We start from the raw sequence: 129,223 nt of genomic DNA on the forward strand, positions 1-129,223 counted from the left end.
GTGGCCTGTCCAGCCCCATCCCAATCCCACATACTGGCCACGGGGGATGCCCTGAGTGCCTGGAAGGGCAGCGGCAAATGTGGAGAAAACCCAGCTCTGCAACGGGCTGGGCCCAGGCTGTCTGAGATTCAGTCCTGTGCTGGCTGCTGAGCGACACTTTTCATGCTTTACTGGCCAGCAAGTCTGATCCTTACTGCTTACAGAACTGTTCACTCCAATTTTCAATGAATAGCTGTAGTGTTGGCACTGAGGAGTTATTTCGTTGTACTGTGGCTCCTGGCGATGTCCTCAAAGGCTTAAATAGATGTTCACACGAAATCCAAGCATCAGTTCAAGTGACTTTCCTGGGAAAATACAAGGCAAAGAGAGGAGTTTTGATTTAGGTTCTGCTCGATCCTCCTGCTCTTACTCCTATCATTTTTACCCTCTCAAACTGTACAAGGGTCTACAAGAGAACATTTGTTTTCCAAGAGAGGTTCAGTTGCATTTCATCTCTCCATCTAAAATCACATCTTATCTCGCTACTTCTTTTAAGACAAAAATAGCAAAACGCGAGATGTACAGAGCTAGCAGCATCCACCAATACCATCACCAGCCAACCACACTGGGTTTCATTTCAGAAGTCACTGCAACATGGCAGGTGCAAAAGCTTGGCTTGGGTGATTCTGGACTTGAGTTATACTTCAAAGAGACAAGGTAAGAGAAAACAGAGGGGAGATTATAGACCAGCCGTGGAATATTTCTGAAGTTTGAATGACAGAAAAAAAAAACACGTTTTGCCATAGTAATTTCCAAGGATTTCCAAACTGGAATAAGAAGCTCCCCAAATCTGCCAATCCGTCTATGTAGCAGTTCTTGCTGAGTGGAAAAGACTGAGTTAAATGCTAGGAAGTGGAAACTGTGCTATAATATCTTGGCTAAAGCAGAAGAGACGCTCGCTCTGCTAGACTTGTGGTGCTAATAAGACACATGTCCATGGGACTCCATGCTGTTCAGAAGCCAGCTGTAGCCATAGTACCCACACGGTGCTGCCATATGGGGTGGCCCCAGTTGAGGGTCTGGCAGCAGTTGTGGACACCGCAGCTCCGAGGGCTGGCTGGGGCGGGCAGGGCTCCACCAGCCTGCTCCCTTTGCACACCCGCTGCCCAGACTTGGCACGTTTCTCTGGCCTGAACCAGAGCACTCATCTCTGACACCAGAAGGATCAGCAGCACCGGGAAAAACCCCCACCCTGAGGCACACAGGAGAGCCCGGCGCCCATGGCTTGTACCAGGGCTCACAGGATGCAGCTCAAGTGGAAGCCCCATGCAAAAAGGCTTCAGCCTCCAAATTTCTGTATTACCAGTGTGAAATGGAGGCAGCCCAGCCTGGCTCAGCTCCCCCACCCCTCTCCTCCACGCTAGCGTTGGCAGAGGAGCCTAGGCAGAGGGAAGCACGCACCCCTCACCCACCACATCCCATACCTGCAGGTATTTCCCAGCCCATGTGTTTTTCTGGTGTGCACATACACATTTACACACGCACACTGCCCTACTTTAAACCCATGTCTGTGCCTATACACACAACTTGTACAGTGCTCTTGCTCCTTTAGGAAGTGCGTCAGTCTCATTTCTGCCATGCTCGTGAATTTCCATCAAGGAACGCGTAGCTCCCATGCAACAAGTGGTGGAACCGGGATTGGCTTCGACCATTGCACAACACAGCTGTGAAACTCAGCACAGCTCAGCTGCTCACTGCAGCCTCCATCCAGGAAGGACCCCACACTCCTACACAGCTTTTGCAACAGCAAACCTTCAGGCCAGGCTCTTGGCTCAGCTTTGTGCACCAGAGACCTGTGTGCCCTGAAGTCGCTTTCCTCCCTGCCTTCCTGGGCAAACCCTGGCACCAGCCCAGCTCCGGAGCTGCTGCACTCAGTGCCGGTCCCCGTGCTCCCCGCCCGGCTGCTGCCCTTCCCAGCTCCCCTGGCTGCAGCTTCCTGGGATGCTGAGCTTGGCTTTTCTTCCCTTTCCTGTTCCTGGGACAGGCCAGGCCATCTGGCTTTCATTAGTTTTCAGTGTCCTACTCTATGGAGCAAATTCAAGCTCTAGAAAGGCTTTTTTTTTTTCCTTCCCCCTCCCCCCCCCCCCCCCATCATGCTTTGAAGAAACTACCATGTAAAAAAAAAAAAGTCTTCTCATCCAATACCATCACTGGTAGCCCTGAAAGGCTGGGCTGTGCTTTCATCGTGCTGTAAACCGGCCTCGTGGAGCCCTGAACAGCTGCTGAAGGCCTGCCCTAAGCCAGGGCCTCACCAAAATCCTCCACCACGGCCCCATCCCTCCGTCACAGCACATCCCCTCTGAGCAGGGCAGCAGCCTGACCTGACAGCTGTGCGTTTTCGCAGCGCTGGGCTCCGCACTTACTGCTTTCACTCAGATCCGCAGCGCAGAAGAGCTCTGCGGACCCTGAGGAGCCCTTTGGGAAAGCTGCAAGAGGCACAGAGGGGGAGCGCTTCCATTTCTCGCACAGCAGCGCAAACACGGCGCGAAGCTTCTCCGGAGAGCCCGGCTGTGCATGTAGCTGCTGGAGAGAAACAGAGAAAACACTGCAGATAAAAACCGCAGGCACAACACGATGCGTGCTTCGGAGCGAAGCAGAGCGCTTGGAACAGCCTCCTCCTGGGGATGAAGCTTTCAGCAGCTTGGGATCAAAGGGAGCGCGGAGCGGTGGGATCACTGCCATGCTCTCACGCAGCGACCGCGCGGACACCGGCCCTGAGCCGTGCTGCTCACAGTGACAAACTGCGCCCATTCGATGCAGCCGGAGCGAAGGCGGTGCCCACTCATGGCCAAGAGAAAGGGAAATTAAAAAAAAAAAAAAAGAAAGGAAAAATGAAAATATCTTTCGTTGGGTGGTTGCCCACGTCATACTCCAGGAAACACTCATCTTCCTAACGCAGGCGAAATGAGGAAACTCCTTATCGACGGCGCTCAGACCTCATCATTTTTCAGGAGTTGGACTCATTCTGACGGCTCCGGTTCTTACAGGAGTGCATTGTCAGGCACAGGAGAGGCAGTCTGACCACCGAGGAAACCTCAGCAGTGAGAAGTGAGGAGCCTTCCCCTCCTGTATCGGCCCTCCAGCCCGGGCACAGAGCCAGAGGCTCAACAGCTGAAGGGAAGCGAGCTTCATCATTGTGTCACCTGCAGCCCCAAACATCAACGTCATCTGGAATTATTCCGGTTTTCCTCATTTCCCAACGTTTTGCTTGCAAAAATATCCATTTTGGAGGAGGGATTCAGGATTTGTGCTTACAAACACAATAGAATATGACTTGCATAGTGGGAGCAGCCCAGCATTGCATGGCTGTCTCCTGACATGTTTACACAGCTGGCCAGATATGGTGAAAACATATTTTCTCAGGAGGCGGTGCGGTCTCGTGGAACGAGCGTGGCCGAGGAGTCAGGAACTCCCACGTCGTAATTTTGGGTCACCAGCAATTTGCTTTGGTGCACAGAGCCATTTAACCCCTGTGCGTGCCAGCGTCGCTAACGAGCAGCGCTAACAGCCACCTCCTCGCAGCAGCGTGATGTTTTGGAACAGGTTGCCCAAGAAGGTTGTGGATGCCCCGTCCCTGGAGGTGTTCAAGGCCAGGCTGGACGTGGCTCTGGGCAGCCTGGTCTAGTGGTTGGCGACCCTGCACTCAGAAGGGAGGTTGAGACTCGATGATTTTTGAGGTCCTTTTCAATCCAGGCCATTTTATGTTGGGGATTGATGCGTTAATCCTGGGCGGGAGAGGACTAGGATCCTGATGGAAGTCCAGCCTTCTTGGTAAAGCCGCACCAGCTTTCTGCATCCTTAGTGAAGCGAAAAAGCAAACAAAGAACTTGTAGCCTGTGAACATGAACGACAAAAACCCATACATTTCCAAAAAGCTGAAGAACGGTATCAGACACTGCCTCTGCACAGAAGATAGCGTGGCGGTAGGATTATAAATCCCATGAAATGATTGGCTCTAGCTCCACCAGTTACAAATCTAATGAAACCTACATTTATACTGAACTAGGGCCCACGCTCTGACACCACTGGAAATCGCAGCCTCCTCTTAGCAGGGCAGCCCCTGCTGTGGCAATCAGACTCAGGCACTCAGTTCGGGACACTTTTCCATTGTGATTACCAAATAGACTTCCCATCTGACCTAGAAACCGCATGCAAACCAATCCATATAGCTTCTGGGTGACGAGGATGGAAATAATCCGACAGGGAGATATCGCAGCGGATAGCAAACCGTGACCTTACCCATCAAATATCCTTGTTTAATTCTCACAGTATTGTTACCTCTGGTCACTGTATCTATATATAGGTTTTATTGATGGAAAACCAGAGATCATCCAGCAAAAAAAAAAATGTCCCCAGCCAGGCAACAGCTATTTTGTTTCTTCACTCTGGTGCCTTTTCTCCCGATCTCAGTTTCTCAGGGCTTGTAATAAAAAGGAAAAGTTGCTTGCAAAGCTAAGGGCACTGCCTTGCTGATAGGCTGCATCGCTGGGGTTTTGTCAGCAGCTCGAGGAGGTTTTTGTCAACAGCTTGAGTCGTAGCAGAGAACTGGTCTGCTCTTTGGAAGAAAAATTTCTGCAGAAGATGGATGTGGGAACGGCAGGACAGCGTACAACCTGACTAGGCAGTGCGTGAGCAAGCAATGCCGGGGAGAATTCAGGACATGGGAGAATGTGGCGCAGGGAGGTGGCTGCAGACCAAGTCCCATGGCCATGTTCATTCCACTTGCTGGGGGGGGCCTCTCACTGACTCGGAGTGGTGACCACATCAGGGTTCGGTGCCTTCTCTGGCTCCGTGCTTAGGGCTGGAGCTGACCTTAAAGAATCCCAAATCCAAACACAGGCATTGGGACCACGGAGGCTGCGTCTTCCTCCTCCCAGGAAAGCAGAGGCCAGCTCCAGACCCTGTCCACCACCGAGGCGCTGAGCAGCTGAGGACAGGGACAGCCGGAGCCCTTCGCAGCCCCCCAGTGCTGCACAAGCTCCCCAAGCAAAGAGATTGTTCCAAATATTTTCCATAGGGAACCTCCCATGCCGCCGCCTGCAGCTGTGCCATTCAGGAGTCACAGCCTCCCCGCCACTACCACCACCAAGTGCAGTGCTTTCCTCATTCTGCAGGTGATGGGAAAGGTTCTAAAAAGTCCAACAGACAGCACTGTTAGTGCCAGGGAAGAAACCGAAACCTTTCTTTTACTTTTTGAGAGAGAGAGAGAGATTGCTCTCTTCTGGATAGCGGACCTTAACAGCAAAGAAATTGGAGCCTTCAGGGTATCTTTAACCCAATTTTAGATCCTCCTGGAAATAGGAGTTACTAATGGACTTGTTGCTGGGAGCTCAGCTCCAGAGTTTGAAACGGCTGTGAAACATACTGATGGCAAAGAGCACACAAACGAGAGAAAAACGGGGACCCGCTGGCTGATACTCCCATCCTTCTAATGAAGTTCTTCCTCAGTACTGAAGTCTCGGTTGATTTTAGAAGAGTAAATTCCTTTTGACGCCTTATTAACATTGGTGCAAAGGGGGGGTTACAAATCTGTCAAAGGAAATCTGTTGCCGGAGCAGAGTGGGCGTACAGTCTGTGCTGAGGTGCCATGCGTGTCTGCAGTGATCTGTATCACCGGTTACCAAATGAGGGCTTTCATCTTTCAGTGCCCCTGTTTGGATAATCAACACTTGCTTCCGCGGGTTTGCTACGGCATTTCATTACCAGGCGATATATCCAGGTCAGCCCTGGCAGCTTAGCGCAGAACCCCACTCCCTCAGCAGGATCTGGAAATTTAGGTCAATTCGCATCAACTTTGATGAATCTTTAGAATTAAAATGATTAAAGTGACAACTTGCATTGACTCCCCGCTGGGGTCTCTGACCTTAAATCACGGGGGTCACTAAAAATATGTTAAGAATCTAAATAACCCCCAGCTCCGACCCCCTTTAGATTAAGCATCTCTGTGCAGTGGGCACCAGTAGGTGTGAAAGGGACTGCACTGTTTTAAACACTTTATAGGTTCTCAATAATTAAACGTTTCATAGGAATTTAATTAATTTCAATGAATATCTATTTTCTTTCCAACAACAGCAAACACATTTTTTAAAAAGACAGCGGAACACCTCAGCATTTAAAGTTCACCAACTATCACTTCTTCCAATTCTTCACAAAGCTGTACCCTTCTGCTTTCAGGGCTGCATAGCAGAAATCAGACACTTTTCAGTTAAAGGGTTTGCTGTTTTTCCACGCTGCACCAGAATAGATGCAAACGCTCAGTGCCTGAGCTTCGTGGGCAAAATGACAAAGACCCCTTCCGCCATCATCAAACCAGAGCTCTTCCTGACTACACAAGACAACCACAATGACACATGTTCTTTGTATTAAAGGATGCGACTGTGTGATAAGTTGATGCTGTACAACACCACTGCCCAAACCCACCTGCGGGCCAGGAGTTGTTTTTTCTGGCTACTTTCATGAAGAAGGGATGCTCCATGAGCACTGCTGCTCCCCCCCACTGACCATGCAGCCTGCTTCCATCCTTCCGTCTTTCCTCGTGCCCACAGCCCAGCGCAGGGTACCGCAGGCAGCTCTCCATGTTACCACAGAATCATTAAAGGTGCAAAAGATCACTAAGATCATTTAGCCCAACCTCAACCCACCCCCCCACACCATGCCCACTGTGTCCCTCAGTGCCACATCCCCATGGTTCTTGAGCATCCCCAGGGACGGTGACTCCACCACCTCCCTGGGCAGCCTGTGCCGGTGCATCACCACTTTCTGAGAAGAAATTCTTCCTAATATCCAACCTCTGGGGCCCTCTTCTGTCCCTCGGAGCTGTGCCCGCATGGCTGTAATGGCAGTAATGTGTGCACAGCTGTTAAATTTTGTCTGCAAGTGGTAATTGCACTTAAGCACTGCTGCATGCGCACCTTCCATGTGTGACCCTGCAGATGACATTATTTTCAGCTGGGTCCCAAATGACACATTTTGTACATTAGTATTTAGTGCCAGTCTATAATTAGAAGATAATTTTTTTTTTTCCAGAGCTAATGAAAAGATGCTCTAGCAACCTTTGGACCTGATCCCAAATCCATTAATACAGTTCAAATTATTTCATTTTATGTGGGGCAGAACAAGAAATTTGAAGAAAGATGCTGCCAAAGATTGCCAACCAGAAATCTGCTGAAACTTGGAGAAAAAGGTTGGAGGAACTCCTCTGTATCTGCCCCTGTTATATCCAACTTGGATAGAAACTTGGAAAATTAAATGAGTAATACATCCTGAACTATGATGATATATTGATGGAAATGTGGCTAAGAATTAGCTCCCATGGAAAAATTAAGAAAAATATATTTCTATCATCATAATGAAGACTTAAGCCGTTATTATGAGTCATTAGTGCCAGACTATAGAGCCAAATATGGCAAATGCAAGGATACATCAACTGTATTTCTTTCCTCCATGCCAGCCTTTATGCGTGGATGGTGTCCCACCATGCTGAGCTGTAGCAATTATCACTGCACATCTGGCTCCCTCCTGGTGTTCCTCCACCGCCCCTGTTCTGAGTGCTCCTTTCTAGATCACTAATGTCCTTCCAAAAGCAACCAAAAGCCCATCAAAATTCAACAAAAAGCACCAAACAACTGCCACAATAAACCCTCAGCATTTTTCTCATCGCCACGGACCAACATGGCTCCTAGGGATGAGCCCTTACCCGGTGGAGCCCTGCAGAGCAGGTGGGGCTGGCCCCTGCAGCTGATGAAGGACAACCCAACACTCTGCTTTGATTGTGGGTTTCCCACGGGGTCCTCAACAAGGGCCTGTGCGTGTTCTCCACAGGCAGAGCCCTAAAAATGGCACGTGGGCTGTGAAAACACCACCTACCGTGCATCAGGAATGCATGCCCTGGAGCACAGCATCTTCAGCTCCCTGCGGTGGTCCAGTCATCAGCTTTTTGGATTTATTAGCTAGGTAAATCCTGCTCAGAATGTATCAAGCAGACAAAGAAATACAGTATAAATACAATGAAGAACCGCTGTGAAAGGCAAATGCACTTTACATAAGAAAGTCTGGAAAGGTCACCAGGATGTTTGTGGGAAGGGTGCAAGCATTTTTCAACTTTGAATAAGGAGACCAAAAGGTGGACAAAGAAAGCACTGTGCTGTCACCCTACAGAGTGAATTAAAATTGCCACAGACTATGAATCAATTCTAAACCAATTGTGCTCTAATGAAGCAGTCTACAATACAGATCCCAAATCACACACCTCAACGTGATCAGCAGAGCAGGGCTGTTAATTAATGCTTTTCTGGAACTTCTTTCAGAAGTTGATGTCTCAAACTAACATTCCTCTCCCTCTGGACAGCCTCTGTACAAATGAAGAAGATAAAAAGGGACCTTCCCATCCAAAGCATGCAGCATAGAAACAGGGTTCAAAGAAAAGACCAGTGCCCGACCGTCTGATTGTCGGCGTAATTCAGGGTTACGTCCCACTTCGTGATTCCCAGCAGCACATCGTACTCATTTACGGAAAGACAGGAGTTAACAACAGCTCATGACATTTTTATTTTAATGAAATTTAAAAAGGCAGTTATTAGTTATACGTACACACAACTGATTCTGTACTTGTTAGTCATAAATATAGAACATTCAGAAGTACAAAATACACTTTATCCACAGCACAATTTCACATCAATATGAAGAGTTTAAACAGATAAGTAACCAAGTGCCTAACAATGACAGAAGTCCGTTTTTGGAGGGTTGTTTTTTTTTTTTTTTTTTTTTTTTTTTTTAAAGACCATTAATCTACACAAAGAAATCAGTGCCCACAGTCATCAGTTCCATGAAATGCACGCTGGCTTAGAACAGGAAGAGACTGACCTTCTACAGACAATTAGATGCCATCACCTTTCATTTGCTCCATCGATAGAAAGAACACAAAGCTCACATTCTCCTCTTCTCACAGTTCACAACTGCAAAAAAATGGGACTGGCAAAAATCACCTGAATCCCAACTTGAGCACTGCCCAGGAAAAGTGAAAATATCTCAACTAGAAATTAGCCCACCCGATACCTTGCAAACAAAGAGCAACAGCAGTATGACACTGATAAGGCATTGATGAGGAAATGGCTGTATTATTCTCGAAAAAAGAGTACACCTATGTATAAAAATATATGTCATAGCAATTGGGTAAATCCAACACTATTTAACACTGTGCCAAAAGTAAGTAAGAGTTAAAAAGGCAGTACTGCAAGAAGTATTTACACTTTCATACTGTACTTAAACAACACAAAAAAAAGGCAACAAAGCTACACATGGAACTGCCTGGTTAAAGCATAACCGTGGGTACTGCCAGTAGCGCTGTAACAAGGACTGGGATGGATCCCTCTCGTTACACAGGGCAGCTTGTTCAAATAAAGGAATGTACATATTTTAGTATCTAAAATCTCGGTCTACACGCCCGCTCGTGGAAATAGCTCACCCAGACCATTACTATTTGCAGTTTAAAAATCAACAGATTCGGTTTCGAGAAACACTGTGTTTGCAACACAGTTTGAACAGAAATCACAGCTTTGTTTGCAGCTTAGAAATGAACACACGAAAGAAACAAGTAATCCACCACCTGTGAAATCCTAGAAACTGGCAGCCAAAGCACCAGCAAAGTTACACCAACGGCACACAGTACAGACGTCAGCATTCCAAATGCACTTCACAAGGCCAGCTATGCTATAAAGGCAGTTGCTTTAGCAGCCAAACACGTGACAAAAAGATGCGGCACAGCTCGGCCTGCGCAGCGCGTTCTGCCACAAGAGCTGGGATGGGGTTTGCAGAGCAGCTACCACTGATACTGCAGATGCTGAACCTGCCTGGTCACTCGGCTAGAAGCACAGAGCTGCTGAACCTGAAGCTCGCTAAGCTCCCTCCTCCCTGGGAAGGGCTGCCCACACCTCCCCACGTGTGCGTGGCAAGGAGCTATGGGAATGCGGTGGTAAGGAAGGGCAGAAAAGAGAAGAAAGCACAGGAACGGATGACCATGGCTCGCAGGGAAAACCCCAACCTGGTGCCATCCGCACTGCCCCTTCATGGAGCGGCCATCCTCTTTCCCAAACAGAAGGGTGGGGGGCTACCAGATGAGAAGCAGCTGCCCGTGCCCTGACGCCTCAGGCATGCTGGCATGTCACTGTATGGAAAAAAAAAACAACAGAGCAAATAAAAGAAGGGAAGGCATGCTTGAAATCCTGCTAGCAGTGCACTTGTAACTGCACAGTCAAACTCTGTGAGATAGGACAAGGGGGAACGGCTTTAAACCAAAAGAGGGGAAATTTAGATTAGATGTGAGGAATAAATTCTTTACATCTTAGGGCGGTGAGGCCCTGGCACAGGCTGCCCAGAGCTGTGGGTGCCCAAGGGCAGGTTGCATGGGGCCCTGGGCAGCCTGGTCTGCTGGGGGCACCCAGCCCATGGCAGGGGGTTGGGACCGGGTGATATTTGAGGTCTCTTCCAACCTAAGCCACTCTGTGATTCTAGGATGGCGTCATCACTGCTGATATTAGGATAAACACAACTGCATACATCTTATTTTTAGATTGAATTCAGGAACAAGAACAAATTATAAATATTCTTAGAACCGTCCGTCGGGTAAAATAAAACAGAGCAATAGCATTTTTTGATTCATTTTTCACTTTGCAGGCTAATGCTTTTTAAAAATTCTAGAAGAACCAAAATGTATCATCTCCAGCATCTTCTGCACAGAGATAGAAACTGCTCATCTGCTGCTCTCTCCCTCGTGATCTGATTCTATAGACTGCTGCTCCCTACCGAAGTGCGCAAATGCTGACCCTGCCTCCCCCCAGCCCACACTGCACCAGGTTATCTTTATCAGAAACAGTGAGCTTCTCTCTGAGGACAGCAGAGCTTCGTTTATGTAATTCTGCAAACAGCCATTCTCTCAAGCAGCATGGGTGGAAAGGGAGAAGGCTCCAAGAGAAATAACATTCATGTATTCAAATGAATTGTGCGTAAGTGCATGGCTTGCTCACCTAAGAAGGTACTTTCCCTATCTCTGGGTGAGAAGAGATAGGATTTTTTTGTTTGTTTTCAGTGTGATTTTGGTGAGGCAAGTACAGACCAGGAGACCTGAGGCCTCTGCAATACTGCATCTACATATATTAAAAAATTTCCTAAAAAAGAGTGTCTCTTGCCCCATTTGCACGTAGGGTAAGAGATTGGTCCCAGACTTGACAAGAGAGAAAGTACAAAAGGCTCCTCCTGCATACTGAAAACTACATGCTGTTCTGCCTGAGGGCTGGGGAAGCAAAGTCAGGTGGAAAAACACCCCATGGTCCCTGTGTCCCTGCTGGCCCAGCAGCCTCCACTGCCTTTCAGCACTGATGCCAGGGCAAGCTGCAGGACAGGGGCCTGCCCGCCTTTCCAAGATGTTATCCTGGCAAAATGGACTACAGTAATGTACACAGTCCTTCCCATTGGAACACAACCCATGATTCAAGAGGAGCTAGGAGAAGCTGGACCGTAGTGCTGTGAAGTCTATGAATTGCTGTGGACGTCAGGATCTAGATGGGGGGCTGTGGACACTGGGATCTTAGAAGGGAGTTCGTATTTCAAGGTCCATGATAGCTCGTGAATATAGCAAAGGCTCTGGGAAGCTCACCCTACTCCTTCCCAAAGGCTCGCTTCCACCTTTCAACCTCAAAGGTTGCATAAAACCTGCATGCAGGAACTCCAGGCTCCTTGTCCTTTTTGGGCAATTCCTTCTCCCACCCCAAAAGAAATGGATGAAAAGGTTGAGCTTACGAACCCAGTCTCTTGTAACTCATCATATGTATGAGATGACAAATAAAAAACATTCTAGCACATTTGTGATGAATGGATATGGCAGATGACTAGCTCTAGAGGAAGGATGATGAACTTACGTCTGGGGAAAAGCACACAGCATTCAGAATAGCCAGTCCTCAAAACACTTTGTAAGGTGAAAACTCAGTATTTAACAGAAAAGGGTTAACAGGGTTTAATTGAAGTGACTGCTTGGGAATCCAAGCAAAAATTCAAGTTATCACTGTGTACGCAGTGGACAAGAGTCCAACTGATATCCATTACCAACTCTAAAAAAGTATACACTACAAAACCATCTCACTGCTTGCAGCAGATGAGCTTGAATGATTTCACTGTAATAGGCCACCACCTTGCACTGCTAAAATATGTGAGGTTTCACAGTATAAAAAGTACTTCACAGAAAGGAAATACAGCTAATATAGAAACTGCAATCTTGATGTGTTTACAGTCATTTTTATGAGGCAGTATTTTTGGGAAAGCAAGAACAATCGAAATTAAAGCAGCCAGTGAGAAATACGTAGAGTTATATAGGCCTCAATTCAGTGCAAAAACAGACTAATAGCTTCTGTAAGTAAATGGCTGTTCTGAATAGAGAACCACCTGAATTAAAAGTAAGAACACTACGTGAAGTGATGGAGACTCCTGCAATATCTAAAGCCTCCACATATTGTCAGCCTTCTCAGTACACTCCAGAATAGACCATATTAAAAGGCAAAAGAAACCAGTACAGGAAATCACTTCATACAGCACAAGATATACATAAAGTACCAAAATGTACACACATTCAAGTTTAAGTTAGAAAAGGTAGAGCTGAATCTTCTGGTGAGAGAGGCCTACATTATGTCGCTTAATCTCACATTTAAAGTGACCTAAAATCTACAAGAATTAAAGAAAACAGAATATTCTGCTTCCAGAAACTTAAGCTTAAAGCAAGGCATCGAAATTGAGTGGTAGGCACTGCAACAATACATTACCTTACCTTTTCTCTGTTATCTTTGTTACTGCGTTATCTATTTAAAAATTACCATTCAAAGGAAATATTAGGTATCATTCACATTCAAATATTTAAGACTCAGAGATTTACTTTTTTTTAAAATCAAACGAAGTTTTTCATCTCTGAGGTAGATGATGATAAAATAAAAAAACTAATGGAGCTGTCAATGAACACTAACAAGGGCCGGAGCTCCTCTGTCAGCACTAACGCACCCCATGGAGGAGAGAACAAGCCCTGCACCACTATCTGAAATATGAGAAATGCATCTTCTGGTTTAGTAGCTTCTACAGAAATGCAACACAGAAAAAGCAGAGCCAAAAATATACTGAGATGGCCTTGAAGAAGAGCTTCCATTTCTGCTTCACGAGCTATTCAGAAAACGGTGGAAACATGCCCAGATCAGCAAAATCTTCTATGTTGTAGTTGCCAGTACCCTGTGTTGGATCCCCCGGCATTGGCAGCATGTCCTGCATGAAAAGGAAAAATCAAAGTGATGTGTCACTTTCTAACACGTTATCCAGACACAAACTGTTTCCTGTTCATTCTTTCAGCGTAAAACCAGAAAAGGCAGAAGGTTAGGTAAATAAGGGGAGAACGGACCTGTGCGGGGTACTGGGCTAAGGTTTACGTGCTGCTTGTTTTGCCAGAGCTTTCTGAACAGGATGTGGGACGTCAGCTTTAGACTGCTCCTCTGAGTAAACCACAGCTGAGCTGTCCCATAATACTCCTCACAGGCTGAAACAATTCCCATTGTAATGGGCAGTTACACGTGGAGAGAAGGAAACTCTCCAGCTTCACTGAGGGCAGCACTATATGGGAAGCATTCAACATCTCTCACACTCCTGCACCCTACCGACAAGAATTCCTGCTATGTCAGCATGGTGGTGGGAACACATACTCCGTAAGTGAACACACTGCTGCTCTGAGGGACACTTGAAGCCTGGACACCCACCCTGTCTGACAAGCTGCCCAAGCTGCCTTCGTGCGCTTTCAAGCGGCAGAGGAAATGGCGGAAACTTCTCAGAAGAAGTGGGATTTCACGGTAATTGCTCCCACGTGTCTTGAGCCAAGTGAGCTCCCTGCAGGAGGCTTCAAAAATACGAAACCTTTCCTCTCAGCTGGAGACTGAAGCCACAGGGAAAAGACATCTCTTGCTGAGAAAACTAAGCGTTTACACTTGCTTTTCCTGTCAGCCCTAACAATAATAAGCTCTTTCTGTAAAGCCAAGTTTCGCCATAGACGGATCATTATCCTTACAATAAAACAAAATCCAAAGAGTGAACAGAGAAAGCTCACAGGATCTGCTCTGTGAAGGAATAACTGCTGAGAGTAGCTGTGTACTGAGCAGTCACCCCAAAAACAGGGAAGATTAAAATCCATCCACGCTCTCTGTGGCATTGTTGGCAGCGGTGGAGAACAAGGCAGTGGGCAGAACTGGCAGTTTTTAAGCTGCCGGGGTCAGCTTTCATCTTTCCCCACATTCCTCCCCAGCCAAAGGGAAGCTTTATCTTTCCCCACCAGTTTAAATTCCCTTTCAAGGCATTTCTGCTGCTGGGGCCTCTGAGGCAATGTCTCCTCAGTTGAAGACTAGTGGGATAGCTCCTCTTCTGAGTTTGCCTCTCTCCTCACGTCCACGTAACCTAGGGCTGGCTTCAGGCACAAACAGCCCAAGCAACTTCTTGGAGCCTTTCAACTGAGCTCATCCAACTTCCTCATCACATCCAGTTATTACCTTAAACCCCTCCAAATGCAAATTTGTCTGCAAGTATTCTGCAGGCGAGTCCAATTCTTCCTCTCTCCCATTTAATCCTTGGCGTTCCTTTCCCATAATTTCATAAACTATTTGCTGGGACATGGCATTTGTCTTAGACACAAGCAAGACAGTGCCTGGAGGGAGAGCCCTGTGTCTCTGCAGGCCATTGAATTCTGCTGCTATCAGCTCCACTGGAATTACCCTGAAGATGCTTTTAGGTTAAAGTACATGCAAAGTGATTAAACTTTGCTTAGGGAGAGATACAACAGATTCATCTTGCCTGGGCCATATGGCATGCAGACAGGCATTCTAGGTGTAGTGATGTTATTTGTTTGTGAGAATGAACCGTTGCTTTCACACAGGAACATTTTCAGGCTAATGCCTCTTCTGCAGTGCTCCTGAGAGCAACTGAGCACGAGCCCAGTCTTGCAGGGAAATTCACTGTTTAAATAACCAGGGGCCCCACATCAAAACCGTACTTGAGGCTTGAGCTGTCTGTTCTGCATTTGCCTCCATTGTTTTGTTGCAAACTGTCTTCATCTAAATTAAAAACAAGTTATACAAGGACAAGAACTTATTAGCTAACTTATAAAGACTCACTCCACCTGTAGTGATGGCCCAAAATTGTACTTGATGTAACAAAATTAGGTAGGTGAAGAGGATTATTTGCCAGCTATCTGATATCTAACTGGATTTAGCTTCAAAAACTTATTGGACACTATCTATGCAATATCAGACTCCCTTCCTGCTTGAACTGTCAGGGAGAATTAAAATTAAGTCTAATTGAACTTGACTGGGATTTTAAAGGTCAGCACCAAGGTAAGAAAGACACGAGAGCTATTTCATGGCTTTTCTGCAAAATACACATGCCTCAAGTACAGGGAAACCAGCGTTTTAACACCAAAAAAACCAACAGACAGTTTTAGCTGTTAGTCAGCAGTCTGTTCTAGCTAACAGCAGGCATGAGCAATGCAAACCCACAGCAGCACACAGTAACAGGTAACTGCTCTAAGCCCTGCTAGCACCCCAGCTCATCAACAGCCACCGTTATGTGAAGCAGCAGTGACACAGGGACTTAGGGCTCGCTGGGCTCTGCTCACCTGGAACACCTCGGTCTGGCTGGGCTGCGGGTGCGAGTGCTGGTCTCCGCTCTGCTGGTTGTGATGCTGGCTCTGCCACTGGGACCAGACTTCGGATGGCCTCCCCTGGAACTGGCTGCTGCTCTGACCGCCTTCAGCTGGAAGAAGAGAGGAAAGGCAGAAGTCAGAGAGCAGCTCCTTGAAAAGCTGCTTTGGAGACTTCATCCACCAATGCCCATGTTTGCAAATGACCCTCCAAAAAAGACCTTGAGTGCCATTCATTTCCCACTTCACTTACAAAATAAAAAATACTGCAGTATCCAAATATCTCTTTAAAAGTCTAATCCTTGCTACAGCAGTGGGTGTATGGCTCTCATCAGAGAAGCACACTAACAGATTTTATATGTGGATGTAAGAATAGTAAGATCAACACGCAACAACTCTGCTGTGTTAAATGTAGACATTGCTGTATTAAATGCAGAGTGCTGTTTGCTAGACTGTCTAGTCTGCCAATATTACAGCTGCAAAATGATTTATTTAACATGCAGCTTATAGCAAATTATTATCATGTTACTACGCTGATAATTTCTTTTAAAGACTAAGGCCGTGTAAATTTCACAGCAAGTAATGAGAACAGCAAGGTTTTATGGCAAACACATTTCAAATGATGACTTCAGGAGATGGATTTCTCCCAAATAACCTGCCAGAAAAAAATACGATGCCACACACGTTAATTCAGTCATCTATAACACACACTCTGCATGAGCAGTCACAGCTCACACTTAAGCCGAATTCATTTCACCCTGTACTTCTACAAACTGGCCCCAAATTCATACATTTTTGGATAGTTTTAATTACTTTCAATATCTCTTTCTAAGATTCAGCAATTTAAAAAGCTTCCTGAGAGGCTTACACTTTTCCTGTAAATATTTTCTCTCTTTTTTTTTTTTTTTAATAGTTATTCCTACTATTTTTGCCTGTCTTCCCCACACTGCAGACAGCCAAGCTTGGCAGATCTGGTTGTCCCAGATTATCAGCACCCTCCGCCAAGGATACCAAACCTCCATGCACCATGTTATGTCAGGTCTCCGATAATCAGACTCAATGGTGTCAAATCAATTACTGCTCCATAGTCAGAGCTTCAATCCTTTTGACTACCAGCTAAACCAAGCAAAACAGGTAAGATGAACATTTTACAGGAGAGTAAACAGGCTGCAGTGACGTATTTCTATCACATCCGAAGTAGACAATTACAGCTCTTCCTTACTGACAGCACTACACAGTAATTCAGCTGACTCAGAAATCCTACATTCATTTTATTGGCTGAAATAAAATTCATCTAAGCTACCCTTTAAAGGAAAACTGCAATATTTGTTTTCTCAGAAGAATATGCTGAAATTAAGTCAGTGAGGCAAATGATGCTTCTTTTCAGCAAAACAGTGACTGCAAGCCAGAGGTTGAAGACATTCATCTTTGTGAAGGCTATGTTATTAATAGCATCCAAACTGATGTAGGTCAGGAAATGTTTCTCATTAGGTGAAAGGGCTCTTGCCAAGTAGCTTAGGCCTGAAATGCAAGGCTGTCTCATAAACAAATGTACAAAGCCTAATGGAAATGAAAATGGAGTCATGAATAAGCTCTGCGGGAAAAGCTCCGTTTCACTGTACTGACTCCAAGCAATGCAGCGCAGGTCTGAACTCAGTGAGGCTGATCTGCAACGGAGCTGCTCCCATCATAGCCTCCAAGACAGAACTGAAAAACTGCACACATTAGCATGATGCTACCTAAATTTTCTGGAATTGGAGACCACTACCAGCCAGCAACATCTTTCATGGATTCCATGTGTGTTTATCACTGATGAATCTTTAATTTTTTTTTTACTCTTGAATCTTATTGTGCTGCTGGAGTCCAGAAATCTTCACAAAGGGGTCACAGTCTGAGAGCCACTAAGTGAGCATATAATAGGAAAATCATTTCCCAAGATGGCACTTTCTCTGATCAGGCTGGTAGCAGTGTGGGTACAGAAAATCCCGCATCCAGTCAAATGCCATCCCCAGACAAGGGGTTAACACGAAGCAGTCAGTGAAGTTGAAGTTGAAAGAAGGTAAATTTGACCATGCCATTTAAGTGTTCTCATTAGAAGCAAACAGAGACTGAACCTTCTGGCTACAGTTCGGGAAGACGTGTTAGTGATGCAAGCAACTTATGAATCTTTCATGACATAATTTACAGGGGAAAAAAAAAATGTAGCTTCGTATTACGAAATGTCACAGCATTCTGAAGCCTCCTGGATGTAGAGGATGCATCATGGAGGGAACAGGTTATCGTAGTCTGCTGTGCACAAAATGGGTGAGCAGAACCTTTTCAGACCTCAGGCTTCCCAACTGATGCACCAAAAGAAAAAGCCGGAGGATTTTCAATTAAATTAATGCTGCAATGTTTCATTTTTATGTGCATTTCTGCGCTACCTCGTTCCAAACTTACCGAACCCTGCACTTCGGTTTGCTAAGCTGGAGTAGGCATTCCCGCTCGGAGAAGAGGTGGCTGGGCTGGACAGAGGGCTGTACGACGATGGATCCGCCGGGTAGGTGTGACTTGTTCCAATGCCAAAGGGAGATGACTGAGCCTTGCCAGACTGAGATGGAATTTGCTGAGGAGCAGGGGATGAAAGAAAAGAATAATTTTTATTGCTGAGGAGCACCTCAACAGACGCACGTTTTTAACAATACACAGCAAAGACTAAATAAATCCTGCAGATATGAACGTGCACATTGTCCCCATCTCAGCCGTTTCATTTCTGTCAAAGCCAACATATTGCTGCATAAGGAACACAAGAAGCTATTGACCAACATTTTCAGCTCTTCTGCTTATTAATTTACATGTAGTCAATAAGAAAGCTACTGGTAAAAACAAGATTTCCTTCACCTCTATTACAAGGATTAATCTCAAGCTGAAGAGCTATGAAGAATTAGTTGCCACGTGTTTTGATTTTGCAGTGCCACAGAGAAATCACAGTTATCTGTCTGTCTTGTAGAATATTATAGAGTTTTCAGATTATTAAAGTCACCAGTGCTTGGGGAAAATTGGCCAAAGAAGATCATGATCTGCTTTCTCTCCCTTCCAAAGGAGTACAGGGAACAAAGTTATTTTGCCTTGTAAAAAAATGGGGAGGTGGTGTGAATCACTAGCCCTGGGAAAAGGGAATAAACAGTCCAACTTAGATTTAATTGGGCAGCCAAATTAACTCAAGAGTATTAAAAAGCAACTTGCTGTCATTTTCACCTACATAATGGCTTCATCGTAGATCTCCAAGAATGTTATACAAATGATTAAACACTGCAAGGCTGCTTTGAGATGTACGCTGAGACTAAGGGAGGTGAAGCATGTCATCCAAACCATGAGCTACGGCAACATGTAACACTACAGATAAAATCTGCTAATAAACTATTTCCCATCTCCTGCATTATGAACAAATGAAGCAGTTCCAAGAAAAACACACTGCCTAGTCAGTTCCACAAATAGAAATTAAAGGTGATTACATCTCTAGATGCTTTTAATGATGTGAGCTGTTATTGGCAATCAATGCGCTCAAGTGAAGCTACTCTCAGACAAACACAAGGAACCTGGGGGAGGAAGAGAGATCTCAACAGGCATATAACATGATGGAGATGCTATTAATTCTTCAGCTCAGTTCCAACCTAAGACATCGTCCATTTCTAAAGGTTTTTACAATGACAATGAAAGCATGTGTTACTTCTGCAAGGCTTAACTATTTACTTACTATGAATGAATTCCAATTCCCTCATTTCTCACATTTAAACTCTGTTGACTTGGACAGAAAGAGGGATGAGTCATTTTTTAACGTCATTTGTTGAATAATATGGAGGATTCTAAGAAGAGCCAGCTTTACAAATGTATTTGATTGAACAGGTGTGACAGAATAACCATGGCACACTGAGGGCTGGGCAGCATCACTGTATTTAATGTGGAAGTAACTCAGTTACTCAAGAGGTATTTAGCACCCAGCCTAAGATGCCATTCTAGCCTGCCAAGCAGTGGAAAGTCAGTGATTAAGAACAGCACTAATGATAGATAGAATACGATTATTTCATTCTTTGTTCTGAAACACTTTCTCCTTGTTAACAAGAACAAGGGGTGATTTCTGGGCTAATGCAACCCTGATGCTGCTAGGGGGCATCTCAGGGAAAGATGTGCTGTCTCCTCCAGGATGCATCGCAGAGTGAGTAGCACTGGGCAGCGATAATGGAAGGACAATGGATTCAGTACCCTCTGCTCTGAACTCATGCCTGCATTTGTATGTACCACTTGCTGACTGTGCTGCTAACTGTGGGTGATATTGCTGGATGCAAGAAAGAATTAATGTGTGAGCCTAATAGTAAATCGGTGCGCACACACAAAAATAAGTGCTAGACTGAGATCTTCTATTGGAATTTATGTCAGCATAGCGACTGTCACTGTTTTGAACACTATTACAAACTAAATGCAGCTACACATAGGGCTGCTGTCTCAAATTACTATAACCTGTCAAGGAACAGAAGTGAAGGAACAGATTTATCTCTGGGGACAAATGATAGAAGTAAAGTACAATTAATCAAATTATAAATGAGGTTTAGCAATTCTTGTGTCAAATGAAGAGAGGCTGCAAATCTCTAATGACTATGAAAACAGAGCAGCTTTGATTGATACCTGTCCTGGAAATGGTGGACGATTTCCTGTCCAGGCAACCTGACTCTGATTTAGCTGGCGAGATATCTGTGTCAGATTCTGGCCTGTTGATGAAGAAGACTGGATGTCGTTCACACCAGGCACATGCACCACAGAAGAACTAAAGAAACAGAAACAGTTCCCAGCTTGTAGGATATACTCTCAACGTACAAACAGTATTACAGATACTGAAATTCTCAGAATCAAAATCACATTCGAACTGTTCATTTTGTATGAATGAAAAATGACTTAAAAACATTACAGAACTATCAAGCATACTGGCATTCTAAAATATAAGTTCTGTTCCCTTTAATAGCGGTGTCCACTAGACTGGGTCAGTGACAAATGAAGCTCTTAGAGCAGCCTGCACAAGTACTGGCAGCTCTGGGTAAATCTGTTCACCTTTCTAGGTTGGGTGAATATTCATCACACAAACATGTGAACCGGCCCCAGCACCTCTCAGATTTGTTTGCCAAACCTTAAGATTTGTCACTGCTTCTTAGCTTTTTCCAATGACACCATCACAGCGACAACTACCTACTTACCAGTAGGTATTACTATTTTTATCAGGGAGAACTGAATCTGCTCAGCCTGTAAGCCCCGCACAGATGCAGAGACATCACGTAGGAGAAAAAGGATACAAGAAGAAAAGTTCATACGTGCAAAGAAAGCCCTTTTGCTACAGGTTGGTGTGGTTTCCACGAAATTGAAGGAAACAGCTCCCACTCAGCTGTAAGTTGACGTGCTCAGGATCTGGACTACAGTACCTGAAACTCTTTCCTGAATGTCCTGGCTGAAATGGGCTTCCCTGTGAGTACAGCTGCTGATTTCCTGCTGTGGATGCTGAGGCCATCATTTTTTTATCTGCTACAAAAGAAAAGCAAATCAAAGAAAAAGCAATGTTTAGGGGACGAGAAAAATTATTTCAAGAAAACACCAACCTATATACACAGCAGGGATTGCTCTTCCCTTCTTAAACTTTTATGAAAAAGCCCCGTGGAACGCATTATGACACAAAAGAGCCATATGACAATTCAATATGAAATTAGAGGCACAGCTGGTTTGTGTGTACTTCACAGCCCTTCCCCGGGATGTACCTCATTAATGCTATTGTTTGCATGGAACATGACACTGCTACGTGCTCTGTAGCCACACAGTCCAGACCTTTGTGGTGCCCACTGGAAGCTGCTCCAGATCTTGTAGCTTGTTTGTATGGAGGTAGTAGCAGGGTTAAATGCACCAAGGAATTGTGTCAGAGAGCCCCTGCCCCATCCAGCCAAGGATTCTATGTGTGGCTTGGGGGAGCCACAAGGTGCAGGAATCGTAGTGGTGTGGGAAGACAGAGTAGCGTAGTGAGTAATATGCACATGGAGATGCTATTAACTGTTATTGTCTGCTCTTAATGTGGCATCTGGAGATCAATCTCCAGTTGAATTAGACAGGAAACAATGCCATTCAGTCCCTTAATTTAATCTTCTTGCACTGCATTATGCTAAAGCCCAGGGAAACCTCACTAGTATTTACTTCTCTTAAAAGAATTGAAAGATATGCTCCACCACCCTTTATTCACTTTCCCCATTTTCCTTTACTATCTTCAAGTGTAAAACATCCCACACCTCACAGACGGCTTTGCAGTCACCTGTTGCTACGCACCCCTAACAGGCCCACAAATCAAGTCTGCCTCCTCAGATTCCCCTTTGCTCTTTTCAGATTCCCACTCACGATGCCCTCCTGGACACAAGGCCCACACAGCTCACAGGCAGTACAAGTATTTTTTAGTTTTCTTTAGCTTTAAGAAATCTTGTGAGCTCGGCTCACCAAAGGTCTCCAATACACACCACCTCTTCACTGTTATCTAAGCTTTTATTACGTTAGTTTCCTAACAAGTATCTAAGATCTCCTTCCCAAATGAAGAAGTCACCTCAAATTACCTCACAAGAACCTCAGAGAAGGAGTATGTATGCTACTGATGCAAGCTGGCATTGCTTTTCCTCTTCAGTGTAGAAATTTGTAGAAACCCCTCACTGGCTACATCCTGCTCAGCACAGACAGCAAGTCTGGGCTGCAAACCTACACTCCGATATAAAAACAGCAGGGAGAAATGGGGACAAGGGCTAGAGAAAGTTGTGCATACAGTAGGAGAAGCTAATTAAGAATGGGATGGGGTAAGGACATCTCCAAGAAGAAGGGCAGATGATTTTGCCTTTATTTATTTTTTATTTATTTATTTATTTATTTTTATTTATTTTTTTCCCCTTTTACAGTAGTGTAATTCTTGCTTGACATCTCTCATTTTCTAAGGCCGCTCTCTACTGGGATACCAAGCTCTCAGGGCTGGAACAGACTGGGCCAAAATCCCGCAGCTATTTCAGCCATTTGAAAATGTCTCAACAGCAATATTGAGAATGCCCTAAATGAACTCGAATTCCTCAAGTGGACAGAAGTTACCATGGCAGCTAGCGGGTCCATGCTGCAGGATGAAGCCAAGACAAAGGGAACAGCAAAACTAATTGCAAGCAGCTAAATCAGCTTTAAGAAGTCATATTCCCATTCATGATTTGACACACTACTTCACTGCCCTTACCCTACAGCACTGTATATCGATTTTGCTTAGACGCTTTACCTGCATCCTTTTTATGATTTCTAACTCCCTTCCCTGCACTGAGGTCCCTTTACTGGTCAGCCATTACTTTTCTGGCAGCAGGACCAGTGTTTCTGCCTGCAGAATGAACACCTCTGTAAGAACTGCACCACAAGGCACCTGTATGAATGGGTGAAGCCAGCTCTCCTCCCTCAACCTCATTTTTTAATTATGTGTGGCCGCTGCAGGTGATTATCCAACAATGCCTGTATGTCAAACCTGTATTTTTACAGAACATAGCAGAGCACGAGATCTGGTATCAACATAATGAAAATGTCTTGCAAGCAGCACGCAGGTTTGTCAATATTGGTTTTGGATAGCCTATCTCATCTCCGACTGAGAACCATTTCTTTTTATCGTTCAGAGAAGACCTTGATCACAGCTCCCACGAGAAATTCAGACAGGGTGAATGGACCAAAAAAAGCATACCCTGTAAATTGATGAGAATAAAAAGAGAAATGGCATTTCCAAGAACATAACCTCCCGGCTACCTCACAGCTTGCTGCACCCTTAACCCTAACCCCTCCCCACAAACAGCTGAGAGCTGCCTGAGAAAGAGCCAATGAGGCATTCAAAAAGCAGAATGTTCTTCCTTGGGAAAACATATTCTAGTGTTTAAGGTTAGAGTCTTGCTACCTTCTAATGGACCCCCTTTATGGCCTCAGCTGTAGACTGTTAGAGCAGGCAGAAAAGGATGAACAGGAATAACAGAGAAGTTCCAGCAAGAGGAGGACAGAGTACCAGGGCTATCCTGCAGTTGCACTGTCTTCTCCATTAGAAAAGGCCATGACAGACACAAGGAACCAATGCAGTGAGGTCATCTCCCAACACCCCTGGAGCCAAACCCCGTGGGTTGTTTCCTTCATGTGCTGCGTGACACTTGCACATTGATTTATTTAAAACAAATGTAAAAACTTCTATTTTTCAGTGGGGACAGTTAAGAACAATAAACAATTAACAAGTTCCTCCATGAGCGGTGGAAATGATGAGCCTCATTTCCTACAGATAGATTTCAGATGACCCCTTCAGCTGTCAGTCTTCTCAATGACTTCTGTCTGTCAGGGCTGAGGTGAGCTTGAGGCTATGTCTGCCCAACTGACAAGTTGGCTGCTACCTCCCGGAACAGGGTTGGGAAATCCTTCACTGAGGGCACTCGGTGAGCACTCAGTCCTCACAGTAATTTTTATGAAATATAGAAGAATGTAACTATTTCTGAGATGTCTATCAGTGCAAAACATCAATGTAAAAGCTTCTGATATGATGAAAAATTGCAGGCTTATCTTAAGACTGCTTGGTAACCTCCCTGATCAATGCCCATTTAGACATTCTCCCAAGGCTGTGCTCCACATCACGTAACCAAACTTGAAACAGGATGAAAAATTAAACACCACTTACAAGCAGTTATTCCAGCAAACATCTCAGCAAATCTAGGATCTCGCTCCTGGGAGAAGATAGCATCCGGCTTTTCCACAGACTTTCCACCCTCATGAACGTTGGCTGGTATACTTGGAACAGGCACCTGTTGAGATGTACAGAGGAAGGTAATTCCCTCCATCACATTTCACAAAAAAGAGTTCAGGGACGGCCACAGTGCATCTTTAATTTTGCTGAAATCTGACAATGCTTTACATTTTAAAAGATTAGAGGTACAAATATAACAACAACTGAGAAACTTCACCTGAGATAAATCATAGGATGACAGCCCATCTCTTTGATGTACTTCAAGTTCTGCTTGCTGCTGCTGAAGCTGCCTGCAAAGGAGACAAAATGATATTGTTACAAAAAACAGTCAAGATACAAAAAAAAGGTACAGCCACAGTCTTCGATTTTATACTGAGAAAAATGTCTCTCTGTTATTTATTAAGTCCTTTCCTGTGAGATTCATCTGTTTTTAAAGCTTTCACACTGAGAACCCTTGCACCACAGGAATGTAATAGGGCACATGAAGAGTTTTTCTGTAATAGCACAGAAATATGGGTAGGTAAGTAATGGAGGATGGAAAGCAACCTCCTTATACAGGACTTAAGGATGCACTTTTAATGCACCACGAACATCTTCCCCACGTTAAGGATGAATATGACAAACCTCTTCCCTGATCCTGCTGAAGTAAAGAGGAAAACTCCACCAACACCAACGCAGAACTATATCAGTTAGTAAGAAAAAAGTGATCCAAACTCTGTCTGAATAGCACACGGAACAGTCTGTTGAGCTAGAACTGAATGTAAATCCTTCTTTGTAATAAAACCTATTTCATATTCTTCGGTTCTACTCTCCTAAGGATCCAAGTCCACATCCTATCTCATTTCTGAAAGCTTTTAAGGAAGTGAGCATCAAGAAATACATTAGTTGTACTACTATGTAAATCAAGCCATTACCTAAAATAAATCTGTGTTGACAAACGCTATAGAAAACACAAGTCTCCTGCTAACACTAATCAGAACAGAAAAAATGTCAGTTGTTTAAATGAGATAAGAATCACTGGAAGTAATAGCCTTAATCCAATTATAGGAACTTAGGAAAAATTAAGTGTGCAGCAGTAACAGAAAAATACTTCAGAAGAAACTGCCAGAGCCAATAAATTTTAGGGGCTGTATGGCAGAACAAAGAACTCTAGCATCTGCAGATGCTTGAAATGCACTTGATTCGCGTTTAGCATCAGGCACTGTTCCTTAACTACAACAATTAGCCAATACCAACAGACAAAACCATTGGAAGTCACAAGAAACAACCAGCAGGTGACATTTCCTACAGATGAAGACTTGTAGGGACAACAAGCAGGTGGTGATCAGTCAGCCATATTCACATTCTACATGCACAAATACTACTTATAAAAATACACATATCTTTTATACAGCTGTCCTGCACTTAGCACAGCAATATTCTGAACCCTTTTCTTCACTCTCTTTGTAAGTTTGGAAAAGACAAATTCAGACATCAAACCCAGGTCTGTCCCAAGGCCCAGCTGGGACAGCAGTGTGAGAGCCACCTGCCCAGGCAGCGCTGAGACCCCATTCGCAGCAGCTCATCCAAACACACTCCATAATTGTTAGATAATACAGGACACAACACTTGACATTTGGCACGCTGCTGACTTTGAAAATGGTGGAACAGTCCCTCAAGAAATGCTATTGGGTTTTACTGAGGAAGAATATCTGAACCCCTGCAGAGCACTCTGGTTAAAGGTTTTAGTGGCACAGAAGTGGAACAGGAATATTTTGTGATCAAATGTTTTGTCTTTTGTGGATTACACCCTCCCCTGCTTAATTTTCTTTCCACAGAGAAATTACCTGAATGTTTTGCACATTCCATTAACAGCTGCTTTCTGTCATTTGGTCACAATCAGCAAGATTACTTCTAGCTTAGGGATGCACACTGTATCAATGATGCTCTTTGCCGAGTTACCAAAGGAAATATAAACCCTTCAAAATGAGGCTAAAGCTCAGAGATGAGGACGAGACTGGAGCTGGATTAGCGAGCTTGATACTTGCAAATGATACTTGGCAGTGGTTGCAGTTATGTATGCTTCCGAGCTCTTTCTGAAGGAAAAAGTCACCTAACAGACGAGAAGTTCCAAAACAGCAAGGTTGTGGATTTCAAAGCTCTGGATAACTAGGATATAATTTTGGTCACAGGCTTGAATCTTAGATTTTTATCGGAATCTCTACAATTTTGAACTAGGTAGATTCAAACGTCAAATGACTGAAACAAATGCAGAGACCAAGTCAAACAATAAACTAGGAGCAACATGATAGGGATGGAGGCACCACTCCAACAAGCTACTGACATGAATGATTCTTCCATGCCTGATGCCTTTCAGTCTTGACTTGTTGTTTTTCCATGCAATACTTCACACAGGCACTAGTTTCTATTAGGCTCAGTGGCAAATCAGACAAAAATCTGTGACCTGCAACACACAAGATCAGAGCAGATGGCCAAACACATTCTGCTAGTGTTACTGTGTAGAACACATAGTACACAGAATCAGCTTTGTACCATGAGTAACAAGCAAAAATGTCACTCCTTCAGGTCATCAAAGAAGCATGGATTTTCCACATTGTTTTAGCCAACAGAGAATTCCTAAAAAATTACCTCTGGAACGCAAAGAAATTCTCTGTTCTGCAAGCATAAAATGCATACTCTTCGAGCAGAACTATGGGAGGTAATTTAATCATGGCAAATCTATGGGGAAGTTTTTCTAAATACCGCCCTGTGGACAATAAACACCCATTAAATCCTGTTGTTAACGTGAAAGCTAATTACACTGTTTCATTTGTTTTTACTACCAATGCCTTGGTGCGTGTGTCAATAAACAGTACATTAGGCCTCTTCTGTTCCGTAGAAAGCATGTTTTCTTGATTCAGCTATATACATACAAATGAGCCAAACCAAACAGCGTGCTTACCAGTTATTTGTTTTGTAGGCAGTCCTCTAACTCAGTGCTCCCTCGCCCCTCTCTATCATCTCTGATATTCATTAAATATTCACACCATACCCATGCAACGCATTACAGATATCACATTGCGCTAACAGCAGTGAACTAAATCCACTTCTTATAAAAACCAAATACTTTATAGTGTTTCTCCCTGAGCTCTGTGCAAGCTACGCCACATCTAATTCAGACTGGAATGCAAAGCCAGGTTAGCATCTTTGCTGCTACTGTGTGAACAGTCCAAATGATGTCTGAAGCCTGAAAGGAGCCACGCAGCAGCTCCTGGAGCATCTGAACAGGGAGAGCTGGAGACTGCTGTTGTGGGCATGCCAGGTGCTGCCACTCAGCCAGCCCTGCTGACTGAATGGCAGCACACACACATCACATCCCTTCAGCCACTGGGTGCTAGCTTGTTTCTGTAAGGTGCTATCCAACAGCAGCTTGCTATCAGTTTTGGCAAAACTGAAACTGCTATCTGACAATTCTATGATTCATTCAAGGTCATTCCATAACCTTTGGGTTTTGAAACCAAAACCCAAACAACCCTTGGTTTCGATTTCGGTTTCACACCTTGAAGGAGTAAGTGGTAGAAAAAGTTCTGGGCTCTACATGATACCCAACACAGCAAGTGAGGTATTGCTCAGGTCAACAATTGCAGCCCATACTGCAGAACTCCAGGCTCACCCATCGGTCCAGTAAACCAGGACAGCGTGTGGCTTGAGTAAGAAAGTTCTCTGTGAAGCGGAAGCTTTTAACAGTTAATTCAAATTTACTTCCATTTGAAAGAAAATACTCTAGAAAAGTTCCTTCTGACATTAGAGAGGATTTTAGCTGAATTCATCTCTCTATATAAACATGGAACTTACCTGTTCCTTTTTCAGGCATCAAAGCAATAAAAAGATTTGGACTTTAAATTTAATAGTACCTATATGGACACAGCACTGTATCCTTACCATGCTATTTTTACATAATACAGGCACACACATTTCCCGGACCTGCTCTGGACAAAAAGGCAGTAACAGAAGTCTTGTGACTGCCCTCATGTAGTCTTCCATCACAAACTCTTGAAACTCCTCTCTCACTCTCTAGTTTCAAAGACATCGCTGTGAAAGGGCCCATCTTACACATGTCATGACGGATCCGATAGCCCACAGATGGCACACGGATCAGGGAAAGCCTTTAACACCCCTACCAAAGACAGGAATTTTATCAAAATTGATCTCATCAGCATTTTGGCCCAAGAGAATCAGAAGCGGGGAGCAGCTCTCCCCTAGGCACGGCTGATTCATCGGCAGGCTGTCTCCTGCGGTGACCCGAGCCAGCTGGCTCCAGGATGAAAACCTGGAGACTCAGGGCAACCGGAGGATTCATAAACGCATGCAAAGGAACACAAGACTTCAGGGCTGACAAAAATCCAAACAGCAGTATTTCCGTAAAGGTCAGAAAAATATCTGATTCCTATGTTTGGGAAGACTTTTTAAAAATCTTTTGTCACCACGATAGATTATTTCATTTGAACGCTGCTCTATGTACTTTATGTTAGATAAACATTAATCCCAATTATTATTTCTTTCTGGAAATCAAACAGTCCCAAATACACAGGAAGATGTGGCTGAATGGGTGACTCTTCTTTTCAGCCGAACACAGCACAAATGCTAAACATTAAATGCTTCATTTCTCCAGGAAGTTTCTCTTGGATGACTGTACCCAAGTGAAACTGAGAGAAGTTTTCTTTTCTTTTTTCTGCAAGGAACTAAGTGAACATTTGAACCCAATCTCTCAATAATCTCGGCACCAAAAGCAGATTTGGAAAGCTGACTGTTTGAAGCTCGAAAGGAAAATCCTCAGAGCAGAAAAAGGGAAAAAATAGAAAAGCAAAACCAAACCAAACAAACGATAATCAATGAATCCCTCCACAACTGGAACCACCACTGCCCTCTACAGTCTTGTGAGAAAACAGTCTTTGCTGACCAACAGAAAATGAGAGCTACGCCATGCACGGACAGAGAGAGAAAGACATTGTGGCTTTAAATTATTTTGAGTTAGAAAAGGATTTAAGCCTAGATTTGTGGTGTACATTGCCTTTTTAAAATTGCTTGTTGAATTTTTTACTCGCTGAAACTTGTATTTCCTGGAGCTGGCTACATCACAGCGAGAGATGAAGGGTCTCTGCGTGCAGCTGCCTACAGCTGTGCAGTGGAAGGCAGCGGTGCCTGGTCTCCAGGTGAAGCACTTTGCTGGGCCCGGAGCGCTGGCTGCAGCCACCGACACGTCGGGATGGCTACACACAACCGAACACCAGGCCGAGCAGGAGCTGAACGAGGAGGCAGAAATCAGCAGTTACCATGCCAAATAATACTTCAAGGCATCTAGGAAATCAGAATTCAAAACGTGATCCCAAATGTGCAAAAGCATAGATAAATCCCCACACGGGCAGGAACAGCACTACAATACAGTGAGTTCTCTTTGGACATCTGTCTGAGCAGCGTGAGAGCATAGGGAGAAAAACAGAGAACAGTTTGAATAATGCATTCTTTTTACCATTCAAAAGCAGACATATAATGGGCTGTATCTTGCCATAGGTCCAGAACATTTTCAACATGACATGAAAGAAGGAACATCCACTGTCAAAGCAGCAGCAGGCAACTTCCATATTAGGGCAGCATTGCTGGGTTGTTATTCAGACCCAGCAAAAGAAATAAAACTAGAGCCAGAAGCTGGCACAATTCTATTCATCTCAGTGAGTGCTGCAATGCCAAGCTGAACAGTATAGAGGAGTCTCGGAAAAAAGCATTCCCAGAGTAAACACAATGCAGTCTGCAGCTCCACGTTATGAGCCGTGGACTCCTGGGAACAAAGTACAATTAAGCCATCCTAGGACAGACTGCAGCAGTTACCTTCAACTTTGCTGGCCTGTTTTTTTTGCAAATAGAAATCATTTTGAAAAGAAATATGGGGCAACACACATGTGGAAATACCAGTGCAGACAGGGAGATGATTAACTCTGATTTCAGGACTCTCGTTTTCAGTGAACTGTTTGGTTGTTTAAATCTAGCTTCCAGAGCACAAAAGATGTAAGCAAATTGATTCTAATGATGGGTTTCAAGATGCTGAAAGGACAGCTCTTCTAGCCCAGGTATGCGTCATGTCCAAATACCTTTCTTAAGGAGCAAGTCAGGGAGCACGCAGAGACACTTACGAGATTTCTAAGATCAAATGCCAATGCCCCGGGGCTTTGGTTTTCCAAGCAGAGCTCTCAGCATGCATCTCCACTAGTAGACTGCTCATTCAGCATTTCCATTATACAGTCTAACAGGTTGAGATTTTAAATCTACTAATTTCCTCTAAGTTAAACACTTGGCAAAAAACAAGCCACCAAAAAACTCTGGTCAGACCAGAAGTAGATTTTGTTTTAGAAATAGATTGAGTTTACATTGGAAAGAGGAAATATTTATAAAAAGAAATTAAAAAAAACAACAACTACAAAAGCAACAGCTTTATCAAGATCAGATTAGCTTCTGCAGTTGCTGGCTCAGAACTCAGGAGGCTTCAAAATCTTCTCTGCCCAGTTAAACAGTGACAAACCCCCACTATACTACTAGCAAGACTTTTTCTTAGAAGCAGTTCTATCAGCTATGGAACATGATACCCACTAATTCAACCTCCTTCCAAAGACAGATTTTTAGAAGTACTTATTCAAAAACATGATTTCATTCCCCTTTTCATACAAGGGGCTGGACCTATCCCCATACTTGGGGATATTCCACCAGATGTTACCAGCAGAGTAGGAGCCCTTCCCAATCCAGCCAGCTAGGAAATCATGTTGCCAGCTTCTACAGGCTGTAAGAGGAAGCAGAGCTCAAGGAGAAGACACCCGGAATGATGTAACAGTATGATCACAATGAACAAGAAGCAGGTGTCTTGTTTTCTTGTGTGATATTAATGCACACATGTAATTTTCTCTTTGGCTTAGGAATCTGGCTAGCCTTTCTCCAGTATGACAGCTGGTGGAAGCTCCGTGCTAGTTTAAAGCAGCTTGGACTGAAATCAAGGGGCCTGTCTAATGACATCACAGATAGTGAGGTTTCTCCTGGTGCAGCCAGGCCCTGGAAGCATTGCAGGATAACGAGAGAAGCAGCTATGCTGCATGATCTTACAATGCAGAAAAGCTCTACTACAGACTGCTACAGAGAAGCAAAATGCGGCTAGTAACATAAAAATCCGAACGCGCGTTTACAGTGCTAACAGCAAAAAGTTCACCAAAAACTTCAGTTCTTTCCAAAGCATATACATGAGCACCTGGAAAGGCACATACTTTACGTTAGTGTTGGTGCAGATGATGTATTCAATCTCGTCGGAGTAAGGATTCTGAAAAGTGAAGCTGCTGGTTCTGATCAGCATCCATTCCCGGTTTTTGGTACGAAAACGGTACATCACAGACAGGACTTGACCTTTCAGTTTCACAACCTGAAAAACCATTTGGAAAGGTTAATAAAAGGAGATTGCTATCTGCTGTGCAGATGAATAGTAAGCAGCAGAAACCGGAGTGTTCTGAACTTCAATTACAGAAAGCTATGGACACAGCAGGAATATTCCTCATTCAAAGAGACAGTAACCAAAATTTGAAAGACGTTTGCAGCTATTTCCCTCAGAATTAAACCCCCCATGCTTTGTTATATAAGACACTCATTCAGCCGGCTTATAAGGAGCATACAGATTCAGGAACCAACAGGTTGTGTTGTTATCCCAAGAGGGAAGCTTTAAGAAAGTTTTAATATGGAGTATTTATCATGAGAGATTCACAGAAACCAAACTGAGGCATCTTTTAAACATGTATACGTATACCATAAACTAAACATTGCACCTAGAACAGAAGTCCACAAGAAAATACATTTCATGAGCTTGCCTGTCTGCTTTTCCTCTTGAGCATCTAGCTATACAATTCATATGTGTGACATACTAAATCACACTACATTTAGGACAATACTTAAGAAATGTTTTCTTTTTTCTTTTTTTTTTTAATAGACACTGTGACTATTTTTGTTTTTTTTCTTCCCCGAACACATTACAAGTCCAAATCTGTCTTCAGATGACTAATATCTGATCCTGAAACACTCTGAACGTTACATAGTGAGCGCCTCTACCTATCAAAGTCTGTCCACAGGGATTCTGATTTATATTTCCCTGCAGGATTTAATTCTACTATTTCTCCTCCCCACGGAGTGCAAAGCCAACACAGGCGCTCACTCACTACGATTTTTGTACCCACTTATTAACATGAGTGGAAACTGATGGTGGGTTCTGGGTGTTAACTCAGTGGCAGCTGAGAAGCAAACATTTCTGTTCATTCAGCCTTCTTGGTCTCAGGGCATTAACCTCTGACAGAGGGATGCACAAGAGCGTGGGGGGCTTCAACTACCCCAGCACGACTTGAAGTCATCTTTCCTAAATGCTGCTTAAAGACAGAACTACTCCAGAACAAAAGACCTCAAAGCGTTGCTTAGGCAGTCAAGCTTTTCTGTTGCCAAGAGAGCCACCAAGTGTCTGTCAGCCCATCTTCCAGATTGCAAGGCTCTTCTGTTTTCATAATAAGTGAGAGCAGTGGGACATTGGTTACCTGATGCCACATTCTGACACGCTTCCTCTTCTCAAACACTGCTGCACTAAGTCACAGGATTACTCAAGAAATGTACTCTCTATCACAGTGACTGCTCAACTCCACGGTGGAGGAAGTTTAAACATATGCCCTGCCCTTGAAGCTTAAGAACAGCTGCATCATGCAGACTTCAAGACACAAAGCTAGCAGGAGCCATAAGCTATTTTTAAGAAAGACTATCCAAAAAAAGCCTATCAAGTTCCTTTTCAGAAATCTCTGTTCAGTGACTTGGCCTGGCACCCACCTAGCTAGAGCTCTGCTGAGCATCTGCTCCCTTATCTCTTCTGTTCACTGCCTCTTCCTAATGATAGCAAATGCCTTAAAAAAATCATCCTTATCTTGTACACTTGTTTCCTTATAATAAGCTTTCCTGTCGAAATGCTGACAAGTTCCCTTTACACCTTATTTTTCCCAACAAATGAACTGGTAGCAGTATTTAAAAACAGTATTTAAATTGCCTAAGATAAAGCAAACAAGGATAGGAGAAAGGATGAAGAACTTGACTACATTTTGTCAAGAAGCGATAAACCAGAATGAAGAAAAATAGTTAGAGATGGGTAATTATTCCTAATTAGAGGGACGGAAGAAAAAGAATAGAGAAATAATTGAATGGAGAAAGATAACTAATTAGAGAAAAATTGATGGGAAAGAAAAGAAAAAAATAAGAAGTGGAGATACTCATCACCTCTTTGACGTGTAGGTGAATTTTTCAGTGTAGAACAGACCCAGCAAGATCATGCAGCGATGGTGAAGATCAGGGAACAAGAACTTGCAAAGGATGCACAGAAGCCAGCAATTATGTTGGATGGAAACAGATACATAAAGATATAACCACAGATGTGAAAACACAAAAGCGGTTTGTCCCTAATTCCGCAAAATGCTTAGCAGTGTGCTAAGCTTAAAATATAGTGGGAATTAAGCATGTGCTAAATTAAACTGCTCTTAAGGGCATAATTGAATATAAATGAATTAACCACACACTTATGGTTAAGTACACGTTGCAGTGCTTTGCTGAAATGAGCCTTGAAGATTACTTCTGTGATACCTAAAGTTAAAACAGACCATTCCAAAAGAAGTAATTTAAAGCTGATAAATAAACAAGAATATCCACTGGAAATAATTTCAATGATTATACAAAGCTGGTCGGATCTCACACATCACAAGCAAAGACAGTTCTTGAGGAAATCCAAAATCCGAATGTGAAAACAAACAGGCCACATAATAAATCAAGAGAAAAGCATCCATGAGTATACACCAAAAAATACCAGGATGGCAAACTGCTAAAAAGAAACAATTGCTTCTTGTTTTCACAAGAAGAAATGATGAGCCAGCATTTGAATGGAGAGAGCAATAAGAGAGCATTGCCCACTTTAATAGCATTAATGAAAATGGAGAGTTAATTCCTTGTTCGGACAGCACACTTGCTTATAAGAAGTCAGGGATCTGGCAATGATCATTTCCAACACTGCCTTTGCTAGCTGAAGGTTCACTGAAGTCAAAAGCTGGGTATCAGGTGTGAAATTTTACCATCAGTCTCTCAGTGTGATGGATAAAATCAAAGACATTGATGGCAGTGAAGATGATGTAACATCGGCTTGTCTCAAAATGAGCAATGAGGTCCTGGGCCCCAGCAACCCTGGAAACAAACGTGCCAGCTCCAGACTTTGAGGCCTGGATTGCTCCTTCTCTGTGACGAGCATCCAGCTGAAGAAGAGTGCTTGAAACAAAGCCTGCACGCTGGCACTATGACTGCATTGTATGAGTTATCTAATAATCCCGGCTTTAAGTCAGAAGAAAGCTTATATGGTTTAAAATAATTCAGCTGGCACTGATTATTTTTTATTACTCTTCCACCAAGCTACCTGTTGGGTCTCAGGGAAGGAAAAGGGAGGCCTAATGAAAATAAATGCCGCATCTTGCTGTGGATTCTCTCTCCTTATCCACTGTATTTCCTACAAGTAGTTATTTCAGAAGAAACCCAGTATTTACCCTGTGTCTCCATCAACAAGCAATTAGGTTAGGAAATATGCTCCAATTCTGTTTTTGGCATTTCAAGTTGATCAACTGCTACAGGACTAAATAGAAAGAATACAGAAAAAAAAAAAAGGTGCAAAAAAAGTATTAGTATTGCCCAGAAAAATTGAGAATAATGACTCATAAGGCATTAAAAAAAAAGTTTTTCTCAGTGTGCGACATTCTTTAATCAACAATTTTCTACTACCACGCCCAGGGTAAAAAAAAAAACAACAGAATTTGTGTAAAAGTTCCAATCTGAACAGAATCCTACTGGATATCAAATAGCTGCATTCTGGATCCTTTGATACCAAACTCTATTTGTTGATCTTGGCCTGGAGAATATCTCATTCTGGCCTGATTTTCCCACCCTGATGAATGAACTTATCTTCCCAAGGAAGTAAAACCTTTGAGATGGATGCTGGCAATGGACCAAAACCTGCATACCATCCCTCCCCCTCCTCCCGTGCTCTGTTAGGCACCAACCTGGCTCTGGCACTGCCAGCAAATTAAAAATATCAGGTTTTAGAGGGTTTGGAGGAGGAAAAAACAAAAAACAGTTTATTGGAAATCAGTTACCTTTTGAATAAAAAGACTTCTAAGGCCTAAGTAACAATAATAAAATAAACCTCAATGATCTATTGTCCTGAAGTATGAATAAAGCAAACATTAATTCTGTAATAATATATAAAGCATTGAGATCACTGGTGGGAAAATCATGAACTGTCTTCCAGCAGTGCACACAAACAAAATAGCACAGAAAAGATCCCAAGCTAATGTTTAACCTTTACTTTTTTACATTCTTTAGAAATAAAAACCACCTGGTGCATAGCTGAACTGTTTACATCAGCCTTTTATTCCATGATTGAAATAACAGCCCCAATCACATTGCTACCGTACCGAACAAAAATATACAGAAAGAGGAATCGCCTGCTAAAGAAACAGCACAGTATTTTCATAGATTGGACACAGGTTGAGAGAACAGGAACTTTCACTTCTAATTTGTGTTTTTTTCCTGCTGCCTTTCTGCATGACCTTGAAAATCACACAAACCCCTGATCCAGCAAGTCACTTACGCACATGCCTAACGCTGAGCAGCGACAGCAAAGCCCTCAGGAACTGACTTCAGGATACAGCAGCAGCCCCCGTGGCCTCGTGTACTCCCAGCAAGCACAGTGAGGACTGAGCCTTTAACCAGAACATTATTCAGCCTTCCTGAGCCCCAGGCTGCACTCAGACAATCACAGACGGATGTTTGACATGTTATTATCTGGCAGCATTCAGTCACTGTCTCTTGGATGAATTAGTGGAATCAATCATCTGGGCTTTACTGAACCGCAGCCTATGTGTTTTCGCTGCTTTTCTTGCACCACTGGTGCCATGAGGCACAAGCTCAGGGAGCTGAGCCATCCGAAAGCTCGCCCTATGCAAAATCAAGCAGTCCTTTCGCTAACTCACCAGGCAAGTCCATCTGTGATGGCATCAGGACAGTAGGAAGGGTGGGGAGGTCAGGGATGGCAGAAACGAGGAGTGGGACCTGACTCCTGGTGGCAGCAAGCCGTCATGTAGGTTTAGCTGCACCATCACACCCGCAGGAAGGTAGGGCGGGTGATCTATTTCTGAAAACAGAGCCAACAGATGCTGCAGCTTAAACTACTGTTTATGCGGCTTAACTGTTTATTTACAGATCAACAGATTGTTTTATATTTTGCTGCTCCTTCTCCTAGATAACGGAAAAAAATACCTTGGAATGTAAAATAAAAGCTATTTCTCTGAATAACGCAGTAATAAGTAAGTAAATAAAAGGCAGAATAAAATGAACAGGATGCAGTACCTGCTGGAAACTCTCTCTCAAATGGCTTTGATCTTCAGGATGGCAGAATTCTAAAATGTCTTTCCCAAGAAGATCCTAGAATAAGACAAAATCTGTGTAAAAAAAACCCAAAAAACTGTGTATAAAGCCCAGACTGCAACACAACTCCATGCACAGATCCACAAGTAACCCCTGCAGATATTGGATCCATCATCCTCAATGGGACTACTCAGTTAACCAGAGATGAACATACAAGCGAGGTGTGTAGGCATCACTGTAGGCATCATGTCTCACATTGTATTTGTACAGTTCCACAGACATATGAACTCACAAACAAGTTAATTCTAATACCCATGAAATGGTGTCTTGAAGAGACTGACACTCTACTAAAACTCATTTTTGGCACTATTTTTTTGTAAAAAAAACAGTCGTCGTAAAACTACCTAAAATCAAAATAAATGGAGAAAACAAACGAGTAAGATATGATTTTTGCCTGTAAAATTCAACTGTTGAGAGTTATCTGAGAGATGGTCACAGTAGTCAGAAGTTCATTTGTTATTCTGCTCAGTTCTACGAGCAGACTCCTACTGAGAGGAGCAGATGTCAGTCTAAAGGAAAATAATGCCATAAATGATCTCTCCTTACAATTCAAGAGACTGCCAGAAGTTAAGAATTACAGGACTAAAACTCTCTCCAAGCACTGTTAACTTTCTGTCACAGAATGTATTAACTGTGCAAGATTTAAAGCATCTTGCTGTTAGGATTTTAATTGGATCTGAAAGGAATAAAAAGACAACCCTCCTAACAAAGGGGAAAACTGGATTTTATAGAACCATGGTCAGCAAAGAAAAATGAACAGCATTTAGTTCACGGCACATGGATTGTTAGCTACAAAAGTTGCATGTTTTGCTGCTTTCAATTTTAATGTGCAAACAGAATTCTCCTCATTAGCTCTACTTCATCTCGGCAGTGACAGGGCTCACTGACCTGGGGCTGGTAGCCAATGACGCTGATGCACCTGGGGTCAACAAAGGTGATGACTCCATCAGAGTTGTGCCTCGACAAGAACTCAGTTGGGACTGACATGCCATTCATGTCCATGCACACCGGAGAGCTGGTTACCTAGGATCAATCAAGTCCACAGCATTTAGTACACAGAACAACCACCTCACATTCGCGCAGCTGAATACTAACTACTGAGGAAAGTCATAAATAAATTGACAGCATGAATACTTGACACAGACCTGCTGTTAATGCTAGTATGCAGTGCAATTATCTCATGCCATGGCGCTTTCCTAGGCTTAACAGCACAGCAGGAAAACAAGTACATCCAAAGTTCCCAATAAGACTGGGTTCATCTCGCTTTGTGGGACCACACTGAAGTCAGGCTTCTTGGTCCCTGCCCTTGTGAACCAAGAATGAGAGCCTCCCAGAGGACAATTAGAGCCTGCTGTTTTAGGACAGGAAGGTCACTCTACAGAAGAGGCCAACTCACTACCTGTAAACACATCCAACAGGACCAGCTCAGACCGAACACTCAGCTTCCAGATAACCGCAGTCAGGTGAGACAAACCTCACCTGAAACCCCCAGACAACGGGAGCAAAGTTTTCCAGAGGCTGGTGTAGGTTATGCTGTTATGTGGCTGCTCATCATGAAGACAGCTCTCCGCGCAGAACGAAGCACTTCCAGCCCTCTGCCTGAAACCTGTGCAACCAGGCCTATCCATACCCTATCTTTCCTGCTGGGACTACAAATGAGACCATTGTTTTTCTTAGAACTTTCAGAGCCAGTAGGACTAACAAGGCCCCAAACCAAAAGGAAAAAAAAACTTTTTTCTTTTGCCGTCTCAAAGCAAATTTGCCAGTGGACTGTATGCAAGATTTCAATTTACTGTTACAGAGCACAGTTTTTAATTTCTGCACCTTGACTTCTTTGTGATTAAAGCCATCCCCAAAGCCTCTTCCTCCCCTCCCTCACATATTCCCACTGGCTTCTCTAATGTAACAGATGTTTTGACACTCCACATGTTACTAATGCAATTTTCTCGGAAATAGCCTTCTTTGGCAGCTCTAACATACGAATCCCCATAACTTACTCCTCTCCATTAGTGGAATATATTACCCTGATTATAAAAGTACGATTAACTTAGTAAACATCATGCGATATTTTCGTAGGTCTGCCATCACAATGGAGATACACTGCAGAAGTGCTAACACTTTCAGCAATGTGCAGGCTGCTCACCCCAAATAAGACAGGTTTGGCACCCGTGCTGTAAGGAAGGGTCATTCTACCTTCTAAAAAGGAGTGATGCCATCACAGCAGATGGCAATGAGTGCAGGCCAACAAGAGATCACGTAAGAGGCTCGAACACATACACTCATGGCAGAATCCCCACACTGCTAAGACAAAAGCTTGCTTTCCTGCTGTGGTGAAGGAGATTGACTTTAACTGCTCTAGCTCCAGCACAGAACTCTTATAGCAACAGACAAAAGAAGAAAATATAATACATCAATTGCAACAGTCTGGATAAAAAGAAGTAAAATTTTATTCTCACTGTTCTCTTGGCTGACATCATGAATGCGTATGAATACATAAAATGACACAAGCTGAGAAAAAAAGTTATTATCTGTGAAGTGCCTCTTGACTGCTTTATCACTTTCAAACCAACTCCTGCAATCATCTCTCTTCAAGTAATTGATTAGCCAGAGACAGAGAGAGAACGGATCAAAGAACAGCAGGGAGCACATCACTGTCTTTGGGAGCCACTTTAGCCATTGCAGCACCTGCGCTCCCATGTTCTTTATCATCTAGAATATCCCATCCCCATGTCCTCTACAGAACATCAGGTTGGGATACACGCGCATTCCGGGAGCATCTTTGTTGCAGTTGTTAGATGAGACACACATATATAGCAAAATCAAATTTTCATTTTCTTCTGTCAGTGTGTTCTAAGAAAGCCACTGATTGCACACACAGACATCAAGGCACATTATGTTTTGGAGGTACCAAACCACAATACTGATTATGTTTTCTGAAGTAGTTCATGGAAGGAAAGACTGGCATTACCTGAAGCCTTCCTATTGCCACGAGGCAGTATTTACTACCTTGTCCCACATCAGCATCTTCTTCTGGTATAGTCATTCCTAAAGCAAACAACAACAAATATTGTTATGATTAGGAAACGGGGATAAGCAGTGAAGCTGCAGGCCTGGTTTCATACTATTCTAGATGCTCTACGTCATACAAAACAACGTGATCGTCTTGTCCAAGATCCAGGCATTATCAGTTGGTTCAGATCAGAAGTTCCCTCAAAGCTGTGCTTAATCCTACACACTTCAAAAGCATACACAGCAAGTACTGAACAATTTTGGCTGCTGAAGACAAAGGAGATACAAAAACTCCATGACACACTGAGATAGGCAACAACATTTCCATAAGTACTGCTCTGCAGCACGTTACTGGAATCACATTGTCACTTCAATATGTTCAGTCACTGCACACTATGCTCAATTTTCTTTGTGAATAATATATTATCATCAGCTTTCAAAACAAGGCACATGAGCTTCATGCTAATGTTTAACAGACGGTTTTACTTTTTTCTATAATAGACTAAATCTGGGTCATTACGTTGAAAGACTGAAAAAATGCGGATGCATAGCTAACAGTACATGTTTCAGTTGTGTAACAGGAGTAACTACTATAAACAGAGGAAAAATTTCAGAACATACATGTGTACTGTTTTCCATCTCAGTGTTTCACAAATGGGAAAGCTGAGATTAGCTCTGTTTACTCACATGCTGGCTAAGCCTTAGTAAGGCTATTTCCCAACTCAAGTTTTGAGATACCAGTTTCCTATGGAGGATTTGCAAAACATCTTCCAATAGTGACACTACTGACTTATTTTGAGTTATTTGTGAGCTCTTTCACAATGCTTTTCAAGGAATTCAGTCACAATAGGCAGTGAATCATTTAAGATGCATTTTAGGGACCAATGGAATTAATTGCAAAGCAGTTACCAATTACGAAACAACCACCACTTTATTCTCAAGATGTATACTTCCCACCATAGGTTAATCTCTTGTCCATAAAAAGGATGGAGCATACAACTTTTTTAAATGATGCCTCTGAAAAGTGTCTGTAAGTGCAGGTAAATGAACTGAAGTAGTCTCTGAATTACGTGTTTTGTACTGAAAGAATTCTATCTTATCTGACAATCAGTTTCTACAGGTATTTCTCAGTTCCCATTGTGCTATATGATATTGGTCCCTCTATGGAACCGCAGCTTCCACTTGAGGCCCTTCACCTGATTTGGATGTAGAACACCCTTGGAATTAGGACAATCTGCAGTTTCAAGCCCTTCAATCAGTTAAATCACAAAGCAATGTTTCAACATTTCACACATCACTATTCTTTCTCTTTTCTCTACACTTCAAGCAAACTACAGAAAAGACTCCAAACAGCTAAGTCCCGTGCTCTGAGACAGTCGTTTATCTATCTGAGAGCATAAACCACTGACGTAAACCTGCAGTTCAGAGACATATTACAGAACTATTTTCTTTTTCTTCCTTGCTGTGTTTACAGAGTTATTTCTTCAACAAAAGGCCCAGTAATTAGCCAGAGACAGCTCAACTCTGCAAAGGAATTAAACTTGGCAGCATCTTAAGAAAAAAGAGAAGATTACCCTGAAAAAGCAGCACGGAACATCAACTAAAAACTGTGTCTACTTCAGACAAAATTTTGGCAGACATGTGGCTATCTGCTCACACACATGTGGTGGGCAGGGAAGGCTGAGCTACTGAAACTAAAATCAGACTCCTCCACATGACCAATTTTCATTTTAAATAGGTATAAAATGGACAACTGAGAATGCAGCAGCGTTTCGTCTTAAAAAGCTGTGAACAAAGGGGTGAACCAAGAGCAGGGTAAATGAAATGATACGGCAGTTGAGGCAGGAGTGTGAGGACACTGACTTTGATGTGAAAGGACTGCAGCAGAGTACAAAAACAATCGCACAAAGAAAGCAAACTGGAGAAGAGAAGGCGGCCGTGACATCGGCTGGAGGCTTGCAGCAAGGACTGCATCCCTCTGGGAGTTGCCTTGGGCCCGAACCCTGCACTGGGGCAAACCTGCAGGCCCAACTGCCAGCCTCAAAAACTAACATAAAAGCCAACACCTGAAGCAAGCACTGACTCATGCCCTGATTTCACAGACAGCACAGATAAACTCCAGGTCCTTCCCCTTCGGAAGCTTTTCTTGGTGGCTGCTTTCTGCTTCTGAGAAGCGGGCCTCTTCAACTAGGGGCCTACACTTCAAGCGGGCCTACGTGTGTTTTTAAGGAAACAATTTTAGGCATTCTGGCTGGATAATCTTAACCCAAAGATCTTCTCTTAAATGGAGTTTTCCATTTGGAGAGGACAATTTTGAAGTATTTTCCTGCGTTGGTTTTTTCAATCATTTCCTTAGCTGCACAGTGTGTTTTTTGCAAAAGACAGCAAAGATACTCAGCTGGATGGCTTCCACTTTGCATAATCATTTTTCTGCAGCTTTCAACAACGCTTTCCTTTTTAGGAACTCTGTACAGGCTCACTACTGCCCAAATAAACTGAGAGCAAAAATAAACAATCTCCAAAATTAAACCTAGCTAAGCAACACCATTTCTGATGGAACTCAAGTGTTGGCACAGGAAGCTGTTGATCTAAATTTCACTTTTTTTTTTTTTTTTTTTGCAAGATGGATTACATTTGGTCCATATAACACATTGGAAAATTTATTTGGTTTATGCCACAAGACAGACTATGAATGAAAAAAACAATCTGCCTGGAATTTATTGATACATGACCTAGTGAACTACTACCCCTGCCCTAAAAATGCCTATGGCAAAGATATGCCAAAATGACTGTTCACTTGTTTGTAGTGTAGGTGCTATTACTGATAGCACTCCATAGATGGAAATCACTTTCTTTACTTTGTCACTGATGATTATGAATCTTCATAAGAGGAAAAGAAGATTCAACTATGTGTACGCTTCTGTACAAAGACGCTTTCTAGAAGAGATTTACTTTTGCTTTAGTATACTTCTTACTGAGCATACTCCAATGAGGACAGTTAAATACATGTGCTTTGCACTTAATACTGGTTTGTCTAGCTCTCAAACACAACATAATATTGCTCCTTAGGTTCACCAAGCACCATCAGAACCTCCAAATAGTTTCAAAAGCATTCAGGAGAGCAACAGCAACACTGACCTCTTCGAGGCATCAACAAAATAAACACAGATCAGTTATTCACATTCCTTATGTGTAACTCTGACAGAGGCTTTATTTCTCAACACCAAATAAATGCTTCTCTTGAATAATAAATATAGTGTTATGCTTGTTCAAGTTAATATCAACATTTTGCAAAGCTAAGCCTGCAACTGAGCAGCACAAATAGAACGCTGTGCCGTTATAGGTTATATTTAATTTCCAAGTGTCCTGTATGCCAGCAAACAGTTTCCCACAGGGTAACGGCATTTGTTTGTGTGGACATAAGGAACTTTTTAGTTTTCCCATTGAGCTTCCAATTGGCTCTAATGACAGAACGACTTCATTTTCTGCCTTCTTTCTCCAGCCTTCTGCCCCACACTTTCTCTGAGACACAGAACTGTGTCAGTGGATTTGTGGTTTCACTTTACTACAGTCAAAAATAAATTAATTGTGAGTATTTAGAAGGACGCAATTAAGTGCTCCATTATCACTACCCATTCCCTGTAAGTGCCTCTCTCCATCATTACAGCTGCAGTTATACTCTGGGCACGAAACTACACTGCACAAGATTATTTCCTATACACAACAGTGGAAACTGTGGATAATTACCATATATCAAAGAAAATTCTAGTGAAAAATCCCAACAAAAGCTGAGGTTCTTTCTTTCTTTAAACAGAACTTTAAACGTGACAGCAGTGCAAAGAATATTCAAGCAAGTATTTTGTTTTGTATTGGAAGAGGGAATACTTCTGCACAAATGTCCAGATTCTGCCAAAACTTTAGAATAACCTAACAGCTTTGGCATGCTGTGGTTAAGACGTTACCGTAAGTCTGACTTGGAAGACCCAAATGTTTCTTTTTTAAGATAAAAAATGAGGATAAAAAAGAAAAAGATTTCAACATTATTTGAATTCAACGTTATTCTGGGACTCTTTATTTGAAGTTTTTGAAACAAGGATCCATCTAAGCCTTTTCTTCGCAATGTTTTCTTCCTGCAGGTCCTGTTTTTGATTTACAGAAAAGTAGCAACAACTCAACGGACTGTATCTTCTCTCTCCACCAAATATTTTCCATCAATTGTTATGACATGAAAATAAACTATTAGGAAAATATCATATGGACCACATAGGATTCATTTCCTTTCAGGAGTATGATGCTCTGGAGGAAAAAATGAAGAAAAGTAAGTGCTTGCTTAAGTTTAAAACTGAATAATGAGGAAAAGGTCAGCATTTCTCAGCTTTATGACTCGTTAGGAGCTTGAAGCATTCCCCAGGCTAAGGATCACACAGCCTTCTAGCATGGGAAACAGAGGGACAAAGGCTGGAGTTGGGATGCAGCCAGTTTCAAACAAGAGGTCTTTTAACCTCCTTCAAAATAATCCAACACTGCACTATCATTACTTATTTAACACACACTACACATAAGAAATTAACAACATACCAGCTGGAATCTGAAATATTTGACTATTTTTTTTTTTTAATGTGACTTCCACACAAAGCTTACTTGATGCAGAGTCTATCTAAGGTCAAGATGTAATTTATGAGGAAATACATAATTTATGGTGGGTTTTGTACATGAACTTTGCTTTACCCTTCTGTCACAAGCACAATGAAGGACAATGATGAGACCATTAATGCACCCAGTCTGAACCAGACTCATGCTCCAAGCAGTCCTATCCTCTCTCTGTGGCTCACTCACCCAGAGGCAAGTCTCTCAGAACAGCCAAATAGCTCCTTTTCCAATTGAAGACAGAGAGACAGCACAGCCTGCAGCACTCCTTGGTCTGCTTGGCTAGGAAATGCCTGAAGGAGGTGCTGCCCATGGGTCCTGCATGCTCCCTGCTCTCTTCTGGGCAGAGGATGAGGCATGATGCTTCCTCTGTTTTTTCTCCCACCTCTCACACAGTGAAAGAGGCTAGAAGCAGCTTGCTAATAAGTGAGTGAGTCTTGCTGCTCCACAAAGGTGAGAAAAAAGGGAAAAATGCAGGGTAGGTAACACTAACATTGATCACAAAGCAGTTCTTGTCTTGGTGTTTCTACATCAGTATTCATCATGATACACAGAGTATGCAGCACACTGACAATGGACAATACAATACAGCACAGAAAGAGAAAATACCAGGTGTTAAATTAAGTGCAGATTAAGTGTATTTGCTAAATATTCGTTACTGTGTTCATGTGAAAGAATGTGATGTGTGTTGCATATCAATTCCATAACGCACGTGCCACACTGCATGCTCTGAAAGGACAAGATAAGGAGTTTAAACTGGAGTGTCTACTTGGCAATTGAAAAATAAATGAAAACGATCCTTTCCATGGCTGGTTTATAAACCAGCTGAGGCATGGCACAAACCCACTTATGCCCAAGAATGCCGAGATGATGCAAAGGCCAGGGCTTGCCACTTGCTACCTGGCTTGAACAAAAGTGATTTTATTACAAAGTAGGAAAAGCTTTAGCAAATTAAATTACTTGTACAGTTATTTCATTTGCTTTGCACATTATGGTTGAATTACCACTGGAAATGGGAACAAATGTAGTAATGTTGCCACTGATTTACCCAAACATACTGGGAGCCAATTTAGCCCTTGGGTATTCTCAGTCAGCTCCTACAGACAATGGTTATAAGAAAATAACCAACACAAACTGGGGAAGACTTGTGGAGGTATGAGGGCAAACACTCATGAAAGATGCCTCAATTCTGTAGTACATGCCCTGAAAAATATACAGGCATGACTGTGATGAGTAACAATTTGGATATTAACATAAAAGACCACTGAAATTCCACATAAGACTCTTAAAAGCTAAATCATCCCTTTGGATTGCGCTACAGTTTTTAGGCATTAACTTTGTGGAGGAGCACTGGGATATCATAGGGGGATCACCATGTGATTTTGAGGAGTGCAGTAATAGAAGCGGAATGAAATTCAACATTACAAAATGCATAAGCATGCACTTGGGGACTAATAACTGTCACAAACTACAGCAATAGAATTGGGATGAAACTTCACATTATGAATCAAAAGATTCAAAGCTATTTTTGTTATGAAGACCCTCAGCTGGCAAAAACTAAGGAAAAGGCAGTCTGATATAAATATATAATAAATGGTTTATGGTGCCAACAGGATGCATAATACAGAAGAGAAACAGATTATATCACAGTTTGCCTCTCAGGACAGGAAGTACCATTTTCATTATGTATCACTACAGTATCACTTGGAACAAGTGTCCACAGTTCTGATTACCTACATTTTGAAAAGAGAAGTTAAAACAGACGGATAAAGAAAAGAGAACACATAGTGAGAGCAGAGATTAGAAGAGGGCTGGTTTATCTGGGCAAAGACAAGGCTGACAGGAGATGACTTCTAAGTGTGTACCAGTTTGAAAGATGAAAAACACTGGTAACTGATTATATAATACAAAACCGCAATTCAGCAGGAAATAGACACAAGGTTTACACCCATATTTTGGTATCTGCACACCAGCGTACAGGCACAGTACAAACCACTTTTAGCATTCAAAATTCCTCAATAAATGCGATTTATGCTTGTGGTATACAACCGCAAAAGGGCAGGACGACTCAAGGTTCGATTCATGTCAGGTGCTGTTATGTTGAAACAGCCCTCTTCAACTACTGCAAATGCCAAGGTCAGCCAGCCCAGTTCATGATGATGTCTAGATGAACTCCATTGCTTCCCCTTGGAATTTTTCAAATGCAAATATTCCCATATGCAATATTGAGTAATAGAAGGTAAACTCCAGTTCAAAGAAAAATATCAAGACTTGCTTTCCAGAAAAACTGCCTCAAAACAGAATTTATCACAATGGCTGAACATTTTCCACTAAAACCGCTACTTTGAAGTAAAGATCTATGCCCCTAACTTGAAATTACACGTTTTCATACATGGGTTCTTGCAACTTGGTACTTAAATATAAGAGGTGTTTTCTTCTAGCTGTATCAGTGCTTTGGGTTTACATTCTAAAAACGAGGCCATTTTTATGCTGGCTATCAGACTGAAATCTTTTGGCTTCAGTTACTGCAATCCCACGTTACTGACAACTCTTCTACAGCTTTCTGTGGCAATGAAATTGAGAAGGGTTTCACGTAGAAAAACCCTGAGATTCTGAGTGTGTAACAACAGCTGATTTATTGATATCAAACGCTTCTCAGATCAGATAGAAGGGGTTACCCTTACAGAAATTCAGCCTGGTTCTGTACCAGCAAGGGGATCCTGATCCAGGTTCCCAAGTTCTTGAAGATAGTGTGTTACACTCTGCCCACAAGATACACACCTGCTGGTGGCCAAGCCTTGATGTAGCCAGTGCAATGGACAACAGCATACTGTGCTTCACCTTCTTTTACTGGGCCAAGGCCATTCCTAAATGAAAAGGAAACACAAATATACCGTGTTGATTGACATGCAGAATAGCTTTATGTTTTTATACTACTAGCAATTTACTGATATCTGTACGTTGTGTTAGAAACAGCCTACTGTGAGCCCTAAGTGCCGTACTACAACGCTATTCAATTCTCACCTGCTTTCCACCATACTTCTCTGAGAAATGTAATGAAGCTTATTTCAGAGACGGAGCAGGTTAAGAGAAATAGTTGACTGACTTGCCCATGATTTCAAAGACCTAGCGATTGCCACAGCTGAACTGAGTACCAAGTTCTCCTCCCTGTGACCCAGTGCTACTTTGCACTGTATGCTAATGCAGATGTTTGTCCAGGTTGCACTCTGATTGAGCACTACTCTAGTGGAAAAATGAGAGTTCTTATAGCAACTGACTGTTGCAGTAAATTAAGTACCTGTATCTTTTCCTCATGGTGGTTATTCTGTTCAGAGGTAAGTGATCCAGAGGAGCATTTCCACACCTAGAAGTAAAGAAGTATTTGAAAGAGCTCAAAACTGAATATAAATAGCTGAGATGAAAAAGCGTTTTAAGATCTTTATTAGTATATATAAGCAGACAATTATGGATATTTATTTCTGACACGAAGTCCTAGATGCATGTTTTCTCAGAACTTGCCGCTTTCACAGCCCAGGCTTTTTGGGTGCAGTACAAATATTTTCTTGATTTTATGAAGAACAACAGATAAAGATTCCCCCCCAACCCTCCGAATCTAAGGGCTATTTGAAACAGAAATTCCAAGAGTGGATAAAGAATAGATACACTTCTAGATACCACAAAGCATGGCGAAAACTAGACAAGTACATCAGGCCCCCACATACCCATACAAAATAATTTCAGTGTATCAGAGCTTCCCTGGACAGCATTACAACTGCTACACACCAGCTATAATTTTAGACATTACTCCAGTCTTTGCCAGAACAGACATCTGTTCTTGTGTATTTTGTGGTATTTCTAACTATGCCTAACAGCATAATTTTACAATCCATTTGAAGCTCAGTAAATAGTCTGAAAGATGAAAACAGTTCATTCTCGGTTGACACAAAGAACAATAGCAATAAAAGAAGCAATCACAAGGGAAGTTCACATTATTTGACAACCATTCTTCCAACAAATTTTGTTTCTTTTTTAAACTTTTATTTTTATGTTTACCGGTCACTGCCAATGAGAAAGAATGAATAATTAAAGTAAGATTCAGAATGTAAAAACAATGGGGATACTGGAATGTCTAGAATTACCCTCATGCACTGGACTTTCCAGAATCAGAGTGTTAAGAAATAACTGCAGTTTTAATTGTTGTTTAAAAAGCTGGGGAACAGTAGTAAACAGGACACTCGGCCCAACTTTCTTTGCTGTGTCCTTGTTAGAGAAGAAAAGATGCTTACTGAACAGCAAATATCAGACTAATGTCTCTAAAGAAATCTGTCTGAAGCCACTATATTTTGTTTCCTAACAAGCTATAATAGAAAAAAATAGCACTAACATTACATGACAGGATATGCACAGTATACTGGATTGAGAATTTCAAAGGTCATATGCAGTTGCTACTCCTGCAGACTATAACCTCAGGTACTGCAGAGCACTAAGAAAAGAAGCTGGTGTGAGAAAAGGTCTCTAGATCGTTGCCCTTTTCCCTTCATCTTGACATGTTCTCCTTGTCTGATGAACACTTCTGTTAAAACATATAGCTCTTGCTGCATCCTCCAACACTCAAGATTGGCTTAAATTATTGTCAATGGCCTGCATATATCACTATAATGACTAAAGCATAGGGATCCTTTGCATGGATCAAGGATAGCTAACGTAAGAGGAGCTACAGTTTTGAAATCTTATCCTGAAGGTATGAAGTATATAAACCCCTTTCAAAGGCCATATATTCAGCCTCCTTGCATGGTGCAAAGAGCATCCACCACAATTAAAAGAACCACACATCTGTTGTAATGTGTCAAATATTTCGGTTTGTGTGACTCATTCCAAAACAAATTTTGCATCATCTGTTCTCGGAGTATACATTGGATTTAGGCTGTGTATGCAGTTACGTATCCCCCCACACCACCACCACAGAGAGTTATCCTGTTTGCACAGAAAAAGTCAGAGCCATTGGGCAGGCAGACCTCTTAGGAAGCCCAGGCAACACAGGAGAAGGTGGAAAATTGCAAAATAAAAACCCTTCAACAATTACTCATGTATCTAGAATCAACCAGCTGACATCCAGTTAATTCATACCAGGCTTAGGTTCATTCCTCCGTAGCTGGCAAATTTGCAGCTGAATTCCTGTTTGTCTTCAAGATTCTTTTAATATTATCAGTTGGTTGGAAAAAAAAAAACAAAACCACACAGGGTTGGGCTTTCATTACCCTTGCAAAAGCTCTGTTCCCAAAGCACTGATTCAAATAATTAGTTCAGAGGAGACAACAGCTTATGCGCTGGGGGTGAAGTTGTTGTGAGGGTCTCTGGGGAAAGCATACAACATCCCACACTGAAAAAAAAACAACTGCAACACAAATGAGGTATTGCTTTGCCATTAATCATAAAGGAAAACAAGTTTCAGTTTTGCTATGTTACAAAAGTAAGCATTCTGGAAATGCTTAATGGCAGTATGTCACTACAGCTTCAGTCTTCAAACAAGGTCAAAAGTGAGTAACCAGATGTTTGACGTCTAAAACCTGAGAATATCACAACAGGAGTATCAAGTAAATACATACCTCATTCTGCAAATGAAAGAGCGTCTTGATCCCATGCACATTCTCATTGAGGACTGCTGACCCTCTTTCTTTACTGTTCCAGTCTTCAAGTCCAGGATTCGACCTAGAAAAGCCAAGAAAAGGAAGTGATGTTTAGTACATAAATTTAAACCCATTTACTATAAAAGAAGATGACAAAACACTCATAAACTTAATGCTATTAGCCTATTTAGGGAAAAAAAAAAAAAAAAGCCTACCAGAAAGCTTGATGCTTGCCTCACATCTGCTATGTGCTGGCTTAACCAATGGTCTCAGTGAAGCTGAGTCATAATTTTTTTTTTGTTTTTCCCCAACTAGCCTAAGACCAACTGTCAAGGCAGGGTCAAATGTCTGGAGACAGGGAAGATGACGACAGCAAGAAAAGTTTTTTGACTTGATATTCTTGCTCCAGTACTTCCCAGAACTGCAGATAAAGCAACGTGCAGCATTTCCCTGGCAGCTGCTTCTCCTTCCCTGTGCTCTCACGTCTATCCAGAACACCTATCATAACAACACCTCACAGATGCAGGGCTATAACGATGGTGAGGAATACATAAGATCAAGAGTTCCCCGTCAGGGATAGACACAGCAATGAGGACAGATGGGCGCAGAGCTGGGCTGATGCTCCTACAGTAACTCGGGGAGATCTTCAGAAAAATAAAAACAAAGGTAGCAGAGCAGTAGCATGGCTTAATCTTTGCACTCTCCTGTCAAAGCAAAAGGCAGGGGTTACTACAAAAAGCTTTAGATCAGCAGCAGGAGCGTCTGAGTATCACCCGGGTTCCTACTGCGTGTAGGAACTACTGCATGCAGTTCTGTCAAAGAGTTGATAGAACTGACTTCTGTGACTACAGCTCAATTATTAACAGATGAACATGTAATCTTACACGGTACTAACATGGACTAGAAATGGACCAGAAATGAATCACTGGCCCAGTTCCACAATGCTTCAGGGCTGGATAAGGCCACAAAAGTGACAGTGGGCAAGATAAATGCACGGAAACAGCTGCTAGACAACTAAATCATGGCCACCAGCTTTAAGCCTGTACTAAGATAGAACAGTAGCCAAATGTATAGCAAGATACCCCATTCTGTGCTTAACTGGAGAAATCATACAGAATACAGTCAAAGTCTTCCTTATCAGATTTACTTAAAAGTCTCTGTCCAAAAATTCAGTTCTGAAATAACTCTACTGCCAACTATACGCATTGCAGAATTATTTTCACTGAGAGTATTTACCTCCACCCAAGAACGGGAATGAAGTCATTACAAAGCAGCTTAAAGATTAGTATACGTGCTGTCCATATGGGCACACAAGCCAAGGCAAACCACTAAAAGTGTTTTTCTTGAACACATTAACTTTGTGATACACATAAATGAAAGAAGAGCTGTTTTCTGTGCACTTTATTTTTTCATCATTCTAAAACAAATTCTTAAACGTGATATTAATAATGGAAAAGCAGTAATGTAAATGTAACCCAAACAGCTAATGGGAAATTATCAGTTTTTGTCAAAAAGCATCTATAATTACATTTGAGAACTACGTGGCTGCTAAGCTTAAAACTGCTGGCATGCATGGCTTTGGCAAGCCTGCAGCCCCCAGCAAGAAAATCGTAATTTTTAAACTCAACTTTGTTTGGCAATGTCTTAGAAATATGTACCAGATAACAAACAGTGGTCTAAATTTTGCACTGGCTTACAAAATCACTGCAGGGGATGGTGGGGGGGAGGGTATGAGTCAGAGAAGTGTTTGGTACATAGGTATGACATAGCTATCTCAACAGCTTGTTTCAATAGCCTGCCATGTGTGCTGTAACAATACATAGCCAACTGTCATACTGATAAAGAATATACAATTTGTGACATATATCATTAGAAGTTAATGCTCAAATTCTCTTAAGAATGTGTAGTTGAATAGAACCGTAGTTGAATAGATGAAGAACAAAGCTCTTGGTTCAGCTCAAAGCAGCCAGCATCCCTGGGAGAAGAGGCACCTCCTAAGCGTGTTGAAGCTCTGCTGGAGCTTCAAGTTATCAATATCAAGGACATCAGGTGTGCAGAGTGTATCTGGGAGAGGAAACAGAGCAGCAACTTGCTATGAGATTGATATGAGTATGCAACCAGCATGGCTACGTACCACAGGTAAATGCTAGTTTGGGAAAAAGGAACTGCCTAACGCTCTCTCTGCCTGTCCACAGCATTGCATACACACCAACTACTGCTAAGAACCTTCCCTGTTCGCAGAGCTTGTGTGTTCAATGATGACAATTTTGACACAGCATTATCCTTTCTCAGTTTAACTTCACGCAAACTGCCCTAAAAGCCTATCTGCACTTCCAGACTGTGACTTACAGCACGTAGCTTTTACCAGACAATTCTGAAGAAGTGCAGACAGATGGATAATGGTGAAGTCAGGACAAGCTGGAGCTGTACCAAAATATCTGTGACAACTTCTTACTGCTGAGGAAGTCTGCAGCTGCAACAACACAGCGTGGCCTGGTCTCAAGACAAAAGGCACAGCCATGTCTTCTCTCAGGGCTCTGCCGTCACTCCGCACCTGACTCTGCAAAGAGGACTCCACTTCTGCCAGCAAGGATTTAGAAAATCAACTTCTACCTGCTTTAGTATCACCCAGCACTCATGGCAGCTGCTCCCACAATGGACCTCAGGGGTCCCACACTGATTGAAATCACAACTTCATTCCACATACGCAGCTTGGTCCAAGGAGATGGTATGCTGCAATGGTAGCTCTGTCACAGAGCCATAAAATATTCCTATCTGTGTGCTCCTGATCTTCTACACTACTGCTGCCTCCTTGGTGATAAACACTCGCTTAGGTTTCTCCACAGGACACCTGCACAAAGTACATCTGATATACAAGCTGGTAATTATAGTCTTATAAGAAACATTTCAGGATGCTCTGACAACTTCCTCTAACTGAACAATGCACATGTGCACTTTCTCCTCTTTCTTCTTCTAGTTTAAGTGGAGCAATTTTAAAAGGGAAATGCAATCCACTGCCACCCGCAGCTGAATCCCCAGTGAGCTCCACATAAATGGGTAATTGCATGTAGTTCTCTTACACATTAAACTTCTCCCCTCTCCAGCTTCAACGACAACACTCAGACACAGCAAGCACAGGATGAGTGTCTGACACTGCCATCTTATTACTATTTGCAGCAGCTGCACAATTTAGAGAAAACCAGAGTTTACTCTACTGCAAAAGTGAAAGCAAATAAACGACCACAAGCTTATAAAACCAACACACAAATCACTACAGTTAGTCTGGATATAATTGACAATTTATTGAAATTATCCATTAGTGCTCAGATGGCAGTACAGCTTAAACCTGTAATACTCCAGTTGTCTTCTGAGCAAGAATCCACCATGCAACCCAGGAAGCTGATGTCCTCCACCACAACAGGAAAGGGCTGTAAGAGTGGGCAACGCAGTTGAGGACGATGCGCAAGAGATTAATTACTGGAGTGAAATAGAAAAGTCAAGTAAAGCTCTTCCCACTGGAGAGAATAGCTAGCAACCAATTCAACCAGTGAGGACACATGCTAGGAACATTCCCATTGTGTTATGCTGCAGTGTGTTTTCAAAGATGCTCTAAAAACTATCAAGAGGAGAAATGTTCAAAGTGGTAGTAATAAATCCCTTGTATGTGCAAATAGTCAATAGATTATGCATGTATTTTCCTTCTTTTGGACCTCTAGTTGCTACTGGGAATGTTCAAATATCTTTTCTGTGCTTGCAATGGTTGAGATGAACCTAAGCCAAGGACTGGTCTGGGCCTACAGGAGTTCATGGGGTTTCAAATCTGGGAGTCTGGCTCCAGTCCATTTTTATACAATAGCACCAGCCTGCTAGAAAATTTGTTCCTCCATGTATAAGCACTGCATGCTAGGCTTTATAGCCTGATTATCAAACACAGTCTGTTCTTTATTAGTCTTTCAGTTCTTTTTTTGGTGGAATCAAAGCTCCACAGACATCTACACCTAATTCTATCACAAATGCTTGCCCTGCTGGATTTCTAGTTCCTAAGAATCCCACAGCCTGTAATTAGAAAGAAGGGCCTGTTATGTGAGGGCATTCTTCTGCAAATGAGTTTTGGGCAAGTAGCTTTGTAAATGTCTGTCTCAAAAGCAATCGTATGGTATCCAACTCTGGGACTGGAGTTTGCAGTTTGGAAATACCCCTCTTTTATAACAAGAAGCTACTAGCATTTACTTTTAAATATTCTGGCATCATGCATATAAAAAAAACCTATTGGTAAAGTTCACAATAAAATTTTCCATCTTCCTCTAACTCATGAGAGTAGATGGACTGCTGCCTTGCACAGAATATCAGAGTTAGTAAGGAAAAAAAATCTGAATTAATATAAGGAGTCTCACCTTGCCCTCAATACAATAACCTCCAGCAACCCAGCAAACTCATGCTCTAGAGGATAGTATCTAACTTGCTCTTTGCAGGACAAAGACATTTCATAATTATTCTCTGCCACTGGATTGTCTACATCTTTCCAGGCAAAATAAAATGAAGGATAAACTAAGTTTGGTTTGGACAAAATAACAAAACATACCTTTGTGCTCATCAGAAATACTCCACAGGCTACTCAGGGAAGACAAACAGAACACAGGAATACTGCACCAAAAAAATCCCAATGAAAACTAAAAACATCTTTATATTACTACGAAAACGGAAAAAGCAAGACGGGGACACAGGAAAGCAAGAGGAAAAAAATAAAAAGAAAAGAAAACTGATGGTCAAAGTACTGAGGCTTTTGAACACAGATCCAAATGTAAGCTGGAATATCAGAAAACAAAAGACTTATTCTTCGTTGATGCTATCTATCAGTACGTGAAGAATTCAGAAAGTAGCAGCAGAGATGTATTCTTGACTAAAGCTATCAGCTGCCATCACACAGAAGCCCAGCCTTGCAAACGAACACATACAAGATGCTGCCCACTGCTTTGGACAAGCAATCACGGTCCAGAAGACCAACTCCTTCTCCTCCCCAACAGCAGTTTGCACATATTCACCAACTACTGCTGAGCACTCGGCTTTACACCAAGTGAGGCTCCAGCTGGCAGAACTCTTCTTGAAAACAACAGATGCATTATGAATATATAAACAAAATCTTTTCAATAAGAAGCTGAGACAGCCTAAAATTGATCTATTAAATTACTCTTGGTAAGCTCATGACAGAGCAAACCAATTATTTTGCATTAATTCAACAATTAAAAGAAAAAGACTTTAAAAATTTATACCATTGTAATGGTAAGGGATACAACTGTATCTCATACTTCATGCATCTCAGCAAGTGTTTTAAGCTCTATTAAGTTTAATAAATAAGCTTCTACCCTGTGGGTTTCAACATAAAAAAAGAAATCACAGATTACCTAAGAATACGTTAAGAATCAAAACTGGTTCTCCCTCCAGGGAATCATGTTCATAAAAACCAGAGGTGGCTCACACTATACAAATAAAACAATATATGTTCAGATTGAGAGGAAATGCCACAGCTCAGGAATTCACTGCCGGTCACCCAAGTACCTTCCAAAAAGGGAGCATCCCCGCAGCAGCTCAACACAAAGATAGAACTACGCACAGTGAGCAGGGTTCACACTTAGAGCACTCCTCTCGCTCCCATCAGAGCCTGCAGTGCAGATCTCATAGGCAGTGCCTGCTAATCTGCTGCTTATTTTAACACTACTACTTCATATCCACTGAACAGTTAATCACCTTTTAAACCTGTGACAAAAACACTAGTTCTTGACAGCTTTTAAAATACACAGAGAAGCCACAAAGAATGCGCAGTTCTAGAATAAAGAGCTCGATGAGGTTGTTTTTACAAAACATTTGCTAACTCGTGATGCTTAACTCATTCACCACAACGCCCTGCCACAAACAACCCCGGCGTGCAGGCAGAGCCGTTCCCTAGCACACTCACTTTCTCCTGAATCAGATGCAGCACGGCCACATGGAACTGCTGCCAGGATTGTAATGACACAGAACAGATGGGTTCATAGCAGACTGGAGGCTCTTTTCTTTTTCATACTTCAGATTGATGTATTATATGTACTGCAGCTGCATTGTTCAAGTGTGCACACAGTTTAAATTCACACATGGAAAGTAGGTGAGGGTCTGGGTGGAGCCCTTGGATTCTGCCCAGAAGGTGTCTGGCAGTGCATCCCCATGCACACATTCCAGCCTTGCTTCCCAGCTGCTCTGACTGTGCAAGTGATGGGAACTGACCACAGGAGACTTCACCCTACCTGCACAGCTGTACACTACTACTGTTATCCCTCTCTCTTCTGCTGAACGGGACTTCCCGCCCTGGTGCAACCTCTCCTGGGATCTCCAGGCATCCAACAGGCTCAATGCAAAGCAGTTTTAATCCTCAGGCTTTACTGAAAAGGAGCATGACAGCAGCATGCAGAGGTGGATGGAGGAAATACGTGCTGGTTCCAGTGTCTCCACATCTCTCCAGAAGGACTGGGAGGGCTGGAGGTGGCACCTAGGTGGAGCGGGGCATGGAGAAGGCATAGTGCAGCCAGGAGTGTGGAACAACAGTGTACTGGGCACAACCACCACTACCATCACAGCAGTGTTTCCAGCACTTGGAAATTCTCAGATACGCAGAAAACGTGTGTGCAGAGTATCACAGTTGGGGACGTAGAGGAACAAGCTGCAGGTCTTTCCTGACATTGTCCCATCTAACATTTAACATGGAAAATAGGGAATATTTGGAGATCACGGGTAGGCATCCGGCTGAGATGTGGCTCAACAGAGCTGTGTGGGCAAGCCTGCAGAGTAACCATGCCATGCAAAATAACCACAGACATCTCGAAGAACAGAGCCACGGGGATGATGATATACCAACATCCCTTGAGAACACCATGCAAGTGATAAATCAGCCAGCCTTATGCAGCCTGGAGCAAAGTCAGGGACCACACAGGGCTTCCCAGCTGTCATTATCCTGCACTTGTATCAACCAAGCAGTGTGTGGGATAGCAAGGATAAAATGCAGTTGCACTTGCTCTGAAGATGACAGTGCCTTCCACACAGTTGTTAGGAGGCCACTTTAGCTGTCACAGGCATGGGGCTTCACTGCTCTCACAGGCACAGCAGGAAGCAGCTTCAGATCCCACTCTGCGGCCAACTATATTGTAAAGCATCACTAATATACCAAATAAATACATCAATATATGGAATGAATAACTGGCTGCGAGCATGTACTTCTTGTTTGCAGACATTAAAGTAACTTCCAAAGGAGATCCATGCATTTCCACTTGCCTGCAGTCAGCCAGCAGCGGGAAGTACAGGGCCCAAGCTCACATAAGCAATATGAGTTCTCAACACACTGTAGCTGCAGATAATAATTCTCAATAACATAATCTACAGTGATTCTCAGAAATTCCATAAAATCTCACAATGACTATGTGCTTACCGGGGCATAATCAGCTTAAACAAGAAATGTACACGATCACACTTCCAAGAGAAGACTACAGGCTGGGTGGCTGATTTATCTGGCTTTATGTCCAGTGATAACCTCTTGGTGTAAGCAGTGTAGAATTTGAAATGAATTGCCCAAATAAGGACAATAAATTTCACTTAAATCAATACTCCATGTTCATGACACTATTTAGAAGCAGGAAATGCTCTTCACTGCTCGTTTTTCCCTCTGCACTCATGAAAAAATTCCCCAACTACCTATCCCTTAATGATGGATAATGTTCCACTTATATTTATAAACCATCAAAGCTCATTTTTCTCACTGGCCTAGCTTCTCAGGAGGGCTATTTGAGCCTCTCTAGCAGTATTAAGGTTTACATCATCTAATTGCTAAAGGCGTTGTATAAGCATTAGAGTCAAGTTATGACACTCTTACAATAGAATGAAGAACAGATCCAATCAGCAGCAATCAAAGTTAAAGAAAAAAAAGTAGTAGTAGTAAGGCAATTGAAATGTAGCTATTTTTAAAAATCCATCTGTCTCCTGCTTACCAACTGGAGACAATGACCAGTCCAAGGGAAATTCAAAAGCCTTCTCCCTGCCCCCCTCCTTGTTTTTAAATAAGAAACCCCTCACATTACACAGCTGTTTGCCTAATACAACTTGTTCTTATAAAAGCTCACGAGGTCTCCGCTGCGCCTGCCTTCATGTTTGACTAACCAGTCTGCATCATGTAATTCTCCACAGTGTTGGGCAAATATGCATCCTTTTAATCAAATTAAAAAGGAAACTACGTGGGCTTTTGAGCCATGCTGTCGAATTAATTTTAAGGGACTATTTGAAGGGACAGTGTTAGAGATCACATGCAAGTTTCTCTGCTAAAGGACCTGGAAAAACTGGAGAAAAAAAAACCAAGCTAATAATTCAAAGCACATGTTAAAAGTTAAGTTATAACATAGAAAGTGCAAAAACATTTTAATGACTAAGTGTATCTGGAACTCTCACCAACAGTTATCTTATGTATGGGAAACATTCAGCGTGCTAAACAGAATGGCTTCTCCAAGGCCATACAGATGTGTGAGCTCTCCCTAGACATCTCTATTTCCAGTACCCTCCCTGTAAAGTGGGGTGGTGATTCTCTGATTTCCATCTTTCCGTTGTCTTTTTAAACTTGCTTAGCAGAATTGTTACAGGGTTGGGAAAGGTCTCACCCAGCTGTGCTCTGAACTTTGCAGGTACTTTTAAACAAAGAAGCATCACCACGTTCATGGCTCCAGGAGCTGGGCCGCTGCGGCAGCACTTCTTTGGCAACTATCAGATACATCTGAAGGAGCTGAAGAAAATCATCATGCTTAGGTCTGCCAATGACCCAAGATACAAAGCTCCTCAAAAGACAGAGCAGGCTTTCTACACCTAGAAAAAGAATCTACAACCCCAGAATCAGTTACTCCGAAGTACCATCAGCAGAGGCATCCAAATTAACTCTAAAAACATAATTTATTCTTTTACCATTCACAGCTGCACAATAAATAAATACATAAAGCTTGTAAGTAGCTTTTAAATTAAACAACTTGCTTCACTTGAATGCTCAGCAGAAAGCTCTACTGAAATACACTCTGCCAAAAAAGCTTCATCTTCTTGCATTCTGAATGACTTGTACTTCAATATCTAAGTTAAATAACTGGAATATATGCTGTATTAGTAAAAACTAGTAGCATCTAGTTCTAAAATTAGGCTATGGGTGGTTCCACAACTCAGTGGCATATGATGGAACAGTCCATTAGAGGAAATAAATGATGAAAGCTGGATGACTTTGTGAGATATCTGCTGTGTACAGAACTAAATTTAAACAAAGGAACGTGAGAGAGGAGGAGGAAAACAAAAAGCTAAGGGAAGCTGTGGGCTATTCCTTTAGTTCAATTAAAATAAGGTTTATGTGGCAAAACATTATTACAGGTCTTCTCTTTTTGAAAATTCAGGACACAAATTACATGAGCTTCTATGCTATGGAAACAGAATGAAGAATATGTTCGGTGACTTCAGTTCAGACCTAAGGCATTATGTTAAAACACACCACAGGACCCTGGAATCATAGAATCATTAAGGCTGGAAAAGACCACTAAGATCACCCAGTCCCACCACCAACCCATCCACACCACGCCCACTAAAACACATTCCCTCAGAGCCACATCTCCATGGTTCTTGAGTAATTCCAGGGACAGTGACTTCAGCGTCTCCCTGGGAATCAAACCACAGAAATCTGTCAGTGGGCTGCATCACTGTGCTGGCTGCGTGCCGATGTGCGGAAGAATTTCCCTCTCCGTGGCAGGACAATGAAGTGCAAGCAGTGCCATGGTACCAGCAAACTGGTGGGAAGGGAAAAGAATGTGGAAATCCGACCACTGCTGTCCCTTTGCTATGAAGTAGGAGAGCTGGAGCTAAGAGGGAAAGACAGCAGCGTAGATAAGGTGGTTATTCCCTGCTTAAAGTCTGGGGTGGAAGACTCCCTCCAAGGCATCACTCCTCTCCAGGCTGTTGCTAGGACTCTTCACACAACAATAAAATATTGTAGTGCATTGTATTAGCTTAATTGAGGCAGCACAGCGCACAGATTAGACTGAAGGAAAAGCTGGTTCTCCACAGGGCAGGTGTTGAGGCCAGGACTGTACCCTTGCTGCATGGGGGGAGTTTCCACTGCGGCATCCAAGATTTACAGTGGGCTGCAAGCAGGGCCAGGTCCAAAAGGCTGCAAGAGGAACACTCAGACTGCCTTAGTGGCAAAGTGCTAACCAAAGAAACTGAACACTTTGGCGAGGTATTTGTAAAACACTAGTCTTTTTTAAAGGGAGAAAAATCGCTAACTCCATAGATTTCATCATGTATGAACGCAGCATAACAAAACAGAGCAGGCTGAATAAATATTTGAACATTCAAAAAGCAACCAAAAGCCTTAAAATCCAGTAAATGAAAATGATCCAGTCAAACATCTGTGATAACAGACCTAAGTACATGGCAGTTTTCAAGTGAGAAACTCATGGTGAGGACTAAAGAGAAATAAAAACCACAAAACCCACTTGCACATGCATGCCCAAGCACCTGAAAATCCACCCCAAAAGCATTTCCTAATGCTATTCAGGTGTAATACGTTTGTCTCAGAGTACTAGTCCAAAGCTGCTTCCTTATTTTTATTGTAAAAACATATACTAACCACTTTAAACAACCATTAAAATTAGCAAAGTCATTTTTAAAATTCCATTTATTAGCACTAGTCTTCCTTCCAGCACTATCCACCCAATCTGAGTGCCTCAGCAGCAGGCAGACCACTGGGTCACTGTGTTTGTGTAGGAGTTGCTTTATGAACTGTTTCATGCATTGCTGGCTTCTCCCACCATTTGGGATTTTTTTTCCCTCAGAAACAGCCCCAGAGACCAAAGCAAAACAAAATTCTCTTGGAATAAGTTAGTGAGATTAAATGTACCATACATTTAAGATATGATCATATGAAAGTAACTATTTGTGAGAGCTGACTTGGTTCTTCTATTTTTGTGGTATTGTCTAGTGTGTCAAAGGGTAGGAATGGCCCTTGAAGTCCTCTTTTCCTCACATGACCAACACAAAAAAAACAAATTCCAGACTCAGCTTTACCACCGTAAGACCACGCGACCACAGTCACTGGTCACAGCCACAGATGAGTAAAGAATTCGTTCCATTTGCTTCAACTGAAAAACAGGCCAATCCACTGTAAAGAAAACTAATGTTATGCACAGAATGTTTAAGACTTTCCTTGTCTTCCTTCTGGATCCCAGCACGTTCACAGATTGAGACAAACCTCATTTACCCACTAAGCTGGCAAATTGCAGTAGATCAAATCAAACGTCAACAGAAGAGAAGCTGGAAATACAGAGAGAGGCACTGGGCATCACTTCTAAGCACGTTAGTGGGATATTCAAGATGCATGTGCCATACAGGCACAGCTTGCTTGCTTCCTGCTCCTAACCATCTACTGTACTAAGTGATTTGCCTGCTAACAGAATGGCAAGGGGGGAAGCAAACGCTCATTTCCTTCATCCCATATGTAAAAAGAACTAAAGACTAAAGCCCAAAGCCCACTAATTCCTGTGCAACACACCGCCCAAGTTCCAACACCGTCACTGGCTGGCACTTTGACCTTCTTGCTACCAGAACAAACAGTCCACAAAGTTGTGAGCAGATGTTTTCCTGTGGAAAAAAGGCACAGCAGTGGGCTGGCATGGATGGAAAGTCTTACATCTGAAACATCCTCTTCGTTCTCCACAATGCCGGTGGGACAACATAACTTCACTGAAAAACAGGTATCACATGGTGATTTGGTAGCTGTCTGCAACGAGCCCAGTTGTTTACAAGATTCAAGTATAAAAAGATTCCTGCCAGAATTATCCTTTTCTACAGTAAAATCAGACTGAAATGTGAAATATTCAGTTCACATGAACCAGTCTATATTCTTTACAAGACCGTGGTGGTATGTTCCAAGAACTCACACACTGAAAAAGCAGACAAACAATGTGAGAGCTTTTTTTCACAAATTTCTGTTCCCTTCCCCTACAGGTGCCATAATTCTGGCACAGCCCTCTCAGGCTTCCACCCTTCCATGAAATAAAGTGGGTGTGTGTGGGTAGGTGTGTGGAAAATCCCATAAAATATTAAGCATCAAGGTTCAAGCTGTCCCTCAGAGACAAACAACTTCAGGACATCTCATACCATGTACATGGAAACTTTCTCTCCTCCTCTTCCACCTATCTGCCGTGCTGTACATTATTTACTGGATGGCTGTTTCTCTTCACCCTACTGACTGTCAATTTCAACGATGTTAACTGAAAACATCTGATGACAGAACCACTGTTTTATCCCAGAATAAAATACACATGTAGTTATTAAATTCCCTCTACAAACAAAACAAAAAAAATAATACAACTCATTCCCTACCTGTCCAGAGGCTTGCGGTCTTACTAGGTCAGTCATGCTGTGCTAAGATGTTAAAATTTGAAGTACCGAGGTCTGGTTTTAATTCTCTGTACTCTGCCTTCCTAAGCTGCTGGGCACGTTTCAGAGGCAGATGGTTGTTTAGAGTTCATGCACTTAAGAGAATCCACAGAAGTAAAAATAAATAAGTAAATAAAATGCTGCCAGTTGAAACAGCCCTCTACATGCAGAGTGCCCCTCTGATGCAAAAACCTCTGATAAATGTACTCTTCAGAAGCAAAGCCCAAAGAATAAATTCCCAAACAAATTTTACTACCACTCTTCATTTTGTCAAGTGTCTCAATGAGGACACACTTATCTGAACAAAAGGGAATTTTTCTTTTTCAAGGAGTGTTAACAGCTCCGGTTAGAAAAACATCCCTTTTTGGCAACTATCTTAATTTCCACAAAGCCCAGAAAGATGACAGGGAAAATCTGTCAGAACACAGAGTATATTTTTTGGTATAAAATTTCGGGCACTGATACCTCTAACAGATTTTTTTTTTTTTTTTTTAAATAAACGGGTTGACCTAATTTTCAAAAATGGATTTGGAGAAGCTCTCTGGTTTGCTAACACATTGCAGAAGTCATTCCATTAATCAAATGTTTTGATAATGCATTGCTTTCTCATTAATCATGAGTTTTACTGTCACTGTTGATAACGACATTTAAGGCATAACGGCATTCTGTTTGCCAGAGCAGAGTTTCTGGGCATGCTTCAAGTGAGTTTTTGAATCCCTTGAAAGAATTTTGCACACGAAGCCAGCTCCTTCTTTCTATCATCTGGATTTTCTCCTCAAACATTAATTTGAGACAGAGTTCAAAATATTTACTATGAATCAAAGTCACGTTTGCATTCATAGGCTAGCAGCACGTGTGAAAAGACATCTTCTAAATGAAAGATCAAGTGGAAATCAGATTTGGAAAACTGACATGGAGGTACAAGACAACTCACAGCACAAAAAATCCTGCACTGAATTTCAGGAAATGCATCTGTAGTAATGAGAAGTTACTTCTAATCTTGTCTGCCATTTGGTAATTTACCGTTTGTTAAGCATTTCCCTTCCGTTCAGTGCTCTAGAAAGCTTTGCTTTGCTTCTCCACTGATCTCTGGCATTGCCCTCTTTTGAGTTTAACACTGTTTTTCTCTTTTTTACAGACAATTTGACTCTACCTACGCCATCAATGGTGGCTCCATGTATGAACTGGGCTTAGTAACAAGCTCTGCAGCTGGACAGAAAACTGCATTTGCAGAAACCACCACTAGGAGACGTTACTTGAAGGCTCTCGAGAGAGGTTCCTCCTTCCAATTCTCTAACTCACATTAGTTCAACTAATGTGGAATCATACTTCCATAGTACACATGAATCACTGCAAATTGTCACACAATGGTCTTTTCTTCGAAAATAATACCTATCAGCTCAACTTTTGCTGTGGTCAGTCACCATTTCCATCATAAAATTCTACTTTTTTGTACTTATAAAATATGGCAATAAAATACTGTGCCAAGACTATGCTTGGCATACAAGTATTATCCAGAAGTAACCTCAATCTTTTTCAGTTAGCAACTGAACTGACTTATTCATTTTTAAATCACTTGAAGATGAAAGTCGTGGATGTTCTGGTTTTCATCATTTTCTCACAGTCACAGGTACACAGTTTCAGCATCCCTCAGCTACTCAGCCAAAACAGTTTGCAAAGGCTGCCGAACATGAGGGTCCTGAGCAGGCTTTCTACAGTACTTCCTCAGTCAGTTCTGGGGAATAAATGTAATGGAAGTATTTCTCAGAAGTCATCTTTCTTTATACTTAACTCTAAGTTCTATGTTCAGTGCCATCAGAGATTCTTTTGCAGAGGTTTAGAGCCTCCTGCTTGCATTAGGAGTCCGCTATGCTGTGCATTACTCACTCAGTTCACAACCTCCAGCCCTGAACCTGCATCCGTACCCCAACAGTCATCAGTTTCGTCAGTGCATCCTAAGAAAAAAGATGTCTTTGTGAATGGATTCCACTGTTGGTTTTATTTTCTGTATATTTAAAGTCATCTGCTTTTCCCAGCTGCAGGTTTCCAGGAACAAAAAGGGAAAATACATTACTACTTGGAATATCTGCCCTATTCTGATTAATCATGTCCATGACACAAACTTCTTGGGAAGACCATTTGTTGCTATCAAGTCTCAGCTGCTGTCTTTTCTAGAGCATTTCAAACCATAAACACACATCACAGTTCAGCTTTCCTGTTGCTACAATGTGTTAGCAATTAATGTACAATGAACAAGCAGACAATTGTTCCATTTCCAGGGAATAAAATCTCCAAGGGAATAAAATGGAATAGAAATTATCCGTCCTTCCCCATATCCTGACAGTTAAAAATAGAGAAAGCAACTAACTCCACAAAGACATCACGGTTTTAAGTCCACAGTTAAACAGCCACTTCAGTTTGGCATATGCTTTTACTGCTCCTGAAGTCCTGTCCTCTCCTGATCCGTAACTATTCCCTGCTCCTTTGTGCTAGCACAGAGTTCAAGCAATCCCATGACAAGGCAAGCTAAGAGCTCTCTACTACAAACAAGGGGTTTTTCGCTTAGGTTAGCTTTCAGCTGGGTCAGCCCCCTTGCCATGACTCACTGTAGTACCAGATAAACGCCAAAATATTAGTGGGTGAAATGAGGTGAGCATTGCATAAGCTGGTACGACTGCCAAAGAGACGCTCATGCAACCACAGTCCCAGTCCTATTCCTGAGGGTAGAAATGTGAGAGGAAGACTGCTTTCTCCATCAACTTTTCTCTCTCTTCCCTCTGGCAATAGCAGCCTCACAAGTTCTCAGGGTCTGGAGCATCTTATGCATGACGTGACTGCTACGAGGCACTGGGAAAACCCCAGAAATGCACTGATAGTGATCAGCGCTGATAACAACTACAGTCAGAGGACACTGCTCTGATCTGGTGCAAGTGAAGGCTCTCCTCTGTCAAGATGTTGTCATTACTTCCTCAGTTTGAGGGCTCAAGGAGGTAAGCTACAGTGTTAGGCAATTAGACCCTGAGAAGGTGAGGAAGAGAGTAAAATTAAAAATCTTAGCACTTGATTACTCTTTCACCTGAAAATCCCTTCTTCTAAGTAGCCCCTGCGCTCAACTGCCAGAGGCCACTAAACAATGTGGTTTTTTCCTGCTGCCTGTGGTGAATTCCACTCTGGGAAGGAAAATAAATAAGTAAAGAAAGAAAGAAAGAAAACTTCTGGCTGGTTGCCTTGCAGTTTACAGCTCCTTCAAGTCTGCATTGGCCTTTGTTCTGCATGAAACATAACTTTCAAAAGCCTAGAGAGACTTCGGGCTGCCCAAGTGCTTTGGTAAACATTGACATAGAGGAAGCGCATCTGCCCACTTGACTTGCTTCTAAAAATCACTGAGGCACTTGCTATTCCTGCTCACTACAATTTATTTCTACCTGTTACTGTGCTGTTACTCTGAATACGGGTTGTGTCACAGGAAGGAAAGTGGAACTGGTTGAACAGACCTTTTTGAGAGGAAAGTCATTCCAGAGTATCTCAAGGAGTGAGTGATGCTCCCGACATCCTACTGCTTGCTATTTGAAAGAAAACGGATGCTCAGCTAACAGTCCTTAAAGAGAAGTGCTGCTCTTATTTAATGGTACTTCACAGGGTCAAGAAAATACTAGTTTAATGTAACAAATTGAGAAGGCTTTCTGTTGACACGTACATACAACCAGATGTCCATGACTGATTCAAAAGCAGAGTAATTACTGCATCTATAGCTTGAAATGTTCAGACGGCTAAAAAATTGGACTGCACGAGTAACCACAGTAACTTTGCACAGGAAAACTTGCACAATGTCTCCAGTATAGTCAGGATGAACTATGCACTGTTCCTACTTGCACTTGCTTTAAATGACTGTAGTTACACACACTCACCAGTCCCTGGGAAGGAACCAGGAAGCTAAACCCAGCTGGACTTCACAGCTTTAGGAGCACAGTTAAGCAGGCCACCCTGACTCTAAACTGGCTGTTTCTCTCACACCAGGAAAACTTTTGCTGCCCCTGTGCTGTTGATTTAAGAGATTTCTGTGGCAATCTGACAACTCCAAAAGACTCAGACAGGAAAAAACGGATTTAGCCCTACAAATACCATTATTTGAAGTTCTCATTCCACTGGCTAAAGATAAGATCAGTGTAAAAAAAAAAAAAAGAAAGAAAAAAAAAGAAAAGAAAGAAACACAGTTGGACTTTCAGAACTGCTCTACATTTGTCTAGTCCTACTCTAGATTCTGCAGGTTAAGCCTATTACCCAACAGAGCACTTTAGAGAAGTCTAAATGCGATTGTTCAACCAAGTTCTGGAGTGACTTCCTCTTAGAGGAAGATGGTATGTGCATTATAATGTGTTACATACTATACAGTAAAAACAGTGACTGTGTTTGACTGTGTTCTTTTGCAAATCTCACATACACATTTTAAAGTGGTACAGAATTCAGCTGTTTTGTTCTGTACTGGTTCCCCTAACCATACGTTTGGTTTTGATCCATCTGGACTTTCACCACAGAATTTTGCTTTGAGTTTTCAATATGAATAGAGGAAAGCTCTGCCAAAACCACATCATATTCAAACCACAGGAAACCATGAATTTGGCACTGTTTTGACATGGAAGCTGTAAACAGTGCGCAGGTTCACTCAAAACTGGTTCACTGTCCTTTGAGTTATGAAACATAACAAAACTTCCAGCAAGCCAGGTCAGAAGTCTGAACTACTAAAGCAAGGAGAAATTATGTGCCGTTAACACTGATCAGGATTTGGTTATATGTAATGTTCCCCTAGTTGTAGCTGTTCATGTTTTTTTGCTTTTAGCAATAAACACATTATGCGGAAGAATAAGAAGAGATGCTGGGCTTTCCCCTTCCCAATTCTGAGTTAAAAAAAGGATTTAGCTACTTCTCATAGCTCTGACATATGCATATTCTATTAAAGACAGAAGAGTTCCCTATTGGCAGCCTCGAAGATGAATAACTGTAAAAGCCAGAATTATACTACAAGTATGATTTAGTTTTCTGTGTTAAATAACACACTATCAACTTTAGCTAACTTACGCCACTGCTACAGGAGCAGAACTCTTGTTTAAAATCCACATCAGATTATCAGCTGCCAAACACTAAATTTTTTTTTCCAGGATTCCCGTTAGCAAACCACAAGGAGCTTTTATGAAAATGGAAAAGTCTGAACGAAGATTTTTGCCTTCAAAATAAACACTGTCATAAAGAAACGCATATTTGTAAAGAAGTCACAAGTTCATTGAGGATGAAGGGAAAACAATCTAGACTTCCAGACGATGTCTGAAAACAATTCAGTATCCAAACCTACCCAAGCCAGAAGTCTGAAGGTAGAACTATATGAAAGTGATTTGACTCAAGTCAAACAAAATGTAGTTATACCAAAGACGACTTATATTACTTCACTGCCTTCAAGAAAAAGGCATTCTAATCTCAGTGAACTCAATTTTTAAGAGATTTGTAAAACAGGCGTTTGAGTGCCAGAAAAGCTCTGCAGGGATCCGTAATACAATGAACCATACTTTGGACATGTCTGACCTGTCATAGAGTTTTCAGATGTACACAGCTGCTCCCGTAGCTTTTCCACATCGTCTGGGTGAACCTGTTCATACAACGTGCTGCCAAACCATTCGGACTGCGGCTGGTTGAGCACAGGAGTCACTGAGTCTGATACGTAGATGACTCTCCCGGTCTCAGCTGCAACCACAAACAGGAACCCATCTGCAGCCTCCAGGATAAGATGTTTCAGTTCCTTCCAAAGAAAGGATTTGATTAGAAGGACAGCATGAAAAGGGAATTAAATAACACACCTGCCAGTGACAAAGAATGTTATTTTTTAACGACTTTAGTAGGTGATCAAAACACTGAGAGAAGCTTTCTTTGTAGTATTGAAATAATGGCACATTCAAGTTTGCAGCAAGACATAAATTGCTGACTTCAGGAACAAACAAGATTTTGTTCTCCTTTATGGCCTTTCATCGGGTGATCTCAAGTCACTTTAGGAAAATTAACAAAGTAAAACTTGCTGTATGTCGCATGATTGGTACCTAACATTTAGAAAAAATTAAAAGTTATTTAAGAGTACTGAGGAAATGAAGGGCTATAACTCACATGGCAATTTCATCCTTTAATTACATGTCCTGGATAATTTAATTGGAAAGAAATGAACAAGCCCTTTTGTCTGTTTTTGTTTTTTCTTGCTTTCCTTTTCCAACTTGTCCTTCACTTTCAGACACCTACTTGGTCTAGACACCCAATAGCTTGAACTGCATACGCAAACAGCTGTTTGCAGGCATTACGTGGAAGTGCTACCTTTGGTGAACAGAGCTTGAAAACTTCTCACATGAAAAGATGACAACTATTACCCCAATTCATAGAAAACAAGCTTCACAGCTCTTGCTTGGTGGCTCCACTGGATGCAAGGGCTTGCTAACATAGAGCTATGAGTTTTTGAGTCTGGAACCTCAGACAGAGCTTTGGACAATCCAAACCCCATTTCGGGTACGACAGTGAGCAAGTGGCAGATACTACCTGGTAAGGTGAGGGTTATAGCCTAATGAATTCTGCTAAGGCTCCCAAAAAAATGAATAACACATCTTGAGAAATACTTAACAGACTGAAGACTACTGCTGGCTTCAACTTTTTCACCAGAGAGAAGCACAACAATTCTGCGCACCTTACTAAAAAAACTCACTGCTGCACTATGCAGAGGATAATGAGACCTGCTTTTAATATATTATCAGCAGAGATTAAAATAAATTCTGTCATTTTGCAAGGTTCAAAAACCAAGTTGCAATGTTAAGTAAGCACGGTGTACTACCAAAAAGCAGTCGAATGGCACAGCACCTCCAGAAGCACACTTCAGGAAAGCCAAAATAAGTAGAGATGTGAATACTGAGAAGTCAGCAGCAGCTGCAGTTTCTCTAACAGAAAAAAAGTATTGCCTTGAGCCATAACTTACATGTGTAAGTACTTAAATTGTTCAGACCACAAAAATGCGCATTACACCCATAGGACTTCACAAACAGTGAAGACGGTAGGAATTTCCAGTGTGCTCAGTCAAACACAGTTTTTCTTCAAGAACTGGGTGCACCTTCCCTCTTGCACTAAAAATGTAGCAGTAAAGCACCTCAGCTGTTACAGATGGGATTCATCACAGCCCAGTTCAGCTGCCTCAAACTTATTACTGAGCCTGAACAACTACAAATTAGAACAAACAGACATTTGCGAAAAGATCTACCTGTTCCGTAAGAAATGAAGGCTTGTAAGCTCCATCAGTAGATTTGTTCCCAGTGCCCCTCATTGATTTCATGTGTGAAACAGCCATGCGAAGAATTGTCAGCTTGTCAGGCTTACGAGCCAACGCGCTACAAGTGGGCACCATGTCGGACAGTTCCGTGATGTACTGCGTCATCTTATTTCTTCTGCGTCTCTCAATTTCACTATGATTCTCCCTGATCGTTTAGAGAAACACCAAACCAACAGAAAGGCAGACATGAGCAGTGGGAGATTTTCAAATGGAGGTAAGAGATTATAATACTTTGCACTTGTTTTGTAGCTATCGCGTCAGGAGAGTGAAGTGCTTTACAAAGCTGAGCACTGTTATCTCTCAGTTTATAGCCAGAAAATCCAGGCCGCAGAAGGACGATTTGCCTATAGCTGTGGAAAAAACTCAAATTCCTATCTTATTGGTTTCTGGCCTTAATCTCTTAACCTGTTTAGCCTTCTTTGATTTAAGGACAAATAATGGAAGTAGAAAGATATGAGGTACACCTGCCAACTCCTGCCAAAGTCCCAAATTTGCTGAAGGTGTGATGCACCACACACCTTCCAGTCCTTGCTCACGGTGTTATCTATGCTTATAGGAGACCTCCTTCAGAGGAAAGCTCTCACTAACAACTGGATCACGTCTCGCTACGAAGGGGAAAAAAACCCCGTGTTCCAGCTGAAAACACCCACTTAATGACATAGATCTCCAAGTCCTCTAACACTGCGTGCAAAGTCCAGCATCCCAGTACAAGGCCACGTGCTTGCAGGGAGATGCTGTAGGATCAGACTGCAGGACTGGGACCATACAGGGTGTAACACTACAATAATTAATTAAATAAATAAATATAAAATAAATACAAAAGACAGCGAGTAAACATCTGGCTGATCACACATAGGTCAGAATTGATGACAAGAACAAACTAACACAGCAGGGAAGTTAACAGTGACAGTACTTGATGCTGCCCCGCTACAGGCTGAGCTCCAATGTTCTCATCCTTCATAGAAAACATATGACTGAGTTGGTGAGCCAACTCTGAGAATTCTCAAAACTGACAGTCACCAAAGCCTGCCAGAAGTGAGGATCTGGGAGTTCAGTTTTCTCTTACTGTAAATCACCACTGTCTGATCACTATCAAGGAATTACACCAGTACATACAACTGAGAGAGATGGTCCAAAGAGACCCAGAGTGGTTCAGTGCCTAGAACTTATTTTTCACATACTGTACCTGTCAGATGGCAGCTAAATACAAGTACACAACAGGTACATGATGCTTCAGATGTCAAAGCAGCATCTTCCACTGATTTCAATGAGCTCTGCATGGCATTTTCTTGTGGGATCGCTGGCAGATCCAACAAGATGTGAAAGGTGATCACATGGAGAGTACACCAGCATTCATCAGTACGATAACACAATTTTAAAAGAAATTGCAGCATTCTTTGAAATTGAATGTTACGAAGAATGATCATGAAAGGCTTGGCACACTTTGCAGTAACTTTAATAGTAGAGTCTTTTCTTAAAATGAGAAGAAAAATCCAAGCTGTAGTATGCTGCTTCCTGAAATAAAGGAATGCACGGGCTTGCCCTGCTTTACAGCACACATCCTCTTTCCTGCACATATAGGTGTTACATGCATGAGGCACTCTCTCCAGAAATGCTATGTGTTAGGGCTACATGCAATTACTATTCCTACTGGTGTCTATGCTATTACACCAATACTCAAGCAATCCAGGCATGTATGCCTGCAGTGACTAGCCAATGTGTAAATGTGTAAATCAAGTGTAATCCTTTGTATAAGGTCAATATCGATTTAGCTATTTATCACAATTTAATAATTAAACTTTCCATTTCAAAGGGCTGATACGTAGCCTTTGTGTGGTCTGTACAGCTGCGGGAGAGAACAGAGCTTGTGGGAGTTGGACTGTATGCACATAAAAGCAGAACATTTTGTGTGACGGTGTGCACATACGTAAGAGTGTGTGTGTACAAGTCAGCATATATATACAGATGAACACGTACAAAAGGAAGAAAAATGCATTTGTACATGATGAAAGCTTGATCTAAGTTCAGCATTTTCACAGAAATGGTAACTGAGAGACAAGAGAGACAGAGAACACAAATATTCAACATATATTTTACATTTACAAATATATATCCCACTATCTGCCACTAAAGTATCTCGATACTCCTAATCATTATGAACAACCGTTGTAAAGAGTAAACGCACAGCAAAACTTCCTCAGAAGAATAAGAATATTCAACAGTCCATTTTATTTATGATCATAAAAAGTAATAGCATGTTAACCAATTGGCTATGAAAAGGATCAACCAAACAAAACTCTGACAGTTTCCTGAAACTAGCTCAAATTTAAAAACTCCTGGAAGATGGATTGTGCTCCTTTTCCAAAAGGGCCTGCCCATGAAACCCTGGCATTCATAAATATGTGTACAGTATGATGTCCCAATTCTGTAATTCCCAACTTTGTTTTTGCATGGAAGTTTCGAAGGCACATTACATTTTGAGAAACTGTGGGAGCTGATCCAAACCCACGTGGGTCCAGGGTTAGTGTTTCTGATTTCAAGCATTTTTAGATCAGCGAACCCTTCTGACTTTTGATCAGTCAGTGTCATGGTCAGAATCATAATGGCAGAATCATATAAAATAAAAAAGGGAGGAAATCACTTTTGATTTTCCTTCTTTGTACCTGGCCATCCTTTCTGTGTCAGCAGTACTTTGATCATCTTCCCACGTAGAAACAAAATAACCAACTCTCTAAGCTAAGGCACACATACTGAGATGTTTTGGATATGACCATTCCCTTCTTTTCTCTCAGCAGGAGACCTCTCAGAAACATGCCTACCTTGCAAACTTTTCCTTATCACCAGATATTTGATCACCATCATACCTAGAAACAAAAGAAAGTAAGTAAATTCACAAGGGTTATACATTTGTGAAAGTCAACACGCAGCAGAAAGCAAAGAGGTTCACAACTGCAAACTATTACAAAGAACAGCAAGAAAAATGAGGGCATGAAAATGATAGAGCAAAGAAAACATGGAGTTTAATGAAATTTCCAAGCCATGCTAATTCAAAAACTTCCTTTGTACATTTAAAAAAGTTGAAGACATATTTCACTGAATTTATGCAAACACTGACGTACACTCATTGCTTGGGAAACTTCACAGCCAGCACCATTACAGAAAACACCACTGAGCTTCTATCGACAGCAGCCCATGAAATATTCATTGCTGTGTTGGAAGTGAAAGAGGTTATCTTTTCCAGATTGCAACCACAACTCAGCAGAGGGCACTGATGGTCTACAGATAACACGGCAGGGCAGAGAGACACACACTTAAGTGCAATGCATTATACAGAGGTGCCTTTAGAAAAATGCTCTAGGAGGTATCTACACTGTACCACTTGTTGGAAAGACTGGCAAAAGTTAGGCAGGTGTGAAACTGCTGGGTAAATAGAAGTGAAATTCAAACTGGCTAATATCTCTAGCAGTAAACAGATATCTCATTCCTTTCTGAATTAACAGAAGTTTGATGCCCAAAGAGATACTTGCAGCATACCAATACCAATTTTATTGAGGAAATCCAGACCCATGAGACTTCAGCCCCATGTGATTAAAGTTTCACTGTTTCTGATGTGTTGTCCCAGAGACAGGCAGCAATGCAACATTTTATTAAGAAATAACACGCTCCTTGTTTCCTCTTCCTAAGAAAGGCACAATGCCGTTGAAATTAATTTTGCTAAAGTAGTCACAAAAGATGCATTTTTGTACCTTGAAAAAGACCTTTGGCAAAACCAAAACTCTTGTTCCAAAACAGAAAAATGTAGGTTATGTTATGGTGTTACAACACATCTTCAGCATACTTTTCTTTCAATCTGGCTAGGATGATCTTGTTAAAACCCTACAGTGACAGCTGTGCTTGAATATGTCTGCAGCTATATAGTTGCGATTACAATTTGAGAGATCAGTAGTTATCTTCAGGCCTCAAAGCACCTATTCCAAGAGTAGCCACTTGGTTTCGGATGAAAAAAATGCAGGTGGTGTGATCAGAACAAAAGGAAAAGTGAAAAATGGCAATGATGCTTTAATGCTTGTTTTTATTTCTAGCATAGAGTATTCCATGTTAACTATAACATTTATTTTGGCAATTTTTACCATCCAGTTGCACCTAGTGGTACATAATGAGCTTTAATCTCAAAAAAAAAACAATCCACACCTCTAAGACCTGTCGTACTGTCTTAACAAGTACTTAACATCTGAACTAAGTTCAAAATAAAATTCGTTTTCAGTGGCAGAAAGACAACTTCAGCAATGTCAAATAAGTTCATTTATAGCAGTTGAAATACTAAGCTATGTCAAACGAGGAAAAATCGCAATTTTTAGCTGCAGATGAAATTACGACACAAACGTACTGTCAGCTTCGTAAGCCAATAACTCCATTTTGCAGATTTCTGCTAGTATGCCTGATTTGCAGAGGAAGCGTATAAAAAACTAACTAGAATTTAGGACAAGTTGTGTGGTTGTGGGCTGAAGAAGTTGCCAACAGACTTAAAAACAGCAGTAGTTAGACAGCTGTCTTCCTCCACTGAAAGAGCCAGCAATTTGGCCAGCTCCGTATTAAGGCTCACCTTGAAAATTTGCTGGGTCCTTCCCCATCTTCATCATCGAAATCCATTCTGTAAAAGGAAGATTTCCAAATATGTAATCATAAAATTGGCAATGGTGATATGAACATTCAAGCCAGCAGTTGTCAGTCTTGTTTAGCTTGTATTCGAACTGGAGGTGTTAATGGCTGTACATTCCAGTCTTGTTCATAACCTCCAGATCCCCTAGAAGCGGCTCAGGATGGAGCCAGGAATACGAGGAACACAAGTTAACAAACAACCAACAACAAATAAGCCCTCACTCTGCTCTGCTTCACAAAAATCTGCACTGCCTAAATTAGCAAATAATAGGAAATACTAAACCAATGCAGCTCCTGTGAACCGGTCATAAGAACTTAGGCCTAATATAAGCCTACAGAAATCAGTACGGACTCTGTGAAAGAGAACTGAAATTCTGCCTAACGAATATGAAGTTCTACAGGTATACACTGTTTTTGCCTCATTCTGAAGATTACATTAGAGCTAGAGCAGAATAAACTCCCAATCTCTCTGCTGAGAAGATTATGTACTTTGCCTCTATTGATTTTAACTGCTGTTCATTGTTTGGCCCTATCCTATACTACCAATCATTTCACAAGAATTGCATACCAGCCCGCAGATGGCAATTACGTTGTGGTACTCCTCATCTAGGCCACACTGAAGTGACCTATGGGTCTACCTAACTTACCTGCTTCATGTGCAACACGTCCTTAAGTCAATAGAAGAGACAAGCTCTTCCTCAGGCCAAATCCCAGCCCTCCAGCTGGGCTGCTCTGGGGAGCCACAAAATGCAGGAACCTTTCTCTGCTTGCTACACAGTGAGACTGGGAAGATTAACCTCCTGAATTAGCCAACTAAATTACTCTCCTATGTCAGGCAGTATGATTATCTCCTTCCTGTTGATGTTAATTTGCTACAAATTCTGTAAAAGAAGTAATGTTTCCAAGCATTTTTTACCTCTACGAAGAGGTGGACAAATAGATATCCCATTAATAACAGAGGTGACTTTGGCATTATGTCAGACTAAGAACTGAGTCGATATAAAATTTTCAGACAGAATTATTGTCTTCACGTATTTATTTTAATCAGGAAGTACGTTAGTATGACGGAGACTTGAGCAGTCCCTTAAAAGTAATTCATGTAGATTGGAAATCATGGTTTTGTTTTACAAAAGGTTTTGTTGGGTTTCTTCACATTCTAAGTTTTCTAACATTTCAATGTAATAAATTGACATAATTACCAATTCAATGCGTCTACCACTTCACGCTAACAATAGGTATGTCATACTAAAGGCAAAACCGTGCAAAGTGATAATATTTATCTCAATATTAAAATACCTTTTGAATTAAAAATTGAGATTTGTACATTCAGAGTGGGGGAACAACAGTGTAAAAATTCTTCATAATTACATGAACATACAGTGGCATGTGCTCCAGCTAGACAGTACAGCCTTGCTTCCTTATTTTGATATCAAAGACAGACTGGTCTATAAAAGTTGCATCTGACTCACAGCAACCTACGTTCAATCAGGACACAAGCAGCAAATATGCAGAGGAATTGGAAACGGTATGAGAAAAGGCAGAGTAATATTTTCCAGATAGCAATAGTGGTTGTTCATTGCTAGAGGAAGCAGGGAGAAAACCATTTTCCCAAAGGAGACTTAAAAAGAGATACGTATTTAATTTGGTTAAGTTTGATGCAATCATCATTTTCACAAGAAACTACATTTTTGCTCACCCAATTATCACCAAATCCAGTCCGTAATTCACTTCCCTTGGCAGTGACCTCACAGCTGCGATGTGCAGAACAACACCGACCTCCAGCGGCCGGCCACATCTCCTGTGCTATGCCGGGACCCTTCCTCAGAGATACAACAGGTCGCTGCTTTACTTTGGGATGGATCCATTTTGTATTCCCTTTCTCTTCCACTCCAGTGCACGAGGATTCTATGCCTTGGTATTCTCTTGGCTTCCAGTGAAATACTCCAATTGAGTGATAAGCGATGAATTTCCACATCACCACACCTAATCAAATATCAGTTCTACCGCATTGAGTCTATTTTATTATTACTAAAATAGAATACAGAAAATGACAGAGAAACTGATCAGAGCCTAAGGCTCAGTCCTGCTGCCCATGCTGTATGCACAGCCCTACTCATCCATTTGGAAGTAACTCATCGCTTTATCCAAGCGGCTGGATATCCGTTTCTCTTATGAGATCCTGATGGTTCAGCTACCATAGGTCATTCCTACCATATTTACAGTAGGCTCACCACAGTCTGCTACCAAATCGTAGCAGTCTCAAATCTTTAAATAAGATCTTTGCTTTGTTAGACTACCAGAAAATCTCAACTTCTTCCCAAATGCAAAAAAAAAATTAACATGAAGTTCACAAAAACGTCAATGCTTGTAAAAATTGAAGTGCGTCTCTGTCCCATTTTTGTTAAACAAACAAGTTTCATAATTTTGGTGTGCAAAATGAAATAAATCTCAGGTTTATATCCAGCGATTTCAACTTCCTGACTGAATCACTGCATCTGCTTTACAGTAAGACAAAGTGAAAGATAGGGAATCAGCTGCAACCTTTAGCTGAACACAGCAAAACACACAAAAATAATATTCCAACAAACTCCTCTACCCTAGCAGATAAGATCTTCTGCTCAGATAGAATATACTGCACATTAGCAAAACAGTGGAAGCAGCCTCAAAGAAGACAAATGATACCATTTCAGAAGTTACTGAAAGAATATCTTATCTTCATTTAAAATTCCCATTAAAAAGAGACTTTAAAAAAGAGCTGCACTGCGCTTTTTTAAGAGTATAAATCTTGTTTTCCTTCTTCACACTGTTCACATCAATCTGTGAAAGGAATTGATGTATGAGGTACTTATTAAAATATATTTTCTTCAAAAAGACGTGTGAGTAACATAAGAAATGTAACAAAAAATATTTCGTTATTTAATTAGAAACATTTCCATACAAAAAATGAACAAAAAAAGCACAAGGAGGTTCTGCACAGGTTAAAAATGAGATGGGAGGGGATTTGAGCATTGAAGCAAAATGGTTATGTAAAATTCCCAAGCAATGTTGAGTATGTTCAGCATGGGAAAGGGCAGAGAGGAGAGCTGGGCGCAGTGCTGAGCTGTATATGGGGCCTGCACTGCAGCCCCTCGTGCAGCAGGAGGTGGGGGGGACAGATGGGGGAGAGGTCCAACCCACTCAGATCTCCCAGTTCTGTGTTACAGAAGAGACAAGAGTGTGTGATGGAATGGAACAGAACCAGTGCAACTGTAAAAAAACAAGAACTCAGCCCTCTTTCCCTGACTGCAGAATAAGCCCCTTATCCTCTAACACAGCAAAACCTGAAGAAAAACTACCTTATGTGAGGAAGTTATTGATCACAGCAGTGTATTAGCTTACACGCTACTCGGCTGCCACTTTTTTCTATGAAGCATTTGGTATAAGTTGTAGAAAGGAAAAATATTTTTCTGAGCTGTCAGTGAAGCTGAATGCCCGCACCGCAGAAACACCTCCTGGATAGCCAATGAGCTCAAACTGATCTACATTCAAGTCCACGCAGCAATTATTCTGCCAGCTTGCCTCAGCAATTATGAGAAAAGAAACAATTTTCAGAGATAACTGAAGCTAGAAAAGACAACTGCGTTCAGAGCTATATTCCTTTATGCCCGACACAAAGCACTCGTTTCTAAAATGCCCAAGGATTTAGGTGCACAAAGATGTACCACCAGGGCAGTAATGAAAAGACTAAGTGTTAGCTGCAACTTTGTTCAAAGAGACGCTACAAGGCATCAGACACAGCAGGCATTCTTTCCCTCCAGGCCTGAATACTGCACAGCAAAGGAAAAAAAATGCACTCCTGGCTCAGGCTTGAAGAAGGGCTGCTGGTTTAGAGCCATGGTGCACAGATGAAACACCACAGTCTGGATACAGCTGCAAATCTATACTATCTTATTTGCTGAATTTGCATGCTAAATACATTTCAAATAATTTGATTTTGCTCCTCCCATCCTCCCTCGCTCCCCTTCCTTGCAAAAAGATTGATGATATTTAAAATGCAATGTTTAAAGCACAGCCTTCAATTAATTATCAAATCAGTACTTAGTATAATCAGAAGATTTCACAGTCAGCAGCATCAACCCTTGGAAATCACAATTTGCAAACCAGCATGTCGTACTTGTCATGGTTTATGATCAAAAAAGAGACCAACTACCCTTTAACTCAAAAGCACAAGAGGCTATGCATGCTGCGTAGCAATGAAAAGTTGCTAATGCTCTATTTCTTCTTCTGAGGGCATGTTTGAACAGACTCTGTCACTAAAATGTTTCCCAATATAAACGTAATGTCTGTCAAAAACAGATTTCAGGTAATTTTTCCAAGCAATTTTATACAACTGGCTCAGCATCTGGAAGCACACACAAAGGAGAACAACCAGCCGCCCCGCCATCCTGCCAAAGGAACCCCCATCCCCACACAAACTCCACGAGCCCAGTTCTGCATCCGAGGTAAGGCCCACGTTCTCCCTCCTCAACTCACTCCAGGAGAGAGACTCCAGCACCACTCCTCAACCTGGCACCTGCAACTGGATGGCTCTCACAGGGAATTAGGCTTCTCAACCAGGTGCCTGTCAGTAAAGATTGTATTCACACTACCATTCATGCTGAGTCCTTCCACCGCAATATTCAGGGCTAGATATAAGACCAATCAATCTCTTTTGCAGGTGTAATTGTATCAGAGAGATCTCTGGGAAAGAATCGCCTATAGATCATTACTTGTGATAAAGCTTTTATCATTTTTTTTAAAGTATTTTTGATAATATTAGAGAGTGGCTTGTTCTTCTGCAGCTCTCGATACACCATTCTTCTAATACAAATTACTGTGAGCTGCCACAGAACAATCCGATGTGGAAAAGCTATGGCTACATCACATCAACTTTTACATTTGGATAAAAAGAGATTTTTTTTCTTTAGCAGGACACTTATCTAGGTAAGAAGCTAGACTTGATTTAGGTCCCCTCTCCCCAAACCAGAGAGACTGCTGCAGTTCCAGTGAGGCTAAGAATGTCATAGACCACAAACATTGAACAGAAAGGCTGCTTATGCTTTCCATGTACCTGGGACTATAAAGAAAACATTCTCAATAGAAAGCATCTATTTGAGAGATTCCATGTCCAATTTTCAGATGAAGTTGGATAAGTCAGCATGTACAAGCAAGAACAAATCTGCTACCTTTATTCACACGATGAATTCTTTTTGAGATTAAACAGATGTAGGCAACGTGCAATCATTACATGAAAAACAGCCACAGGATCCAAATTCTGCTTCTGGATGCTTTGCCAAATCTGAAAGTCTTTTGAAGTGTGCAGAACAACAAACGGTACTCTTATCAGCAAGTTTGATCTTGCAGGAAGAGCAGATACATTGAAGAGAAAAACAGAACACCAGTGACTAATGCCATAAGACAGTCACCTACATCGACATTACGTAATAAACATACACACAGATGGATGTTTTCAGTTTTAGCACTGAAGACATGCCTTACCCGGAGCGTCGCTTTCCTCCTCTGGAAGGCATGGACCCTGCCATTCTCACTTGGCCGCTCGCCATTGGTGCCACCGGCAAGGCCACCGAGCCGGGAATATCGGATGCCATTTCTGTAAGACAAAAGCGGGGAAAGAGGGGGAGAAAAACCTTTAATCCATTACCCCCAAGGAGACAATGGCAGTGACAAAATTAGAGAAAAGCCCTTTCAAAAATAAGCAGGGAAAAGCTTTCCTTTTTTCTCCTCTAAGAGAAAGGAACGCTCTCCCATCAAAGCCAAGCAAATTTTCAGCCCCCTTACGACAAGCCTAGGTTTGTCAATAGCCATTAATTGCACCTTGGGAGGCATTAGAGAGAACACAGCGTACAGTAGGTACCTCTGCATTTCAGTTTACCTGAGACTGCTACAGTTCTGCTTCTCAGTGAGGCTGTCAGGTGAAGGCCAACAACCTCTTACAATAGCTAAACTGCCCCATACAGATATGCAGAGCTGCATTTCCAAGACAAATGTAGCTGTAAGTACTGAGAAAAATAAAACTTGGGAGACATCTCAGTCCACCAAAGAGGTCAAGAGTTTAGAGTAGCAATGAATTACCAGGTGATGCTTTTTTTATTATTATATTTTTTTTTACATTCCGGTAGCATACAGAGGACCAGTCTGAACCCACGAGAGCTGCAAGGCTTTCTGTATTTCCTCATGGCACTTCGTAGAGCTGACCCAAGTCCCAAACACAGGTGGCATTCACCCCTTTGCCAGTGCTCCAACCCCCGAGGTGCTCAAGGCCAGGTTGGACGGGGCCCTGGGCAGCCTGATCCAGTGCCTGATATTGTGGTTGGCAGCCCTGCACGCTGCAGGCAGTTGGCACTAGACGATCTTTGAGGACCCTTCCAATCCAAGCCACTGTATCATTTCATGATACAGCCCCAGCTTAATGAGATCCTCAACCTCAAATCTTTGACCTGAGGAATAACAACAGCACACCTCACACCTTCAGACCACTAGCGGCATTTATTTATACAACCTATTAGTAACAGTCTATTACCGTTTAAAAAATAAAAATGGACTATAATGTATTTATATTTTTTTCTCTTGTTCCATGGATTAAGCACATTCCATCTCTGTGCAACTCTTGTAAAGCATGTGAGCAATTAAAACTTTTTAGATGCAGATAAACTACACTCACTCCGGAGGTAAAAATCTACAGTCACAACATTTAATTATCATGAAAGAAAACGCATCTTCCTTCCAACCATTTTTTAAGCTTCGCTGGGTATCCGGATCTACAGATAAATATATCTGCTAATGGAAAGCAAATCTGTTCAAAAATCCTGCTATTCTTCCCAACAGATAAGTACAACAGAACTTCAATTACGGAAGCAGGAATCCATGTTTCCTTCATTACGTTTGGAGAGCACTTCATCTCTGCCACACTTTATATAAATCCATTATGCATTTCAAATAATAACATTTTATCTGTTCAATGATTTCATGAATTTCTACTAGTGCATTTACTTTTATTAACTCCTTTTCAAATAAAAAGCAACAGCAAAATACTCAACCAATGTTTTTCAAAAAAGCGTGCAAGGACAAAGAGAGCTCTGCCTAGATTACCATACCATAGAGTCCTGCTGTCTCTAAAGCTTCTGGTACACGGAAACACTGCATTAATGTGTATTCACATATTTCCATACAAATGAAAGCACGAGCATCTAAACAACCGACCAAACTATTTTCAGAAAAAAAGGACTCGCAGCATTCTAATGTCGATAATTCACTTGAAGCATTCAAACTCACATTTCATGAATATAACCGAAGGCCATTTTCAAACATTCTGCTGACTCATTTGTTAAAACAGATGGTAAAAATGCCATAAATCTACCTGCAAAGTGTCCCTGTCACTCAGAAACACATTTCAGCATAAATCACCAGGAAGATTTTTTTTTTTAAGTAGTAATCATTAAAAAAAAAAACTTTCAAATCAACTGAGCAACATTTTAAGAGTGAAAGTAATACTGTATTTGTAGTTGTGGTGAGAAATTCTTGTGCCTTCATTTTCCTCAAGCATAAAACAAAACTGATGACAAACCAAGATTGGATTCATCTCCACCTAAAAGTCTAGAAGTAAGAGCTGATTGTTTAAGGTAACTTTATTGAGCAACAGAAGAGAAATGAAGCACCATCCTATGCATACGTGTCCAGATTTGGTTGACTAAACCTCTTCCCACAGGTCCCTGATTACTCAGGCAGACTTAGTTCTGGTCAGATGCCTGATTTATGTGGTTGTAGCTAAGCAGAACAAGTTGTTTTTCTGTTCTTACATTCAGCCTTTAATGCACGAAGGCATGAGAGGAAAGGGAAATCAGGGAATTTTGAATGGTAAGGGAAAACTGGAACTGCATGTTTTTCAAATGCAAAAAGAAAAACAAAGGCAGTGTTTAGAGGAATTTACCAAACCACAGGGTCAATTGTATCAGAGTCCAAATCTTCTTTCAAGTAGCTATGCTGAAGCATACAGATATTTGTCTAACAAGGTATGATCTGAAGAGTTACTGTGAAGGTATCATCAATAGAAACACAACGAAGAAACCAACTTTTCATGCAAAACAGCCAACAAACCTGTCTCCACAGTCCTGGGAGAGCTGAACTACGCTGACTGCTCTAAAAGGATGGCTTCACAAATTTCTATTTCCAACAGACAAGCACAGGGAAACAGAATCAGGGGATCTACATACCTGAAAGCTTAACTAATAGGGAGTACAGTTTCAGGCCCTTAAACCAGAAGAATATCCATTAAGGAACAACAGGTGTGACATATACAACCGCATGTAAGACACCCGATGCATCTGTCCATTTCAGAGTCAATCACATCAAAGCAACATCAACCACGGTGAGAACAGCCCCAGAGGGCAGATAATAAAAACAGTCAGCTTTCCAAAAACAAAATAAAAGACTAAGAATTGGATACAGATCTGCAAATGAATAAATAGATAAAAATCAGAAGAGGAATCTGCAAATGTCTCGAGTTGCACCAGCACAGATTTTTGGGAAGCCCCTTAAAAGCAAATGAAGCTATTCCATTACAGCATTAACTAGTATCAAAGCCCAGCACTGCAGAACCAGGGGCCAAGCTGGATAAACAATAATCAAATAAATAAATAAATAGATAAATAAATAAAAGGATTATGTTTCCAGGCCCACGTCCACACAGGTGTTAACGCTGATGCCCACAGAAGTGTTTTAGCAGCAGTGAACATTAGGAAACAAGCTGTTCTCTTTCTGAGATTAGACCTTCTCAAGCGGACTTTCCTCCTGGTAACAGCAGTAAAACAAACAGTGCCTACTGCACCCAAAATTAAAATAAGAGTGTAAAGGTATATGTTCAGAAAGTATAACAATGTCACGTTGAACGTTCAAGAAGAATCATCTATAACCATCATGGCAAAGCTCTGAAAAATAATCTGAAAGAAATTCCTTAGGAGTCGAATGAACACTGCTTTTCTACTGAAAAATATACCCAGTATTTCACATCCAAGTTAGAAAGGGACCTACAGCCCTGCCAAAGAACACAAGAAATGCTATTAAAATAAAACTCACCAGAACACACCTTTAGTGGATATTCTTCCAGTTACAGAGCAGACGACCTACGAGGCCTCACCTCATCACTGTCCTGCCCGGTGCAGGACCTGGCTCTGCCCTGCTCCTCACGTTCACCCCGAGGAGCCATGCTAATCCAGACAGCATCAGTGCACATCGTAAAAGCAGTATTAGTCCTTCTCTTTAAATCCAGAGTTAAATTTACTGCTGAACACCTCAAGCCTTGATATTACACTTTTCTCTGGTGTTGAACGTATGTCACCCCAAAATTATTTAAGGATTTCTTTTTTTGCTGGAAAAAAAAAGACAATCTGAAAGCGTACATAAAAAATAAACAGATAAAGCGTAGGGATCTAGCCCCAGGAAACTCCAGGCTCATCTCAAACTGTCGCAGAGATACAGCTGTAAGGATTCGCATACACCTCACACAGCTAAAGACACAAAGCGGCTCAGCGCTGCGTGGGGATACCTTGCAAGCGCGTGTGAACCGCAACCATGAGCACCTCTGGAGGGGATAACACAGCTGGGTCCATCTGGACCTTTCTCTCGCATTTGAGAATTATTAAATCAAGGCTCTTAAACCTAAACTTCAAGCCCCCAGCCTAGAGGAGCTCTTACTCAGTTCAGCAGACTTGGGATCTCTGACTTTAACTTTAAGGACCAGCTCCAGACATGTCAGATATCACTGAGCATGCTCCGCTCCTCACAGGGCTCTTCTATCCCCCAGTATTTAGTGTAATAAACAGGACTAAAGGCAGATACTGGTATCTGATTAAACTAATGAGATTCTGCTTACATAAACACAAATGTAACAGATTTCTACCCGCTAATCCATAGAATGACAGAGACATCAGTTACCTCAAAGGAAATGTAGATCTAAGGCTAAATACACAATAATGCATGTACCCTCTCCCCTTAATTGCAATATCCACAGACATTTTATATGCTCTGAGAAAACAGATTTCAAAACCTTCTTCGGATACTGTATTTTTCCATACCCTAAAGTCATTCAGGAGTTCAATGCACGTCAGCAAAGAGGTTCTGATTGCAGTCAATTGCAAAGGGGGGTTTCTGCCGAGCACAGAGACATTTAAGAATGAACTAAATCCTATCTCTTACTTCAGAATATGTCAATGAACATATGAAGCCATCATGTAGCCAAAAATATTTCACACAAACACCTAAGCCAAAACCTAACTATATATTTAGTCATTGCATTTGCATGTTAGCTATGGAGATTATAAAACGAGAGATCTCTTTCACAGAGACTATAAAAATTACAGTATTTTCATTCTTCCCAATAACTCTGTTAAATACTGTTTTATTGCATTTCACTGCCAGAGACTTGAAATAGATTCCACATCAGAAAGATCTACTGCACTGAGAGGATATGCAGGAAAGCAAAAACACCCCTTTCTACGTTTCTTTAACACAATTATCATAGCAAATAAATCAGGAAATACAATAAATCCCACCTTTAGAGAAGACTCTTTCAAAGATGCTATTTCTTTCCTGTGAGCAACACCTTCTTGGAGAGGGATTTTATCCGCATATAAGAAGTGTCAGAAACCTCTGGGAAGAAATGTAGCAGCATTGGTATTCTGCTCAGAAAATGTCATCACAGATCTGTTTACCTTAACTGTGGACCATGATTCAGCCAGTGACAACCGTCTTGCATACTGATCAATTTATTTGCAGCAAAATTACTAACATTTTCTACTTTAACCATTTAGGTTCTGGAACCAGTTACTTAGATAGGGAGAGCTTTTAGAAATAATGTATAAATCTTGTTTAATTTAACGATCTTCCCTCTACCGAGATGGTCTGTACTTTGAGGGGGGGAGGCCCCCTCATAATCTTGAAGAAAAATTAGGGCACAGTGAGTTGTTATCAAAGAAATGCTCCTTTTTTAAGAATTTAAATCAGAGATGTATCATCCTTCTGCATCACAGATGAATACTAAGGGCAAAAACGATCCAATTAAGCCGATCACTTTGGGGGACTAGCTGATCAGCAGAGACAGTCAGAAACCACACAAGAGATGCCCTAACTAACGGTCAAAGACCACTGCCTTTGCCATGACCCCAGAAAAGACACTAACAGCTATCAGGGCAATGTAGCGAATCTATCAGACATATAATATGTCCCACCAGTAGACGGGGAGAGCAGCAGGTGAAGCCACAGGGTTTGAAGTGTTTGTGGTGCCTATGTGCTTCGTTGCTGTGGCCACGGGACCCATTGGGGAAGTCCTGGCCTCTCAGTACGAAGCACCCCTTCTGCACGTCTTGCAGGCTAGCATTGTGAGGATATGCAAAAAGAGGCAAGATGCAGACAAAAAATTAAAAGTAGACCCTGACCAATAACATTTTGGTCTACTTCAGGGGAATTCCTCCTTTAAGCACCCATCTAGTTTGGAGAAGAGGGGATGGTTACCTTCTTCATTCCTCCCACCCTCCTGACAAACTGCAAGACACCAGTTCACTTCCTCACATATTCCCATGTATTTTTCCCTACCTATTTTTCCATTTATCACTCATAATACCTTGTTATCTCTTCTTGTCCTATCCAATACCTGGCTTAGATGAACTATTCCTTGCCCTCCATCCTTATTAGTTAACAAACCTAACTTTGCTGACAAGTCCTGCTAAACTTCAACACCTCCCCACCCACCCTCCAACAAATTAAAAGAGGTTGAGGAAATTCAAAACACAGATGAAAGACTGAAAAAGAGGTCTCAGTGGATACCGTTCTAAAAACTTGTCGCTAGTCTCAGAAAATAATAAGCTCCCATAGAATAAAACAAGGCTTGCACCATCACCGCAGGATGAACTTGGAATATGGACACCCGAATGCAGAGCCTGGCCAGCCTCTACAATTTAATAAATCTTTGTCACTGCAGAAAAGAGGGATTTAACTCGAGCAGAACAGCACTTAGGTCTTCTCCACATTATAAAGGACATTCTCATCAGAAGGACAGAGATCCTCAGATCCCAAACCTGCTACCTGCACCAAGCCCAGGTCAGAAGTAAATCCAAAAATCTAGAATTGCAGTGAAAACTTCAGACACTTGGCTACAGCCTCTCAGATATAAACAGCCACAAGTGGGAAAGTGTGGGTGCAAATCAGGCAGGGAAATAGGGTTCTCACTGCAAAAGGTCAATTTGTAGAGAAGGAACATTTATTAAAACAAAAGAGGCAGAAGCTTAGCGTACTTGAAGGGTCCCAGTACAACTGCAGTCAACAGCAGTAGTACTGCTCATGCTGTTTGAATTTGGCCCTCATTGGTCTTAGGCCACTACATACACAGTCACACACTGATAAAACAATTCATCGCTTTTTTCTGCCTTAATCTGCCCCAGTTTTTTTGATATTTTTTCAATTTATATTAGTGACACGTGGCAAAAGTACTAATTAAATGATTCTGCATTACAAAAAAATTAGGCTTCCCACACAATGCATCATTTCAATTTAAAATGAATGGTGATCCTCCCTCCTCCTCTGACATTTGGTATTTGCCAAAAATAACTGCACAATTATAAGTTGTACGCAAGAAACAGAAGGTAACATTCAAAGTAATTTTCTGTAATTTTTACTTACCGTGTCAGAACTAGCAAATACAACCTATGGCTCATTCTGCATAGCAGAGCAGCCAAAGCTAACCCATTAGTGAATTCACAGTAACTGAAGAAGCACACGCCCAGCCTGGGCAAACAAACAAGATGAAAAAATAATTAAGTGCTATGACTTTCCTTCAGTTTTCTCTGAGATAGATCACACTCAGTCCATTAATTCATCGTTTCACAAGTGTGTTTCATTTAGCTTGTTTTGGTTGGCACTCCGTTAGAAATTCACGTACAGGACATTTTTTCTCCTTTTTAAAACAGAACATTTGCTGTATTTCAACCAACGAAACACCAGGAGGTAAACGGGGAGCTGCAAGAGAAGCTAAAGCCGTGCAGAAGCCAGGCACAACCATACTGAATTAGCAAACACCTGCACATGGTACTGCCCCAGAAGATCCCACCAGTTAGTTAAAAGGGCTTGGTAGGACGTTGACATTTTGTTGCTCAGCAGAAAAGCAAAAAGCCAACTGGGTTGCTCTCAACTTGCTCCCATGCAAGCAGAACAAAAAACAAACAAAACCACCACCAGCAAACAACTCACATCATTCCATCATTAGCACTAACACGATTAATTTTGACAAAATTCTGCTGCATCTGCCTCCAAGTTGCTAAGACCTGACTTCACTCTGCCCATCCAACCATCCCTATTTCCTGCACTCCTCCAGGTGACCTCCCTTGCTGGACGTCCTCGCAACTACGTGCCTCAAACAGGATTACTTTTACCAAGCTCTCCTGACCAGTTGGGATGCTCCAAGCACCCTGCAACAGGAAGCTGTGGATGTTAGAAGGTTATATGGCTTTTAGATCCTGCCCAAAATTGTGGAAAAGTGCTGAGTGCTATTACATAAAAACATCAGGGCTGGCTCAAGAAGAGAGGTGAGTCACACATGGCAGGAGGGTGGGAACGGACCTGGGGGAGCCCCACAGATGCTTGCCCCGAGTTTATTCTCCTTCAAGCACCTGCATGGCCAATGCTGGAAAAGGCATGCTGAGCCTGATGAACCTTTTGCCAGGGACAGGATGGCCATTTTCACAGGATGAGCAGGGCACACGATGATTCTTAAGCTTGCTTCTTCTACGAAGGTAAGAAATTAGCCAATTCCGACTATTTGTTTATTTCACAAATAATCAAATTAACTTCTTGCCACAGTAAGTCTTTACTCTTGATGACCAATTACTTGCTTTGTATTGTCATTGCTACTTTTCCTTCCCCAAACTCATCATCTTGGTTCATTTTCTTGTTCTAAGCCATAATTTTCCAAAGAAGTTTATGAGGTAATGTACTTTACTAAATTCCTATGCAATTGTTTTATGAGAAATAAATAACAATGTGTGCAGAGATAAACTACTGAGCAGTTACTGTGTTATCATCTGAGATTTCATTTTTATTCAATCAGCTTATTTATTCAATCAGATTACTTATTTAAAAACTATTTCTCATCTAATAGAAAGACTGGCTCCTTAGTGCCTGTCTAGCCATTTTTCTTCCAGCGGTATTAGTTGATCTAGATTTTTACCAAATATCAGTACTTGAACTCAAATCAATTTAATTCATGTACAAGTTCAACTTCAGTTTGAAGAAACTGTTTTGAAATTAACATTGAAACAATTATAATGGTAGAGGCAAGAAAACAGAATTTAAAGGAAAACCATCTTGCGTGACTTGAGAGTCAACTTTACTTGATTCTTGTCCATATTATCTATTAAACTATCTACAATAAAAGTCAGCTATCTGATTTGAAGAGCATGCAGGGCAGTATTTATGCCTATAACTTTTGATTCAAGATGGAAGAACTTTGACAAGATATTCCTTAAATACTGAGCAGAGATTTTCCTCATGAATGAATTCATGTGCAGTCCCCTGTTAATATAGATATTCTTACGATGTATTTTCATTACATAAAAATATGGTAAGCATGGTCTAAGCTCACAGGTACAAGTATTTACAATATTCATCCTAAATTTACAACTCTGAATGACTCTGAAGAGCCAGACCAAGACAGCACTGGCCCACTACAACACAGCAGAGGACAAACACACTGAGATGTCACTTCCGGTCGCCATTTCACCGGGCCAAATCATGAAGGACTGAGAAGGAAGACCATTATGGACATGAACAAAGTATTTCTGAGGAACCGTTTGACAATCCCACCATGGAAGATTGAAGTGACCGCTGCTGCTGCAGTAGAAGACCATGAGCTGTCCTACAAGGCATGGACCAAGTTGGGCTCAACGACCTTTGGGCCTTGAGAACTTGGGAATGCAGACAGATCTATACAAACACCCAGTTTGACAAGCAAAGAAAACCTAGGAACAACACAGTCCAACTAAAAAGACTAAAATTTAGACCACTCTGATTTAAATTATTCACTCTAAATTAGTTACTCGTGTCCTTCAAATGCCTTTATTATTTATTACAAAGATTTTTCTGATGTGTGACTCAAAAGGGTATGTTAATTCTACATTTTATTCAGAACAACAACTCCTGTTAGCAAGCACTTAATTATCAGTATATTTACAGTGTCCTTGGGCACTGTTGGGTAATCAGAATTCTCTTGTTTTCATTAAACAATATTTTATTGATAGCACTAATGACTTCAGTTCTGCTTGATCAACAACCAAACGATGCTTATTTAATGTTACAATAATTAATTGGTCTTTCAGGTATTTCCACATCCCAGTTTATTAGCAAGAAGAACATTTGTGTGAAATACCCTAAAAGGAACATCACTATGCATCATAAAAAAATGTTCTAAAAACAGTGTGGTTTCCTATTTCTCCTCTTCCTCTCAACTTCTAAGACAAAGTTTTCTTTTTAGAAGTAGAGGAGGAAAAAGCCACACAATTCATTATAAAAACACACCCTGAGCCCTGCACATTAAATATTAAGTTTATTTTACTCCTTACTGAACTTCCAGTAGGTAAAATCTTAAAGATCCCTTCCAACCCAAACCGTTCTATGATTCTATGAAAATGAGATCTTCTGATTAACACCTCTTTTTTTTTTTTTTTCCTCTCTAGAAGTGAGAGAAGACAGCAGAGGACAGCCTTTAGAGCATCTTCTGAAGCTTCCGTTCTCTGACATATCAACCTGGAGTAGCAGCTACCCCGTCTTTGAAGATTAGTTCCATAAAAGATAAACGTCTTCTACAGTAAATAATAAATTACAAATAAGGGTCTTAATGATTTTCTTGCTCTTCACTGCCCCAGGATCATTAATTACACCGTTCAGGATATTCTGCCTTTTAGGCAGTTTCAACCATTATAACTTTCATGTCTGCAAAGAGCAACAACAAAAAAACCCAAAACAATAAAAGCCCACAGGCTTTGGGAAACTCAACAGTAGCTGTGCTTGCAGTTCTTGTTTTACATTCTGGACTTTTTCATTCCCACACATGCTCCAAACAGAACACCCTAATGATATGGCTTAAGGGAAATCTTGATAGGCATATAGTCCATAGAAAACACTGCTATGCTTGGCTGCAGAAGATTCCTTGGTGTCACTTTACTTTTACTACACACCCAAGAATTTGTCACGAATTTTGGAACACTTGTTTCTACTTAACTTCTTCACGTAGAGCTATTTCCTGAACAGTTTTCATTACACTTTGCTTTAGTCAGAATTACCAGTTTTAAAATAAGAGAGACAATTATGCTTCCAGATAAGCTCTGCTTCGGGAAGCAATCAGCTCTAAAGGCCATGCTCCTACTGCTTTTTCAGAATTATAAAATACAAAAATTCACTGGAGGTTCAACCAGCAAACTACTACACAAATGAAAATACATAAAACTATTTTTCCCCATGTCCTCATATTTATACTAAACATGATTTGACATCCATTACAAGCCACTTGTTCCCAAAAGCATACAGACAGTTCTGTGGATACATCAAACACGGAACTGACGAATGACACTGAAAAAAATCTCACGACAAACAAACTGGATGTTTGTCAAAAAACAAGCTGAGTATTTGTCTACAAATATTGATCAAACTAAATTTTAACTTCCGTATTTGCTGACAGAAGAGCAGCACAGACAAGTACAAAGGACATACACAATTACTCTGAATGCCAAACTTGGCAGTCACGTTCCAGCTGCAACAGGAGCTCTACAGAACAAAGCCAACAACTGGTAGCAGCCCAATGCTCATACCAAAAAAAAAAAAAACAACAACAAAAAAAACCACCACCACAAATAGCTTATCATTACATTTCAACATCAGGAAGAATCATGATTTGATTTCTGAAAGCATATTTACTTCCAGAGAGAGCTCATTAACTTGATTTAAAGACTAGTATGAGTTAACATACTAACCACATACCCCTCTACAACGCATTTTCCTATTTTTTAAATTCAGCTCCCAAGCAAACACCAAACACATGAAAAATGACACACAGTTTTCACGGTGTAACTGTATTTTTCACATGGTTTTACATTTTTGTGCTCATGAACCAATCAATATTTTGCTCTCAATCTTAATTGAAATTGTATCTGGCTGAGAACAAACCAGTAAGTTTTCAAAGGCAGGTTAAGCGATCATCAGTTGAGAGAGCAAGAAATAAACTGTAAAGCCTATATTAAGGTTGTACAGCCAGGTGGATCACAGCTAGTTTAGCAATGTAATAGCTATCCACATGTGCTCATGTCTATACTTTTCCAAGACACTAAAGAAAAAACTACCCCAACACCGTAGCCACCAATATAATGAAAACACAAAGTAATGATTATTATGTGCTTAGAATAAATAATATCTGCTGTTTCCAAGGGTGAAAACACATATATACGCACACACTACACATATACTGCTTTTTCTCTCCTTTCTTCCCAAAAGGAAAAAAATTCTTTGCTTGACCAACATAAACGTGGTTGCAGTAAAAGTCTGTCATTAAAACATTATCAAGTAGTGCATAACTACCAGGGGGAAAAAAAGAGATATTCCGTACTTGCTACAGGACGGGCACTCCACCCTCTTACACAAATATGTTATTTTAAAATGATCTTGGAATGGAATGCACCAATGTATATGAAGAAAGCACCCCAGAATACACTGTCCTATAAGCAGGACAGGCAAACGGTAGCCAGGAGAACAGGAAACAAAAATCTGAGGGCTGGTAGCAGGCACAGGGATGTCACAGGACTTGTCAGAGGCTGAGCAGGAAAGCTGTAGTAGATCTGACCCCTGCCTACAGCCTGTACACACGTCTGCCTTCTCTCGGTCAGCTCTCAGACAGGAGGCAGCCAGCCAGCAATAAAACTGAAAAATGCAGGCAGCTTCTAACAGCCAAGAATTTCCCTGCACGGTGAGAATTTATTGGTCTCTGAAATTCTTATTCGTAATTACCACAGACATTTTAAATTTAGCAAGGATGAAAGAACATTTTGTCCTAAAGCCCATCTTGAAAAACCAATCCCATCAAGGAGGTACAGGTGGAGATGCAGGGCTGAACACTGAGATGTTATTGACCTCAACTCAATCTGCGCCTTGGCTTTCCTGATCCTATCTCTAATAGAATCACAGAATGGCCTGGGTTGAAAAGGACCTCAAAGATCATCGAGTTTCAACCCCCCTACTGAGTGCAGGGTTGGCAACCACTAGACCAGAGCCACATCCAGCCTGGCCTTGAACACCTCCAGGGATGGGGCATCCACAACCCTGCTGGGCAACCTGCTCCAGTGCGTCACCACCCTCTGTGTAAAAAACTTCCTCCTAATATCCAACCTACATCTCCCCTGTCTCAGTTTAAAACCATTCCCCCTTGTCCTATTGCTATCCACCCTCCACGCATTCCATCCCAAGACAAGGCCATGGCCCTGCACATCCCAAAACACTTCCCACAGGCACGACCCTCTCAGGGTAAGGTAAGGACTGGTGTTCTGCCTGCACCTTATTTGGTGTTGCTAAAGGCAGGAGAGGTTTTGCACGTCATCAGTAGATGAGGCAGAGCCAATTCCTTAATGACATATCAACCTTTTCATCATAGTCATCAGATAATACTTTGGAGAAGGAATAAAAAAAAGCATGTGCCAGCTCTGCGAGTAATGAATAGTTTTCCTCAAGCAAAACATAATTCAGCATGAACTTCATGTAAATGTTCTTTCCACCCACAGATCTCCAACTGATTCTATCCAACCGAAGTGCCAACAGTAAAACCACCTATCTACTTCTAATTGGGTTATTGTACCACAGAATTAAGCTTTTCTTTTACAGCATCAACATACAGCTGTTTAACCTCAAAAATTACTTCAGTATTTACATGGCCTCCTTTTTAAAAACATACATGGAGACCAAAGAGAGAAATACAAATCAACAAGAGAGAAAACTTTGGAGAAAGCTAGCTTGTATGCTTAGAGTATATGGTGGCTTGAATGTCTATCTCGGGCCATAGGAACACTGTAGAAGAAATTCAGATTGGCACCTTTCACTATGATGTTAAAATCCTAAGCATCAGTTCCATTTTCAGTTCAGAACCAAAGGGTTCAAACGGCTCAAGGAGTACAGCATGTAAAAGAAAAAAGTCTTGAGTCACGAAATGCTTTGGAAATTTCTGACGTTTCCTTGTTTGTTGAGTGAAAGACCGATAAAATATATTTAATCTATTGCTACACCTCAAAGATCATAGCTTCACAGCAAGTACAAATCCACTCCATCTCATCTAGAAAAAATAAAAGCAAAAACCGCCCTCATTCAAGAACCAGCTCTCAAGCTTGATTAACCTACAAGAGGAACAAAAGACTCCTACAAACCTATGTAACTTACAATGCCCATCAGCTACAACAAAGGAAGACAATTCTCTGTTGCAGTCTCGTTCCTTAACAGGTGACTTTGGATAAGACTATGATATTCATTTAAGATATTCTTAATGCTAAAGCCCACTGCCTTCTTTGCAGGAAATCACCACCATGAGGACTGAGACAGTAATCTGCCCTCAACACCTCAACTGCTAATGGTTATCCTCAGAGAGGCCAAACCCACTCCTACACTGGGCACTGGTGCAGTAGAGGTGGACACACACTCTTCCACCCAAACTCTGCCTCATAGTCAACGCAGGCTGAAGAAAGCAGCTGAAGAATAATTATTTGGACTGCAGTCCACCTTTTGACTGTGCCCACATATTCAGAAAGCATTCTTGTTTTCCAGTCTTCATACAAGAGCCTGAAAACACTCCTGTATTTTTCTCAGTGATGGCTCATTTACTTTAAATTCAACAATGAAAATGCATACTTCAAACGTTCAATGCAGCTATTGCAATTCTCACAAGGCTGATTGCCCAGCAAATTAAAACTTCACCCTTTTTTTTTTTATATGAAAACATCAACAAGACAAATTAACAAAAGAATATTTATCCCAGGAACACTAAAACCTTTACATACCTTCAATGATTGGCCATTGTATTACAAAGGCTGCTGAAAATCCCATAACAATAAAGGGAAGTTTTCAATACAAAGGCATGTTTTCTTCTGGCCAAATCACCACTCACTACAGAAAGCACAGAGCATATACAGAGGAACAGAATGCACAGAAGGCAAGGCAATCTCGTAAAGATGCCCTAAAAAATTAAATGAGAGAAAACTGCTGGTGTCCCCATACAAAATGACAAGAACATGACTCACAGGAGCAGGCAGAGTGACCGGTGTTTTGCTGAATCCAGCCACAAGGCTACCCTCCACAGGCTCCTGTTACATGAGCTCCTCCTCAGCGGCTGCGAATACAAGAATTTACGTCCCTAATACTCTTCCTACCATTACTGTTACAAAATCAGCACCCAATTTCTGGGGTTGCTGCCTATACAGGGCATTGCGAAGACCAGCAACTTTCCATGCGACAGAGGCTTAGCAAATTAAAATCCTGGCAAGATATGGAACTACTGCCACGATCTATACACAAGAAGTTACTTTAATCCTCCTTGCCTACAAAATAACCTGTTTTAGCCCAAGTTTTAAAAGCGTTTCCAGTTCAGCTTGACTTTCCATCCCTCTTGTTACAGGCAACACAGTTGCACAAATGCATGCATTGAGAGAGCGTGTCCCAGCACTCAAGATACCCACCTACCTTTCCCAGAAGGCAGAGCCAGCAGTAGCAAGTCCCTCCAGCCATCTACTTGCATAAAACTGTGTTCTGGATTATTACTGGGAACGTAATGGAGAACATTTTTCAAAATCAGGCCCATCTATCCACAGAAACAGATTTTGCTTTTACCTCTGAGGAATACAAATACGCAGTGTTTTTGTTCTTCGCACCTCAGTGATTTACTGGCACGCCGCTTCCCATAAAATATTTGCATATATCTGAGAGTCAAACTGTTCTGATACATTCTGTGTTTGCCAGGAAGCTAACGCCTCAGTTCAGTGTAACTGAGCATTTAAACAAGGACAGGCACCAGGACAAATGGCAGCATAATTAACATACCAATGAAGAGCCAGTTGTTAATTACTACCCATTTCAGGCATTTTGTATGAGCAACTTACCTGAAAAGCCTTCCCATCTGTACACTGGCAAAACCAGTAATTAAACAATTCGACACCTTTTTTCCTTGATTAGAGAATAAAATGATTATTTTACTATTCTATTTGTCAAACGCAACTGACATTTAGATGAGGAAAAACAGCAGCAGCCCAATTCCAAACATTTCAAATTAACATTACGAGCTGTCCCTGAACAAAACAGCAATATACATACACATAGAGCAGAAGTAAACCAATAGATGGTCCTAATTTGAGCCACTCATTATACCTTAAAGTACCTGCTCCATTACGTGAAAGGCAGTGCAGTTGCTACTTTTAACAGAAAAAGAACGATTTTTCTTTAAGGAGCTCATATGCTATCTGTAGAACATAAAGGCTGAACTCATAAGCTGCTGAAAGACTTGAGGAAAGCAGCAGTACAACTGCAGGATGCATTTACATCTTAACAACAGCCTTTGAGAAGTCGATGCAAAGTGGGACACAGAATGGAAACCAGAGGATAGAAACGTGGGAGAAAGATGGGCAAAATGGAAATAACAGCAGACAAGAAGAAGAAACAGAAAATCTAGAAACACTGCTCAAAATGTAGAGCATCCAAAACAAAGGATTTCTCTTTCTCCCTGTGCAGATTGCTTTGAGTACAGAAAAGGAAATACAGCTGAGGCTTCTAATCCATCACCCATTGCACGACTATGGCCATTAACTCATGTAAACAGCAATGCCAGGACGTACAAAAGATGCTTTACTAATTTTGCCATTTTTTGGAACAAATCCATTTGAAATGGTGAGTTGCAAAGTTGCAATCAGCTCTTCTGAAAAAATTGGCATTCTATGTTTGGCTTTCGAGTTTCAAACCTTGTAACTTATCCATGTGCCAGGCCAACATTTGCTGATATCCAGTAATATTTTGTGACTCTTTTAGGAGCAGCCACAAAGTGCGAATTTGATCCATGTGAGTTTACCCCACCAATTAAAAACAGTAGATTTGAAAAGCAAGAAAATCAAACAGATATAAGAACATCAGATTGATGCCAGAAGATCTTCCAATAATGTGCTAACAGAACAAGGCAATGCTTTTCATTTCATTGACCAAAAGTACACCCTCTATTCTCTAATATTAATTTAGATACCTGCATACCAAGACCAATTTGCCTTTAGGTTTTGGTTTTCGCAATAGTAGATGATGAATAACTCATATATTTTTTAATTTTTTTTTATTTCTTTGCTGACAATATGCATCCACTCTGGATTAGAATGAGAAGCTAAAATGTACAAAAGCAGCCTTGCACAATTTTCTTTTCCTCCTTACACGGAATGCGGGATAGGCATGGAGTGACAGGAAATGCTTTACACTGGAACAAAAGAAGTATTGTTGGCAAGAACAAACAAGTACCAATTGTTTGTACACCGACCCAACACCCAAGATCTCTGAAATTTCTAAATTTCTGCCTCTTTGGTCCAACAACTCCATTCTTTTGCACAAACTATCCTACTGAATGGGTGAAGGCATACCGCTATATTTCCAGTTTTCTTTCCCAGATCTCTCTCAGAGCACTTCTGGCCAGCCAAGGAGACCCTGCTACATGCAGATCTAAATCCCCGGGACTTAAACTCAAGGCCCTTCCTTCCATTTTCTATTGCAAGTTTTAATAACATTATACTTTCTTCAGTTAGCACTGAATTAACACTTTCCCATTCTTATTTGTCAGTTATGAAGAAGTAAGTCTAAAAAAAATTACCCTAAACTACACACACATCTGATCTTCACAAGCCATTTAAGCATAATCTCTGCATTCATCTTCATAATGACAGCCCCATTTCTGTCCTCTTAATAACAATAATCACTAACTCAAAGGCGTTATTTGCCTTGATTGTTTTGAAATGGCTGCTTTTTTCTTTTCCTACTTAATCTCTACAGCAATTTCTCTAACTGGAAAGAAAAAACACCAAAACCATATGGTATTACAGGCATCAGCACTGTCCATTTTGTTGTGCATTTTTATTAAGAGGCACAGGGAAACATCATCCTATTTGAAAAAATATTTGAAACTAACCATAAGCTGCATATGCAAATTTTAAATAAATACTCTTTGATAGGAGAGATACTTTAAAATGAAATGTTTTGGATATCTTGTAGATAAGATGTATCAAGAAGTTGCATTACTTCAATACAATTTGCTGTTCTGCACACAGTCCTGAAGGTCAAAATGCTATCACAGAACAATTCGGTGGGCACTATAATCTCACAACAGTTTGAATGAAATAAGGGCACATTCTGCTGCAAGAAAGATACGAAAATAAGAGAAGGAAAGAATCTGTGGTTTATGGGTTCCCACTACTTAATGAGCGTTGAGCTTTTGAGATTTTTGTTTTAACATTATCTTAGAAATAAGACTACTGTTTTGCATCCCAGAAACATTAAAGCCCATAATAATCACCATCAGTAGAACATATAGGATGCTGCTGAATTGATTTTGGAGTTTATTGCATAGTCTATACAGTAAACGAAGGGCAAAGCTGCTACTACTGTTGCAGTAAAAGGCATCCACTCTGTGTTGAATACCTGAGAGTTACAGGTGGACACAAACCATTCTCCCATTTCCCATTCCAGCTGGATATTCTAGGAATGAAAAGGAACTTTTCACCCAAGACCATGTAATGTCTCAGAGTAAGAAAACATTGCTTTCATTATGAGTTCTACATTTCCATCCCAAATGGACTAATACAAGAATCACCACATCATCTACTTCATTGCAAGTTAAGCAGAATTTGACCTCAAAGTAGCAACAGTTACAGACAAGTTTGCATCCCAAATATATATATATATATATTTAAAACAGATGTGGCATTAAGTTTCTTTGCTGCAAGCAGTAATTTATGAAATGCTTGTTACACCCCCACAATTTTTTTGTTCTTAAAAACCACTTAATATGCCAATCTTATTTCAGGAGGAAATAAATTAACTCTGATGCTTTGTGCCAATGCAGATGAGCTTCCCACACACCTGTACTGCATTTCACATTTCAGTTAGTCATCCAAATGATGACAAATGAACAAAGTACTTCCAACCAGATCCAATTCCTAAGGTCAAGCATACAGCAAGAGCGATACAGATCATTGCTCAGAGCCCCCCACTTTCATCAGCACAACGTCCAACTGCAGCAATGGACGAGCTCTTTCACCACAAAGATCTACCAGCAGGGGTGGCCACGGCTCTGTCACCACCCTGTCCTTGTCACTGCAACTCCCACAAGCCCTAGCAAGGAAGGGTTGCAAGCTGCTCCAACTTCCTTGAGTTTTTGTAACTCAAACTCTTTTTTTCCAAGAAAATCAGGAAAAAATGGATATATCTGCATCTAGCATGCGAGAGGAGATAACACCACACAGCAGCATGTGGTTCTGCACCAGGAGATACCACGTGGAAGGACTTTCATGCTCAGAACCACAGAACACCCAGCTTTCTGCATCTGATAATCCCCATTCCACTACCTAGGATATGACTAATGCCACACGTATTTGTATTGTGGTAGCTGTAGGTTAATGTCCTGCCTAAATTACCAAATGTTATTAGAACCCCAGACAATTGCTTAATAAAAATTTAATCATATTGTAATTTCTAATCATCATTAAAGATGCTTAACAAGTTAATCTCTCTATTGTGCTCCCCTAACATCGTGGATCAGGAAGTCAGCTGGCATAAGGCAGCACAGCTTCACCAATACTAATAGGGCTGCTTTCATCTGACTCCAGCTGAGGATCTGGCCCAGGAAGAAAACAGCAGTCTTCAAATCCTCTCAGCAAAGCTTCTGATTCTGCTTCTCCGTACTGCTTCACAGCTAGTCCAGAATAAAACAATATTAAGAAAAAGACAACTATCACATTTAAAAATATAGCATAAACCAAGCTATGTTGTGCAGTTTTATCTTCTGCTGTCTGTGGTAGAGCAAACACTGAAGGTCTGCAGTTCTCACAGTTCAAAATCTCCCCGTTTTGACTTTGCCCATGCATAGCTACATTTGTCTGACAGCAACATTCACACGCAGATACTGTGGGAGGCTCACTAAGAGCTAATGAGTTGTCATTCAGCTCAGCTCTGCTCCGACTACCTAGCCGAGGAGCGACAAGACATGTTGTGACCTCAGCCTTACAGAAGCACGCATTAATTCACCTCAGGAAACCAGCTCGTTCCCTCATCCTTCCTGTGGACCTGCAATCTGTGCTGAAGAGTTTCAGGACTGCAATGCGTTCAGCCAACACACCTGGCTCTCCTATTTCCCATAACCTCTTCCTAAATTCACAACATGAGCGTTCCCTGGGTCACAGAGGAACAACCCCCAGGCCCCGCTCGGAGGCTGGTCTTCCTCAGGCTCACATATACCTCACATACAACCACAGCTTTGGTGGCTGCAGCTGCAGGTGGGCAGGAGCAGGTGGAAGAGGCTGGTGCCAAAGGGCCACCAGATTTACTAGACCCAGCGGTTAGAGCACAGACCTCCGTGGGGTTGGGGCTGTTCCTGCGCATAGCTCAGGAGGAGCAGATAGGAAGAAGCAAACCAAGCTTCAGCTGTTCGAAACCTCTTACTGACTGGCACCATGTGCACGCATGGTGAAATCCTGTTATCATGCACAACATGGTAGCCTGGAAGCTAAATAAAACTCACTTGACAACCCGTTGTTAAATATTGATTTTCATTTAATACATAGAATTCTAAAATGAAAACTCGGTCCGATTGGGATTGCTCCTGCTTCCTTCACTCCTGCTGGCTGAAATACACCAGTTGTGTGTGTCACAGTGTTTAGGTTCGGGGTGAAAGCTACAAGGACATTTCGGTGTTAGCTGGCATTCGCTCAAGCACACCATTTGCAATCAGAACTGAAACTGACGAGGAAATACCATGACATTAAAGCACATAAAACTGGATCCACTTCTGATGAAAGCGTTCATTGGTACTGAGCCCAGTGTAAGCTCTGCTGTCCCACTGTGTTTAGCGCTGGACACCTGGCAACCCAATGCTGAGCTGGCCAAAATGCATCATTGCAATATCCACTAGGGCACTCCACACAGACCCAGCACCACCTCAGGGAACGCCTTCCCCAGCAAAGAACTCAAAGAGAAAACTGCAATAAGTTCCTTCTCTTCGTAAGTTTTTAACAAAAAAAAAAAAAAAACCGCCACATTTATTGCACCTTTTGGCAAACACAGCGACAACCACCTGCACCGCCGCGTGCCGACGCCCGGCTCTCCGCACCCATAGCCCAGGACGGGGCCGAGGTTCAGGAGGGACCCCCCGAACCCCTCAGCCTCTCCCGCCCGCAGGGGCAGCGCTGCCGCTCTCCGCCCGTCGCGTCGCGTCCCCAGGGTGCTGCGTGCCTGCGGCGGGCGGGGCCGCGCTGTGCAGCCGGGCCACATGGGGCGAGCCGGCAGCAGCGCTACTCACCGGGAGGGTTTACCGCCGCCGGCGTTGCCATCTTGTCTCTGAGAGGAATTAAGACAAACGCAAAGGGGAGGAGGGATGCTCTGAGCGGCGCGGAGGAGGCGGGGGTGGCAGCCGGCGCCGGGGTGGGCGAGGCGGGAGGCGCGGAGGCTGTCGGGCTGCTCCCGCCCCGGGGCCCGGCGGCGGCGGCGTTCCCCGCTCGTTGCGGGGCGGCCCAAGATGTCCGATGGCCCCGCGCCGCCTCTGCTCATGCGCCGCGCGTAGTGAGCATGTGCCGGGCGGCCGCACATGTGCGCTGGGCCCGCACCCGCCGGAGCCCGAGCGGGACCCCCGGCCGCCGCCCCGCCGAACCCCGCCATAGGAGCACCGCGCTCCGCTCCCGGAGCTGCCGCCCCCCTCGGGGCTCGAACCCGTGGTTGCGGCGCGGTCCTGACAGGGCGCGGCCCCTGAGGGAGAGATCTCGAGCCGAGGCCCGCGGCCGTCGCCTCCCGCTCCTTCAGCGTGCGGGGGTTTCCCAGGATGAACGCACTGGCAGTAGAGTGGTGTGGGGTTCAGCTGGGCGTGCAATACACCTACAGCTTCCTGTGGGAAAAGCTGAGGTGTGGTGGTGTCTTCAAGTCACAAATAGATTGCCCATATCTGATGTGGAGATGGAGGATGTGGTGATTCCAGTGGATCATGCTACACAGAGACATCTTTGCCTATTATAAATAATACTGATTTCCTTGTATTTCTAGTTAAAATGTAATAACTGCTCATAGAATGATAGAATATCCAGAGTTGGAAGGGGCTCATAAGGATCATTGAGTCCAGCCTTTGGCTTCGCATACGGCCACGCAAAAATCAGACCCAATGTCTGAGATAACTTGATCTGGCAGCTCAGGGCTGCCCAGCACCTTGGGGAGCCTGTCCCATGCCCACCGCCCCCTGGTGAAGAACCTTCTTCTGATACCCAACCTGAGCTCCCAACTGTTGGGGCTCTTGAGAAAAAAATCAAGGAACTCAGGCAGGCAATCACGCTCTTCTCAAGCATGTATATGAATTACAGCTGTGTCACATCCTCTTAGAAGTAGTGGTTTGCCTGATGCTGTGCATACATTTAAGAGTAAGTACAGCTGAACAACCGATTATTTGTAGCTCACCTCACATTTTAAGGCTTTCCATTACCTAAAAATACTCTTTCTCATAATCTCATATCTCAGGGCTTTAAGTGAAGAACCACTAACACCAGAATTAATCTGCGCTGGTAAGACCTCACCTAGAGTACTGCATCCAGATGTAGAGTCCTTAGTACAGGAGAGGTGTGGACCTGTTGGAGCATGTCCAGAGGAGGGCCACAGAAATGACCAGAGGGATGGAACACCTCCCCTACCAGGACAGGCTGAGAGCTGTGGCTGTGCAGCCTGGAGGAGAGAAGGCTCTGGGGAGACATGAGGGCGGCCTCTAGTACCTAAAGAGGCTGTAAGAAAGAGGGGACAGACTCTTTAGTGGGGTCTGTTGTGACAGCACAAGGGGAAATGGTTTCAAATGAAATGAGGGGAGATTTAGGCTGACTGTAAGGAAAAAGTTTTTACAGTACGGGCGGTGAGGCACTGGTACAGGTTACTCAGAGAGGTGGTGGTGCCGTCCCTGCAGACACTCAAGGTCAGGCTGGACGGGGCTCTGAGCACCTGATCAGCTGTACGTGTCCCTGTTCAGTGCAGGGGAGTTGAACCAGATGGCCTTTAAGGGTCCCTTCCAACTCAAACAATTCTATAATTCTAATTAACAAGCTGCATGATTTGGTGGAAGCAACCCATGTGACAACTGCGGCAGTCATGTGTAGTGTATATGCAATACTAAAAAAGCAAACCTGTATTGCAATGGCTCTTGGCTCTTTTACACCCTTGGAACGCTGTGAGGGTTGTTAATCGTTAAGCAGCTCTGCTCAGCTGTGCTTGGTGGCCCCAAGCAGTCCTGTAGAAGTTAATGGAGTCACTCAAGGCAAAAAATTGCACATCACTCCTGTACTTTGATCAATAAGTAACCTGAAACAGTTCAGCCATTAGGATGTAAATTCTCTGGAAGATGGAGAAAGTATGGAAGCTGTGTTTACTCGTTTCTTGTAGATTAATTTTATCAGGATAGCATTAAAATGCTCCTGCTTATCTAGAAAGTTTACTTTATCTTTGATTTATTTTTTGTCTATGAGATGTTGGGCTGTTTCTCTAACATCTTGCTGTGTTAGTGCCTCCTTGTGCTGTGGAGTTTGGGACACTCTGTTGGCAGTCTTAATTCCTATGTTTTCAGGCATTTATGCTGATAATACAAGAAGACCGTGTTGGTATCAGCAATTCTGGAAATACAACTTGTTTTCATTCAGATAGGACTCCGTTACTGTCATTTGAGAGAACCTTGGTGACAATATTTCTAGATTCTTACCTTTAGGGAGGAAAAGCTACATTCCGAGTAGCTTACCCCAGGAAACAGGGCACAGCTCAGTTCCTTTGTGTTTCTGGAAAGTCCCGTGTTCAAATTACACACATGATACTGATCATGAAAGCCTTGTCATGAACCTCTGTGACATCAGTTTAAATACATGCCTAAAGGTTCAACAACCAAACCTCTAACACAGTAACATTGGTAAAATACTATTTAAAAAAACACACAATGCGTTGGGCACTTTTGAGGTGTCCTCTGAAGCAATTTACAAATATTCATGAGTTAAACGTTATTGCTCTTTTAACAGAATAACATTCATATTTTCTATTTTATTTTTATTTTAGAGATAAGAAAGCCCAGAGGAAACAAACGTAGAGAGATCTGACAGTGCTGCCATAGCTTGTAACACACGTATCGAATAAGCCAAAAAACAACCGAATTTAAACCAAAGCTATTCAACTGTGCATGCCGTCCCCTTGCATGTTGTCCCATGAGACTTCAGATTAGCCCAGAAAGAGCACGTTGCAGCCAGTATATCTGATGTTTTGCTCCATCTAAATAAGACCTTAGGGCTTATAATGAAACGTGTTCTGTCAAATTTACTGCAATTCAGACATAATTATGCAAAATAAGGCTCTTTCTTCTTTTCCTTTGGGTTTGGTTTGAGCTTTGTTACTCACTCTGTTCAGTTTCACATGCAATTCTTTGTTCGCTTAGGTTGAGAAATGAGATTGATTTTCCCTCCTCCCCATCTTCTCTATCTTAATGGGTAGTTTTAGCAGGGTCTTTTAGAAACAATCCATAAATGAGTTGAACTGTCCTCTACTTATCTGGAATGAACAATTTCCTTGCTGTCTCGTTCTGAGCCTTTCCATATCAGTGCTGAGATCTGTAACAGTGGTAACTGATGAAAGAAATCATCACTGCTATTAAAGTATGTTCTAGTAATGGTGGAAATACGTGGTGTGTGTTTACTTTCGTTGTGATAAAGAACAGGTAGGCAGTACAGCATGAAATAAACTAGATACCGTTTCATTTCTCCAAGATCATTGCCAGCTCTGCTGGTTGCAGCGTAATTCCTAGGGGATGGGGTTCCTCACAGCAAAAGTAAGGGCAGCACCGGTCAGTACCCTTACACTCACTGAGAGATTAAACAGCACATTATCAGTACCAAGTGAAAATAGATACATATAGCAATATGAGAAATATTTACTGTTTGTGAGGCACAACAGGGTGCTTCACTTTCCATATTAATATAATTACAAACAAATGTTGACAGGATGTGTAGCAACAGGAAAGTGAATGAATTAGGAAAAGCGGTTTTTATCTCAATCTTGTTATTATGTACCAGAGAAAGAGTCTGGTAGGTGTCTTTGTAATGATCGTTTCCAATTTAGAGCCCTATTATCACTGATACTAGTGCTCAGCATAGATGTGTTTTCTGCATCTTGGCACTGGAACTACAAATAGATCAGTTAAGCACTGCAGCACACTATAATTGTTTCTCATTAACACATTTCCTTTGAAATTTCAGCACTGGATCTGCAAGTTGGAAAACGTGAACTTGTATCTCCCCATGTGTTTTCATCCCATGCCATGCACTAATAACTTCTAAAGGTTTTTATTTCTTTTAAATGGTGGAAAGTTGTGTTGTGTTGTGTTGGTTATTTCAATTATTATTTCCTTTGAAGAAATGAGTGTTTCCAAGCTGGTTTATCCACCCTGAATCAATAAAGTCCAGAAACAGAGGGAAAAGGTAATAATTTGAAGTGAATAAGAATATATGTTGAATGTCAAATATATATATGTATATAAAAGGTCATGTGGCTATTTATCCAGTTTATGGCAATTCCACCTTAAAATAGTTGAACACCAAGGTCTGAAGCCTTGAAAATTCAGCTCCTCAACAGAATTTACTTTTCTGGGGAAATGAAGAAACTAGGTGAAGTTTCAAATATTTTAATCTAGTATAATCAAAACCAGGGACATCTTAATAATGTCTCATACTTTAAAAAGACCTCCCAGCTACATTCTTTGATCTGTGTTGCCACTGTAGTTGCATTAATATATCGCACTCAATTTATCCAATGGTCTTGCATAGTTTGGAACAGTACGTGTGTATTAAGCAACCCCATCCACACAACTGCTGGCAACTGGAATATTAAGTGCCCTTTTTAATTTTGTTTCGTCGCGTATGGATGACCACACTTGCCTAAATAAGCTATAGAGAAAATCATGAGATTTTAAAAATGAACAATCATAAGAAGGTCTTAAAAGCATTTGTAAAGGAAATTACAGCCTTGTTCTTTAAACTGTCCCATTTCGGAGAAAATTGTATTGTTCCTATAAAGTGCAATAAAATACCTTGATAAGAATGTGGAAGTTACATTAATCTCTGTTCAGTCCTGGAGGTATAGAAATGCAATTTCTATAATGTTCTCTACAGTTATTGCTGTTAAATTCTACAGTGCTTTTCCTGTAGAGAAAATGACATTGAGTATTGGAGAAATCCTCTTAGAGGTGAAATGTCAGTGGCAGAACTCCCTGTCCCTGAGAAAAGTAACTGAAATCAGACAACTGTTCCTGTGCTGGTTAATTTCATACCTTCAGCTCTAACGTTCTGTATAGTCCAAGTCTGTGTACATTTAACCACATAATAAACAACAACAAAAATTTAAACAATGAAACTTGATTATCAGGCCAAGGAGAACAGTCGCTGGTGCAAAAACATTAACAAATGATTTGCTCTCTGTACAAAGTTTACTAATTCAATTTAATTGTTCTAACGTTAAATAACATTCCTAGCATTAACATCCCTTACTGACAGAAGCACTGCCATCCTTAAAACCATAAAGTCTGAACCTGAATCAGCAAAATGACACAAGGAAGTAAAGCCTTCCTCCTCAAAATGACACGTGTTTCACCTTGAAATACAGTAAAAGCTTACTCACTTGAAGGGATTTTTTGTTTCTGATATATTAATCAGGACACTGATCTAAAGCATGAAGTGAGACCTTTTGGAGACCTTTTGGAGTCTTAGAAGCAGAGTTCCAAGTCACTGGATGCTCCTCAACTTCTCTTATTCCTTTCCATCTTCAGAAATAAGGGCTTGAGCTAAATTCTGCAGAAACAAACTAGCACAGCAGGATGAAGGCTCTCATTAGGAGCAGAACTCGATGTACGAGCTGGACTCTGTGACAGTGAGGTCCCTTCCAATTTGGGATATTTTGTGATTCTATGATTAACAATTCTGCCTCTGCATGACATTCCTCAATTTACTAATTCTGTAATATAAGCTGGATTTTAAAATGACATCAGTTAGTTTAGTAAAAATGATCAGTGGTTTACATGGGAAAAAAAAGGGCCTTTTTCATATTCACTACTCAGGTTAGCACTAAACTTCCAGTTTCCCAGATTCCTGCTGCCACATCTTCTCCTTAGTGAAGTCAATGAATGCAATAAAATGCAAGGATTCAAGTAATGTAACCTCAATATATCTAAAATTGATCTTTCTGTAATCCACAAAAGATTGATGTGTTCTGACAGAACAATAAAACTAACAGTTGGACTAGAACAAGTTTAAATTTATGGCAATGGATTTTGAAAAGTATACTTCAAAAACAGCATGTTAGAAAAATTCTGCTGCCAACTTAATGGAGGCGTATGCCTGGTTTGAAGTGAGAATTTATGAAGAGCCTTTCGGTAAGTTTTATAAACTGAATTTTAGTCCCTTTACAGTTTTCTTTTTCTCATCAGAGAGATTTGCTGAGGATCATTAGCTGCAAAAAGTCTAAAATAGCGGAAAGGTTCTCACAATTAATTTCAACAGTACAGCCTGAGTCCCACAAGACGTAGGTGGCACTCTGTGTCATAAATAAAATAAGAAATTAGAAGGAATCTGAAGCACGCTGAACTATTTTGGTTGAGAACAGGGCAGCTGAAGAAAACCCACAACAAACAGGTAAAGAAGTGGCTGCCTGGTATTTGCTTTCTATTCCTATGTGCCCATTCTCAGCTTTCTGCAGCCCCTTTCTTCAGCTATGCAAGATAACAATTTCCAACAACCATAAAAGAGAACAGAGACACATGCATTTAATTGTGTTATAAATTGAATTATGATTTATGGCAGGTTTTGCATTTCATGAGCAAAATGTTATGCAAATTCTTAGCAGATCCATTCATCTAAATGCTTACACAAAATATTTTTGGTAGCTTCCCACTTCATTTTATTTCTGAAATAGAGTGAATATGTGTACCTGTGTCTCAAAGACATGCTTAATTATGTTCAAAATCTAATCTCTGAATTATGGAATGCAACATAATTCATTTCTACACTAGCAAAAGTGTGCTTTAGAAGTGATGGAGCATCCCTTACCATATGCTTTATGGTTCTTGCATTTGCATTTACAAAGAAGGAACAACCATCTTGAATATTTTAATAGCTGTATCTATAGCGATAATTTTTCTTTCTTTTCCATCCTTCCAGATTACCTCAAATACAATCTAATTCTTTTACTCTATCTGATAACATGTAAAAATAAACGTGCATTAGAATGCTTAGATTGCAAAAACTTGCCAATTTATAAGAACTAATCAGACCAAAGATCAACCTACGCAAGCATTTTCATTCTGTCAGTGTCCACTATCTCTGCAGTGTTTGAGAAGAGAGGGCAAAGACAAGGCAAATACTGAGTTACGCCTCCCTCTGTTGTGCACTTGCATCTTTGAGCAAACTGCATCTAAGGGGATTCCTGAACTAGGAGGTTTCATCTACATAATTAAAACCCCTCATAACATTAACCCTGTGTTCTGAATTAATTGTAAAATGTCACATCAATTAATTTCCATCCACCAGGGTTGTGTCTGCATTGATCACCTGGAACAGGAGGCTCAGCATCAGGATTTTAAACAGCAAAGAGAGGGAGCTGGCACACAGAGTGCTGTTTCATAGCTGCATCTTTTGGTGCAAGAGATAATGATACAACACAAATAGGACGGAAACACACACTGAGATACAAGCCTATACGAAAAGGATTGTGGAATAACAATGCCTCCAGAGTGGGCTATGAACTGGGCAAAAGAGTAAGGAAATCTCTCACAAAATACCCTTAGTATCCCAAGATTGAAATAAATTTACTGTGTTTATTGCACGTGTATCCTCTATACCCAAACATTTCACATCCACAGAGCTTTGTTGAAGATAAGCCTCCTGGAGAATACTAAGCAAATGCATTTTGCAATTTGGAAGTGGAAATATAAACCTCTTGCCATGCATCTATATTTAAGAAGTATGATAAAAAAGTAGTTTGCTGTTTCACAATTCTATCCCCTAATTGCAGAGTACAACACAATGAGGGCTCAGGTACAATTGGGACTTTTCCTATTGGGCAAGCAGACCAATTCACACCTCTGGAAGACCCACTCTGGAGTGACATTTCTCCCTGAGCGTGCATGAAATTCACTCCAGCATGCTCATATCTAACTTGAGAAGGAAAAGCCCTTTAAGCTTTTTCAGTGGGCTGTAAGCACACCACTGTTTTTCATACTGCCCCTTTCACGATGTGTTTTATCCTGTCCATAGGTGTGAAGCAGAAGGATAGACGAAGACAGAGAGACTGGAAGAAGCATGGAGGTTTGGTGACTGATTCTTCAGATCCTGAGCTATCATTTCACAATCTGATGTTTGCAGATTTTGTCAAGGTTTCCCACTCTATGAATGGCATGCTTCACCTCAAAGTTACCATCCATCAATTAAGAGTCTTGAACGGTGACTGAAGGCAAAATCGGAGAATAGGATTTTCCAGAACTGCCCTTGGTGCATTGGAGCTATAGAGGACTGCAGAGATAATGTCAATTTCCAGACCCAAGTGGAGCAGGTATTAAGGCTGTGCAGCTGTATCTGTCTGGACAGAACTACACATATTCTCCCATGCTGCAATGACATCACCAGCATCTCTGGCAGTGACTGTGCATGACGGAGACAGACCAGAGCACTGAGCAAGAGCAGGAGGGAGCTGTGTGCAATGTGGTTAGCCAGAATCTAAGTAATAATAGAGGATCACAGGAAAGTACTGCTCCCAGCGCTTCCTGGAATGGTGCTTAACAGCTGATTCTTTTCTAAATTTGCCTTTAATCATACTCAGCATCAGGCTAGTGTTTCCTCTGCTGTCCCTATTACCTGGAACAGATGTTCCAGAGAGAATGGACAGACTTCCTAATTGTGATCTGGCTGCCTGAAAGCTGCTGAATGTTTGTAGAGACACATGAATAGATTCACATCTTGAATAGTAATGCGTGGTAGTGAGAAATGGGTACACAGTTTTGACGTCGACCGATGCCAAAATGAGAATTGGATAAGTGATGAATCTCCCTGCTTACCCTCATCTGCCTCACTGAATTTAGGGTCTTCAAAGGCCTGAGAAAGCCAGGCCTTTGAGAATCCCATACTGGAATGAAAGGTGGTCATTAAAAATATGGCGTACTCTGCATTTTACCAATGAAGAACACTCCTATGAACACATCCTTTGGCATGTGTTTGGGTATTTGATGTACCAGTCACTGCCCAACTGCAGGAGCACAGGTGACAGAACAGTGGGAACGTGTCCTGGAGACCAGCATCTACAGAAGACATCTTTTCTTGCAATATTTTCCATGGAAAACATATTGACATAATATTTTCATACTATCATGTCTAATATCAAATGCTGTTCTCAGACATTCTTTGAATTAAAGAAAAAAAGGTGAACTTCTATTAATACCATATGGAATCAGGTTAGTACTGCAACTAAAACACTTGGTGAAGAAGGCAAATCCTTCCATCTTCTCCTGCTCAAAGCAATAGCAAAATAGACATAAGCTGTGTGATTACCACCTTGTGGGTGTGACAGCATTCAGGGTCATGTTGAATTACAAATTTGAAACACACAGCCACGTGCAAAGCCCACTCCACCAGCTTCTGTTGCAACAAAAGAGTAGCAACAGGGAAGAGATTTCTTAAATTACTCATGATTTATTTTCTGGAGTAAATTTACCCCATAGTTATAAGTATAGATTAATTCCAATGTATTTATTTACTTATTTATTTATTTGTATTATGTTTTTGGAAGCAAACCCTGCGCAGCCAAATGGAGGTTTACTTAACAACAATTAAAGAGTGTGATTCAGTGTTTCCAAATTCTTAAGCGTGATCCTGCCGGGCACATCTTGGGATTAAAATAGAGGAGAGGAACTCACTGGTAGTTGCTCATTTATTCCTGTCCTCACTGCCAGGCAGAAGAAACAACGCTCAGGAAGTCCAAGACTTTTCCTCACCACTGGATCACATGGCGTTGGAGCTTCACTCCCCAGTCATCTGACATCAATTGCATAGCTCATTAGCACAATCTTTTTGCTCAGAAGAGCACAGGAACACATTTTCCAGGCAGTTGGGTGTTCTGTTAATATTTAGGACTTTCACAGTCTAAGATAAGTGAACTCGAAGTTTCTAGTCTACCAGGATTTGTTAGAGATCAACCTCTTGCTAGCAAGGTGTGGCCTTTTTTTTTTTTTGCAAAACAAATTTTATTTTATGTTCATCTTCAATATGTTTCCAAATACCTGTGCCTAGCACTGATAATCATAGAATGGTTTGAGTTGGAAGGGACCCTTCAAGGCCATCTGGTCCAACTCCCCTGCAATGGACAGGGACACCTACAGCTGATCAGGTGCTCAGAGCCCCATCCAACTAATAATGCTGGATTGTTGACAGCATTAACATTTTTAATTGGTACCATTAGGTTTCAGAGTGCACAGCTCAATTGCCATTACTTTCAACGGGTCTACCTGGCTGTTCAGCTTGTCCCATGGTCCTAAGTGCCTCCAAACTGTAAAAGCAACAAAAACCAGATGCATTTCAGAAAACAGCCAAATGGTCTGCAGAAGTTCTCAATATAGAAATCCACAGGATAATGAAATACCAAAACTAATATTAAGATGTGGCTACAGTATTAAAAAAAAGGAAATACAAGGGCAGTATACTTAATATATCATTCACCTATCTGCTGCAAGAATCTCTGTTTGAAATATATATTAAGCTGCTATATAATTTCCTTCTTACAAGAACAGATTGTGAGATAACATCTCACTTCTTCTGCAAAATTTATACTTCATTCTGCTGCAGAGCAAAAAGAGCTGTAATGCACGGCACACACATTGTCATGTTCCGGTCTGGAGAGCAATCTTGAAATCATTAGTCAGTTTGCAAGCATAAGGAACGTAACAGAATCTGTGAGATGCATGTGCTAACAACTTTAACGCTTATGACCAATCTGTTTTTTTATAACAGTTTGTGAATATCTTTTAAGTAAACTACATCTATTAATCTATCTCTGATTTTGTATGGGATTTTTTTTCGCTTGTCAATAGTTTCTTTGAAGATTTTGATGTTTTCTGTTTTAAACATATGTGCTATGATTCGAATAACAGTAGATAGGGATCATTAAAATAACATTTATCATCTTAAACTGTTATTGTTGGGTTTGAAACATATAAGGTCCTTTCCATGTGTTTTCCTTAAACAGAAATAAATGACTTCATTTTCCTAGCAAAATCCAATCTGTTCTTCAGAAGGTTTTGCTTTGAAGCTGCCTATACTGTCTACTTGGTTCCCATAATGCCTTTTACTGTGATCATATCCAGGGGGTTAATTTAGCCTGTGTAATGAGACTGGCATGTGACGTGCTGCAGGAAGTGCACCTCATCAGAAAAGCGCAGTTCCACATGAGAAATTGTTTGTCTGAAAGTGTGCACCACAGCTTTCGTTTGCTCCAATTAAAACAGAAATGTAATTGTTCTAAGGTTATTTAAAGTAGGTTTATTAAGCTATATGCCACATTTTTGAGTATAATTAATGTGTGGCTAAGTTCTCTGTTTCCTTTAATGTCACAGAGGATTTTTTTTATATAGTGTCATTTAATATTTTAGCAGAAGGTACAAAAAATGAGATGGGGCGAGTTTGTTATAAATTAAAAACCAAACAGAACTCAGCGAATCAACCTTCTTCTGGCAGGAATAATTTATTCTGCATGTTATATTCTTTCTGCACATAACTTACATTCTAGATCCTACTCCCTAACATCAAGGATTTATACACAGTTCACCTGATTTATGGGCAAGATCAATCTGTCTATAATTACATGAACAATGCCATTCACACAAGGGTCACAGGAGGTTATTTAAATTAAGTGTCATCCAGATGTAGATGGATGCCCCAATTCTGATTTCAATGCTCTGATTGGACTATCCATTAATACCTTGGCTGGGAAACTGCAATCAACGACTTTCTTCCCTCTGCAAGGTTTAACTTCATAAGTAGAAGAGTCAGGTCCCAGAAAACCTCTAGGATATGTCACGTTCAGGGTTTAAGTAAGAAGACTCAGAGCAGTTTTATAGCAGGTTGATGAGAATGCTTCTGGGGTAACATGCTGTGAAATATTTTCATTAAAGTAGAAGGTAAGGACAAAATGCTAAGCTGTAGCATTACAGGTTGGGCTACTTCTTTCAGTGGTAAACTGCAGCACGATGGAAACCACGTTAATAGCCACACAAACCAGCAGGTCTGCAGGATTGTTCCTCTGGATCTCCAGCAGTTTTGAGGAAGCCAAATTGTCCCACAAATCATATGACAGCAACTCCTTACTGTCATCACTGTGCTCAATTACTTGAAAAGCTTTAAATCAAAAGAAGAAGGAATGAGCAGGCAAAGTAAGGGAGCTTTTTTGTGCTTACTTCTCATACTTAAAGATTTAAGGTGGAAAGAGAAGTACCAGGAAAACAGATATCTTCCATTTCAACCTGGATTTAAGTTTCTTGCAACATCATAATAGAATAAATGCTGAAGTTAATAGGCAAGAACCAAAGTCAGTGACAAGCTTCCGTTGTCTTCAGTGAGGCCAAGAGTCTGTCTGTTCATTTCACCCCTTTCGGTGAAGTTTTGGGATGACAGAGGCTTGATCTACTTTTGTCTCTCACCGGGTAAGGCCAACTCTTAATAAACATGAAAGACGATTTAGACATAGACAATGCCCAGCACAGAGGGGAGAATCATGTAAAAGATGCACCACTGGAATTTGTCTGCAAAAAAAGAGAGGTTTACAATGCTGAGGATTTCAGATTACATTTCTCAAAGTGTCTTCTCTGCTTTATGTTAGTATTTAGTGAAATTATGCAGTTCTTGCCTAGTCAGCAAGTGCTCATTATTTTGTGTGGTTTAAAGCAGAATGCTGCCACAAGCCCTTCTCATTTTAAGGAATGAGTAAAACAAACAGTAAAATGAGACTTAGGTAGTGAATATAATTTAAATAATCAAGATAGTAACTCTAGCTCATGCATCAGACATGTGACACAGAAATAATAGCACCAAAACTGAACAAACAGCTAAAAAAACTCACAACGTTACTAAACTGTGAAGATCTCTTCCTTATGTACTTCAATATTTTTGCTTCTAGATTCCCACACTGGTAACACCCAGTGGCTGGTGACTGTGTGGCATGGAGGTCTTCTAGCACCAAGACTTACTGATTTATGTGCTTTGTTTTTATTACGGACACTGCTTGTACCTAGGCAAATATTTTGTCTTGAAAGTCTGATTCACACAAGTCACTCTTCTTTCCACTGCATATTTTTTACTTCCGTGTGTAGGAGGCAGCAAGGAGACAGCTGGGGCACTGGGGAGGCGTGAGAAAAAATGAAGTTCTAACTCATGGCTCAGCTTTTGGCCACACTTTTGTCGAGGAGACAGAAACAACAGAGATGGATGGACTGAGCTGTCTGTCTTTCCTCTAAGTTAGTCAAGAAACATCATGCCTGTTTACAGTAGGTAAACAGTGCAGTACTTAGGACAACATAATTCATTTTATTCAAAGTCTGCTCCATTGATGAGTAAAAGGTTATCTCATTCTACTCTTTCAGGAGTGTGATATATGGCCAAAATAAGACCCAGAATAGTTTATTATTAGTGATAATTCAATAGATTCAGTTCATGAATCCAGCTTCCCTAAGGATGAGGCATTATTAAGTACCATTAAGATAAATAACTTTAGCTTTGAATCTACAGAAAAGCTCAAAGGCAACTTGTTGAAGGAAAGCCATCATTTGGATGAAGACAAAAGCTTGAGATGCTGAGGTGAATACACTGTAGCAAAGAACAAACTCAAGGTAAAAAAAAAAAAAATCTGAGATGTAAATGTAAATGCAGTCCCAGTGCAAAGATTCCTGATGAACAGCTAATTCATTCCATTCTCTCAACTTAAATATGTAATGAAAAATAGTTTAGGATCCACAAAACTAAATTCTGGCATTTGTTATCTCATCTCTGATATGCTTCTGAGAGGCAAATAAAGCAGCTTGTTAGTAATAGCTTGCTAAGCCAATGATCCCCAAGTACAAGGAGTGCAGAGACAGTGGTCTTGTTGTATTACTGTCTTATCTGGCAAAAATAAGAAGTAATATCTACCCAGACATAAATTTGGCTTTGACACAAAACAGCACAAAGTCAAAAAATATTTCTTTCAGTCCAGTGGAATTACATCTGATCAGCATTTCCAGAAATGCCTCACAAAAATCCCCGTAATAAACTCAGAGGGTTATGAAGTAATGTTGGACGGCAAACGCAGAGCAGCAAGAGGTAATAGTGTATGTTATTGGTTTTATGACACAAGATTATTGTTGGAATACATGCTGGAAGAAGAAAATACATGGACAGATATAGAGCCATTGCGTTTCTATTTAAGGATCATTTTAGAACAGTTGGGAAGAAGAGCAGGGAGCCACGTTATCAAAACAGTTTAAGAGTGTGAACACAGCATCTTTCTGTGGAGGACATTATGTGAGAATTAGCACCAGAAGAGGGCAAATACATTTTTACTTTGTTGTTCAGTCAACGTCAGTAGCACTGAACAACTACTTAAAAAGATATTCTGCAATTCTGTTAAGTGCATCGCCATTATTTATTCAGATACTTATTTAACCCCCATCTCAATTTCGTGGTACTTTTTCATTTTTAAGCAAAGGACAGATTTAAAAATATATATTTCATCCCTATGCATTCCTTCCTGGCCTTTATTTAGCTGTAAATGGTGTTAATTTCAATGGGAAGACTCCAGCTAACATCAGTCAGAGATGCTGAGGGCTTCTGGTCATTAAACATGTTCCATTATATATTTGTAACTATTTTTTTCCCTAGGAAAAGTATCTTGGTGGTGGTGAGTTCAAACAACTCGTTACATTTCAAAACCAAATGCATCGCTTGGTGCTGTTATGCTGAATAAGGTGGAAAGAAACAAGAGAATTCTTGGGAAAGGGTCAAGAGCTGTAGATGAAGCCGAAGAAAAATGCAGCAGGAATCATGGAAATCCCCACTGAACTAACACAATGAGCTTCCCAAAACAACATGGATGCTCCTTATACTCATGTTCCTGAAATGATAGACAGTGGTGCCATTGTACCATATTTGTAGACATGCACAGAGTTCTCTGGATGGTGGGTTCTGTGCAGAGCCAGAACCTTTAATGTCTTGTCTTTTTTTTTTTTTTTGAGTTTCTCTTCAAGCCTTACTTTCTCCATGTCACCAGATTTCTCCAGTAAGGATGCCACTGAGCAATGATTCAGAACTGTAAATCTGTGACGATTTAAGAGCTGGCCTTCCCATGGGTTTCACAAGGCTGTCAGTGCCTGATTTGTGATGGCAGCTCTTTGGGAGCAGGGCTGAGCCTTCCTTTTCTCTGCCTCGTGCTGAGAGCGTGGTTGGCACTCAGCCATGGTACAGAGAGATACAGCTTAGGTGGATGTTAACTTTGAAGAGGAATGAGGATATGCGTCACTCTGAAAACACTGTGGCACAGTATTTCTGATAGACTTTTAAACCCTCAGCTGTATGATCTAGCATAGTTTTATGTTCAGAGGAAACATTAGGCTGGTTCTCAACAGAGATGGAAAAAAACCAAGCTGTTGCATTGCTTGCTACTCCCTGCAAAGATCAGTCTGTGGGCGGACCTGGACTGAGCCCGCACTGACATGAACTGGGGCGGATGTGTGCCTGCAATAAAATTGGCACACATTCATGTTATTGAGGAGTGAGGGAATGGACTCAGCTACACCATAAGGGTCTGTTAGCAACTGCTCATCAAACTGAATTGTAGTTAAAGTCTACTGGGAGAATTCTAAGCATCCATAAAAACTGTATTATCCCAATATCCACCAAAGATCCAACCCCAAATGGTGATTTTCATCACTAGGTAGCAGCATATTTCGAGCTTTCTCTTCCAATAGCAGAGACTCCCACACAGAAATCACTATTGAATGATGTCTGTTCTGCTCTGGGCTGCAGCTTTTATATGGTAGAGGGATTTTGTCTTGGAAAATATAATATTTTCTTTTTTTGAACAAGAAATTCCAAATTCAAAAGCAATAACTGAATGCTGAACTTAATCCCGCTTAGTTTGGCCATTAGTACTTCGTAGCAAATATTTATGTAGCATGCAGTGGTCAGCTCACTAAGATAGTCACTGGAGCCTGAAGCTCAAGCCATAGAAGATAGACGAGACAAATCTGTGGGACAGGAAGGGAGGAAGGCATGATGGGATTCCAAAAAATCCCAAACAACTCCCAGTCAGGGAATCTGCTTCCAAAATATTTATTAAGGTTTTCAAGGCTTCAAAGATAAAAGAATCATTCCAAACATAAACTCTCATCCCACACAGACAATGCTTGTGCTTACATGCTGTTGTCTCAGTGAGCCTTTGTTTGCAGAAGAAAAACTTATTGTATTGGAATATAGCTGCCAGGAGTTGAGTTAGCAGATGTGATGTTGTCTACAGAGAAGTGATGCATGGAGAAGATCGCAACTAATTTACCAAAAGCCTGAGCATGGCTTGTCCCAGCCTTCATGGCTTGGGATCAGAGTTAAAGGGAAAAAAAAAAAGATACTTCACTATCATGTTCAAACTAGGTATATTTTCCAGAGGAGATCAAGCTTAAGGGATGTACTTTCTGGACAATTTCAATGCAATATATTCTTTTGCAGAGATGTTAAGCAAACCTTGAGGACTCTGCTTTTGCCACCAGCCAATAATGGACAGTAACACAAGCAAATACTGCAAATAGCCAGCAGTGACTTACTTGTCACTTCCCACACGTCTCTTTCTAAACCCGAGCTTTCAGCTTCACTTTTTTTACATTTCTATGTAACCTTAAACGTCTTGGTCTCTAAAGAAATAGCTTTATTTGATCAAATATTTTTGCTTTTATTTAGCATATATTTTTTTCCCTTTCCACTTACACTGTTTGAATTATTCATCTAGGTAGGATCACAGCACTCCCTGCAAGTCTCTCTATCCTTAGCTCACAGTTCTGTGTGGCTTTTATATCAGTAACTACAAAAGACCAAATCCATGATATTTTCTCAAATGACTTTGCTAATTATTTCTCTGTACTTCTGCCTGTTCACACAAATTTGTCCTCATAGATTTGTTGTTAGTGCTTTTATTTCTGCTAAGCTTTCAACACAAGGGCATTATCTAGGACCAATTCTTCCCTAATATCCTCATTACCTGCATGTTTCGTGCTTTTGTATTCATTTCAGGTAGCTGGGAGATCTAAAACACACCTATCTGATCTGATCTACAATACAAAGGAAATGAGAGAAAGAAACAAAGCATTTTGTAATGAAGACAGAAAAGATGAGAAATCCCTATATTCTGTGGCTTTTTCTTAAAATTTGAGTTTATACAGCTGTGACAACAACAAATAAATGAAATGAACAAAGAACAGCTAAGGAGCTAGAGCTGGGAGTTACTGCTGGGAATATTAAGTCAGGCAGTATTAAAGTGACAGTGCTATACAGATGCCTGAGTCAGCCAGGCCCGCAGCAAATGAAATTTTAAGAACCTGTGCTCTGCCACCTTATCAGTTGTTATTCAAATCATTTGTTGGTCTGATCTCTTAATTCTAATGAAAATACGCCAAAAGAATATTGTTAAATCCTAAATGGCATGTACTCATGAGATTAAGGCATGGACTGAGAGCATGAGGCTTCCTTCTGTTGACCTTAATTTATTTCTTTATTAGGTGTACAAACAGTGCACCATCTGATAAATGACCAATTGCTCAATGTAGTTCACGACAGGTTTCAGTTCCTTTTCAAGTAAGTAGCAGACAGCTTTGCTTTCTTGCCTGAACATCTCCGAGAACCAAGACCCTCTTTAAAAAGTGTCCTTACCCTACAACTACATTGCACCATAATTGTAGTATGGACTTCCCTTGATAACATAGCGCTTTACAGATCCTTCTGAGTACAGCTGACAAGAAATTTCTCCACTGCATAGGAAGAACAGCTGGACTAATTCAGGGAAATATTAGAACAGAAAAAGCTGAATCCGAGATGAAAAGGGAACTTCAGCTCCCAAATCCAGTTTTAGGTTTTGTTCTCTTTCTTGTTCACTGAAAATCAAACCCCATCAAAAGCCTTGGTATCAGTGCAAGTCTTTATGGTAATCAGATATTTCTAGTTACAATATTCCTAGGTGCACTAGGATTTACTTCCACCTGCTGCTGAAATAAGCACTGTGCAGCATCTTCAGCCTACATTTTTCCACACTGTTCAGTTATCTCCATCTTTGGTCTCAGCTGCATTCCCTTCCTTTTTCAGACTCTTCCTCTCATCCCCTGACAGCTGCTCACAGCCCACTCCTTCCTTTCTTGTTCCAACAAGGTCCTTTTAAGATTCACATTCTTTTTGATCTCTGGGCTCTCAGACTTGGCAAGCTGCTGTGTAAGTGCCTGGGGCCTGGAAAAGAGCGTTTTCCCAACTGCTTTTTGAGCTATTGTTATTTCAGCTCCCTTGAAGTTGTTTACCCCAGGTATCATGTCTAGACCACTGTTTTGTTGCCTATTGGTTTCCATCTTCCCCCAGACTAAACAGCTTTCTTGGACGTAACTCTATAAATAATCTTCACATGCACAGACTGAAGCGTATAGGCTCTTCATGAAAGCAATATAAATTCTCCTGGTTCTCCAAACCACAGCAGCTAAGATCAGCTATCTAGAACAATATGCAGATAATTCCCAGATTTATTGGTTAGATCCTTGGTGTAAAAGACTTTTGTTCTGCAGGCTCTCTGACTCTTGAATTTGCTTTCTTTTGTAGGTTTTCTCTGCTCTCTGTTATTCATATGCATAAAGGGGTGAGGTGTAGGCAAGTCTTCACCCAAGGTACTGTATAAGTTGGTATCATTCAAAAAAATCATAGCAAACAGAACTTTCCCCACTTCGTAAGTTTGCATTTTCCCTTTAACACTTGTAAATCCATTTCCAACTTTTTGGATAAACATAGCTTAACTCAACAAGCGTGTCCATTTAGCAACTGGCACATATGGACAGCTGTTAGGTGGTGAACATCCCTAACACGGTGTTACAAAAAGCTGCAGTGGGAATAAAAGAGAAGATAGGTCTGCAACAAATGCTGTTATTAACCTTATCCTGATATCAAAATCATGGAATCATTAAGGTTGGAAGAGACCACTAACATCATCTAGTCTAACTATTGACCCATCAACTCATCAGATCTATGTAGCAATGTACTAAAATCTTTTGTACATTTCGATACCACAAATATGCCTCTGCCCTTAGTCACTGATAATGTGGTGCACACCTCAACAAAAGCAATGAGGGGAGAATGTAAGGAAGCCTTCCTAAAGCAAATTGGCTCCTTGTATTAACTAGAATACACTTCTTTTATTAACATCCAGTGCTCTATTTTCACTCAGTGCCAGGCTCAAAAGTTTTATTCTAATTCAGCATCCAAATAGAACAGAAAGAAGGGGAATAGCAAACTTAGGGGCTTTATGGTACTGTGTGAAATTGTTGGAGCCATTGCCAAATCCACCCAGACAAAACATCCAACTGTTATATAAAAGGCACTATCTCACTGCAAAATTAGGAAATGTTCCTTTGCAATGCAGGATAACTATTCAACTCGCTGGTATTTATAAATAGCCATGTATTGCAGTCATGAGCTTCTGAAGATCACATTCCATCCAAGAATGTCAATGTTAATCCACTGAAGGGTAAGTGGGTGAGTGTGAGAGACAGCGCTAACATGTGAGAGGAAGATAGAAGAAAAGAGAGGGGAATGTAGCACATCAGGAATAGCTTCAGCTACATCATGGACACTATGGACCCTGTGGCAGGGAAAAGTCCTCCTCTTTCAACCTTTGAAGGCTTTCTATTGAGCCAGTCCACAATAGAAAGCCTTCAGTCCTCAGAGAAATCTGTCCTATGTTTTCAGCTTCTCCTAGACAATGGGACTCCTTGCGAAGAATTGACAACTGTTTCCTTAGCACACGATGAAAACAATCGTCAGCATGGTCAGAGTAGCATGAAGAAGTAAAAGTTGTTACTGCCTATGTGTAAGACTTCCTGGAAAAGCACAGCACAACCTCCTATTCCTCTCTTGGTTGAACAGTGAATAACAAAGTCTACAAAGGTTTTCCTGTAAAGATTTCCATCAGTCACACTGGGATGGTTACTTCCATATAGATAGGCTCAAACAAAACTGAGATAGGATTCAGATATTCTGCATTTTCATTATGCTAAAATGCCTAGCAGCACTAAATAGTTACAAATCCTCTTTTTTATTATTACTATTTTTAACACAAAAAGAAGTTGCAGGTTACTAAAATGCTGAAAACTCAGAACCCTAAAACTCATTATATTACAGTAACGAGGCCGAGGTCTAGAGGGAGTTTTTTTTTCTGGGCCTTCAATTTGTGGCAGAGATTTTAAAAACTATTTTAATAAGGTAAAAATAATCCTCATATGAGCAAAAATTAAGAGAAATTTGTTCAGTGCTGGACCCTTCACAGGCACTTGGTCATAAAGCAGCAAACCATTCGTCATTCTTAATGTTATTCTTCTCTAGGGACTGAAGCTTTTTGTTTGCTGCAATAAAGTGTTATAATTGAGCTCAAATTTACTGGAGCAGAGCTTTTTTCTTAAACAGCTGAGAAATGGAGGTTATTCTGATTTAAAAAGATGCTTACAGCAGAATAAACCTGCATATGGTACAACTAGATCCTTCTCTTTGGAAAGTAAAAAAATGACATCCCGCTAGGTTTTTATTTTCTCTTTCAAGGAAGAGCATTTCATTTTCATTGCTCATATATACTGAGCATAGAAGATCGGATCGCAGATATTATAATGGAGTGAATTTTGTTTACAGAAAAATCGTTCCTGATCTATTTAGAACATCTGACTGTTCCATCACAAAGAAATGGAGGTCTTGGGTGGAATTGTTGCTAGTTGTGCCTGAGGCTGATTTATTTTATCACTAAATGGAGCTGATTTTATTGGAAATAGTAACTGAAACTTTTCTTGCATCTTTTGCTAAGGCTGGGCAAAGAATGAAATTCTAACGAGCCGGTTGTATCTCTCAGAAAACTCCTCAACTGAATGTAGCCTTTCCCTCCCTTATCTGTTAATTTTAAGGCTATAACGTTGTGTAAGGACAATATAAATGTAGGTGGTAAATCAAGATGTAGAAGCATCTCTGCTCTTCCCTCAACAACTACAGTCCTGATGAGAGCTGGTAATTCGTATCAAATCAAGCACACACAACACAAACCAATACCCAAGAGATACAAAAGCAGTGTAACAGTTCTATTCACACGGCTTGAACTCAGGACCATAGTGAGGTTTGTGGTATGGCTGGATAATTAGCCCACAGATGCAATTTAAATACCACCTCACCGAGCACATCACGTGGAAAACCTCAGAGATAATAGCTGTTATCTAAATTGGGCTTGGCATGCTGTTTTACAGCACCCATTGGAAATCACAGAAGATAAGCCTAGAAAATGATTTTGTCTAATGAAAAAAATGCTGCATATAAGTGCTGCTTTATCGCAGCTGAAAAAATACTGTACTGAAAGAAAAGCACTGAGACAGCAAAGCAGAACCTCCCTAAGGCCATCACCTTCTGACTCACTAACTCCAGGCCAGTTCCTGGTTTAACCGCCATTCCTCTGCAGAATACCCAATGAGTTTGGTATTTCCTAATTTGAATCCCAGGTATGGTTTTTTTGCATCATGGAATCATAGAATCATTAAGGTTGGAAAAGACCGCTGAGGTCCTTTAGTCCAACCCAAACCCACCCTCACCACATCCACTGACCACGTCCCTCACAGCCACATCCCCACAGTTCTTGAACACCTCCAGGAATGGTGACTCCACCGCCTTCCTGGGCAGCCTGTGCCAGCGCATTACCACTCTTTCTGAGAAGATATTTTTCCTAATATCCAACCTGAACCTTCCTTCCCTGGCACAACTTAAGGCCGTTACTTCTTGTCCTTTCAGCCAAGGAAATCTGAAGACTTAAGGCCTGATTGTCATTTATGCAGTGGGCAGATGTGTTTGGGCAGAACTCACTTCTCCTGTTCCTCCTAAAGGCAAGGTATATAAAGTATGACATTTTCCCACTGAGGAGAATTCTTCTTTGAAAGTAAGTTTGAATGGAGACAGAAGAAGAATATTTTCCAATAGACATCAATTTACATGACTAATTTCTGCAACTACTCATGCAATACAGAGTTTTGTTTGTACAAAAGAGAATCAGACATTTCTAACTTTTTCTTAAGTACCTTTCTTCATGCTAAGTTAAACAGAACAACAACCTGACTTTCAGTTCTTTTTCAGAAATGCCTTCAGATCACTTTTTAACCCAGCAGGCCTATATGTATTCCCTTTGGCAATGGAAAAGACTTGAAGGTTTGTTCTTTTAAGAGTAGTTCTCTGAACTACAGCAAGATGCTCTCTTCTTGCATAGAAGCCCCAAAGCATGCATGGCAGGAAGATGTCATTTGCTCCTTAGAAGAAAAAACTTCCACTTGGCATGATGATTCAATTCATGTTCCAAGGCCATATTTTCATTTTGGTTCTTCTGGTCAGAAATGTCTTGTGATACTGAGTAACAATAACATAATCTGAAAATTATGCACAGATGAATGAACTTGTTCATAGCTGCTATTCCTCAATCTATGACTTACACATTCCACATATTATGCATATTTTACCTCCATACTGTTCCAAGGGATACACACACAGTTGTAAGCTTTTTAAGGGAGTGTGGGGTAATGTATGACCCACAGCTCTTATGGTCTATCCTGTAATGATCTATTTTTGATTTGAGATTTTTTTTCTGTTAAGAAAATCTAACACCATATAATTGTTTCTCAATTTAGCTTTGTTTCCTACGCAGCTTTTTATGTATGTTTATAGTTGCTGCTTAGTGTAACGCATTAAAAAAACAGATTCACATCCAATATTTGCCACTTGATATATCCAGACATAAGCTGATAAGCCAAAATTTGTGTGTTGATACAAGTTCTAATAGATGGTGTCTGCTTTTAGGGCCATCTGAAACAAACAGGAGAATCTTTCCTTAAAGTAAATCCTGGGGTCACCAACCTTCCAGAGAATCACAAAATGAACCACAGTCACTTTGCTTCATTTTCCCCTGAGACACTAGCACATCGGTTTCTACAAAGCAACAAGAGGTTTTTGTGTGCTGAAGGGCCCATTTAGCTCTCTACTCTATCATACTGAAAACATAAAGACAAGAAGCAATCCAGTTCTTTTGTAGAGAACACCAGGCTACTATGGTGTTACTTTTTAACATTTATTCCTAGGTTCTTTAATGCATTGCTTGCATTAAACCAGTATTATCAGCATCAGCCAGCCTTGAAGAGAGTTATGGACCCAAAGAATTTAATCCTCTCTCATCCCAGCTCCTCTAGATTAGGTCAGAAGAACAGTAATAGGCAGCATTGGCACAGGGGCACTGCATTTGTCTTTCTCTTTGCTAGAGAATCTGGCTACATAAAAGACTCATTTTATTTAAAATCCTTCATTTACAGCCAGATTGCTTTCTCTGTTACTGGGCTTCTTTTGACTCAGACTCTTGAGTGTTTGACATCAGCTCTGAAGAGAATAAGAATAAAGATGTGCAGAAAGGAGCTCATCAGATCATAAAACTTCCCAAAGATGGAGGAGAAAGAGAAGAAAATATTTCACAGATAAATAATTCCATTTTTGTTCCCTTGGGTGATTTTGGGAACTGGCTATGTGAAAATAAATTGTCCTATACCTCTGAATTTTCAATATCAAAAGAAGTTTGATAGGTAAAATTAACTTTGTTCAAATGAGAAAGTAACTACATTATCTCTCACTGCTGTCCAGTAGATAACTGTAATGAACAGCAGTGAGAGAGCAGACACATGTCCTAGCTTTGTCCTATAACCCATCCAGACTGGAAATAGCATGTGGTAGTCCATGTCCAGTACATGATGGTCGTGATTTGTTCAGTGCCTCCAGGTCTCACATTACTTTCAGGCTGGATGTTAGGAAACATTTCTTCTCAGAAAGAGCGATGATGCACTGGCACAGGCTGCCCACGGAGGTGGTGGAGTCACTGTCCCTGGAGGTGCTCAAGAACTGTGGGGATGTGGCACTGAGGGACGTGGTTAGTGAGCATGGTGGGAGTGGGTTGATGGTTGGACTAGGTGAACTCAGTGTTTTTTTCCAACCTTAATTAATCCATTATTCTACTTCTTCCTTTAGCATATCCAAGAGGAAGCTAAACCATTCTGTTCTCAAGTGTCATTCTCATCTGATGCTCTTCAGGCCTCTGAGTAGCTCTTGTCTCTTGCCATGGCCACCTCAAGTTCTCATCTTCATGCTGCCAAATGCAAAACAGCTCCACTTAAATTATCTTCCAGGCTGTAATTATCTCTGGTCCTCAAGTCAAAAATTCCTTCAAACTGAATGAAACACAGAACCCTCCAGATCTTGAAATCAATTCCCTCAAAAAACCCAACAGCAAAATCCAAATGCAAAATGTGTTTGGAGAAAAGGCATCCTCTGATCTCAGACAATCAGAGCTGTCTGCATACCTTTCTGTTCACATCATCTTCTTTCCTCAATAACACTCTGTGCTCTTCTTTCTCCCATGCTGAAACACAAAACCGTGGCTTCCCACATGTCCATAGCACATCCTCCCAGAGCAGATGTCTTTGCCAAACTGAAGGCTCATTAGGGCTGGTGCTGCTTTTTATGCATTTTTGGGCACAGGGACTACAAGTTTTTGTAAAAATGATCTTAAACATTTGAAGTTAGACCAAGTTCAAGTTCCACAGTTCCTGTCTGTTTTACTGGGAAAATACTTGGATTTTTCCAGGAAGATTTCCCCCTCATTATCTACTTGAGAGAGAATGATTTTTCAGGAAGGGTTAAAAGTGAAAATGTTATGGAAGAAAACATATGGACTATATAATATATACAATGTATTTTGTAGCAAGTCAATAAGAATATCATCCAGAGTAAAAAAAAAAAAAAAAAAGAAAAATTGAAACAGAACACAGAACAATATTCAATCTGCTAATTTAAGAAAAATATCTAAGCTAATTAAGATAATGATCCCCATTGATCTCCCCATGAAATTAGAAAGCATGTCTCTAATTCAAATAAGATTCTTCAGTGACTGAATACTCGGTTCCTTTTGCTGATCTCCACAAGCTGGAGCATCTCCAGAGAAATAGGATGAAATCAATCTGAGAAAGACTTGAGAACGCCCTCCTAGGTGGGACAGGAATGGCTCCTGTGCGTTCACTTTCACAGGGTCTTCCTATTTAGACCTATTCAAGAAAATTCACCTGAAGTAACTGAAGTTGTGTATTAAAAGCAGATTCCTAAAAATTTCATTCCTAGTTAGCTTCCAGATACAAGTTTTTGTTGAAAATGTAAGTGTTCTTCACAGAGATGAGCTTAAATTGCTTTGGAATAATAGCAAACAGACTATTGACATTATAGTTCTGATTGAGAGTGCACCCCACACATTAAAACACAGTTTAACAGTGATAACAGTTTCATTAGTGCATATGCAAGTCTGTTCTCACACATCAAACCAAGTATTAGTGTCCTCTCTTTTAATATGGGAATACCCAATTCGTTTAATCACTTTTCTTCTGAGACACACTGTCAGGCCAATTTTCCACTAACTGCTACCATAAGATGATGTCTGGTAAGAAGCCCTTTTCTGAGAGCTGTTTCCATAGGTCATAGCAGCAGACTGCAAAATCAGCTGAAAGATTATGAAGCAAAAAAAAAAAAAAAAAGATTTTAAATTGGAAATACGTTATTTTAATAAGGAAAAAAGATTAGCTTTTGCTCAACTGTCTGGAAGGAGGTGCTGATTATCCTCATTGTCTGAATTCCTTGAAGATTCAAAGTGATTTGAGCAGGCTTTGCTCAGTCTCTTCCTTTAACATTTTTCTGCACCTGAAATGGGAGGGACAGGGTGACTTTCCTGCAAACGTCAAACTCCAGCTCATAGTTCTGGCCATGACCTTCTCTCTGCACAAGTTACCCCAGACTATTGCTGGAGCTGTTAATGCACCACAGCAAACGTGCCCTGTATTGTTACACCAAGGAATTTCATAAAGCAAGCTATTCCCAAATTCTTTTAATCTTATGGTGTCTGTTCTTGACACAACTGTGTTGCTACTATATAAATATCAGCATATATATGATGTATATATATTTGTATGTATAGAGATATAGGCTTATGATAAACAAATTCATACATGAACAAGCTTACTTTTCTCATAGATGGGCATTCTGCACTATCTGACTCTCTTCAATGTTATATAGCCAGAGTCAATTATAAAGCCTTTATGTTTCCCTAGCAGCAAGGTTAAAATTCAATTCTCTTTTATTGCAGTTTGCAAATATGATATACTCTCCATCTGGCTTGGAAAAGCTCTTCAGTTAAATCATTTCGTGCAACGCTGCTTCTTAGGTGCTGGTACCTCCCTGTTCAACAACCGACTGACAGCTCTGCACTTCCAGGGTATTTATTGGTCTGTTCCTTAGGTATGATAGTTATTTCACAACATATTTATTTTTCACTGAAATGACCACGCAGACAGTTTTGGTGTTGGGTTTTTTTGTTAGATTTTTTTTTTCAGCTGGTTGGTCTTTTTTTGTTTCGTTTCCTTCTGTTTGGGGTGTAGGGGGTGTTCTGTTTCAATTTTTCCTTTTTTATTTTTTTCCTTTTACTTTCAACTGTGCTTTTAAATTTAGAATGTCTCCTAAAGACTTCAAGCAAATGTTGTCCTTCCTGCCTCTCCCCAGTAAATCGTTGGCTTGGTTCTTTTTGTTTTCAGGGTTTAAAATACTGCTAACTAACAGAAAGTAAAGTGATGTGTTAGCATAGCAGTTTGCTGTGCTATTGAGCTGAGGCAAGGAGCCCAGAAAACCAGATGAAAACGATCCACTGAAATCCTTCCCTCTGTCTTCACTGTATCTCCAAAGCAGGAGATTTTTGTGCTCGTAAGGAATAACAACTTACCTGCCCCTGGCCACTGCTGGGGTCTGCGGGAAAAAGGACCACATCCAACTACTGTGCTGGCTCAGTTCTCTTTGTCCAGCTCAAGATTCAAAGAAATTCATTGTAACTCGTGTCCCAACCAAGGGAAGCAAATGGCCTGGACAGGGCTCCGAGCACCTGATCAGCTGTAGGTGTCCCTCTTCACTATGGGGGTGTTGGACCAGATGCCTTTAAGGGTCCCTTCCAACTCCAACCATTTAATGACTTCCTGGAAGGATCATTATGCTCCAAAAGGGTGAGAGAAGAACAAAGAGGTGAACGTGAATGCCCTTCTATAGGCTCCTATGAAAGTGAGTGCCCTCACCATGCGTTGTTTCTGCTGCCAATGTGGCAGCTCCCAAATGCCAGCAGGTTTTCCTGATCTTCTAGGAATAAGGCCATCACCCGGCAATCCTGTTTGCTGCACTTTTGAGTCATTTAATCACATTTTTACTGAGTACTCCTTGCAACAGAGACTGTTTCTTCTCTGCATTGTAAGAGATAAGACATGAGCTACACCTAGTACATAATCACAATGGACAATACACTTAAAATTCAAGGCACTTTGGTTGGTTCTGGCTTTCCATGACTCAACAAATTTGAGGTGCTAATCACAGCTGTGAGCTCGAGAGAAAGGAAAACGAAGGTCCATTTTTCTACTGCGGAGTGTCTTATTTTGTAGAAAGCCAGTGATGCTGACAGCAGTATACCATCTGTAGGCTTCCCCTCTCCAAGATGTTATTTCTGGGAGCATGCAAACCATCACCTTCCCAGCAACATCTGTAGGACTGAAGACTGAGTATCTTTGGCAATTTTACAGATAGAAATGTACAGCCCTGCAAACAACGTCAACAGTGCTGATGATGATGAGAGGTGTC

General features: G+C 41.3%; 1 protein-coding gene and 2 long non-coding RNA genes across 15 annotated transcripts; 2 read left to right on the forward strand and 1 right to left on the reverse strand.

Annotated features, from left to right (window-relative positions):
- ARNT2 (aryl hydrocarbon receptor nuclear translocator 2) lies at positions 10,423–101,716 on the reverse strand. Of its 13 annotated transcripts, none has more exons than XM_021407349.1 (20): positions 101,473–101,716; positions 80,355–80,466; positions 74,782–74,829; positions 72,998–73,042; positions 70,110–70,323; positions 68,408–68,621; positions 50,336–50,438; positions 48,028–48,093; positions 47,511–47,596; positions 40,042–40,118; positions 37,962–38,096; positions 36,996–37,070; positions 31,808–31,959; positions 24,742–24,814; positions 24,459–24,582; positions 21,190–21,289; positions 20,405–20,543; positions 18,182–18,347; positions 15,719–15,855; positions 10,423–13,332 (listed from the first exon to the last, which is right to left on the reverse strand). In XM_021407349.1, the coding sequence occupies exons 1-20, from the start codon at positions 101,501–101,503 to the stop codon at positions 13,234–13,236; spliced, it is 2,196 nt and encodes a 731-aa protein (XP_021263024.1). In that variant the 5' UTR covers positions 101,504–101,716; the 3' UTR covers positions 10,423–13,233. The 13 variants fall into 13 exon arrangements, with proteins under 13 accessions (XP_021263024.1, XP_021263013.1, XP_021263012.1 ...); XM_021407338.1 differs by lacking the exon at positions 101,473–101,716 and adding an exon at positions 101,222–101,458 and having other exon boundaries at positions 21,190–21,286; XM_021407337.1 differs by lacking the exon at positions 101,473–101,716 and adding an exon at positions 101,222–101,458.
- Positions 88,454–90,911, forward strand: LOC110403720. Its single transcript, XR_002441808.1, has 2 exons — positions 88,454–88,654; positions 90,593–90,911. It is a non-coding gene; the product is annotated as an uncharacterized LOC110403720 (long non-coding RNA).
- LOC110403721 lies at positions 100,544–112,253 on the forward strand. Its single transcript, XR_002441809.1, has 2 exons — positions 100,544–101,174; positions 109,472–112,253. It is a non-coding gene; the product is annotated as an uncharacterized LOC110403721 (long non-coding RNA).

Source organism: Numida meleagris, chromosome 9, assembly GCF_002078875.1.
Source record: "Numida meleagris isolate 19003 breed g44 Domestic line chromosome 9, NumMel1.0, whole genome shotgun sequence".
In the NCBI taxonomy this organism is placed as follows: Eukaryota; Metazoa; Chordata; class Aves; order Galliformes; family Numididae; genus Numida; species Numida meleagris.

Bases quoted from the DNA above. Each gene is read 5' to 3' on its own strand.
- ARNT2 (XM_021407337.1), bottom strand. From the start codon at position 101,444: ATGTGGCCCGGCTGCACAGCGCGGCCCCGCCCGCCGCAGGCACGCAGC. The intron at 50,439-68,407 runs GTCAGACATGTC...TGGCTTTTCTAG, and splicing joins ATCTGAAAACTCTATGACAG to GTCGAATCCTGGACTTGAAG. The intron at 37,071-37,961 runs GTCAGTGAGCCC...GTCTTATTCTAG, and splicing joins TCATTGGCTACCAGCCCCAG to GATCTTCTTGGGAAAGACAT.